Source organism: Saccostrea cucullata, unplaced genomic scaffold, assembly GCF_032062105.1.
Source record: "Saccostrea cucullata isolate Sc308-1 unplaced genomic scaffold, CSIRO_AGI_Scuc_v1 ctg1734, whole genome shotgun sequence".
Taxonomy (NCBI): Eukaryota; Metazoa; Mollusca; class Bivalvia; order Ostreida; family Ostreidae; genus Saccostrea; species Saccostrea cuccullata.
Window position 1 is genome coordinate 1 of NW_026924759.1, and position 104380 is coordinate 104380.

The 104380-nt window shown below is 34.9% G+C and overlaps 10 protein-coding genes across 11 annotated transcripts; 4 read left to right on the forward strand and 6 right to left on the reverse strand.

Annotated features, from left to right (window-relative positions):
• Positions 1-2115: 2115 nt before the first annotated feature.
• On the reverse strand, positions 2116-4358 carry LOC134267249 (uncharacterized). The gene is made up of 5 exons (XM_062749468.1): positions 4288-4358; positions 3266-3412; positions 3086-3181; positions 2607-2694; positions 2116-2326 (listed from the first exon to the last, which is right to left on the reverse strand). Exons 1-5 carry the CDS (start codon positions 4349-4351, stop codon positions 2116-2118), a joined length of 606 nt encoding a protein of 201 aa, XP_062605452.1. The 5' UTR covers positions 4352-4358.
• A 12639-nt stretch (positions 4359-16997) lies between these two features.
• LOC134267250 (uncharacterized) lies at positions 16998-19508 on the forward strand. Its single transcript, XM_062749470.1, has 4 exons — positions 16998-17075; positions 17189-17308; positions 17737-17827; positions 18496-19508. Exons 1-4 carry the CDS (start codon positions 17021-17023, stop codon positions 19415-19417), a joined length of 1188 nt encoding a protein of 395 aa, XP_062605454.1. The 5' UTR covers positions 16998-17020; the 3' UTR covers positions 19418-19508.
• Positions 19509-25585: 6077 nt separating this feature from the next.
• LOC134267251 (uncharacterized) lies at positions 25586-28624 on the reverse strand. 2 transcript variants are annotated; one of them, XM_062749472.1, is made up of 4 exons: positions 28493-28617; positions 28224-28376; positions 27237-27337; positions 25586-26376 (listed from the first exon to the last, which is right to left on the reverse strand). In XM_062749472.1, the coding sequence occupies exons 2-4, from the start codon at positions 28265-28267 to the stop codon at positions 25637-25639; spliced, it is 885 nt and encodes a 294-aa protein (XP_062605456.1). In that variant the 5' UTR covers positions 28268-28376; positions 28493-28617; the 3' UTR covers positions 25586-25636. The 2 variants fall into 2 exon arrangements, with proteins under 2 accessions (XP_062605456.1, XP_062605455.1); XM_062749471.1 differs by lacking the exon at positions 28224-28376 and having other exon boundaries at positions 28493-28624.
• LOC134267253 (prolyl 4-hydroxylase subunit alpha-1-like) lies at positions 28537-44110 on the forward strand. The gene is made up of 22 exons (XM_062749474.1): positions 28537-28670; positions 29058-29257; positions 29388-29522; positions 29733-29942; positions 30213-30269; positions 31835-32005; positions 32343-32420; positions 32530-32635; positions 32855-32901; positions 36397-36527; positions 40562-40728; positions 40856-41199; positions 41434-41485; positions 41635-41759; positions 41869-42033; positions 42232-42320; positions 42546-42663; positions 42774-42824; positions 43087-43173; positions 43388-43456; positions 43564-43660; positions 43864-44110. The coding sequence occupies exons 1-22, from the start codon at positions 28649-28651 to the stop codon at positions 43953-43955; spliced, it is 2613 nt and encodes an 870-aa protein (XP_062605458.1). The 5' UTR covers positions 28537-28648; the 3' UTR covers positions 43956-44110.
• Positions 44111-44747: 637 nt separating this feature from the next.
• On the reverse strand, positions 44748-48684 carry LOC134267252 (MORN repeat-containing protein 2-like). The gene is made up of 4 exons (XM_062749473.1): positions 48602-48684; positions 46136-46219; positions 45225-45468; positions 44748-44995 (listed from the first exon to the last, which is right to left on the reverse strand). Exons 1-4 carry the CDS (start codon positions 48609-48611, stop codon positions 44890-44892), a joined length of 444 nt encoding a protein of 147 aa, XP_062605457.1. The 5' UTR covers positions 48612-48684; the 3' UTR covers positions 44748-44889.
• Positions 48685-48885: 201 nt separating this feature from the next.
• Positions 48886-56342, forward strand: LOC134267254 (dihydrolipoyllysine-residue acetyltransferase component of pyruvate dehydrogenase complex, mitochondrial-like). The gene is made up of 12 exons (XM_062749475.1): positions 48886-49022; positions 50390-50481; positions 51190-51437; positions 51767-52081; positions 53024-53158; positions 53287-53372; positions 53713-53853; positions 54253-54334; positions 54430-54510; positions 54615-54689; positions 55494-55558; positions 55777-56342. Exons 1-12 carry the CDS (start codon positions 48913-48915, stop codon positions 55904-55906), a joined length of 1560 nt encoding a protein of 519 aa, XP_062605459.1. The 5' UTR covers positions 48886-48912; the 3' UTR covers positions 55907-56342.
• A 1865-nt stretch (positions 56343-58207) lies between these two features.
• LOC134267261 (forkhead box protein N4-like) lies at positions 58208-68486 on the reverse strand. Its single transcript, XM_062749482.1, has 2 exons — positions 68211-68486; positions 58208-59688 (listed from the first exon to the last, which is right to left on the reverse strand). The coding sequence occupies exons 1-2, from the start codon at positions 68284-68286 to the stop codon at positions 58391-58393; spliced, it is 1374 nt and encodes a 457-aa protein (XP_062605466.1). The 5' UTR covers positions 68287-68486; the 3' UTR covers positions 58208-58390.
• Positions 68487-69977: 1491 nt separating this feature from the next.
• On the reverse strand, positions 69978-76838 carry LOC134267255 (transmembrane 7 superfamily member 3-like). The gene is made up of 10 exons (XM_062749476.1): positions 76743-76838; positions 76147-76443; positions 74550-74833; positions 74092-74281; positions 73736-73819; positions 73370-73450; positions 71867-72019; positions 71249-71346; positions 70647-70809; positions 69978-70457 (listed from the first exon to the last, which is right to left on the reverse strand). Exons 1-10 carry the CDS (start codon positions 76810-76812, stop codon positions 70192-70194), a joined length of 1686 nt encoding a protein of 561 aa, XP_062605460.1. The 5' UTR covers positions 76813-76838; the 3' UTR covers positions 69978-70191.
• A 235-nt stretch (positions 76839-77073) lies between these two features.
• LOC134267256 (uridine 5'-monophosphate synthase-like) lies at positions 77074-90456 on the forward strand. Its single transcript, XM_062749477.1, has 11 exons — positions 77074-77252; positions 78272-78370; positions 78594-78755; positions 79679-79782; positions 85716-85887; positions 86002-86133; positions 86788-86921; positions 87141-87270; positions 89332-89416; positions 89715-89813; positions 90075-90456. Exons 1-11 carry the CDS (start codon positions 77091-77093, stop codon positions 90260-90262), a joined length of 1467 nt encoding a protein of 488 aa, XP_062605461.1. The 5' UTR covers positions 77074-77090; the 3' UTR covers positions 90263-90456.
• A 3897-nt stretch (positions 90457-94353) lies between these two features.
• Positions 94354-101416, reverse strand: LOC134267245 (DNA-directed RNA polymerase II subunit RPB4-like). Its single transcript, XM_062749466.1, has 5 exons — positions 101290-101416; positions 95999-96056; positions 95570-95692; positions 94993-95088; positions 94354-94555 (listed from the first exon to the last, which is right to left on the reverse strand). Exons 1-5 carry the CDS (start codon positions 101366-101368, stop codon positions 94477-94479), a joined length of 435 nt encoding a protein of 144 aa, XP_062605450.1. The 5' UTR covers positions 101369-101416; the 3' UTR covers positions 94354-94476.
• Positions 101417-104380: the final 2964 nt, after the last annotated feature.

Below are 104380 nucleotides of genomic sequence, written 5' to 3' on the forward strand. Positions count from 1 at the left end.
CGTCACAATGCATAGGTAAGCATATTTTTTGCACAAGGCCCTAAACAAACTTGAATCGCTGCCAAGTAATACCTGTGTAGTCAGCATAAAAACGTAGGTCTATCGTATTTTTTGCACAGGGCCCTTACAGATGATGCAACAGGTATAAAAGTCGCTGCCAAAATCGTAGTAGCAGCGTTGTGAATCGTAGTAGCAGCGTATAGTGTATAATGTAAACACAGTGTAAACACCCCGTATAGGACATATAGGGGCTATGTATTAACCCACCTAGCCCCCTAGGGTTAGGGTTAGGGTTGTAGTGAGTTGACCCAGCTATCCCCCACAGACCCCCTAATCTGCACTCAGTTGAACCCCCTATCCTCCCCCAGGGGCTGCACTCAGTTGAACCCCCTATCCCCCCCCAGGAGCTGCACTCGTTGAACCCCCTATCTCACCCCAGCTGCACTCAGTTGAACCCCCTATCCCCCACAGCCCCAAAAGTGCACTCAGTTGAACCCCCCATCTAGGCGGTTTATACTACTCTTCTCTGTAACAGATGTTCTGTGGGTGATATTTCTTTATCAGTGGTTTGGGGGAAAACCTTTCAATCAAATCTATTTATCCGGTATTTTGTTGGTGACAAATCTTTATATGGTGTTCGTTAGTAACCTTTTTGTATTAAGTGTTCTGTGGTTGGTATTTCCTTATCAGGTACCCCCTATATAACCTCTACATATGATCTTGTTTAAAAATCCTTTTATTTTTATTCTATTCATTTTCAAAAATATTGTTTCGTTTAAGTTCTTAATTTAATTTTAGTCAGTTTGAATATTACATGTACTGAGAATTATTCATTATTATCTATATTTAAAAAATATCTTATAGGAGGACGAGATTAATCAGAGGAAGCTGAATGGTATAAAATGGTATAAAATACATAAATTGTATTTCTATTTAATCTTTCAATCTCAGAGATGTAATTTTTAGGATCGATGCTTAATCCCCCTAATTATGAACAAGGCAGAAGACGAAAATAAATATATGGAATGGTTTTAGATATTATTCAGGAAGGGTGAGTTTTTCATTTTCTAAGTATGATTTATAGTTCTAGTCTACAATTCTATACATGTGGGGTTTTCCTATTGTGCTGAAATACTAAAAATATTCTCAGAATAAAAAGTTTTTATTAGAAAAAATACACATATACATAATTATAAATACGGATAAGATTATTTTCACACGATGACTATTATGTATTAATCTATGTATTTGTTCATTTCTATGAAACGCTGCGATATTTCCTGTATTTACAAACGTTTTACATATATTTCTTAAATAAAACTAGAGTATTCGTAAATGACTTTTTAAAATACATACTAATAAATACATATTAATAAAGAAAAAAATAAAGAATTATATAAAGCCAAACACATTTATGACATTCGATAGCATAAAAAACAATTTGCCATATTTATACCTTCATCACCTGAATACAATTTGTATTTCTCTTAGATGATTCGATACGCAAAAGTATGTTCTACTTATGAACGATTTTTAAAACGAGGCAAGTTATTGACAAACAAGTTGCAGAAACAAGAATATCAGCAATTTCGTTTAAACTTGTCATTTCGTAAGTTCTATGGACAACACAATGGCCTTGTCAGCAAATACATTTTATCATAAAGTCAAATGCTAACTCACGTTTTTCATACTTATTGTTAAGCCATTATATATGAATTGAATTGTCGACAGATTTTTCCATTATTTCCCAGTCATCTACAATGATCGTTAAATGACAAATATATCATCTTCAGAAAAATCATATTGATAAAAGAGATGAATTTAATTTGGGAGAATTCATGAGGTACGCGAACTACACTTACGGGCTTCATGGAATATGCAGACGTGAAGCATCATAGTTCGTGTCCTCATTAATTTCTCAACAAGTAAATCCATCTCTTAAATGAACTGTAAATATTAATACAAAGGGAAATAAAGTGTATATAATACATAAACTAATTTACTGTACGGGAACATTTAAACTAAAACAAAGATTGCATCACGTTATAAAACCATCAATACGTACGATATTCAATGATAAATAAAATTATGCTTTGGTTATTCAGTTTGTTGGTCTTAGTTCCAAGTGACGTCATAGACATAGCTATGAGAAGGTGAGCTGTTACTGGATGAACTACGTTTACTTATATCGTCATAGGATACGTAATCATACTTTCGTACTTCTTTTTCCTCTTCTGTGGAAGAAATCTTAATTGCAGGCGGGGAATGGCATTGTTCTTTTGTATTTTCTCTAGCTTCTTTGGCTTTCCTTTGTCTGTTTTTTATTCTGATGTTTTAAAAACATATAAATGATTTTTTTAATTAAGAAACAACATTAACAACATTTATTTATTATGATGTTTGGACATATGACAATTTAAATAACTTGCATTATACTTCAATTTTTTTTTTTTTTTTTTTTTTGGAAAGATAACAAAAAAAAATTAAACGAACTTACTCTCATACATTACTAGTACAATGTATTCACTCTATGGTAAAAATATGCTTATTCCAAGGTCGATATCATATTTTTTAAGTAAATGAAACTAATGTCATTTATGTCTTACATTTTGTAGATTTTAGCGATCGTGTATAAAACTCCACATGCTGTTAGAATGGGAACAGATACCAGAATCACAACATTTTCATTTCCCCCTGAGAATATATCATAAAATTACAAAAGTGGTGAATTAAAAATAAGTTGGTGAGTTTTAAAAGCATCTGGTCTTCTCCTACAATCAATAAATAAACAAAATAGGATTCTTTAGCCGTAGAGCCATGTTGTATATTACAATTTGGATAAAAGCTTCATTACCAATTACTGTACCTTTTCCTTCTTCTTTGGAGGTTGGTTGAAATTTTTGTTTAGCATTCATATTGTTCTGTTCAGGGCGAGATGCTTGGATGGTAACTTCTTGAATTTTCCTTTTCATGTTCGTTACATGCTTATCAATATTTCTATTGCTTTCGTTGAAAAAAAGAGCTGTGGTTTACTCATTTTTTCGTGTGATTTTCTTCAGAAAATTGTTCCGTGGGAGAGTCAAACTTTCCCGAACTGTGGACTTGACATACCTCTTTGTTTCTTTTGTGAGGTAAGAATTATTGAAATTTTGTCGAAAAGCCACTGTTGGGGGTTTTGTTTCTAAAAGAAGAATTTTCTAATGTTATTACCATGGGGTCAGTAAGAAACACATCATATTTCATAAACTGTATTATTCAAAGTTACCTGGTAAGCAGTCTTGGGGCCGACAGTATTCAGATTCGTAATAGTTGCCATTACAAAACTGAGTCATACAATGGCGCCTCCTCCATTTTGTTTTTCCCTCACAGGGATAAGAACACGGCGTCCAGTCACTCCAAAAAGACCAACCACCTGCAAAATATTATCAATATTCACGATCATCCTCGTACAAGTATTGTATTCCACTCAGTGGCTACATGAATATTTAAAATGTTCACGACCTTCGTTGTACAAATATTATCAATGTAGCGGACAGTATTGGGATCTTCACTGTCTCGCTAGTAAACTAGCTTGTCTAGTGATGCAGTAGAGCCTCTCTGTCAGATAAGTTCAGCAAACGGCGAACCTGTTTCTCCCTTGGATAGGTGACCGCTTCCACATTACAAAATTGGTGTCAGCGTAGTGACTCTGGTGCCTAGTGTCCTGCTTCAGGAAGTCTAAGAGGTTGGACTTAGTGTCCATATACAGCCTTTGTGTCTGTGGACAGCAGGGGGTTGCCGTAACTGAAGGTTCCGATCTGCTTCAGGAAGCTCCAAGGCTGGGACTTTGTGTCCAGGTACGGACTTCGTGTCCGGGAACGGCATTGGTTGCCGTAGCTTCATGAAGAGTTCAAGACACTCAAAGAGAACTAATGCTTAGCTTTGAGTCGAAGCTTCCCTGAGCAGTGAGAAGTAGAGCCGACAGTATAAAGGGAAATTCACTGCATCGCCAGAGAAGAAGCTTTCCTAGTGATGTAGTAGAGTCTCCCTCTATTCCAGGCAAGTTAAGCAAAGAATAGCCTGTTTCTCCCTTGGAAGGGCGACCGCTTCACGTTACATCAATACTCAAAACCATCCTGACGTCCTCGTACGAATATCGTATTCCAATCAATGTACAAATAATGAAAATATCCTGACCATTCTCGTACAAGTATCGCATTCCAGTCACAGGTTATACAAATATTTGAAAATGTTCAATTATCCAATTGTCCTCGTACATATATTATTGATATTTTACATTATACTCACCCCATGCATTTGGGCAAAAAAGGAATATCGAAACTAACAATCTAAACAACCAAATACACTCCATTTTTTCCTGTTTCCAGTAATGTATTTAATTAAATCAAATTAAACGCTCTGATTCTGACGAGCCTTTGAGTAGGTACATGTACATGAAAGAACAGGAAAATTTATATGTGGCACTGATAAATATTGATAATCGTATTTATTGTTTCCTTTTCCATGCTTTTTAAGTGTATTTATATCCATGGTTTTAGATAGTTCAGCTATTTTCCCACCAATATGTCAGTTCTGGGTGTAACTAGTGAATAGCTAGATAAAATAGAAATTGTAAAATGTTCATAACATAGATAAATCAACAAAATGTCAAAACATCTGGGATATTCAAGACGATGATATATGTGGAGATAGCGAACAGTATTAAACCCCCAAACCCATTAGACAATACAAAATAGGAGCAGAGCAAACACGGACCTCCAAAACATCAGAGGTGGGATCAGGTGCCATAGTGAAAGGAGCATCCCTTGCCGGCCGGTCTCATCCGCCTTGCGCTTTTTGTCATGTTCGGGAAAAAACGGAAAAATCTTTGGACAATAAAATTAATGGCCTAGCAATCAGTATGAAAAACGCTAGTCAGCAATTGACTTAATGGTAAATTGTATTGATTGACATCGTCAATGTATCGATCATAGAACTTACTAAATGATGACTTTAACGAGACTACTGATATTCTTGCTTCATCAATTTCTTTGTCAAGAACTTACCTTGTTTTAAAAATTGTTCATACGTAGAACTTGGTCAATCATTTTAGTGTAGCGGCTTAGATCAAAAAATTAGCAGAATATTTCACTTGTGGATACAAGCATGAAAATTGGCACAGATGTCTATCTGATGCTACTCTATCTAAAAACATCGTTGGCCACCGCGATTTCCGCCATTTTCAAGATGGCCGCCACTAAAACAAAATGGCGTCATTTTTTTTTTACAATCTGGTCTTATATAAAGTTTTTTACTGCCAAAATAATTATAATTTTGGCGCTTAATGGTATTTTAGAGGTACAACAAGACTATCTAAATTATATTCCAGCTTCAATGCATTAAATTAAGGAAAAAAATACGCATTATATCATTCCCTATTTTGGAATTTACATATAATCGCGGTAGTGAGAAACCGATTTTGAAACTTGTAGCAGCTGTTCAATTCCTTCATTGCTATTTTCATGGGCCTGAATAACAGGAAAAAAATGTATATAAAGCCTTCAATAAACTAAACAGTCCTTCAGAAAGTAAAAAGTAAAATCTCGTTGAGTGAGATAATCCTTAAAGGAACGTAAAACTTCAATGAGCGAAAGTCGTCCTCGTGGCGCAGTTGTTAGAGCGTCTGCTTTAGAGTCGCGATTTAAGGACTGATCCTTACGTCGCCGATGATCAAGGACCGGTCCCATTAATCGAGGTCCCATGTCGCAGTAGATGCTGGCACAAAAAAGGTCCCTCACTGCTCAATGTCATAAAATGCCGAGTATAGAACAAAATTTGAACTTGCAATATTGAAAACAGGTATACTTGAGATAAGACTATTTGAAAATTACATAATTTAGATCAGAGGTTGAACTCTGGACGAAATATTGAAATATAACTGTAAAAATTCAGAATAAGAGGAAAATTCATGCCGTCATAATGCATTTACTAGTCAGAAACTTACGTCATTTTTATTGATTCGCAATCGCCAAGGGTTTTAATGATTTTTAAAGCATGGTAAAGTAAACTGCAAAAGCAGTTTCAGTTTTTCAGGAAATCACAGGGCCTAAATAGTGAATCTTGTTCTTTAGATATCTTACAAAAGTTTAACGGACTTCATTGTTCAATTGTTTTTGCCTTTGAATTTCTCATATATTTTTGTCTTTTATTATCGGTTACTATGTCGAAAAGAATTCGACTTTCTTTATCTGCTCAGGAGAAGCAAAGCACAGATTGGTCAAAGTGTTTTATATGTCAGGAAGACAAACTTGAGACACTCAAATCCCCTCCAATGAAACACGATATGGCAAAATCAGGGTATAAAACTCTGTCAAAGAATATCCCAGAGTTTGCAAAGATCAATGAAATGCCTATTCCTCTCGATATAAGTCGAATCGATGAAGGTGATGGAATAGAGGCTGCTTTGATAAAAAATGAAGCAAAATATCACGAGTCATGCCGACTACTCTTTAATAACACAAAACTTCAAAGAGCTCAAAAAAGACATCAGACTCCTGATATGACTCTTTCTGATGTGCCATCATCATCCAAATTTACTAGAAAAAGTACTAGTGCATCAACGGAAGAACGATCCTTACATCTTGAAGAATGTTTTATCTGTGAGAAACAAGCACCGCTTTCTGAACTCCGTGAAGCTATGACGATGCAAATCAACACAAGAATTTATCAATGTGCAAAAAACTTGCAAGATCAGAAACTTTTGGCAAAATTAAGTGCAGGAGATGTTGTTGCACAAGAACTTAAGTATCATGCGGCATGTCTGACATCCTTGTACAACAAGGAAAGAGCACATTTTAGGAAGCAAGAATCGATATCAAAAGTTGCAGACACAGAGGCTGAAATCGATCAGATTGTTTTTGCTGAGTTAGTTACTCATATCGTGGAATCACAACGCGGAAGTACAGGAGGTTTAGTATTCAAATTGGCTGATCTGTGCCATTTATATGAATCCAGACTTAAACAGTTCGAAGTTAATTCAACATTAAATAGAACGTCTGAAAAATAAATTATTGTCTGAAATTCCAGACCTCAAAGCATTCCACAAAGGACGAGAGGTTTTACTGGTTTTTGAAAAAGATGTTGGCCCAGCACTTGTTTCTGCATGTGACTATACCGATGCCATGTATCTTGCTAAAGCAAGTGAGATTGTCCGTAGAGAAATATTTTCCGAGCATCCAACATTTTCTGGTCATTTTGATAGAGATTATATCATTGATTCTGTTCCACGCTGTTTAGTTGACCTCGTGTCAATGATTGAGCATGGACCTGATATTAAGTCTCAACTAGAAAATGGTCTAACAATGTCTGACTTTGCTATAGCACAGCTTTTGTACTTCAACAGTCACAAAAAAGGGAACAGAAACATAAATGAGAACTTGAGACATTCAAGTGACCGCGAACCACCATTTGCTATATATGTTGGTCTTCTTTTGTATGCAAAAACAAGAAAGCGACAGCTGATAGATGCCCTGTTTCAGCATGGTATATGTATTTCATATGATCGAGTTTTGGAAATATCAACACAGCTTGGGGAATCTGTTCTTGATCAATTCGTTGAAGATGGTATTGTTTGTCCTGCTGTTTTACAAAAAGGCTTATTCACAACATCTGCAGTTGATAATATTGATCATAATCCTTCTGCTACAACATCAACTACTTCATTTCATGGCACCGGGAAATCAAAAGCTATAAGTTGTCTTCCAGAAACATATACAAATGTAAAACCAGCATTCCTGAAATCGAAACCAAATCCACCGCTTCTTCACACACCATTGATCATTTCTGATCACGACTATCTTGTCCGTAACCTCCGTCTCGAGTATGAATGGCTTCAAGTTGTAAGTTTAACAAATGAAGTGCTAGATGTTGAGACAGTTTCATGGTCGGCATATCATTCGTCGAAAGGAAGGGGGCCACACGTAAACATCAGCATTTCTTCATTGCTGCCATTATTACAGGAGCAGGCTCATTCAGTTGCCACAATGAAACATGCAATGGACAAAGTGAAGGCAGTAACATCCTTTCTAAATCCTAGACAAACGCCTGTGATGGCTTGTGATCAACCTTTATTTGTTCTTGCCAAACAGATACAATGGGAATGGCCAGAAATTTATGGAGAAGATAGATTTGTAGTTATGTTTGGAGGGTTGCATATTGAAATGGCAGCTTTCAAACTGCTTGGTGATTTGTTAAAAGGAGGCGGCTGGGTGACAGCATTATCTGAAGCAGACATTGCATCTTTTAGAACTGCTGAGTCTTTCTTGACATTTTCTAATCTAGCTAAAACAAGACAAGCTCATCAGATTACTGCCTGCTGTCTGTATAACCTGATAAAAAAGGCATACCAAAACGCAAAGGAACTTGATAATTGTGATGCAATTGAAATGGGTGACATATTTTCTTGGTGTTCAGAACAGGATAAAAAGATTCCACAATTTAAATTTTGGTCAAGAATGCTAAATTTGGAATCTCTTGTTCTCTCCTTTGTAAGGTCTTACAGAGAATCAGATTTCAGGCTTTATAAGGAATCTTTATCAGATCTAATCCCATATTTTTTTGCCCTAGATCACATCAATTATGCTAGATGGCTACCAATTCACCTTCGGGATATGCTTGCATTGCAAACCAAGCACCCGGACATATACCAAGAATTTGAAAAAGGAAATTTTACCGTTAGAAAGACAAATAGCAAGTTTTCAAACATTGCAATTGACCAAGCCCATGAGCAGAACAATGCTATTGTAAAAGGTGATGGTGGTGCAATAGGGTTAACTGAAGATCCAGCGGCTTTAAGGCGCTGGATGGTGGCAGGACCAGAGATTAGCAGACTTATTGAAGAGTTTACAGGAGTATGTGGAAATGTTCACGAGAAGAAAGGAAAACTTCATGAAGAAACTCATGCTGCTCAGAAGGATTTTTTTGCAAAAGTGAATCGGCTTCTAAATACGTTTTTGGAAATGGGAAATCCCTTTGAAGAAGAGTCATCGGAACTTTATAGTTAAGATACCAAAGTTGTTGTAGAAACTGAAAGTGCAGATGAAATATTGAACATAGGAGATATTGGGAGAGAACAATATAGGGCATTTCTTTTAAGAATGCGAGGTGATAATCCAGGTTTTTATGAACCTGTTAGAAAGAACAAATTTCGCCTTTTTAATCCCAAACCAAAATCTGATTCTTCAAAGTCAAAATTGGCAAATTTAAAAGATGACTGTAGCCTTTTTTCTAGGCTTTTTATTTCCTGTCAGAGTAGGCAATGCGATCTACAAGAATTTTTTGAACATGAAAATCAGAAATTCCCTCCCTCACTGTCACAAAATGGTTTATTAAATACCGGTGTTAAATCTCAGTTGATGCCTATTTTGGAGGGTGGTCAAGAGTTGCCAAATAATGAACCGATAGTTGACTCACTGGTAATTGACGGTGCGTCATTAGTCAATTCAAAACAACCCGGACAAAGTCGAACCTTTGATAACTATGCTAATGACATTGTCTTGCCGCACATCAGTTCCCTTGCACAAGGCCATTTGAGGGTAGACATTGTCTTCGATGTTTACAAAAACGATAGTCTTAAAGCAGAAACTCGAAGAAAGCGTGGCATGGGGTCTAGACGAAAAGTTACTGGAAACACTAGACCCCCAAAGTCATGGAACACTTTCCTTCGATGTGATGAAAACAAAACGGAACTACTTCGTTTTTTAGCAGATAAAATTGTATCCATGATTACAGAGGCAACTATAGTAGTAACAAAAGAGGAAACTGTTGTTAGTAACAAAGCTATAGATACCGACATTATATCACCATGCAAACATGAAGAAGCTGACACTCGTATGTTCCTACATACAAAACATGCAGCACTTAACGGTAGCAGATCAATCAACATAGTCAGCTCGGATACCGACGTTGTTGTTATTGGTGTGTCTGTTTTTGATGAGTTAAATGTGAATCACTTATGGATAACATTTGGAAAGGGCAAAGATATGCGATGGATACCGATTCATGACATTGTTAGATCCCTGGGACCGAGATCAAAAGCATTACCATTCTTTCATGCATTCACAGGTTGTGATACAGTGTCAGCCTTTGTTGGGAAAGGCAAAAAGACAGCATGACAGGCCTGGAATGTTTTTGAAATGGCCACAGAAGTGTTTCGGTTCTTGAGTACTCCTTGTGACAAATTGACGGATCATATAATCAACGTAATAGAAGAATTTGTTGTCATCATGTACGATTGGTCTAGCAGTGTCAAACAAGAGGCCCATGGGCCACATCGCTCACCTGAGCACTAGGGGTAGGAAAAAGTAGAAAATGGCTTTTTATTGTAAAATTTAAATCCAAAAGTAGTCCCATGACCAATCATGGATTTGCTATTTTTTAGAAAATGATTTTTAAAGAATTTTCCTATATATATCTTTAAAAACTTTCGTCGGCCATTTTGGCCCCGCCCTACCCCTGGGGGTCATGATTTGAACAAATTTGGATCTACACTACTTGAGCATGCTTCCATATAAATATGATGAATTATGGATTTGTCATTCTTGAGAAGAAGATGTTTAAAGAATTTTCCTATATATTTCTATGTAAAAGTTTGGTCGGCCATTTTGGCTCCGCCCTATCCCCGGGGGTCATGATTTGAACAAACTTGAATCTACACTACCTGAACATGCTTCCATATAAATATGATGAATTATGGATTTGTCATTCTTGAGAAGAAGATTTTTAAAGAATTTTCCTATATATTTCTATGTAAAACTTTGGTCGGCCATTTTGGCCCCGCCCTACCCCCGGGGGTCATGATTTGAACAAACTTGAATCTACACTACCTGAACATGCTTCCATATAAATATGATGAATTATGGCTTTGTCATTCTTGAGAAGAAGATTTTCAAAGAATTTTCCTATATATTTCTATGTAAAAGTTTGGTCGGCCATTTTGGCCCCGCCCTACCCCCGCGGGTCATGATTTGAACAAACTTGAATCTACACTACCTGAGCATGCTTCCATATAAATATGATGAATTATGGATTTGTCATTCTTGAGAAGAAGATTTTTAAAGAATTTTCCTATATATTTCTATGTAAAACTTTGGTCGGCCATTTTGGCCCCGCCCTACCCCGGGGGGGTCATGATTTGAACAAACTTGAATCTACACTACCTGAACATGCTTCCATATAAATATGATGAATTATGGCTTTGTCATTCTTGAGAAGAAGATTTTTAAAGAATTTTCCTATATATTTCTATGTAAAACTTTGGTCGGCCATTTTGGCCCCGCCCTACCCCCGGGGGTCATGATTTGAACAAATTTGAATCTACACTACCTGAGGATGTTTCCATATAAATATGATGAATTATGGATTTGTCATTCTTGAGAAGAAGATTTTTAAAGAATTTTCCTATATATTTCTATGTAAAACTTTGGTCGGCCATTTTGGCCCCGCCCTACCCTGGGGGGTCATGATTTGAACAAACTTGAATCTACACTACCTGAACATGCTTCCATATAAATATGATGAATTATGGATTTGTCATTCTTGAGAAGAAGATTTTTAAAGAATTTTCCTATATATTTCTATGTAAAACTTTGGTCGACCATTTTGGCCCCGCCCTACCCCCGGGGGTCATGATTTGAACAAATTTGAATCTACACTACCTGAGGATGTTTCCATATAAATATGATGAATTATGGATTTGTCATTCTTGAGAAGAAGATTTTTAAAGAATTTTCCTATAGATTTCTATGTAAAACTTTGGTCGGCCATTTTGGCCCCGCCCTACCCCCGGGGGTCATGATTTGAACAAACTTGAATCTACACTACCTGAGCATGCTTCCATATAAATATGATGAATTATGGATTTGTCATTCTTGAGAAGAAGATTTTCAAAGAATTTTCCTATATATTTCTATGTAAAACTTTGGTCGGCCATTTTGGCCCCGCCCTACCCCGGGGGGTCATGATTTGAACAAACTTGAATCTACACTACCTGAACATGCTTCCATATAAATATGATGAATTATGGCTTTGTCATTCTTGAGAAGAAGATTTTTAAAGAATTTTCCTATATATTTCTATGTAAAACTTTGGTCGGCCATTTTGGCCCCGCCCTACCCCCGGGGGTCATGATTTGAACAAACTTGAATCTACACTACCTGAGGATGTTTCCCCATAAGTTTCATCTTTCCTGGCACAGTGGTTCTTGAGAAGAAGATTTTTAAAATATGCCACTAAATTTTCATTAATTCCCAATTATCTCCCCTTGAATGAGGGCGTGGCCCTTCATTTGAACAAACTTGAATCCCCTTCAACCAAGGATACTTTATGGCAAGTTTGGTTGAAATTGGCCCAGCGGTTCTTGAGAAGAAGTCGAAAATGTGAAAAGTTTACAGACAGACAGACAGTGATCAGAAAAGCTCACTTGAGCCTTCGGCTCAGGTGAGCTAAAAAGTAAATGAAGCGCGCCTTGATCTCTTTGCTCGTAAGCAGCGTCCATATAATGGCATTTCTCCCTCAAGAGCTGCTTTTGAAGAGCATATTAGCAGAGCTGTATTGCAGGCTGGACATACATGGGGTCAGGCGCTTTGTAAGTGGCAAACTTTACCATCACCTTCTGGGTGGGGTTGGGAAAAAGAAAGTGGATATTGGGTCCCACACTGGACATCCTTGCCACCAATTGCCGCATCATGCCAGGAATTACTGAAATGTGGGTGTAAAATAAGTTGTTCCGGGAACTGTAAATGTTTCAGGTCCGGATTACCTTGCACTGCTTTATGCAGCTGTAACTGCTCAGAAGATTAGGTCTCATGTCCTTAAAACAGGTACAACTTGTATTTACGGGCATGCGCATTGTATGTTTATATAAAATGGGGGTCCATTCATGTCATAGACACGGTTTCCTTTCTTAATTTTACAAGAAATAAAAATATTACCAAGGAATATTAAAAATATTAAGGGAAAATTATGAAAATAGACGCCATTTTGAAATAAGTGGCGGCCATTTTGAAAATGGCCGAAACTTGAATGGCCAACGATGCTTTTTATTCAAGTTATAGTCAAGGAACCTTCATGCAAAATTTGGTGCTTGTATCCGCAAGTGAAATATTTTCCCCGTTATCCGCTCCGCTTTTCAAATCAGCTGAGAGATATTTAAAATCCGTATGCAGGTGACAAAGGTATATTGCTGCAAAAGTAAGGGAAGCTGGCGAATAAACAGAAAAAGTCATCATATTTATCATAAATTTTGTTGTACGCACAAACAACGGCATTGCTACAGGTGGTCAGTTGCTGGACATGCTAATTTGTAGACAAAACATGTGGAGATAACGAACAGTATTCAAAATCAAAAGTCCATGAAACAATAGAAAATAGAAGTAGAGCAAAGACGGACCTCCAAATCATCAGAGGTGGGATCAGGTGCCATGGAGGAGGATCAAGGCCTCCTGACAATTAGATACAAGAATGTAACTTTTCTTAAGATTCAACAACTTGATTTCAAAATGTTCAAGACTAACCATGCCTTTTCCGAGTCCAAGATTCATTGGACATCTTATAAGTAGCTAACTTCATAAGGAAAGGATAAAAACATTCGCCATTCGTCCAAATCAGCATGGTACAAGCAAAATCTAAAGACTTCAAAGCAAAACAAAATGTCCCACTGGAGTACAAATAAAAAAACAAAGTTGACTGTCATAAACAAATTTTATAGATAGTCCCGACCATAACAAGGAGCATACAGCTGGTGTGACCGGTTAGCAGGCGATATCTACTAACTCAAGGTACCTTATCCCACTTATGATGTTTTTGGAGATCCTTGCATGCTCTGCTCCCGATTATTTTAATTGTTTATATAGACTATAAATCTTATGATTTGATATTCCAATATTTCAATCAGAAAAACAATCGTTCGAGATTGTTTAAAAACAGAAAAAGCTATGTCAACTCATGCATTTACGTTAAAGGTAGACAAAGCAACCTTATAATCATATATTCCTCTCTTGTGCTTTTGAACAGGACCTTACAAAATAATTAATGCTTTTGGTACTTTATTCCTGTATAGAATTAACAGTGTTAGGGCATCTTGTTGTATTACATAAACACACCTATAGTATATGTTCCAAGAACAGACAACCAGCTTGAAGGTGAACTACTTGATTGCTTCACACCAGCACCAGAGGCAGAGGTTCGGATCCAAGTTCATCGTGGCTTCTCTATCTAAATCAAGTGAACTAGACCCAATAAAACCATTCCAATAGAAATGCTGTGTTGACACTTTTCTTCCAAAATCACAAGCATTTTAAATAAAGGATCAGGTTCAGGCTACACTAAAATCATATTTTTATTATATGAGCATGTGACGATTAACTTAACAGGAACATTCCAGTAATATATTTACTACTATAACACGACAACCAACATTATTCAAAGAAATCAATACGATATCATTCTTTATCTATATTATCATTTTAGCGCTCTTCATTTAAAAATAATGTTGGAAAGGAAAAAAAGTTTGATATATTATTATACCTCTGTTAAAATGTTTCCTATATAAAGTTAAAAAGGTAAAATTTCCACGCACAGAAAGCTATACCCCGGGGTATAGTTTTTGCTATCCACCACTCGGAAGATTTTCATGCAATTTTTACCGCCAATTTTGATTTCCAGCGATAAATCAATAGACTCAGAAATTATAATATACATCAGTATAATAAAACGCTTATCCACTGGTTGTGAGTGGGATAGCTCTTTCATCAAACCCTTGACAGGAACTAATTCCCTCGGACAAGCTCTAGGGGAATAGTTCCTGTCGCGGGTTTGATAAAAGAGCTATCCCACTCACAACCAATGGGTACGTGTATATTGTACGATGATTGTCGTGTTACACCGTTATAAGAGAAAGTTACTTTTCAATAAAGAATCGTTAATTGTCTAATGAAACTGTTAGCTACAAAAAAAAATTCTGTGTTTCGAAAAGTTGTAATTAAGAAAATCAGAAAATTGAGAAAAGTCACTTCATTTTTGAAAAGGGTTACTCATTTCCACCTTTATTATTATTTAAAATTATTGACAGATGAGTAGTATATTTTTCCTCATTACCCAATTTTTTAAAACTTACATATTAACAAATATACCATGCTCTCGTGGGATGACGGAAAATAACATCATGAAAATACTGTGTTGCTGGAGGCAAATGTAGAAACCCTTTACAAAAATAAATGCACATTTGATTGAGGCATAAATAAGATTAAAATGTTTTCCTCTAATCAACATGACAAAATGGGGGCAAAAAATATCAACGACTCGTCAAACAGTGTCAAGTGAGACGTTTAATCCTTTCCAAAATTAAATTCATGTAAAATTTCTTTACGTGGCACATATTTTGGCGTATTCGATTAAACCTCTTTCTTTGAAATATTTTAACTAAATACCTTTTCAACGAATTTGAACCATTGTTTTATTTATAACACATCATCAAGATGCAATGAAATTATTGGCACTCCTGACGCCTGACCATACATCTAAGATTAGTAATAATGTAATCTACTCAAAGAGACGATGCTACTTAGAAGTCTTAACTGACTTAACAACATCCTGTTCAACTTCCGATCACATGACAAGATGTCAGACAGCACCGGAAGTGACCAATCTTAGGCTGTTTCGCGTTCATCTAGCTATTATTTTACGTTGCAATCAAGACTGTCATCCTCCACAATTACAATAAACTAATCCGAATTCATGATGTACGGTGTACATGTATGCATTCATGAGTAAGACAAAGGTTAAAAGAGCCTGTTTTTACATCACAATGAACGGGGAGTGTTAGTTTCAAAGAAAACATGGGATGTGCATGACATATGTCATGCAAATAAAATACATGTTCAGTTGATATTGCATGTAATATAAAACAAAAATGAATTGCGATACTGTCCCGCAATACAATGAGAGGTAAACGTTGACTTAGTCCGTGCATCCTAAGTACTTGGAGGAGACTCGGCTTTCCTGTGAAAAGCGGACAAAGACATTAACACCGGATGTACGTAAAATGTTCTAGTGTGTTGAAAATAGTGTCAACGTTTATAGTTAGTGTTTTCTGGATAATTATGTCAATGTAGAGGTAAAATATTTTATATAATTTATGTATTATTAAGAACGTTTAAATTTTCATTTGCCCTTCAAATTGGGTTGTGGGCTAAGGTTGGATTTTCTTTCTTCTCCCTCTTTTTTTAACACCTCCCCCCCCCCCACTTTTATCGTTTTACTCCCCATCCCCAGCCACTTATATTCCTTCTCATTTACCACCTATAATCCGTCCTCTTCTTTGCTTAATAACTTCGATACGAACATTTAAAAAAAACATTATCCTGGTTCCAAAAAATTAAAATTTCCTTTTTTTAAAAAGTAAAAATTATTTTAAAATTTCAGTGAAACATACATTAATTTGTACTGAGACACGCATATCAAGTCAAAAAATTTTCGAAACAAGTATTCGCTGTTCCTGTTTTCTATAAGTATGTGTATAAGAAAAACATAAGCCTCTGTGGTAAACTTTATCTTACGGATGTCAGACAGCGCGGAGTTTTGTGTTCGGATGTTGTAGTGGAGAGATCTTCTCGCGGTCACGGGAGGACGACAGGAAACCATTATTAATTCAGCCTCTAACCTAGGCCTCTTATCACTACCCTCCTTATACACCATACAAACGACGTGACTGTCTCAGCACGTGAATTTCTTGTCACTGAAAGATGTGTGTTTTCTTATTATCATTTTCATGAGTTTTTATTTTATTGAATAAGCTTTCATCATGTTTATTTTCAAACGGATATACATGTACATATAAGCAGCTTTAGTACTGGAACAAAAGTTTGGTTTTTTTTTAAATAAATTTTATTTTGATGATTTCCTTGTTTTAAAACTGTGCTTTGAGGAAAACTGTAAAATGTTTACTACTACTACGAACATAGTTGTAGGCAGCTACTCAACAGGAATGGACAATACAACAGAAGGCACATCAACGACAACAGCGACTGACCACAGAACAGGTAAGACTAGGAAAGGGAAAAAGCTTAAAATTCAAACAATATATCAAATATTGTATTTTGAATTAACAATGTGAATGTTTAGTAGCACTTGATGAACGTTCTTTTGGTTTCAGGTAGGATGACCACAGGAACCAGAGCAGTAAATGGATCAGACACACGTCCAGTCATAGTTGGATCGGGTGACAACAACAACAAAGGAGACGTAGACGCCCATGGACCAGTTCCAAAATCACGTAGGTCTTCCATTTGTTTCAATTGTCTTTTTAAGAAAGAATATTTTAGTGTTTTTTCAATAAACTTGTATAAAAAGAAAAAGACATTAAAGAGGCTTCATAAAAAAGTATGAATTAATATTCCTTTCCAAAGGACAAGGTATGGTAACTACCGAATCTGGCCCTGTCTTTTATGTAAAATTCAGACCATAATTAAAATTGTGATAGTTTGTGGTTAGACCTTAAAATGATGCTTGTTTTAAAAGTAGCGCAAATTTTGAATCATGGAGGTGATAAAAGGATGCAGAAGTAGGATATTTTGCTTAGTTTCCTCAATTCAGGTGGAAACACTCCATTTCCCCCTGTTACTGTTAGTCAATGTATCTTAAACAATGGGCATAATTTAATTGAATTAACAGACAACACAAATGATGCCTGACTCTTTTCAGAACTCCCTACCGCGGCCGTCCTGGGTGGAATCGTCGCTCTGATTGTGATATGTATTGTGGTGGTACTTGTGTATCGGAAAAATAGTCAAAGGTAAGTCAAATCTTTATATTTATATGAAGTTGCTTATTATTTGTTAATATTTTGTTGACGTTTTGTTCAGTTTACTCTGAACTTAAAAATCATAGTCAATGAGCTGTCATGAGTCCAGCTGTACGTATGGTATAAAGTTTAAAGAAATATGTAACTGTTAAGAGCTGTAATTATGTGCAGAACATTGTTTTCATCAATTTGCATTTAGATAGCTGAAAATAATTATTAGTGTATTTATAGTGATTATCTAAAACTAACATCAGAATCTTTCAAAATTAAACAAAAAGTGTTTGGAAATCTGTTTTCGAAGCGATTTGTGATTACAACTATTTTAACTATTTTTTTTATATTTATTTTTATCAAACATTTAACAAGAAATACGCCTATCAAATATTCTGCAGACGAGAGTCAATATAATATCAATTTGAACTGTTGTTGCTGTTGTTTTGTTTGCTTGCTTTTGTTTCTTTGTTTGTTGTTGTTTTTGTTTGTTTTTTTACTTTGTTTTTGTAGTTGTGTGTGAGAGGTTGAGAGAGTGTGTGTGTGTTTTATTTGCTTCTTTTGTTGTTGTTGTTGTTGTTTTGCTTTGGGTTTTTTTCTGTTTTTTCTCTTTGTTTTTGTTTGCTTTAAGTTAAAAATACTAATAGTTTGTTCTAATTACATCACAGGAAGTACAAACAAAGAACCAGGAGATCGGAGGAGGAGGTGGGGTTTATGGACGCGGACGTGGACAACAGGAGAAGCGACATAGCAATGCAGCTGTTACAGGTCAATGACCCCTCCTTCTTCGAGATAGAGGAGGCCACGCAGAACGCCAAATTACAGGAACTACAGGGCCAGAACGACCTCAACCTCATGGAGATCATTAACGGAACTGGGGTCAAAACGGACAAGGTCAAAGACGAGAAGCAAGGCCAAAGTGAAGGTCAAAAAAGTGCAAAAGCTGGTAGTAAAGTAAAAAATAATAAAGAAGCTAAATCTTCTAAATCAAGTATCCCTGGCAGTTTGATAGACGAAAAGAAACATGCAAATTCATCTGATATAAGTGTTCCTGGTAGTCCTGGAAAGGAAAAAAAGACTGAACTACCATCCAGCGGCAACGCTAGTTCTTCTAAAAATGACAAAGCTGGAGGATCATCTCAGATATCTGCGACTGAAGCTGAGTCTGACAGTCAACGGAAAGCAAAAAGAGCTACTTCTTTGCAGTTGTCTAATGTACGAATTTCACATGCCGAAAAATATAAACAACGCCAGAGTGAAATAGTTGGGAATTATAACCTCAAAAGTGAAGCAAAATTTGATACACAAGAGCAGAATTCAAGCATGGAAAGCCGCGTAGAACAAAGACTGAAGCAGCGACAGTCTGCTAGGTCAAGTGGTGGTAGTCATTCAGACAAAAGAACAAGTGAAAAATTAAATCATAGTAAGGCAACACATCCTCCGATAGGGGGCGGTGTTGCGCCGGAAGTTGCTCAAACCGCCAGTGCCAGGAGCAGTAAACATTCTTCCGGCGGATATGACGAAGCTTTAAAACAGCTGAAACATGTTGACAGTGACCCTAATTTAACTGAAGGTCACGGTACTAAATGAAACAATATAAAGAAACCATACTTAATCATTATTTGGTAAAGTTTTATATTAGTTACAATTATCTAATAAATATGCCAAGAGTTTGAATGAATTTTTAAAGACGTTGTAATTTTTTAGTGTGTGCTAAAGGAAAAAAAAAAAATAGCGGAAGACAATGACTATTTTTGACATGAATCTAATTGATTTACATATACCTGTATTTAATGTCTTACCTTTTTTATTTAAAAAAAAGCCATAATCATTTCGTGATCCTTCTCCGAACATAAGCTGAAAGGTCATCGTCAATCTTTTATAAAAATTTCATTGTAAAATCTAGAAGAAAAGTAAAGTTGTCATCTAAAATATAAAGCATGTAATATAATTATAAAAATCTGACCTTAAAGTTTTTGGCTTTAAAACTCAAATGTCTTTTTTTTATGTAGAATTCAATTACAAAAGCTTTCATAGAACTGAAGTTATAAATTGGAAACCAATTTATGTAACCGTATTAAATTGATTTCTGTCCGTTGACGTTGTGAGGATGAATGTTTTGAAGCATCGTCCACAAACTATGCTGTAGTATATCCTCCGCTTTTAGCAAAAAGTGTTGAGTGAAGACAGAAGTAGCTTGCAATGTATTTATCTTTCAATTTTATCTTATTTTAATCAAATTTTATTAATTTTAAGTTTTATCTTTAAATGACTTTTTACGACATCAAAAGATTAAAAACTAGACAACTCTCAATGATTAACTGATTGACCAGTTTCTCCATCGCCAACTTTCCTTGCATATATATGTACTTGTAGTTATATTCCACTATTACCTCCAAATGATTAGATAAAACATGTCCTTAGACTTGCTTAAGTCTCCATGTTTTATTGGTTTTTAAAATTTTTTTTTTAATTCTATGTTCATTTTTGTATTGTTGTCCTCTGCTCTTTACCATAGTTAAACATATATATTTGACATTATCAAAAAGTATGAAGGAGAGCACTAATTAAAACATGAGCAAGTCTAGCATGTCCTCTGTAGCGTCATTTGTTTTTAAAAAAAACCAAAGCAGACTACTGCCTGAAAAATAACTTCATCTTACAAAGATTTCAAAACTCTCCTTTAAAGCCAACAAATAGCACATTATTCATTATATTGTCGTTACAATTGCCCTGTTTACAAATACATATATACGAAAGCCGGATAGGCTCATTTCTGAAAAGATAAAAAAATATTTTACTCGTTATAACGAGTTAATTATCTCGTTATAACGAGTTAGTATCTCGTTATAACGAGTTAGTTGTCTCGTTATAACGAGTTAATTATCTCGTTATAACGACTAAGTTTTATCTCATTATTACGAATTACTTATCTCGTTATAACGAGTTATTATCTCGTTATAACGAGTTAGTTTTCTCGTTGTAACGAGTTAACTATCTCGTTATAACGAGTTAATTATCTCGTTATAACGAGTTAATTAACTCGGTATAACGAGATAAATAACTCGTTATAACGAATTACTTATCTCGTTATAACGATTTAGTTATCTCGTTATAACGAATTAGTTATCTCGTTATAACGAGTTAATTAACTCATTATAACGAGTTAGTTATCTCGTTATAACGAGATAATTATCTCGTTATAACGAAATGATAAGTTTCCCCTTTATTTACAAATTCAATAGCAATATAGGAATTAAAAATGGCTGTAGTTTTAATGCCATTGATGTTTAGTTGATAATTATCAGTCGTACGTAACTTTAAAATTGATATAAAATTGCAAATTTAATTTGCGATATGGTTTAAATAATTTTAATTCTGAACTATCTGGCTGTCAATAATCACAGTTTGATAAGTATAGCAATCTTTATTTGAACACATTTACACATTTATACGTGAACGTGTCCAAGGACATAATATTAAAAAAAATATATTGCCAAATGTACTTGCTTCAAACTTTGGCAATTTATGGTATGACAACTTTCTCCGATAAAAGACAGTATTTTTTTTTTATATGTATTGGATGATTTATTAGCTTTCATAATCAATGTCTAAGAACCTAAATTAATACTTTATAATAGCAGCCTAACGCAGGCATTAATGCAACATATATTATATATATATACACAAAAATGTTTTGCAGAAGGGGGATATGGAGACATCAGCAGTTAGGTCATGGGCGTAAAATTCGAGGGGTACTGCCAACACAACATCACGAGGCAGTTATAAGTTTCCGTATATATATATGTATTTGTCTTCGGTCTTTTAAGTAAAGAATACAAATCAACTGCATCGTTTATACATAAACGAACTACAATCAAAGGCACAACCCCTCGAAAAACAAAAAAACTAGTTTGCTGTTTTTCAACAAAATCTTTATCATACACACTTTAAACAAACTTGATCGACTCGGTTTTATATGCTATACTTCCTATCATTTAGATATATCAACTTAAGACCAGTGTTTAACTCGTTATAACGAGATAATTAACTCGTTATAACGAGATAATTAACTCGTTATAACGAGATAATTAATTCGTTGTAACGAGATAACTAACTCGTTATAACGAGATAATTAACTCGTTATAACGATATAACTAACTCGTTATAACGAGATGCTAACTCGTTATAACGAGATAATTAATTCGTTGTAACGAGATAACTAACTCGTTATAACGAGATAATTAACTCGTTATAACGATATAACTAACTCGTTATAACGAGATGCTAACTCGTTATAACGAGAAAATTAACTCGTTATAACGTGATACTAACTCGTTATAACTAGATAATTAAGTCGTTATAACGTGATACTAAATCGTTATAACGAGATAATTAACTCGTTATAACGAGAGAATTAACTCGTTATAACGAGATAATTAACTCGTTATAACGAGATAATTAACTGGTTATAACGAGATACTAACTCGTTATAACGAGATAATTAACTCGTTATAACGACTTAAATTTTTTTTATCTTCTCAGAAATGAGCCTATCCGGCTTTCGTACATATACAACTTATCGTTGGGTCTTTTTTTTGTCTGAATGTTTCATAATGTTACGTTATCGCTACGGATCGCTCTATCTACCTGAACAAAACAGCGGAATCCACGTTGCAAGAGAATGCTCACTCCTCCTAGGCACCTGATCGTTTCCAGGGATCCATATCTTTGCCATCATCATACCTTGTGTATTTTAATTGTTTCTGGGTTAATCATTCTTCGTTATTTTTGTCTTTTGGAAAAGCTGAATTTAATTCTTCCATACTATTTTATACTTTAAAATGTTATATTATTTTTAGTATTTTTCACTGTCGGAAAGTGTATAATTCATGTCCAGTTCATAAAGACTAGTGAACAAAGATTGAATGCTGATACTTGACAGGTTGCTTATGACTTTAAGGTATGTCACAATTTAAACTTGACCCAAGGTCAGGTTGTTAAGATTAAGTTCAGTTTCAAAAACAAGTGTACATAGGTAAGAAAACTTACAAATCTCAAATTGACGAATGTTATCTATTTAATTGAGAGCAATGAAAAACGTCCCCTAAACAATACCAAATAGGAGCAAAGCAAACACTGACCTCCAAAACATCAGAGGTGGGATTAGGTGCCGTGGAAGAGTGAGCATCTCCTGCCGACCGGTCACACCTGTGCTCCTGGTCATGATCGGGAAATAAAAGGGAAAATCCGTCGTCAATTCAGTGAATAAATAAGGGACTAACAACTAGTATGAAAAACGTCAGTCAGTATTTTACTCAATGATAAATTGTATTTGCTGACAAGGTCATTGTATCGACCATAGAACTTACGTATTGATAACTTTAAACGAGACTGCTGATACCCTTGTTTCATCAACTTGTTTGTCAATAATTTACCTCGTTTTAGAATTTGTTCATTCTCTCGCTATCGGATAAACTGAGAGATATGAACCCTGTATGCAGGTGATCAAGGCATATTGCTGCTTAAATTAAGGGAAGTTTGTACGATTGAAAAGTTAAAGTCATCACGTTTATCAGAAAACTTACTTGGTTGTTAAATTACCATAAGCGTATTTTTGAAGTAAAATATCCAAACATTCAACAGATGTGTCGGACTCTTTGATGTCTTTTATTTCAAGCTCAACCCGGGATTGTCGTATCGACATAATAAAAATAGAAACAACAATTATTGTTAATTGACAATGTCGAGTTGAAGGCCACAGCAAGTGTTTTCTTCTTTTCACGTATAATTATGGACAAAGTCTGCTTCATATGAATACAAAAATAGGACATATATTGTCGGAATACCTGCTCTCCAAAACCACATAGATATTTTCAATAAGAAACTCGAGCATCTTTTAATATCAACTACAGAGTAGTGTGTACAACCAGAATGTTTTCTAAAAAAATAATTTTGCAAATGACCAGTGACAAGGTAAGTAAATTAACGAGTTCCGTTTTTATTGAATAAACAGCTGTCAATGATATCAAAAAGCCTGGACTTAATTTATCGTTGGGAATGGTTGCATATTACGAAAGACGAATAGGGCCACATAAAAAAATATTTTTATCTCGTAATTACGAGAAAAGATCTCGTTATAACGAGAAAAGATCTCGTTATTACGAGTTAATTATCTCGTTATTACGAGAAAAGATCTCGTAATAACGAGAAAAGATCTCGTTATTACGAGTTAATTATCTCGTAATTACGAGAAAAGATCTCGTTATTACGAGTTAATGATCTCGTTATTACGAGAAAAGATCTCGTTATTACGAGTTAATGATCTCGTAATTACGAGAAAAGATCTCGTAATAACGAGAAAAGATCTCGTTATTACGAGTTACTTATCTCGTTATTACGAGAAACGACCTCGTAATAACGAGAAAAGATCTCGTTATTACGAGTTAATTATCTCGTAATTACGAGAAAAGATCTCGTTATTACGAGTTAATTATCTCGTTATAACGAGAAAGATCTTTTCTCGTTATAACGAGTTAATTATCTCGTAATAACGAGAAAAGATCTCGTAATTACGAGAAAAGATCTCGTTATTACGAGTTAATTATCTCGTTATAACGAGAAAGATCTTTTCTCGTTATAACAAGATAATTAACTCATAATAACGAGCTCTTTTCTCATTATTACGAGATCTTTTCTCGTAATTACGAGATGAAAATATTTTTTTATGTGGCCCTATTCGTCTTTAACTCGTAATAACGAGATCTTTTCTCGTAATTACGAGAACTTTTCTCGTTATAACGAGATAATTAACTCGTAATTTCGAGATAATTAACTCGTAATAACGAGATCTTTTCTCGTAATTACGAGATCTTTTCTCGTTATAACGAGATAATTAACTCGTAATTTCGAGATAATTAACTCGTAATAACGAGCTCTTTTCTCGTTATTACGAGATCTTTTCTCGTAATAGAGAGATCATTAACTCGTAATAACGAGATCTTTTCTCGTAATTACGAGATAATTAACTCGTAATAACGAGATCCTTGAAAGTTTTTAGTATCCATATCTGATTAACACCACTTCTTGAATATATTGTTGAACAGTACTTTTGAAATTTCTTCTGAAGTACTGTTAATATTGTAGTGAAGAGTAAAGAAAGAGGCTTGGTTGACCATTTACTGGAACTCGCCATGTATCTCTTTCCGAATTTTATGAAGTTTTAGAATCCAATATAACAAGATGTGTTTGTGAAACACTATGCGCCCGGCGGCAACAAAGTTCGGAAAAAGCTATATATAGCATTAAGGTCACAGTCAAGGTCACAAGGTCATTGACCTTGGTGTCACTTGGAAGAACCTGATTAGTGGAGTTTGCATACCAATATATTGAAATGGCCATATTTTTTGAATGAGTAGAGATAAGGCTTTCATGTTAGACCTGCGTATTGCTTGTGATAAATGACAGGGCTTTCATAGTTGACATGTGCATTACCTGTGACAAGATATTTCCTAGCATGCTATGATTTCTGACTCCTTCACCTTGACCTTCAAGATTGACCTAATTTTCAAAAAAAATCAACTGCAGTGAGAATTTCTGAATGACATATGGAAGGGTGTTCATATTTGACATGATATGCCATAAATAATGACTCCTCACTCACAAATACACTGAAAGGGGAGGATCAAAATTCTTTGAATTTGCTTGTTTTATGTCACTGTGTAAATCTGATTCAACACGTATAAAGTACCATACAGATTTAATCTTAAAATTTACTTTAATTATCATTTTTAAAACAGACATTAAATTCTAATGATATATCATTTTGGCATGTAAACACACATCCTCATTATGTTTAATTTCAAACTGAATTTCTCCTTGCACATGACTGGACTCCCAGGAATGCACATTAAGCTCATCTCCCATGGAGGACTCCTTCCTAAATCCTGCCTCAAAAGACTTCAGGCACTTTCCTACCATCGCTTTGTCCAGCCATGTGTATTTGTTTTTAAACACACTGTCATAAAAAGCCTCCATACAAAAGCTAACATAACTCTGCCAGTTTGTGTGTAAGTAAGCATCAATATCAGAATAAGACACCTTTGTATTGTATGTTTGTATTTCACCAGGCTTTTCTAGATGGGGCATGATGATTGGTTGACCTTTGGGAACATGAGGGCTGTATTTTTCCATCCACCAATCAGGATAAGGCATCGGTCTCCTTGTTTTACCATTGACAAATACTGTTTGAATTCTACAAGTGGCATACGGGAAGGTCTGTGATCGACACTCCAAAACACTGGTTATCGCTGAGGAAGATTTCCCAATATAATCCAGTGTTTTTGTAATTGCAAGAGGATATTTGGGAGAAAATTCTTCATAGAATCTGCTGTCAATATCAATACTGGTAGAGGCAATGAAGTAGAGATTGTCTTTCAGTAGCAAATGACTGTCCAGAAATGTCTCGTTAGGATTTTTGACGGGCCAAAAGGAGTAAGCCCGGGCCGATTCAAACAGCAGGAATAGGCTTCTGACCAGAGGTCTGCCATCTGAAACAATAGTTTGGATCTTTATTGTCAAAGATACCCTTATGCACATATACAGTGGAGCCTCATTTGTCCGGATGCTTTGGTTCCTAAACAATTTGTCCGGATATGTGAAGCTTCCGGATACCTGAATTACCAGTTAAACAAGACAAAATAACATTGAAAAGTTCCCTGATGAAAAATCGTCCGGATTAGGAACATATATTTGTAAACTACTAAATTAGAGTGTAAATATTGGGTTTATTTATTCAATTTCAACATAGGGCACCTGCCTTGAACAAAGGAAAAATGTTTCAGGGATTGCAAAGTACAAATGAACAGATATCACCGTTGTTATTTTCAGTTGGGAAAAAACGTGCAAACAATGTTCCATTAATTTACTTTGTTAAAGAATGCCAGCCTAGCAGCCTACAGATTCCAATTTATTCTATTTTCAAACTAAGGGCAGATTACTCTAAACTAGCATATAATTATCCTGAAATTTGAGCTCTAGTTTGTAATGTATAGAAGGTTTTTATCTACAACTTGCCATCATGGTTATGCTGCATGAAAGTTGTATACAAGTATTTACATCTTGGTAGCCAAGGGTTTTTGGTTCACTCTGCTCCCTATTGTTGGGGAGCAGAGTGAACTGAAAACCCTAGCTTGGCTACCGAAGATGAAACATCTATTTAAGAATATAATTTTTATTACTAATTTACCAAAAAGTGTGCTTACAGTGCAATATTTTATCCAGTCAGTGTCAAGTCAATCTTTTTACAAGACAAGTTTATTTTTAATTTAATATTTCTAGGATTATACATGTATATCAATATTACCTTTGTCATATGATCTTCACTGATTGTGCCTGTATTAACACTTACCCACAGAACTAAAAGCTTCATATGGCAGTCCCCCTGGAATGTCTATCCTGACTTGGACCGGGCTTATGTTGGTCTTTGTGTAGCAGAGCTGTTTCACTATTCTGGAAATACAATAGATTTTGATATCATATTTAAAGACAAGAAAAAATTTCATAGATTTCTAAAATAAATTTTAATACATGTACAATATTTGGAGGAAGGTAAATTTTTACAGAAATTTATATACAAATATAGCCCTTTTAAGAGGTTGATCCAAAGATATGTTGACATCACTGAAAAGCATATTGACTGCATGAGCATGAAGTGGTGGGTGATCAGAAGAGCTTAAGTGAGCTTTCAGTCAGGTGAGCTAAAAAGGGGTAAGGTGTAAAGAGTTTTTAAAGATAAGTGTTAAAGAGTGAAAAGAAAGAAAAAAGTTTGGTGAAAAGGAGGAAAAGGGGAGTTCAGAGTCCAGGGAATATAATAGACAAATGACAGAGATATAATGGCCAGGAAGAAATAGAGAGGGGGACTTTTTTTAAAAAATGGTCTCGACATGAAAAAAAACAATGAGACCAGATTGGGGGTAAAAAGCGGAAGGATATCGATCCACGATATACTCCTGGGTGCATGCGGAAGGGAGGAGGTAAAAATGTCCAGATTCCTGTATATATCTAAACTATCCAGTTTCTGAAATCTTCTCCATTCTCTCATTCCTGTCTCTTTTCACTGTCTGTCCAGTGTCCAACATTTTTCTTTGAGGGATACATTAGGGGAGTCAGTATAAATATAATTTTAAAGATAATGGGTCATGAGAGAGCTAGATGGGATGGTTGAGATAGAGAGAAGAGCTAGTAACTTATGTGAACACTGGTGAAAGGGAGATGGGTAGATCTAGCTGCAACACTGTCAATCTGTCATACCCCATAAAGCTGAGACAAGCTTGAGCACATCTTCTTCATTTTAATGCACAAAAAACAAGTATGAAAATAACATATTATGTCTTACGATGACCAAGATTTAAGAAGTCTCCCTGCACTCATCATGCTCATTCTCAATAACGATAGTTTAGACCAGCTGTAGACTTTGCATTCCAAACAGTAACAATTGACCTATATTTGTATACCCGTGAAGAGTAGCCTACCCATCACCATCACTGTGCTAAAAAATGACCCACATCTTAGTTTGTTTATGCAAACAATCAAGCTTAAGGATCAATGAAAAAAGTTAGTAAATACGTCCCTGGTTGCATATAATATGTATAAAGCTTTACTTACGCCCATCTTCCAAAGGTATGCCCTATTCGTGACGAAATCGGCATTTCGGAATTTGGTTGTATTGGTTCCTGTCTTTAGCGTTCAAGTAAGATTTCCAGTTTGAAGTGCATGCGGGAAAGATTTTCATATTTCAGAGATAATAATAATTGATTAAGTATGGATTTCCCAGTTAATAAAGGTAAGTTAGATCTTTAAAAAATAAAGGGAACACATTACCAAACATTTCTGTTAGAGTAGAGATGTTTTATGTGATTTTTTTCCGGGAAGTTTTATGTTAGTAAGCGTTCTGCAACAGATGTCTGGTTAGCCTAGATATGTTTACTTACTCTTTGCTTTACATGCATTATGTGACTTTTTGCCAAAGCTTAATAGTAATTTTTATTACTAATAAAATGTTTTATAGTGTAGAAATATTCTTTAGGCTGGACTTGATGTACATACAAACCAAAAGCATGCTTTCTTAAAAGTTAAAAAATAAATTAAAAATCTATATATGTTTATTTCTTTTTTTTTTTTTAATCTGGGGCTTACACCATTTTTAATTCACTTTTATTTTTACTTTCAGGTAAACAGAAGGGTAAGAAGCCAGTAAATGAGGAGGATTTACTTGAAGTCCCTGAGGGATGGAAGGAGCCAGGGATCTCGAAGGACCAGAACCCCCACGGCATGGTCAGTGAGAGCTCATTTGCCACACTCTTCCCGAAATACAGAGAGGCTTACATCAATGAGTGCTGGCCACTCGTCAAGAAAACATTAGGAGACCATGTAATCATTATATTATGATCATTGATATATTTTAAAATTTATCCCAACAGTGGATTAGGTTTTACCTGCTTATTGATTAAATATGATACACAGATTCTGACAGTTTTTGGGGTTTGTTTTTTTTTCGCAGAATATCAAGGCTGAGTTGGATGTAGTGGAAGGAAGCATGACAGTACAGACAACCAGGAAAACCTGGGATCCTTATATCATCATTAAAGCCAGGGATCTCCTCAAACTGCTGGCCAGGAGTGTTCCCTACGAACAGGTGCCTCTGCTGTCTTTGTTATAGAGCAAATCACATAATATATAGAATTTGTTCTATTAAATGACTGAGTGATATGTAAAGTTAAACATTTATAAATAAAGCCAAATATGCAATAGAAAAGTATAGTATAGAAAAGTATTGATATATTATTTTGGTTAATGAAAAATTTTAAGTTATGTACCAATACTTATGTCATTTCACTGATTTCAGGCTATTAGAGTGTTAGAAGATGATGTTGCATGTGATATTATCAAAATTGGTTCCCTGACAAGGAACAAAGAAAGATTTGTCAAGAGACGACAGCGTCTGATTGGACCAAATGGATCAACTCTCAAAGCGATTGAAATTCTAACTGATTGTTATGTGCTGGTACAGGGAAACACTGTGTCTGCTCTAGGTCCATACAAGGGACTCCGCGAGGTAAGGTCATGCTGATTAGTCTTATCATCACAAATAAACCTTAAATTCTAAATGTTTCATATAAAAGTAGTACATTTTACAAAATTTCAGGATATTTTCCATACTTTTGATAGTTATTTGTATTGTAAATCATTAATGTGAGTGTAATTACCAGAATATCAACTTGCCATTTTTCACAAAAATGTAATTCTAATGAAAATGGTGAACTTGAGCATCCAAATGAAACTGTGAAGTCATTTTATGTTTTACAGTTTAAATCGTTGTTTGTAGGTGAGGAAGATAGTCGAGGACACCATGAAGAATATTCACCCCATTTACAACATAAAGGTAGGTAATTCAAACACCCCCCCCATTCAGTGTTGTAAATTTCAGTTTTAATGTCCCTTTGTTTTTCAACAAATAATTCTTTATTTAGGAAATGTCCAATAAAATTGAAGTTTTATATAGGAATCACCTTGTCCGTCTGTCCATCTGTCTGTCTGTCTGTCTGTCCGTCTGTCTGTGCAATCGTTATCCATATCTTTCTTACAGGGACATTAGAATCTACTACTCCACACAAAGATTGCCCATGACCTAAGGGTGTGTCATGACCTTGACCCAAGGTCATTTGGGGAAGTTCAAGGTCACTGGAAGGAAAATTTCATAATTCGTGTCCGGTCCATATCTTTCTTATGAATAAACTTGGTAGGTTCTCATTTCACACAAAGATTGCCCATGACCCAAGGGTGTGTCATGACCTTGACCCAAGGTCATTTGGGGAAGTTCAAGGTCACTGAAAGAAAAATTTCATAATTTGTGTCCGGTCCATATCTTTCTTATGAATAAACTTGGTAGGTTCTCATTTCACACAAAGATTGCCCATGACTGAAGGGTGTGTCATGACCTTGACCCAAGGTCATTTTGGGAAGTTCAAGGTCATTGGAAGTAAAATTCATAATTTGTGTCCGGTCCATATCTTTGTTATGGATAAACTTGGTGGGTTCTCATTTCACACATAGATTGTCCATGACCCAAGGGTGTGTCATGACCTTTACCCAAGGTCATTTGGAAAAGTTCAAGGTCACTGGAAGTAAAATTCATAATTTGTGTCCGGTCCATATCTTTCTTATGGATAAACTTGGTAGGTTCTCATTCTACACAAAGATTGCCCATGACCCAAGGGTTTGTCATGACCTTGATTCAAGGTCATTTGGGGAAGTTCAAGGTCACTGGAAGAAAAAGTTCATAATTCTTGTCCGGTCCATATCTTTCTTATGGATAAACTTGGTAGGTTCTCATTTCACACAAAGATTGCCCATGACCCAGTGGTGTGTCATGACCTTGACCCAAGGTCAATTGGGGAAGTTTAAGGTCACTGGAAGTAAAATTTATAATTTGTGTCCGGTCCATATCTTTCTTATGGATAAACTTGGTAGGTTCTCATTCTACACAAAGATTGCCCATGACCCAAGGGTTTGTCATGAGCTTGATTCAAGGTCATTTGGGGAAGTTCAAAGTCACTGGAAGAAAAAGTTCATAATTCATATCTGGTCCATATCTTTCTTATTGATAAACTTGGTAGGTTCTCATTTCACACAAAGATTGCCCATGACCCAAGGGTGTGTCATGACCTTGATCCAAGATCATTTGGGGAACTTCAAGGTCACTGGAAGAAAAATTTCATAATTCATGTGTGATACATATCTTTATTATGGAAAAACTTACTTCTGAAAAAAATGTCCACTTTATTTTGGACAGTTCTAGTTAGTACAAATATACATAACTATGTAGTGATAATGTTTACTACAATATTTGATACATGTTTGCATAATAACAGATTTCCATATCCACATTTTATATGTTATATATTTCCATTGAACAGTGACATGTTAAGTGATATATCTTTTTTTTAGACATTAATGATCAAAAGAGAACTAGCAAAGGATCCAGAACTCAGAAATGAAAATTGGGAAAGGTTTTTACCAAAATTCAAGTCAAAGAACATCAGTAAACGAAAGCAGCCGAAAAAGAAGAGGGTGAAAAAGCCATATACACCATTCCCTCCTCCCCAACCAGAGAGCAAGGTAAAAAAATCAATATTAAGATATTTACATTTCTATGTATTCGTCTTTAACATTCTTTACAAATTAGAATTTTGTTCATTTTGTCATGAACTACCATGGATGAGCATGAATATCTCCACTGTTACGTCATAGTACATGTACTGTACTTGATGTCAAAATTATAGTACAAACTGTTTTGCTTTTTTAAAAATGACAGTTGAATGGCATAATTTGTGGTAACTCATCAGAAAATAATGTAAATATAAGAAATGAATTTAATTTTTTGAAGATTCATAGGTACATGAACTACAATGCTTCACACCAGCAGATTTAACATTTACCTTGATCCTTTCTGTAGGTTGACAAAGAACTGGCCTCTGGAGAATATTTCTTAAAACCTCAACAGAAGAAAGCAAAGGTGCAACAGGAGAAGAAGGTAGGTTGTTACTAAAATACAGAGGGAAATTATCTAGATATTACCTGAATCAGATTAGTCTTTGTTAGTAATGGATTGGAATAATGATGAGGTTTTTTATGACTTTAAGGAGAAGCAGCTGAAAGCTGTACAGAAAAGTCAGGAGAAGCGAGCCAAGGCCTTTGTGGCTCCGAAAGAAGACACAGCTCCTCCTAAGAAAAAACAGAAGGTCACGGGTATGTTAGGAATAATGGTATTCAAAGTGGTAAAAAAGTGAAGAAAAGATACAATTACACAGAATCCACACAAGACAAATTTCTGACTTTTTTTTTTTTTTGCTTATACTTGTATGTAATCCAAAGTAATGAGAAGGAAGCAATGTTTCCCTTCAGAAGTTTTATTTGAATTGTTTAAATTATCTGTTTTTAAATGACATATTGGTTTCTTGTTTTCAGAAGATGTTAACGTGGAAGAATTAAAAAAGAAAATTAAAAAATCACAGGTATTAAAGTCTACATTTACATAAAACAACAAATGGCATTTTTTAAATGTTATTTTCTACTTATGTAAGTAATAGTAGATATTCAATATATGGATTTTAAATTTCCTTTCAAAAATTTTCCAGAAGAAAAAAGTAGGAAAGTCTTGATCTGCACAAAGTGAATCATGGGATACTGTTGGGCTTTCATTGAACATGGAGTTGGTAGAACAGTGGGAGGAAGACTGTGTGAAGCGGAAAGTATACTGAAAGAGTCAGTCACGGTTGACTGGGATTTCATCAGTCACGGTTGAATGGGATTTCATCAGTCATGGTTGACTGGGATTTATAATGTTTTCTGTTGTCCAATATTTACATTGTACATTGGCAGCATGTTTTAAATAACTCTGAAAAAAACTACATGTATTATGTATTGTGTAGTAACAGTTCTTCAGGAAAAGCATATTGTACAGGCTGTTTCCAATAAATTGTTTGATTTAATATGAATAATAAAGTACATGTTCTTGAATTTCAATGCAAGTGTTTGACCAGAACCTGAGTGTGTTAAATTTTTGCTGATTTTTTTTTTGGCATTTGAGAATCTACATTTGATTTACACCTCATCTTGAATATATTGTAACACATTATGGTTGAAATTTCTTGCCTGCAGCTAAGAAAGTGAATTATATTAACCATTCCAGACTGGGTGTTCATTCTAACTATCACTTTTCATGCAGATATTTTCAAATCTTTGTTAACTTGTGTGTATAACTTTATATTTAGCTGAAATTGCCTTCTTTTTTAAAATGGCACTTTTAAAATTTTCATATTTGAAGAGTATTGATGTTAGGGTCAAATGAGAGTAATAAAGTGTGAAATTGTTGTCAGTAATATACAGAAAACTTTAAGACATAACCCCCCCCCCCCCCCCAATACACAAATGCCACCCACCCACACAAATAATATGAAGGATCTCATGTCCGCTAAAGCATACTTTGACTTATTTTCTCAATTATTGATAAGCATGCGTATAAAGAGGCATTGAAATCTAGGTATAAATTTTAATTGAGCATCATTCTTGCCTCCTCTATACCCCCCTCCCTAATCATCAACAATTCCCGAATTAATTTTTTTTTTACTTTTTTTCTTTCAAACAATCACATCTATCAGCGAATAGAGAAATATGTTACAGTATCTATAAATTATCTAAACTATGATCATTGATTTACTGTCAGTCGACATATACAGGTGATATTGATCAGCAGATGTCTCCAGATTGTCAGCTCAGCTAGGTGTGTCTTCTCCTGGAGAGTTGGCCATACCTGTCCAAATAATCCAGGCTATACCCCCCCCCCACCCCCGGTATGACGAGACTACATGTCGATATATATAGTGTAAGTGACAGTCACATGGAGAATAACTAATGAATATCCACCCCACCCCTAGATATCTATCAGAAACTAACATTTTTTTTTGTATAGTATGGCCATTAGTATCTGGTTCCTCACCCAATAATTATGTCATTGTCAATTATGTATTAATAATTATACCATCACAGACATAAATACTTTATGCTTGTTTCGCCCTAAATACTATAATTATTAGGGATGTCAACGAGTACCCGGTTAACCGGGTACTCGATCGAACGTCCGAGTATCGAATACTAAAACTGGTACTCGGTTACTCGGATGTATATTTTTAAATACTTCTAAGCTTATTTACTAATGCATTAAAACATCGGTTTTAAAACGTAAAATGTTCATTGCACTACATGTAATATCCACCCCACCGCCTGTGGCAGTGTTTATACAGTAATTATCTATCAGAAACTTTAATTACATCGAACATTTTTCCATTATATTTAAATAAATCAAATAAGTATGGCCATTATTGTTGATATATCGTTTGATTACATGCCAATTAATGCAAATGGTTGAAGGCAAATGCTTTAAAAATCTTATGTCCATTGTTGCTCCAAACTACAACATATACGTAATTTTATGAAATCTAGGATCAAAAATTGTCAATTATGTATTAACTTATCATTACAATAACCGAACAGATTAGTTTTTAAACAAAACACTGTGACATAAAATACTTTATGCTTGTCATAATTTTTCGCATTTGCCTGAATACTTATATAATTATATAATTTTTTTGTTGTCAAAAGGACATCCCTAATAATTATATAATTTTTTGTTGTCAAGGAATTCTTGTTTAGTAGTATCAAGCCAATCTAAAAATTTTAGGTTATACCACCCAACCCCCCAACCCCGCCTCCAAATAACACTGACTTTTATCTGCTCTATAGATGTCTATATAATATGTATAATAAGATGACTCTGTTGGAACAAATACCAATAGCTGTGTTCAGATGAACTTAAGAGGTTTTTAATAAACTACAATACATGTGCCTCTTTTCAAAATGTACTCGGTAAAAAACAATTCCGCCATTCGTCTAATTGTGCTAAACGGACTATGTTTTGAATAAATGGAAGAAAATAAAAGGTGAAGGCAACGAATAAACATCAACAAATACAGCTTAATAAATAAAAGGTATCGTAAATATGTCAAAAAATACGGTGCCCTAGAAATACTATAGAAGTTCACGGAGAATAATCTGACATTGTTATCTTACTACTAGATGGTAATGGATGCAGGGAAAACTTCATGAAAAGTCTCGTGAATCAGGATCTAATATTCTTCAGTCTCTTAGACTGATGTTTAAAAGATCAGTATCTCGTAATAAACGGGATTTTGACGTCCAGTTAATAATCAGATTTCATGATTTACTGCTCATGCACTCTCAAACTCAAAAAGCATGCATTTATTATAGGACTTATAAGTAGGTATACCGGGTATTGCTTTAACCCCCCACCCCCACCCACACACACACAGACCATTTTATAAATATATTATTATATCAACTTTAAATCGCAAAAATAGATCACAATCTAGGCGGAAACAAAACTAAGGGAAATGTTCTATTTAAGACACAACAAACAATCTTGAAAACATTTCCACTTCAAAGATGTGTTTCATCACGGAATAGCTCACTGACTATATATATATATATATATATATATATATATATATATATATATATATATATATATATATATATATATATATATATATATATATATATATATATATATATATATATATATATATATATATATATATATATATATATGTTCTTCATTAATCCCAATGACAAGGGGGGTGGTCAAAATTGATTTTAATTAAGTTAATTGGGAACATGATAGTATATGTATTATATACAAATTAAAGTATAAAATAAAAACAACACATTTTCAAATTTATCTGATTCAGAATACTGTAAGTTAAAGTCGGTGGGCCGAATTTAATCGACAACCTCCGCTGATTTCTATAATCTGCAGCATGTGTTCTCTGTCGCGTCTCTATACGGCCCTCTTACGTGGACCGTGATATAGAAAAGGAGCCACTGCCATGTTCAGGGCTATTTTAGTAATCAGCCTGTGGACCTGCGCTCAGACCGATCTCTTTAGTGCCATCTGTAAATTACAGGACTTACTTCGAGAGGAGGAAAAATTACAGATCAGTTTAAACAGGTACATCAGCAGCATTGAGGAAACTGGACAAACCCTTCCCCCGGGGATCACCAGGTAGGAATTTATTTTTAACACCTGTTCACCTGTTGAGATTTTCATTCTATATCGACCCGTAAACTTGTCGGTATTATAAATTTCTTCACTGGACTACAGAAGGAGACGCTCAAATTCGGTAGGAGTAGAGGCAATGTGTAATACCTCTGTCTATACTTTTCAGAAACTTTAATAGTCTTCCAAGCTATTCAAACCATTTTCCCCAGAATTACCTTACTAAATGGAGTGGTTAATCATAATTTTAGCTCACCTGAGCTGAAAGCTGTTGTGAGCTTTTCTGATCACAATTTGTATGTAGTCCGTCTGTCTGTCCGTCCGTCTGTTAACTTTTTACATTTTTTTTACTTCTTCTCTAAAACCACTGGGTCAATTTCAACCAAACTTGCCACAAGACATGATTGAAGAGGATTCAATTTAAATTGGTTCAAATGAAGGGTCACACTCTCTGTCAAGGGGAGATAATTAAGAAATAGTGAAAATTTGGTGGCTTCTCAAGAACCACTGGGCCAGGAAAAAATGAAACTAATGTGGAAACATCCTCTGGTAGTTAAGCTTCAAGTTTGTTCAAATCATCACCACGGGGAGAAGGGTGGGACCACAAAGGTTTACATAGGATTATATAGAAAAAAATCTTTTAAAATCTTCTTCTCAAGAACAACAAAGTCCTGATGTTTGGTCATATTTATATGGAAACATCCTCAGGTAGTGTAGATTCAAATTTGTACAAATCATGGTCCCATGGAATAGAGTGGGACCAAAATGAAAGTTCAAACTTATAGGGAAAAAGCCACAGTAAGTTAAAGAAATGTGTACGCATTCTAAGACAGTGAAGATTCAAGTTAATTTAAATTATAACCCCCCCCCCCATTTTTTAGGGATAGGTACTAGGGACCAATTATGCATACAAGATTTTCAATACGGGATTGATTTTTGCTTTTCCTAGCCACAAAACTTAAGTGAGAGATGTGGTCCATTTGCCCTGTTGTTTTTCTCTTTTCATATTTTTCAACAATTATGCTCTTTTTTGGAAAATGTTTCATAAAGCCATGACGCTATTTGCTTGTATTAGAAACAAATGATCATCAACTAAAGCTAAGATACTCATTTGTTTCCGGAAATTCGATCGCTTCTTTTCTTTGTATATACAAGTGTTTTTGTTTAAAATTTCTAGATTTTCCTCCAACGTGTGTTTAAGATATTTAAGACATTTTAAGCTCAGCAATTTATTTATAGATTTTTAATTTCACAATTTTCATTGTAATTGCAATGCTGCTTCCAGCAATGTGAAGAAAAAGTATAAAAGTAAACAGCACTAACAAGACGAATTTTGTGCATCACTGATGTCCCTCGGGCCTGCATGACAGCTTGATCATGGCGAAGGTTAAAGTTACTCAAATGTAGGTCAAACTTCAAGGTCAAAGTCAAAAGATAAAAAATGATGGTACCCAAAGAAAGATATTGGCATAAGGAAAATTATGAGGGTTAGCCCCCCCCCCCATTTTTTTGCACAGATAGACATAATACAGACATTGAACATTTTGGCAAAGATTTAGCCCCCTTGTTTTAAGAGGCAGAGGTTTCAGTGTAGTCAAAGAAGGGTAAGCGGTAGGATGTGAGAAAAAAGTTACTGAAAGACGTTTGACCCCCTCCCCCTCCAAAAACACACTCGCACACGAAATGTTCACATTTGGAGAATTTACTTTTTTCTTCTTTTTTTTTTTTTGCTTCATTTTTTAAAGATTGAATGTTCTACTCTTTCAATTAGCCCCCCCCCCCCTCCCCGGTTCAATTTGCTTCCGACGCCAATGAGAACATATGACAGTCTCACTAAGATGCGATTTGATTTTCTTTACATGTCAGACATGGTTTTCTCGTCAACCTGACGGACATCTGGCACCTCTGTATCTTTTGTGAATTGTTTTACATAACTTAACATCAATAACGGCGGGGAAAATATGTCGTGCAAGGAGGCTATTAATTTCTTTTATAAGAAATATCGAACAGTAAAGGTAACGGTCTTTATCGATAAATTCATCTGAAAGATAATCAAGATGATAGCAAGAGTCGGCCTTCCTTAGCTTTCTTATATCACATTTATATGCAAAAATTTGAATTGAACATTATCATATTTTATTGTAATATACCTATACAATGGGATTGGGCACAAGTTCTCAAAACTTATTTCGCCCTCTCCCTACAAGGAAAGTTTATAAAGTTTAAGCTACATATGTGTTACACAGTTTTAGAAAAATATTAATAAATTCACAACATGTTTAATAATAAACTGCAAGGACGTATGTGATGTACTAATGCTATACAAAATCATGCACAAAATATCATTTAAATCTGCCAGACTGCTGAATATATGAATGGACAATGGAAAAAAGATATTCATTTTCAGCAGCACTTAAAGAAGAATCGCCCCACAGTAACGTATAATTGCAAAAATTTTTCGTCATTCACGGGGAATATATGTTTTAGATTTTGCGGGAGATTTTTTATCTATCATCTTTATATGGAGAGAGAGAGAACACTGAATCGTAAATTAATTTCATTTAGTTCTATTTCGATATATTCTAAGTATTATTAGTTTTAATAAAACTTGATTAAAACATTTTCACCCTAAGGCCAGATAAATCTCATTCAGGTATGAATTAAACTTTGTACTAAACACTCTAAATGTCAACGTCAACATGCAAAGTATCTGTCGCAAAATCACTTTACCTTACAGTGAATGATTTAAATGGGAAAAAAATGAATATCACAACATTAAATCTTATAAGAAATGTGGTTTCATTTTGTGTTTTCAAAAAGAATCTTTATTTGATGATGCAAGGCTTAATAAATTATTTGAGATCCTATTGTCGTCCACCGATGAAAAGGCGCCGATATTAATGTATATAAAATGAAGGCTGCAATATTTCTTTCTCTTCTAATGTGCTTTACAAGAATAATAAAAAGAAAGTTTTTTTAAGAAAGGAGCACAATTAGCGCCGTTCGAAATTCCATCAGTTTGTAAGACTATAAACATACTGTTACTGAGAAACTGCGTTTTTTTAAAAATTGGATGTCGTCATCCTTGTGTGTAAAATCAGATTGGATCTGAATTAATTATTTTACAGATGGTCAAATACAAGATATTAAAGTTTTCCAATTTTTAAAGGACTTGTCTATGATATCTAAATGCATAAGTTTATTAAGGGCGAGGAATGGTTTTATAAATTGTTGAAAAAAAATCATAATCGTGTTTTTTCGCGTTTCAAGTGCTGTTGCATGATATTAATAATACATGTGTAGGGAAAAAATAGAGATTTCAGCTTTTCTTAAATTTCTTCGGAGTTTGGTTCTGGGGATATACGTTTACTTTACTTAAATATCTTGGAGAAGAATTTGCAGAACTTTTATATACTGGTATAGGGTTTCAATTATGGACAACAATGTTCATGCTCGATGTCTTGAGACGTGAATTACAGTGTGTATATACATGTATATATCTTTAGGTCATAGACAATTTAATAAGGTCTCTATCCATTTCAAGACAATACGCACAGTTAAATACTAGCTTTATACTTACATGTATTAAGTCATAACTATTTTACAAAATGCATATGAACGAAAGAAACCTCGGGCTGATACGAGATCTATCTACATGTATTGATATGATCTATAAAAGCTGCGTCGTATTCAGTTGAGGCAAATATCAAAGGATCTATATTCAAACTTAGATATGATGTACAAGTTCGTCAACTTTACATTAGCCCGGTCTCGGGACGATATTACATGCTGCTTGCATACCACGTTCAATATTGATGACGACAGTCGATAGTTAGATATTCTGCATGTTTTAATTGACCGAATGTCAAAGCAGCTTTATTCAGACTCATGATTTACGTTTCATTAAATTATCACCCTCAGCTGTTTGATAAATAAACTTCTTTAATAAACAAGATGGCATAAATTACGGAGCCTGATGATATACTCTCATTCATTAGTTCATAATGCAGACACCTGTTGCACATTTGTCCTTTTTGAAGATTTTCAGAGTCTCTTAAAATCAAGCGACAGACTATTGGAGACAGCACCCGGTATATCGAACACCCTGTCAATGACTTTCATCTCTTGTATCGATTTGTGGTGGACTGGCAGACCGTATTCGATGATATTTGGTGTGAGCACTGCGAAGTGACTGATGCCGCCAAAGGTACTCACTTGAGAAAGTGAAATTATCTTATATAGATACACATATAAATTCTAACGAAAATAAAAATTTAAATGGTTTGTTAATCGACACACAGAATAAAAATCGAATATTTACCCTTTTGTTTCAGATTTTAATTTTACTGTTCAACTTGTAACTAAGCGCCTCGGACTGTGGCCCTCTAAGTATGACCTTGATGGCGCCTCGCACGCCCTTCTTCGTCTTTGGAAAGTGTACAAACTCAATCTGGACGACTTGATCAATGGCAGGGTGGTGAACTACACTGCTGACCAGCCGATGTCAGACGACGAGGTACTGGCCGTGACCCGGTACACTGACCGGGTCAAGGACGACTATTCTGAGATGAAGTGGCTTGGCGCTTTATACAGACGATTACAGGGACAGGACGGGTTCTCAAAAAATGACTCGGGAGTCATTCGTGTCGCTCGGGCACTTGCTGCATCTCTTTATAAAGTTAATAAAATTTTTATACACAATTTGTGACTGGATTTTTATAAAGCATACTTCTGCAAGGGTTTTAAATAAAAATATATAAATATTTTCAAGAAAAACAATGTATACTGTTGCAATAAATTCTACGATACTTAGGTATGTTTTTAATTCATAAATGTTTCATTAAAATTCCAACCTTTTTTAAAGGGGAAAACCTTCTACATCCATAATTTTGCAAATACCTTTCCTTTGTAGCTAGGGCTGTCCAAGAATGCATCTCTTGTGTTGGAGCCATTTCAAAGTTTGGGTAAGGTTGTTTGGGGATTAGCAACATTGTTCCATTCTTAATTAAAACAAATACTAGTAAGCTCGCAAAACAATGGTATACTTCATGTAAGTTCTGTGAAATATTACTGATGATTTCCCATCATAGTCCTTCAACATTGATATGTCTAGGTAACCGTGGTATTTTGAGGGACACCGCATTTTATCAATCCAGTATAACAAACAACAACGGATCAGTTACAGAACCAAAACCACGTGACCCGATGTACGAGGCCCTCTGCCGGGAAGATCAAAAAGTAAAGTTAACTTTTAACTGTTTCGATCATTTGTAATTAAAAAGCATCATTTCTGTAGCTTTTTAGGTGTATACAGAATATTAAATTAGGATCTCAGAGCATTTTGTAGACTCCCCAGGAACTGTCCCGACTCCGCTGCTTTTGGCGGGAAACCCTGGTGCCATATTACAGAGGAAAAGAGGAAGTTGTGAATTACGAACCAAGAATTTCTCTCTTTCATGATGTTATCTCACCTGACTACATAAATATTTTAAAATCCATTGCCTTAAAAGGGGTATGTTTTTTCGTGTGTTTTTCGGTACCCCTGTTATAGATATTTCATTTTTCGATTTCTTTCAATATATTGCTTAGACTATACTAGAGGTTACTTTAATATGATAATTTATAGTTACATGTACACTGTATTTCAAATTTCATATCTTCCATATTTTATAGACATATCTCTTACAACTACAATATACTTTGTTTTTAGTTCTCTAGATCCACGGTATTCTTAGAGGGAAGTGGACCTAACGGGGAGACACGCTACGGTCAGATGGATGACGTCAGGGTTAGCCAAACGTAAGTCTCCAAGTGACTTGTTCAACTGAATTTGTCTATCCTTACAAGGTCACGCACAAGCTGGTGCACTCGTGACCCCTGACCAAGTGGACTTGTGATCCCTGACCTCATGACCTCTGACCTTGTGAACTCGTGACATCTGACCTTCTGAGGATGGATTTTGTCGATTTTTTTAGCTTTATTTCCATTGTTTGCTTCGTGTTCAAGTTAGGTACTGTTTTTTAGATGCTGGATTGGCACAGACGAACACAGAGAGCTTGTTAGATTGGAAAATAGGATAAAACTTATAACAGGACTGAGTGCAACCTATAAACCATTCTACAGTCACTCGGAAAAATTCCAGGTCTTTCTTTTGAATAAAAAGTAGAAATGCTGGATCTACAATAAAGCCAATTTTAAGTCGGTCCAAGATTCTAGGGTTTTTGTAACTTAATGTAAAACACACAATTGTAGGTGCTGAACTACGGAGTTGGTGGCATGTATACGGTTCATCATGATTATATGGTAAGTTCCTTATATTATCTATTAATGTACATAAGATCCACTAACTTCAAAAATAAATTACGAATTCCTGGAAAATGTTTGAAAATATTATACTAGTAGCCAAAACTGTATGTTAGACTGGAGAAAGCGTTTCGTCTTGTAAATTGTATGATTTAATTCGTTTAATTAGGGACTAAAAATTGAATATATTATTATCATTGTATAAAAAATTAACATTAATTTTTAAGCTATCTTAAAAGATATACTGTATAATTTGTTACAGAGGTATCCGCTAGGGGCACCTGTCAATATTTTGGATTCGGAGGACCTTCGCTATTCTGGGGATCGAATAGCAACATGGATGTTTTATGTAAGTATCATACTTATCAACATAGTTGAAGTTGATTTTATTAGTTGTGTTTTACCATGCTATTTTTTCAATTCCACTTTAGTTTTATTTCTTTTTCTTCAAAAAGAAACCAAAGAAAAATACTTTGCATACCAGACTGAAGACTGTTGGTGTTAAGTACATTGTGTTATTTAACTTTTTGTACTGGATTTTCATGATTTTCTTGTTTGAACAGCTAAATGACGTAAAAGCTGGTGGTGCTACAGTGTTCCCGGAAGTCAAAGCGAGGATACCCGTCGCTAAGGTACCACAAATGAATACATGTATACGTATGAAAGAAAGTTTATGAAAAAGGGTACCATTGAAAATAGTACCATTGATTGATAACTACAGTCTTTAACATTGCTACAGGGAGGCGCTGCTTTTTGGTATAATTTAAAACTGAGTGGAGCCGAGGACCCCCGAACTCTACATGCCGGTTGTCCCGTCTTAATCGGGTCCAAATGGGGTATTGTTATCTCCACAAATTGTAACACTTCTAGAGTGAAATTAAATTATTTAGGATAAATAAGCAGAAAACTAAAAACTTGCAAAGGAAGGAGATTGAAGGGCCATTGTATTCTCAATAATAAAAATTTTGGGAGGCATGAGAATTGTAAGATATTTGAAACCTCTGAATAAGACAGGCCATTTTGCTGTTGTATTTGACAGTGAGTAACAAGTGGCTAAGACAGGAGGGTCAGGTGTTCCGGAGACTGTGTGGACTGACGGAGGAGGCCACGGAGGATCTACCCACAGCCTGAGGGGTCAATCATAAGGTCACCACTCAGGACAATAATCCAGTCACGTGCTGGGCTCCTTCCTTCATTCAACACAATGAACTTTTTTAATCATCGCGTCATAAAATCACTCTATTACAAACGTAGCGGCTGGTTACAATTAAAAATCATTGTTTTTATTATGTTTTCATTTCCTTTGAAATTCGATTTTGTTCTTTTTCTAAAATTCTTGAGATGTGTGATGTTGCTGTATTCATGTACATGTACGTGTATACTAGTATTGTTTTATACATTTACTATAAATATTAAACACTCTTCAAATGAAATATGTAGATAATGAACAGTATTAAAGCTCAAAAACAATTCGGGAGCAGAGCAAACACGGACCTCCGAAACATCAGAGGTGAGATCAGGTGTCATATAGGAATAAGCATCCCCTGTCGACCGGTCACACCCCCTTGTGTTCTTGGCATAATCGGGAAAACGGGAAAATCCAGTAGGTAAATAATGGTCAGCATTCGACTAAATGATAAATTGTATTTGCTGACAAGGTCATTTTATCGACCATAAAACTTGCAAAATAATTACTTTAAATGAAACTTTTAACATCCTTGACTCATCAGGTTCTTTGCCAATAGCTTGTCTCATCTTTAAAAAATTGGTTTTACGTAAAGCATGCTTTCAATTATCGAATAAACCCTGTATGCAGATGATAGGATTATATTACTACATAAGTAAGGGAAGTTGATGAAAAAATTAAATACAGTTATCAAATTTATCATAAAGTAATTAGCTTACCATTAACGTCTAAAGCCATTCTTTTTACGAATAATATTTATTATCCATAAATACGCAATACAAAGTAGTCACAACCATTCATGAAATATTTACATGTGATCATAATGAAAACATACAGTCATTAAATGTATATTACTCCAGCATAGTCTTCGTTGTTTTTTTAATCCATCTTAAGTTCAAACCGTAACCCTGGAGCGGCTTTATATCGGAAAGTACCCGTCCACATTTGGCCCTCGGTGTCCGTAAATTGCCCTGTGCCTTCCATCCTGAATTAAATGGAATACAATTTTAAGAAACTTTATTAAGTAAAGTAAGGAATTTCCAATAAATAGCACGGCATGAAAAACTTTACCGAAAATATTTTGGTAGATGTGTTGCAACGTCATGTTTTTAATTCAAAGATAAATCAGTTTAACTCTTGAATTATTTTGTTAAATGTTAATTACTTTAGTAAATGATTTGATAAGAAGAAAAATTCTACGCGTGGAATCTTACTTATTTTCATTGAACTGTCCTTCATAAAATGAGTGATTTTTCCAGGTATATTTTCCCTGACCATGAAATTGATTATTGACAAAGTCCCCCTCGTACACTGCCCCGGAGGGGTGGGTCAGTTTCCCCTTTCCGTTCATCTTGTCCCCCTTCCACTCTCCCTCGTACACCGTCCCGTCTGTTGTCGTGTGGACACCGTGACCGTTCCGCTCTAGTGATCCGTCACTGCCATGCTGGTATTCTCCATCTATTTTGGAAAAGGCAACTGATTAAAGACATCTTTACAAATGGGGCTTAGGTATGGTACTGTGGTTTAGAAAGGAAAATTAATTGCTTAAAACAGATCATCACTTATTCTGGCTAAATGTAATATGTAAGTTTGATATTGCTTAGAAGCAAATCATCACTTATTCTGGCAGTATGTAATATGAAAGTTTTATATTGCTTCTGTGGGGCATTTTTCAGTGACTATCGAAAACACAGTTTTTAGTTTCTAAATTCCCGGCTCATCCCGGGTTTTACTACCCATTTTAATCACACTCTTTTTTCAGTAGATAAAAGTGTTTGGGAGACGAAAGCATCCTTGGCTGCTTGCTTGATTAACGTTACTTCTAGAATATTTCACTTATGATGGGTCTCCACCAATTGACGGTGATGTAAAAATTGGCAATAGCACAACCCTACCTCCTATATATATATCTTACTCTGTTTCCGTATTTGTCTCCGCACAACCCCTTTAGAGAAGATGTAGATAGCACAACCCTACTTACCGTATTTGTCTCCGTTTGGGAAGATGTAGATAGCACAACCCTACTTACCGTATTTGTCTCCGTTTGGGAAGATGTAGATAGCACAACCCTACTTACCGTATTTGTCTCCGTTTGGGAAGATGTAGATAGCACAACCCTACTTACCGTATTTGTCTCCGTTGGGGAAGATGTAGACGCCCTTGGTAGGTGGAGCTGGCACTTCTTCCTTATTCTTTTTATCTTTTTTGTCTGTAACATTTAGACAAATCATAAATTTTCATTTTTGTTGAGCTCGATCTAGGCATTTTTTCTGTTTGCTGCAAGATAATATTTTGGTATATGTGCACATAAAAGATTTTTTATTATTGTGCAAAAAAGATTAGAAACTTACATGGATTAATAGATTATCGATTTCCTTCGGTTTCTAATTAAAAAGACTATAAATTTATGTTCTCTATTAATTGAACTCCCTCAATGGTTTGCTTAATCAATACATCAGCCATTATATTTACAACACACCCACAATGCCACAACATAAAGCAGTTGCATTTTTCTTAGGATCTGAAGCTGTGGAAGGAATGACTATTGAACAGAAGCTTTGCACCAACTCTTCTTCTCAGAGATGAGCGCTCTGTTTTTGGTAATTTTACCTTTACAGGTTAATGGTTTTCCTGGTTTATCATAAAAAATATTGTACTGCAATAATTTCCTTGATAATAAAGCAGAGACCAAAAACATCACCATCAGTCGTGTATGTATTTGTTTTATTAGTTGCACTACTATAGCTAGAAAGCAATCAATATATCCAACGGCCCCTTAATTTTCTAATCACTATAGTGCTATATATTTTCCATAATTTCCGTCACAACGAAAACCAAACCCCTTACCACTTTGATCACTGTCTACGGTCTCTGTAAGAAATTATAGATACTACTATCTACAGCATGTACTCATAAAAAGGTAGACATTTGTTATCGACTATTGCTATCTCTTCAGATTATTTTAATTCTGTCAATAATACGAAAATTCTACATTAATTCAAGCATTTAGATAACTAGTGTGTTAATTTAAGTTAATAATAGAAAAAAAGATATCTTTGATAAATTGTTCTCCAACTTAATCAACAAATAGCCCTCTATATTTCTCTCTGTCATGGATTTTGGTACTGTTACAGATACATACATGGTCATATCTATAAATGTGCAATCATCAGTAATATGGGTGCAATGTGTTTAATTTATTGACCATCGTGATCATATTAAGAGATAAAGCTTGTGACTGAGAATTTTTTATAGATGCAGGTGGGTCAGACCATATAAACAATCACCATAGAATAGCAACACCGAAAATACACCATATCAACATTGTATATAACAATACCAGGCCGTGGATTAAGGTCAAAGGTCACAGCCTTAGTTCCTTGTTTCAAATGAGTTTCATCTGCTGCAAAAATTAATCTCTCCAGTTATACCATGTAAAGATATATGTATATATATGTATCACTTATAAACTGTAAACTTGAGTAAATTTAAAATCGCCTGGAATCATATAGATGAAAGCTTTTCAATACAATGTATTGTAGGCAGATTTTTAGTTCACCATTACGTAACATCACAAACATGTACACATACCTATGGCACGCCAAATTCACAAAAATGAGCTAAACCTAGTTTCACAATTGATAAACTAGGTTTATCGACTGTAAACTATAGTTTACAAACCGTAAACTATAGTTAACGTTTGTTTAGTATAGTGTTCATCTGTTATACTATATTTAACGGTCGTTAACGATAGTTTACGAATGCTAATCTAAGTTTATCTGTGTGTTAATAAGTGTTAACAATAGATTTTGTTGATAAACATTGATTCACGTTTGTAAACTATATTTTAAAATCTTAAACTATAGTTAAGAGTTGTTAATCATAGTTTCACAAATCGTGAAACTATATTTATCAGATCGTTAACTATAGTTAACGGTTTGTAAACTGTAGTTTACAAATCGTGAAACTGTATTTATCAGATAATCTATGTTTTGCAATCGCAAATGATTGTTTTCGGTTCAGTATAGTTTACGGTTGTGAAACATCGATTATCGCGTTAACTATGGTTTACAGATGTAAAATATAGATATATATATGTTAACTATAGTTTACAACGTAAACTATAAATTTACAACCGATAAACCTAGTTTATCGACTGTGAAACTATGTTTTGCTCATTTTTGTGAATTTGGTGTGCCATACATACCCTTTTGAAACTTAAACAGATAAAAATAATTCATTCATTTTTTTTTTTAGTATATACCGATAAAAGACTAAAAGTCATTTAAAAACTATAAGCATACATTTTAAAGCATAAATGTATTAATCAAAATGTTACTCGTAATAATGCTAAATAAAAGAAATTGCTGTTAACGCTTTTATAAGCTTCAACGACCAATTATCCCATAGCGTATTGAATAATCCAATCTTACCAGTTAAATTTTCTGTAATGCAATTATGACTTAAAATGAACAATGAACCTCTGTTACGATGAGATTTCTAGCTTTAAACCATCAATAAATATGCTTAAGAACAATAAGCAGTGTAAATTTATTCAATGGATAATGTTAAAAAAGCAGTAAATACACACCAGCTGGCATTCTGTAATGTTTACAAATTCTTCTCTCAATACATGGAGGCCGCCATTAATTTATTCGTGACCATGGATACATTTCTGTCGGTATTTTCGTATATCAGCTTTAATGACATATTTTTAGATAATTATGCGCTTAATAATGACAATAATAATAAATATTAGGTATGGGCGGATGATATGAGGCGATATTTTTTTTTTAAAAAAAGAAAACCACGAATACGAAAATATAGAGGCCAATAATAGATCAAGACAACTTCCGGTGACATTGGGACCTGTAATTTGACGATCGGCAGGACAAACTCGTCATGCTGCGGCCACAAAGTCTGGCGAGGGTGTTATCCAAGTGCAAAAAGACGAATTCTTTATCTCTGAGATTAGCCACTACAAAATCCGCCAGCGCTGCCAGTGCATCAAGGTAAACGTGACATCACTCAGCATAACATATGTACCATGTTGATAAATAACGAATTGTCTGCAAAGGTCTACACTTCTTTACATAAATAATTTGATTTATAGTACAGTTGACTCATGGTGGCTCGAAATGTGAGCTTTTGAAGTTCTTGTTCCCCGGCCCCTTTGTTTCAGCTAATCTAGGCTCCAAACTTTTAATTCCTCTCGAAGTCGAAGCAAGATGTATTTCCCATTATAATTTATAATATACATTTCAATGTACACCAGTGAAGCTTGCTATTATCCCAGGTAGGACTAACCTAGATAATGCTGAATATCTAGGGCTAGAGTGGGTTATGTGGGTTCTTTCAAAGTGACGCACTCAGGTCCAGCACAATCTCTTGATTAAGCTATATACAGGTCGGGACCAATCGCCCAAATTGGATATAATAGTCCGTTTGGGATATGATATCCCAAATTGGCTATAAATTTACAGTGCAAAAATTGAAAATTTTTATTTTGGCAATAAAAATCATAAATCCGCATCAGGGCACTTAAAAAGGAATAACTTTTGGTTGACAAGTTTTTCTGCAACCCTACCGTTTGTTAGATTGATCCCCAAGAAGTTACGGAACTTCTGAGGGATCAATCTTCTAAACAATGGACAAATGGCGAATACATTCTCATTGGTTAAGAAATTGATAACATCAGGAACTTTAAATTGTTGTTGATAATGATGAGACAAATTAAGCCCCACCTCTGTACAGGAGGAAACAATGTAATTGGTTATTTGATACACTAATTGGCATTTGCCTGAATTTCTATCCTATGTATATTTAAACAGTGAAGGAAAGCTGTGTAAATTTCAGAAGCTAATTAAGTAACGTCAAGAATGCCAAGCCTTACTGAAAGTCCAAACTAAGTTGGAAATGGTCATATTGTCAGGGACAGAAAGCAAAACTGAAATGAAAACTTGGGAGTAGGGGTGCAGATCGAGATACTCCCTATCTGACACCATGTCAAATAAAGTGGCCACCTTGACAGTTACTAGTTAAAATGATGATAACAAATAAATACAAAGCAAAGGACATGAAGGAAGAAAACTTTCCTGAAATAGATATTAAAACACATTTTAAAGAATGTGAGAAATATGTTTATATTTAATGACATTATCAAAAGTTCTTGGTACAAGTCAAGTTTTCTCCAAACATTAGACACAATATTGTCCTAATCTTTTATCAAATAAGTATATCATATTCGTACAAAGCTTGAAATCTCTGTACATTTCTGTGGTGTAGCAAGTCATGTAATGCTCTTGTAGTCTGTAGAATTCACACCATAGTAAAAAGACATTTTAAACTATAACAGGGAATGTTTTACATATTTTTTCAGGAGATTTAAAGGATATCCACAAATTTCAAAAGGAAGTAATCTTTTGAGAGTGTCAGAGAGCAATGTCTTCAACAGATACTACAGTTCTGCAGGTAATGGAGTGTTGAGCAGTGGTACCTTAACCTTCATTCAATATCTCAAAAAGTCCTGGGCTTGTCAAAGTCAGTCTGAAGTCCCAATCACATTTTCTTTATTTAATTTATCTTCAATACAGATGTATCTCAAATAAAAAGATCCAAATATCTAGAAGTTTTCTCTCAGTTTCTTCAATTTTAAATGGAAAATTTACTGTTTTCTCTTTTGTCATATGGTCCCTTATTAAATCTGCCATGTAAAATGCTGTTTACCTTCTAACTAATTTTTATGAATACCAGTATATTTTCTTTTTAATAATTTTGTCTGAATTTTTATATGACTTTATATTGGAATGTTGTTGACAGTCTTTGACAAATCTTTTTTTAAACACATGCCCTTCGGGCAGGTGTGATCATCAATAATGTTAGCCCGAAGGAATATTTACATGCCCAAAATTTTACCAAGTTATATTATTCTTAATTGCCTTTTCATGCCAAGGAAATGATATGAAGAAATCCATTCTGTCAATATTTATTATTAAGTAAACATGTAAAATTTTATTTTGTACTTCACATGGAAAAATCAAAGACTTTAAAACCACTTATTTAATTTGATTATTTTCTTAGAATTTACACTTTACATAAATAATGTTCTGTGTTGTATAAATTCATTTTTATTTGATAATTAGTGGACTCTGTGTATTAAGTAAACATGATAAATACCAGGTAACCCATTCATAAATAATGTTGTCCTACCCACCCATTCAAAAGTTGTCCTCCCTGCGTTGTCGCCCACCATGGAGACAGGGACGATCAGTAAGTGGCAGAAGAAGGAGGGGGACAAGGTATCTGAGGGGGACCTCCTCGCTGACATTGAGACAGACAAGGCCACCATGGGCTTCGAAGCATCAGAGGAGGGCTACATCGCCAGGATATTTGTGGAAGAGGGAACTAAAGATATCCCCATAGGAAAGGTAGACATTTAAAAATAAGTTTTTGTTTGAGGAAAAAAAAATCTTTCACCAATTATATCTTTGCTACATCATATAGATATGGAAATTTATATATTGGGTTATTTTTGCTAACCACATGGGAAGAAACTTCTCCCTTAAATGAACAAGCACGTATCTGCTCTCATGTTGTAAAGCAGGCAAATGAACAACAGAGTCAAAGTCTTTTATGCTGATTATTTTGTATAAATTAACAAAATACAGAAATATGATGTCAGACACATTTTTGTTGTAGAGATAATTTTTATGTATGTAAGGAATGACATCAGTCAACATGTGCCCATTACTTTCAGCTATTGTGTATAATCGTGGAAGAGGAGGGAGATATTGCAGCATTTAAGGACTATGTTCCCAAACCGGAAGATGACCAACCACCAGGTGGTTCAAAGCCAGCATCAGCACCCCCACCACCCCCTCCACCCCCTCCAAAGGCAGCCCCACCCCCTCCTCCCCCCAAGGTAACAGCACCACCTCCACCACCTGTGGCAGCGGCTCCAGTAACACCACCACCACCCGTGGCAGCAGCACCACAACCTGCAGCAGGTGGTGGAGTCCCAGCCACACCTTACGCCAAGAAGCTAGCGGCAGAGCGAGGAATGGATCTTTCTGTAAGAATTCATTTACGTTATATTTTCTGTTGTTTGTTATATAAAGAAGTAGAAGTACGTTATGATTAATCTATTCATCAACTTTTTACAATTTATGATACTAAGTTAAGGTAGTCCGATCCTCAAGTTTATAAAATTAACAGTCAACTAATCAAAAATGCTCATTAAAGTATCTCTGAATTCACAAAGTTATGTAAATTTATCCACAATATTTCTTTAAAGTTATAGATTAAAGTTAATCATATTATATAGGGAAAGTTGTCAAATCTCCAATATTTTTGCAGAAAAAGCGAATTGGAATATATGCAATTCATTTTTTAATTGCACATTTATCAACTAATATATTTTAGGTTAAAAAACAATAGGTATCTAGGCATTCAGAAAAATTGTCATGAATTTTACACTTATTTGGTATTTTTTGTCTTCTTTTTCTGTCATATATTCTATAATATATAATGTAAAAGGCTTTTGATATCATTGCAAGACACCAACGATTACTTCTCATTTCATATCATGCTAATAAGCATTGGTATCTAAGGCTGGATTCAAGAAAATCTTATTTCTCTAAAACTGTATTAATTTTTTCTCCTTTGGTAGGGTAAAAATGTCAACTTTTATAATATCTTTTCTAAGACTTCCAAAGACCTTGAATCTTATAAAGATGAATAAAATGAAAATTGTTGCATGAAAATAATTCCCTTTCAAGCCTCATTTTGAGACATTTCAAATTTATAAATATAAATTTTTGGAGTTATCCTTCCTGGCTGAGGATCAGATATCCTTAACAACAGAAAATTCATGTTTAACAATAGAAATTCCTTTTAAGTATTTTGTATGTATAGAATGTCACATCATAGAAATCCTACAATTCCTATTGAAGAATATATTGTATGGGTGACTGTGTAGTGAATCAGATATAATTATTGGTTTTATTTATTGTAGATGGTGCCTGGGACAGGACAGGGAGGGGTCATTCAGGCAGAGGACGTCCTCAGATTCCAGGCCCCGGCAGTACCCTCACCTGTCTTGGCCCCGGGGGCAGAGTACACAGATATTGAACTGTCGGGCATGAGAAAGGTAGGCACATGATGTGTTAGGCATTCTTTAAGTTTGAACACAAATTATTTCATATAGTTATATACAGATCTGTGCCTTAGATACATTGTATTAGAAAACAACTATAAACATTTTATTTTTATTGGTAGACAATAGCTAAACGATTGCTGGAGTCTAAACAAACAGTTCCACACTACTACTTAACTATAGACGTCAACATGGACGGAATTCTACAGTAAGTCATCATAATAGTGAAAAGAAAATGTTTGTGTTTGATACTCTATTTTGATAGCACATTATTTGTAAACTAGACTTTAATTCGCAATCAAAACTAAAATAAGCTTACCCTGTATCCTCTTTAATATTTTATCTATTCATCTAACTGTTCTGAAAAGTCTTTGATATTTCACCTTTTTCCTGTTTTGTATTGAAATAAACTGATGAATTAAATGAAAAGACAATTGGCGTATTTATTTAAAAGAAATAAACAATAAATTGCATACTCTGTATTTCAGTTAATAATTATTTTTTAAGCAGAATTTAAAATGAATAACTTTCCCTGTCTTTTTTTACAGGCTTAGAAAGGAGCTGAATGATATTCTTTCCAAAGATAAAATTAAGTTGTCTGTAAATGACTTTATTATCAAAGCCTCAGCATTATCTTGTAAGAGAGTTCCCGAGGCTAACTCATCATGGCAGGGAGATTTCATCAGACAGTAAGAATTTTATATCCATATTGCTATTGAATACATGCTTTATATTTGTTATGTTTGAATTGAGAATAAAGTAGAGTAATTTTAAGTTGGAATGCAGTAAAACAGGGTAACAGTAATAAATTCATGCTTACAGTGACATGAGTTTAATTTCCTTTAGTTTAAATCATTTTATAAAACTATCTGATTTACAATATTAAATCAGAAGTTCGTCCCCAGTATTTTGCTGTATGCCTCTTTTACTGTTTATATTCTTTTTTGGTACTATAAAGTCAAAAGAGACAAAGTGAAATTACTTCGTCTTATTATAGAATTTATATCATTCTTATTGCCTTAGAAATGTAATATTTAAATGTAAATTCTTTGGCAAAAAAAGATATATATTAAGTGATTTTACTTCAGATACAATTCTGTTGATGTTAATGTCGCGGTGGCCACAGATGCAGGGTTAATTACTCCAATAGTTAGCAGAGCTGATATCAAGGTAAGTGAAACTATGTAAGGTATTTGTATTTCAAAGAAATCTTTCCTTTGAAGATAGAGGATAGGCATTTATAAATATGTGTCTCTCTTTTTTAGGGACTATCAAATATTAATCAAGATGTTCAGTTACTAGCTGCCAAAGCAAAAGAAGGAAGGTTACAACCTCATGAATTTCAGGTCAGTTATTTTACAAATTAAGGCAAAACAATGTGATAAAAATTTTATAAATGATAAATCCCACACATTTATATTAATGTATTGTCTGATGTTTACATTTTCAGGGAGGCACCTTCACAATTTCCAATTTAGGGATGTTTGGAATTAAATCCTTCTCAGCAGTTATAAACCCTCCTCAGGTAATAAGATACAGTACATATCATATCAGCAGTTATAAACCCTCCTCAGGTAATAAGATACAGTACATATCATATCAGCAGTTATAAACCCTCCTCAGGTAATAAGATACAGTACATATCATATCAGTAGTTATAAACCCTCCTCAGGTAATAAGATACAGTACATATCATATCAGCAGTTATAAACCCTCCTCAGGTAACAAGATACAGTACATATCATATCAGCAGATATAAACCCTCCTCAGGTAATAAGATACAGTACATATCATATCAGCAGTTATAAACCCTCCTCAGGTAATAAGATACAGTACATATCATATCAGCAGTTATAAACCCTCCTCAGGTAACAAGATACAGTACATATCATATCAGCAGTTATAAACCCTCCTCAGGTAATAAGATACAGTACATATCATATCAGCAGTTATAAACCCTCCTCAGGTAATAAGATACAGTACATATCATATCAGCAGTTATAAACCCTCCTCAGGTAAGATACAGACATACCATATATAGTCAAACCTCATTATCTTCGATTCGATGAAACCAAGAAAAATTGAGAAATCTGAAGATATGAGATATCCAGAGTGAAATACTTCAGAAATAAGAGCTCAGGACTTCCATAACACCTCAACAAATCCATTTTATCAAAATTCAACCAGGAAATTTTATAGTTATTATATAGAGTATTGGAAAAAAATCTCTGCTTAATGTGAAACAGATATTTCTGCAAACTTTTTTTTAGCTCACTTGTGCTTAAAGGTCTTGACATGCAATCATAAATTGAGTTTGTACTTTTAACAGGCCTGTATTTTGGCTGTTGGGGGAGCAGAGAAAAGACTCATTGTAGATGAAGATAGCAATTCTGGGTAAGTGAAGAAGTTCAACATTCATTCCTATCCCTGTTTAATTTTCAAACTAACAGTAGAAGTTGTAGATTCTGGAGTTTCTACCCCATGATAAATTTTATCAAGCTGTTAACAAATATATTTTGGAATAATAGCTGGTTGATTTATTTGTGAAGACTAACAATGCACAAAGATGGTACATATATTACGTATAATATACCGGTAACTTGTTATTATAGGTACCGAGCTGCCAATATGATGTCGGTTACACTTAGCTGCGACCACAGAGTGGTGGATGGGGCCGTTGGAGCTCAGTGGTTAGCGGAATTCAAGAAATTCATGGAGAAACCAGAGACCATGTTATTATAGCAGACCCACTGTTGACGTTCTAGGAAATGTTTTAAGAATTTATACGAGTGCTTGAGAACTTTTAAGGGAGAGAAAATAATAGAAAATGTGTGTTGAACCTCAGCACATACAAGTCTGGATGAAGTGAATCTCATCATAGAAGTTGTGGGATAAATGTTATAATAGTTTTTATAGGTAAACAAGTGCTGTTTGTTTAACAACTATATATTTATTGGCATTTTTACACATGCTTGGCATATGTAAATGTTCTGGCTTTTAAATAAGAATATTTAGGTCTTGGTCAATGCATCAATTCAGTGTATATACATGTACTGCCAGGCAAAATTTATAGGTAAAGAATTATGTTAAATAATTTTTTTCATTACTGTTCAAAGATTTTATTTGTTTTCTTTTTTTTAAATGTTATCAAAAATAAATGAACAAGTGTACCATTGAAGATTTGCAAGTTTTTGGTGTGTTTTTTTTCTGTCTACGATATCCAATAATTTAAACAGAATTAAATTCATAATACATCAAAAAAAGTGCATCTAATTTGTTTGAAATTTAAATTCAGTCACTATATATTTTTTCCTGTAAATTAAATGTAAAATGGGAAATTTTTGTAGTTTGTACAAGGAATTAAGGTCAAGATTTAGTAAAATGAAAGAAAAAGTGAGCTAGCTCACATACCCCACGCTCCCCTAAAACTTGACGGTGAAACACATAATGAAAGGCACAGCTAGTGTACTTTAAATACATATAGATCAAAAAGGGCAATAATTGCAGAAAAATCTTCAAATCAAAATGTCTTGCATATGAGGACATTTAAATGTGGAATGAAGTTTCTAGATAAATAATGGAATCAAAATTTCTTGGCATTATTCAAACATTAATTTTGGGGGGGGGGGGTGAGAAATTTTCTTGAATAATTGGCAAAACTCTTTGGGATAAAATAATGGAATATGTCCTAAATATTGAAGGTTTATGTATGTACAACAAAAGGGTTTTTTCATGAAATTCAATTTGAAATCGGAAAAATATGAAAATGTGCAATCCCAATACCAAAGTCCTATATTAAATTTGATATCATTTTAAAGAAGAGGCCTGGTAATATGCACATCTAAAGATACAAAGTATTATTTTGTGACAAACTGAGAGACCGAAATTGAAAAAATAATGGAATCGGAATTTCCTGGTAATATGCATTTCACTTTATATGATCTTGCAGCGGTTTAAGGAGTTGCGCTGACATATTAATTACTGGTTTTCTCCCGCAACTTTTTCATTTAAAATGACAGTTCAAATTTATACGTCATAATCACTTTCAACTTTCTTTTTCCAGTACTTCACGGCTCTAATTGAATTATGTAGAAAAAAGGGTTTTTTCATGAAATTCAATTTGAAATCATATGAAAAGTAATCCCAATACCTATATTAAATTTGATATCATTTTAAAGAAGAGGCCCGTAGGCAATCTATGCATCTTATAAAGCATGGTTTTCTTAATTTTTCATTTAAAAGGTTAAAATTTATATGATTTTTATTTCCAAGATTTGTAAAAAGCATCATTACATGTAAAGGAATGTATTTCCAAGATTTGATAAATCTGTATGCACCTTTCATTTACTAGACCTTAATAAAATTAATGAGACATATATTCATAAACCACTTTCAAAGTATCCATGAAGTTGCAGCTAGAGCTATGTTCAGGCCTATCTTTTCTTTAAAAAAATCATATTTCACCAAGCTTTAGACAAAAATTCCCAGGAAGGTGTCTACCTGTACTGTGTGTTAAAGTCGACAAAACAAGACCTACATGCATCTCTTTCTCTCTAGAGTCTAGATATATTCTTATTGAACTAATCTATTTTGAATACCGCTACTTGATAGTCATATATAGTTCTCTCCTAAGTATATCTTATGGTTGATTGTATATTGTTTAATGTCCCTCTCGAGAATTTTTCACTCATATGGAGACGCCACCACTTGCCGGTGGAGAGCTGCAAATTTTGTCCTATACTTGGCACTCAGGGCCATTGAGCAGGGAGGGATCTTTTTCGTGCCAGCACCTACTGCGACATGGGACCCTGGTCTATACGGTCTCATCCGAAGGACCGGTCTCCAAATCCCACAGTGGGATTCGAACCCGCGATGTAACGTAAGGACCAACTCCTTACTTCGTGACTCTAGAGCAGACGCTTTAACCACTGCGCCAAGTGGGTGACTATATCTTGCCTGTTTTTAGATCCTTTTTGTGCAATGAATAAAATGTTTTCATGCAAAAAAAAAAACTTTATTATTCTTGAAAATCTCGTTCTAGTTATTAAAAAAGTACACATTTAAAATATTTACAAAATAAATGAAACATTATCTTTGTAAAACATATAAATCAGGCAATTATAAAAATTTGAAAGTGATAATGTACAATTTCTATACAATTTTCTAGTAAATGATATAAAAATTCAAGCACTGTTTTCCCAGTAAAATAAAATGTTTTCATTAGCACTAAAAACAGTATTCTTGGTTTCCGCCAGAATCGTAATGGTGGGCATACTGATACAAGGGGGGTAATCCGAAAGGGAAACCATTCTCGTCTCCAAACGCAGGATATGGATAAAGTGAATTGTGATGATACGCGATTGGCTGTGACGTCATAACAGGATCATACGGAGGCGGAAGTCTGTATCCATGCGGTGTTGAATAGCCCACGTGCATAGACATTTTGGAAGACTCTTCTGGCATTTCCTGAGGATCGGTTGATAAAATTGGAGATAAATTCAGGGGACTGACATTCCTTAAGTCGGGTAACTCTGGCGTTCTTCTGTCGTCCTGATCACTGCTCTGTCCCAGATACGTCACACTACTGGTGACCGGAGATGACGTCTGTGTCAAATCGCCATCTTTTTTCAGCAGGAGATTGAGGGAGTGTTCGATCACGTTTGCGTCTGTAAGCGAGATGTCAGCGCTGGTGTTGGAAACGAAAACATCAGAAACAATACCACTGTCATCCTTTTCACTGGTGCTGGCATTGCGGTTATTGGTCAAATTAAGAACTTTTGTTGACGTTTCATCCCCTGTGCTGTTTGACTCTTTCTTCGCCGTCTGACTGATGTTAACATTTTCTTCCAAGACGACAGCCTGTTGGTCAAGTGACATGACGTTTCGGTCCTGTTCCAAATGCTGTCTCTCAAAATAGTTTTCTCTCTGAACAATTTCTTCTTTGCTGGGTATTTTACAAAGTTGTTCTTCAAAAATTTCCCCGGGTCGACTGCTGTGGGAAATTATTCTCCTGAACGCCGCTAACTTCCTCTCCAAGTAGATAGCCACCTGTCCCCAAAACTGCCCTGCATTGAGGCTGTAATAACCACACTCCATTTTCCTGTCGGACGTTGGTCGATAGTCACCTCGAGCAAAACTGATAATGCTGGAAGGAACAAGGCACCACAGATAGGTTGCCTTATGAAGCTTCTTGGTTACGGCGACGCCTCGCCCTACCGAGATTTTGGAGAAACACTTGGTTTTTGACAAGCTGTGTCTGACGGCATTCTTCCAGTGCTGCCTGCTGGAGGTCCGGAAGAAGGAAAAGCGGGCCTGGATATATTTGTAGATTTCTCCGATGGGCAGACAAAAGTTTGGGGATCGTAGGATTGCCAGAAACACCAGTTCGCTGTAAGAATAACTAGGCTTGGTGGAGGGGTCGTCCTCTGGGTTTAGGCGCTCATATAGGCGCACGAAGTCGTTCATCACTTGCCGAAGCTGGTATTCTGCAGCCGAGTAGATCTCCTTTTCTGCCTCAGCTTCATCTGTTAAGATAAATAAAAAAAAACAATTTTGCGGAAGATGAGTGTATTATTTATGTGGATATTTTTAGAAAAGTCGGCTAGAAATTTAGGTTTGATAGAGTGAATTTACTTATTATATATACGTGTATAATATAATGAAATAAAATGAGACTCCACGCTTCCAGATGCACCTTCCTTTATACAATCACGCAGTATCGAGCAGGGAGACATGGGTGATTTATTCCCTTCCCAAACTTTTTTTCAAAAATAACTTTTATTTTTAAAATGTTCATGTTTATATAAAATCTTAATTATCCCTTCCTCCGCTGCTTGTTACAGTATAATGAAATAAAACGTTTATATGGTACTTTATAAAATCTGAATCGGAAAAAAAGTTACAACTCTGGCTTCTCCATCTCCAATTTCAAAAACGATACTTCGTTCTTGTTATTCCCCTCCTCCCTATAGTTAGAACAGATGGGAAAAATCGTGTCCATTTAATGGTCGGAAATTTTTAAAGAGAAAAGTGGCGACTTAATGTGAAAACCCTGGTCAATTTTAAAATACTCTTATCTGAGAGATGTCAACATTGTACTTAAAGCTGACATGAACTCTTAAAAAGGCATCAATTTTCATCTTTGTACGACTTACTACATTCCTGTACGCCTTTGTCCGCCATATTTCTTCGATTCCGCCATATTTACTTGAAAATTTTTGGCCACCTGTACCTGTTATATAAAGCCTGGTGCATTTGTTTCACTTGAGTGATTTTCTAGCCTGGCTGTCGACATGTACACATCTCCGATAGCATAGTTGTCAAAAATCCATAAACTGACCAAATACATGTTTTAAAAGTTAACAAAAACTAGAACTATGCTGAGAAGTAAATTATTTTTGAATGCATTTGCTGCAATTTAGAAAAAATAACACGGAAAACAGCAAAAGCCGTTTGGATATGCACGCATGCAGGTCGAGAATACGCATCGAACGCAATGATAAAGATATTTACCTGAATACTGCTATCGTTACAGGGATGTGCACATGTCGAAAGAAATATCCTATTTTACTTTTATTGAAATATGCATCTCAGAATTCATGTAATCCATTGCTAACTGAACAGTAAAAATTGTCACCACATAGCACTTGGACACACGTGGTCCACGACGATAGTCTATTTGGTCAGGGGAAATTTCAAAGGTGGAAAGCTTACTGGTATTTTGGTTGACTGAAAAAGTGCATTTTTTTTTCAAAAATAAATATTACTCTTGTCTGTATATGTAAATGTAAACAAAATTTTTAGACATGGCATAATTACATTAAATTTATTTTATAGCATGCAACAATACGAATCATTCATCCTTTGACGAGATTCTCCCGTTTAAGGGGGGGGGGGTAAAAAAAAATGCATAACGCTCTCTGAAAAAGATCGGATCTTTTTACGATCAAATATTTTCATTATAAATAATGTGTAATGGCTTTATTTATTTATTTTTTTTTTTAAATAAAGACCTTATATAACTTGATTTAAACTTATTTTCATAATTTTATACACAATAAACGAGTTTGATTCTATGGTACATGAATAATCAAAATAGAATTCATTGGCGGATCCAGAGGTGGAGTGGGGTTACCAGGGATAACCCCCGGCCTTTATTTTTGTACACACATACAGAGAGAGAGAGAGAGAGAGAGAGAGAGAGAGAGAGAGAGAGAGAGAGAGAGAGAATGTTTTTTCTGTAATATAGAGTATAGATATTTATACGTCTAATAATATGAATAATTTGAAGAAATAAAAAAAATCTCTGTCCTTTCAGTTCTCTAGATCTGTAGATTTTCGCGGATTTGCTTTCCTCCGCGTACCTTCAATCATTTTTCAATCAACTATTTGAATCTCTTCACCATTTTACAACAGTATACAAAAATCACAAAATATATAGGTGATTTTATACATAACAGTAGATCTATAAAGCATGTGTGAATAAGAAACGAAACCAAAAAATTGTACGTTGCTATAAATGTGAAGTATGGTAATTTAGGCGGGGGCATATTTTATTTTTTTTCTTTATAAACGAGCACAATTTTCTCAGGAAACAGTGTTTATTGTTATTCATAATGTGTTTAAAATTAATTACATTCTGAAATTTTATGCTTTTTTCTGTTAAGCATAGCATTCTTTCTGAAAGTAGCGAGCTGCACTTTAGTATTAATGAAACTCACCTCTGAGTTCTTTTAAATTACAATGGGGACAAATTCTATCTTGTCTTGGTAACCCTATCTAAGGGCTTCGACCACCCACAATTAACATACAAGGAAGATTCCAGCGAACTTTTTCACCATTTTTGGACCATTTTCAGAAGTAACTAACTTTAAGAAGTATGCATGAAATATTTCGATTCGGTAAAGATAAAGGTTTAAAATGTTCCCGTAGTATGCAGATGAAGGGGGGGGGGGTCACTTTTTCTGAGGATAATCTTTGCTGCAGTTTTAAATAAATTAAAATTTTGATTTGAAAGCTACCTCCACATTTTTTGTTTGCTGGAAAATACGCAGATTCAAGCATTCAAAAGTAATGTACTGAACAGAAAAGTTACAGGAAGCCTCCTTTATCCCCTACCAAAAAGGATTGTATAGAGTGTGGTGCTTAGTTTTTGTTTGTTTGTTTTTTTGTTTTTTTTGTGTTTGTTTTGTTTTGTTGCTTTTTGTTTGTTTGTTTGTTGTTTTTTTTTTGCTTGTCAACTGATTTTGGAGGTCCCCCATCAATATAAATTGAAGTGGCTATGTTGTGATTCTATGCATGAGTGCCATGCCCCCCCCCCCTCCCCTGGGGTTTGCAAGGTTATTAAATTTATTTACTAAAGCAAGAAAAAAAGTTACGTAGGAACCCCCTCGGAAAACGCAGACTCCCTGGTAAACGCGAATTTGTGTTAAATTGGTATGAAAAGGCTAAGGTTTGAAGCATTAGAAGTCATCGGCTAATTTGTCCGAAATAGGTTTTGAAGTTTGGGCGAGTTTACGGTTTTTTTTTTTGCATGTCAGGAAATATCTGGGTTGGATATAAATTATTTATAGTCGAAGCATATAGGAAGGGAAAGCAAACTGCCGATGAGAGTTCCACATTCTACCAAAAATCAGCTTTTTTATACCTCTTGTCTAAATAATTTTTATCCAGATTCCTTACCTGAGAAGGTACATGTATTTGAGAAAGTTCCCAATGTTCCCATTCCTATGATGTAGACTTCACGTTTACATGTATTTTCCTTTCAATTTCGGCGTTTAGGTTTATTTTCTTGTCAAAAGTAAAATTATTATTTCAATTTTTGAACAAGTTTCGACATCCACGCTTGACAAAAAAAATCTTTGATTTGTCCCAAGATCTAATAAATGGTACAGTACAAAATAATATGATTTTATATCTATTATTGCGCTTACAGATGGTTACAGGAGGAGAGAGAGCGAGAGAGCTCAATGAATAAAAGAGTAATCAAAAATTATCAGTATTCCACCAGGTTTCAAGTTTCCCTACCAAGGTTTTTAAAAGTATCTCCCAAATATTGCAACAGAAATTATTTTTATTTTTTAAAAAAACTAGACTGTCAGACAGGGATACTGAAATCTCGAAAGACTTCCTGTAATAATTATAAAACAGCCACATTCCGCAAAAATGTTCATACTTTGTGGTCGGAGTGAGACAATAAAAAATCTTCAAAAATGGAATTGGCAGAAATGTCTGTCTTCCAAGAATATTTAGGTAACGGCCATGTCAATTATTTCTGCCCCTCGCCCTTAAAATACAAATGCCTCAATATCAGTCTAAAAGGGGGATGTTTTTTCCGCGTGTGTGTTAAAGAACGTACAGATGCACACATAAACTTTTGTATTCTGGTTAAATTTTTTTAAGTTTTGAACTAAATATTTACCGTATATCAAATTACTTGGTTTAGATTTGAGATTAGTACTAAAATAATCAGTTGTAATTGACAAATGAATTTTGCGATGCAAAACAACTGCAGCCTATATAAAGAATGTTTATCAGAACTAGATAGACAATTTTCAGTTATACCTTATGAAGCCGTTATAATTATACTTTAGACCCCCCCCCCCCATTTCAGCCGCGTAAATTCCACTCTTTTCCACTTGTGATATTTTCCCTGACCAAAATCTGATCAGCACGGACTTAGTGTATCGACGCGCTAGACTGTACGGAGTAGATACAGTGTGTTTACTGAGTTTTTATGGAGTTTATTTCTTTTTTGTGATGCATATTTCAATAAATGGAATTCAGGGTGTATTTCACTTGACTTGTGCACATCTTCGAACCAATGCAGTGACTTTATTACCAGGTATGGGTACGTTTACAGCGTTCGACGTTTTTTCTCAACATGCATCAAAGTCTGCATAAAACCTGCAAATCAAAGACGCTGATTGTTTTGTTCCATTCAAATGATAATAATTTCAAAGTGTGCTAGCTTACGGGATTTAGTGCTTTTTATTTCATGTTTATTCTGCATAAATTGGCGCAGTGTAAAAATGCGTACTCGTGCAACTAAATCTTTCTTTCAAACTTGCATTTTCTTTCTTTTTTTTTTATTACATTTTATTCAAATCTATAATTATTCAGAAATATGATTATTATGTTGTGTGGTTTTGAAATGTCTTGATCAACCCATGTGTTTTCAAATGTTTTACCATCGGAGATGTGCACAAGTCGATAACCAAGCCAAAAAATCATTCAAGTGTAACGAGGGCATTCGGGTATATATCGTTACAATAAGACAAGGTATCTGAAAGAAATATGGCGGAATACGGCTATAGTTGGTATGAAACAAGTCGTACATAGATGAAAAAGTTGCGTTTTTAAGAATTCATGTCAGCTTTAATAAATGATTATTCAAAACACATATATAACGGTAAAAACTAGAATTCAAACATCAGTTTTGGTTGGCTATTTGTAATATTTATATATTCTGCAGTTGTCCAATCGTTCATTACATGCACAATGATTAGCTCAAAATGAAATAATAAAATTTCATCTAAATGAATTGCGCCCCCCCCTTTCCCTTTCTAGTATTTTATTTTTCTAGCTTTGCAATATTCTATATTTCTATGTTTCCATTGTCAAATTATATATGTATAATAAAATTCAGTCGTATCTTTTTTTTCAAAACTTGAGTCTTTGAAAATATGTACATTTTTTTTAAATCAACAGTTTCTATGAGTTTTTATTCAAATGAAGTAGTTATAAAATATATGTACATTTACATGACTTTTACTCAACAATTAGCCGATGCTTTACTCAATCATTAGTATTACCTGTACAATTCCGCTGCATTTCATTTCCGGAAATATGCATAGCATTTCCGACATTTTTTTATTTCATTTCCGACATTTTTTGTTTTCATTTCCGACATAATTTTCTTTTCATTTCCGGAATTTACCTGTGCGGCAATTCAATACTTTCTAAGTAAAGGGATATTGAATTTTAAAAGTATTTATACCAAAATATTAATGAAAATTCAAAAGAATATGTATACATATATGCATATATGTAGCACTAAGTCTAGGTAAAAAAGTTCAATGAGCATAAAACTTGTTTCAAGACATTTAATGTGCACTAAATTAAATGTCAGTGACAGCACCATACTTATACAGGGGCGGATTCAGCAATTTTTAAAAGGGGGGTTCCAGGGTTGTGTCCCTCTACCCCCCCCCCCCCCCTTACACACTCTCAGACAAAGATTCACACACATGTATGGAAAAATATAAGATTGTGGAAAATAATATCTTTGTTCTACGTCCCTTTTTCTTTGAAAAGGTACCCCCCAGTCCGTATAAAGAAAATCAACACATTTAAAAAAACTACTGAAGCCTTATAATTGAATGGATTAGCAGCATTTCTGAAGAGTAGAATGAATTTTCTTCAAGAATTTGAAAATTCTTTTTTGGGTTGGGTATAAAACATTGAATTAAATTTTAGTTCCTTCATAAGATTTAGTTTTAAAAAATGGCACCTTCTTGTAGCCAACACAGCCAAATTAAGATCGCGGGAATCTAATATCAAATTTAACCTCGCATGTTACATTTCATATATAAGATATATAAAAATAAGTAGAATATTTTCTACCATTCACTCCTAAAAAGTAATAGTGAAGGTGAATGGAAAAACCTAAATGTGTGAGAATCTATCTATTCAGTACATATCTAAGTTAGACGTACAAATACTTATTCTCGGGAAACGTTTTATCCCCCTTCTTTCTCTCTCTTTCTCCACTTGGCAAAAAATAAAGGGGGGGGTTCCAACCCCCGGAACCCCCCCTCTGGATCCGCCAATGTTATATGTCCAAGTCACTGATAGATTTACAAAATTGGATTTCAATGATTTATTTATGATTTATTCCTTAAAATTTTTCATAAGTAAAGTTATCAAATCTGTTACTATATGTACTACATATGTATTTGAAAAATGTCGGAAACGAAAACAAAAAAATGTCGGAAATGAAAACTAGAAAATGTCGGAAATGAAAAGTTGATAATTACCAAAAATTCCGGAAATGAAATGCAGCCTACAATTCATATAAGCTAATCAGCGGCATTTTTAAAAATAACTTCTCCCTCCATCATATCTTTTAAATTTTAAGGTAATTTATATTAAACATAGAACTAATTTCAAGTAGCCTTAATAAGATAAGGACAACACACAAAGTCCAATTTTGCTTTGTATACTAATCAGGTCTGGTACAATTACTACATTTAGCTATGTAAATGCATGCGCGGATCTAGGTGGAGGGGGTCCCTGGAATTTGCAGTTATTGTTTGTATATACCAACAGGTCCAGGAAAAATCACTATATTTAGCTATATAGCTAAATCTACCTATATAGGTTTATTTATAGGATAAAGCTTCTGAAGATTTGAAATGAAAGCGCTTAAGCTAAACTTAAGGTTTTCGTGTTTCTTTTTTTAAAAGATTTACCTGTAAACTACCGACCACTGTGGATTTTTTTTTCTGTTTCAAGGTTTATTTACCTATATAATATAGCTATATTTAGCTATTTCAGAGTAAATTTCTGTTTTATGAAAAGCAGACAAAAAGTCGCATAATCAACTTTGAAAAGGACTGAAAACAATTCACTAAAAACCCACTTATAAAAATGTTTCTCCTTTTGTGCAATTGCAATCAAAGATCTAAAAGTTTTGTGGCTATGTATAACAGTTAATCTGTGAGTAAGAAGCTACTTTAACAAAGAAAAGCAGTTTTGGTCAACAAGATAATTGATTGGTAATAACTGAGCACAATGCAAGCCAATCACACTTAGTCATGCCTCACCGCACTTCCAGCTTTCCAAACAGTAGAGATGCATTTTTTGTTAAAAGGTGTTTAAAAGAGGCAATGTTTTTACTATCTTTGCCCTAGGTTGTTTTTATAAAACCTTTTAAAAAAATATCGGCCATAATTTACATGCGACTTTTTGTCTGCTTTTCATAAAACAGAAACTAATTCCAAAATAGCTAAATAAAGCTATATAGGTAAATTAAGCTATATAGCTAAATATACTGATTTTCCTGGACCTGACCAACCTGTGTATCCCCTCCTAGAAAACGCTAACCCCCTTACGAAAACAGACGCGTTAATTTGTCAGTTATGAAAAATCAAAGACATGAAGCTTTAAATTAGAAGTCAACGAGTACCCCCTCCCCCTACGCGAAATAGGTTTTCAAAGTTTCGGGTAGCTTACTTTTTTTTTTTTTTTTTTTTTGCTTGTCAAGAAATTTCTGGTTTTGGATTTTTTTTGTTGACTTGGATGGACCCCTCTCCCGTAAAAAGAATTCCTTGATCCGCGCCTGCCAACCTACATGTACCTTAAATAGCTTTATTAGCTACTTAATTATACTTATTTTTTTCGATATATGCAATCAAAAATCACATTTTTATGACTGATAATATTCAACTCTTGACTGATCTGAAAACGATTCACTCTTGAAGATGCGCCACTAGCGCAATTGAATTCGAAGTTTTTAAAGATTTTGATCTTGGTACAGAAATTAATTAGTAACCCATACAATTGCTTCTCATATATTAATTTAAAAAATTGTGGTTAATAAGATAATTGATTGTTAATAATTTGAGCACAATGTGAAGTAATCATACTTATCCACGATTCACTACACACGTGGGGTTTACACAGTTTACAGTTACTCAGATAATGGAAATAAACTGTACATTTCTTGCCTAAAAAGAATACCAAGAACTATCGTTGCTCTGAACTTCCTAGGCTAGTTTTGATCAAATATTTGCGATTTTTTCTATAATGAATAAAAAGCGACATTGTGAAACTTGTTTTGAAATACATATAGCTAAATAAATCTACGGTAAGCAATTCTACCTCAGTACCTGCATAGCTAAATGTACTGATTGGACCCGATAATTTAGAAATAAATTAAATACAGTGTAATTATGATAATTTTACCCTTTTCAAGTTTTTTCCCCTTAAAGAGTTTTCTCGTTTCCTTTTTTATAACTGTAAACGTAAATACAGAAAAGAATACCTCGCAGAGTGTTCGCTTGTTTTGCCGCCGGTGCCTCGGAATTCTCGAAATCATCCTCTCGCTTTCTCTTGACCATCGTCTCAAAAAGTTCACTCAGAGCCTTAAACTTTGGCAGAATTCATTCGTCTTCTCGTGTCAAAGTTAAAGTTACTTTTGGTCCGAATTTGATTTTCTCAAAAACTAAGATAAGCACGTTAATTTGTTTGTTCCCCTGACTGAGTTAAATTTGACATCGTGAGCTCAGATCACGTGACCTCTAACGACCCGTGTCAACTTCCACTATAACGTACTGGTCAACATTGCTCAATCCATGCTGGCGTGTTTATTGGGTTACTGTTAACCAATTGAGAAAACAATGCCGAATTAACAATTTTATACAAAATTTAGATATAAACTATCAATAAGAGCAATTCACACAAGGAGATACAAAATCACACTGGTGTTTATAATCAACGTTTTTTTTAATATTCTGTTTCGTGAATAAAAATCAAGAGTTAGTCTGGCATTCATTTGAATTAAGAGCCTATATCAATCTTTCCCTTATGAAAACAATTTCTCAAGAGATGTCATAAAATCTAATTAAAAAATTGTTGCAGCACTCCTTAATTACATAAAATACTAGTATTCTATGTCACAAACTAATCACCCAAGAAAAAAAATTACAATTCTTATTTATAATATTCATTTTATATTTTGATTTGTCCAAAGCCTTTTCAAACTTAACATATTAAAACAATTGTCTTGAGCCATTCAGTAAAATTAGTGATTCACTATTTTGAATAAATTTTCTTAAATAAAAAACTGGATTGAAATCTTGCATGGAATTCCATAAAATCATGCATGTTCAGTTCAAAAAAAAGAAGCAGAAAAATGTATTATTCATGATTTATTAAAAAATTATAAATCAAAATGTAATGTGAAATAGACAATGCACAAATATAACAATAAATTTATTTATAATGGAACTAGGATAACATGATTTTTAACTACAGCCCCTGTTATAATGAAATATAAATATATTGTAACATGGAAAAATGTGATGTAATTAATAGTGCATGGAACTACCCCACCCCCACCCCCAATTCCATTAAATTACAATCACATAAAAAATAAATACAAAAATATTAAATATTTTTTCTACTGTACTGAGTATTGGTTGATTGCAAACTTACATATCACAGAAATAAACCAGAGGAACTGAAGTCCTTACAGTAGAAATACATTTAGCTTTTCCTACAAAAAAAAAAAAAAACAACAGGTCAAGATATGTTTTTTCAGAGTGACTCATCTCCCTTTACGTGTAAATTAATTCTCTCTATACAGAAACTGAAGGAGACTTTAGGTTTCCTCCTCGTCTGTCAGTCTGTCTGTCTTTCCCACTCGGTTTTCCATGCTTTTTACAATGCTTGCAGATTTTGAGCTGATTTTTGGAATGTGTGTGTACCCTGAAGAGTCATGAATCTAGTTGTCATCATTCCTCTTCAACAGTTTTTATGGAATCATGTCCCTTTTAATTTTTATTTCTTGAACAAAACACGATTACACTTGCCAGTAGCTATAGGGTATTAGTAATGCTGATGCGATACTTTCAGAATGATTGTTAACTCTACATTTGATTGTTTATAATGCTCATATGCAGGGGATATTAGAAATATATTCGATATTTTACAAAAAAATGTATTTTGAAGGCTCTTAGAGCTGAAGTCGAGTCCATTTTTTTAAAAAGAAACCTTATTGTTTCCCTTTTCTCTATTCTATGAGCTTTGAGCTTATATGATTACAATTCTATTATTTTCATTTTTGGCAAGATTTTAGAGAATATGTATGCATGCAGCAGACCATATTATTAACATTTTTACGAATGGTTTTACTAGGTACATGTGAATGTATTTCTATAGCAGATTAACATACTATGGTACATACACATGAGACAGAAGTATGAATGGTTGAGGATTTGTTTCAATTTGTCCTGCCTGTACTACTATGTAGGGGCCGCTAACACCCTCTCTCTGTGGTGCCCGGTATTCCTCGCCGGTCTGAGGAGGGGTGACCGCTCGTCCGGTTCCCTGTCTGATTCCCCCTCGGACTCCATGCTGTACCGGGCTGGTATCCGGTTATATCCTGGTTGTAATTTTCTTCCACATCTTCTGGAACTCTGCGGAAAGTCAAGCTGGCCCCAGTCACGATAAAACTGTATGAATGCTCCAAAGACACATACCAAAAACCAGGCACAGGCTAGGATTATCTCTGAAACAGGAACATATAGTATATCCAATGAAATTAAATCATTTCATAATATTGCAATTAGATTGATAATAATGCTTTGTATGCATTAATTTTTTTTTTTTCAAAATAGCTTATAAAAAATTATGTCTCCAGACAAAATCACAGAATTTTTTTATAGAAATAGAGACCAGACAATGATATGGATCATACCTGGCAAGAGGAAGGGCCCAGTGTTAATGACTTTGATGTAATCAACATCGGTGGAGTGTCTGATAGAATTGACTATGATGTACTTCATTCCAGTGTAGAGGAAGATATCAGGGACCAGGATAATTAGGTAGGATCCAATGAATGCACACGATACAATGTTCAGCTGAAAAAAAAAATCATGTTCATTTAATATTACAAATACTAGTCAGTATGTCAATTACTACTTGCTTCAGATATTTCTTGGTTGAGATCACAGATAAGAGATGAATACCCCCAATATTATAGAAGGAATGGCAGTGTCCACCTTTTGCTATGGGACACCCGAAATATGTGTCTGCTTAAAAAGTAAAATAAGTGGTCACAATGGCACTAAGTATCAAAGATATTGTGAAAGTCTCATTAATTTTCATTTAGACATTTAAGAGGAGTTGCAGATAAGAGATGGATGCCCCAAAGTGTAACGGACAGCTATACAGCTAGACAGATGGACGGACACCCCATCACTTTATATCTTCCTGCTTTTCAAGGTAGGAGTATAATGTGATAAGTAATTAACTTTATCAATATTTATGCCAAATCATTGTTTTAACTTTATACATTACCACTTTAGTGTAGGACAGAATAAACACAGGAATAACCAGGACTCCACAGGCAAAGGCAAGTCCGTAGTTAAAGGAGCTGTCCCAGTACGATAAGTTACCTATTGAAGATAAATTAGATCTATACAACTACATAAAATATTTACCATCAAGAATTGATCAGGTGTGTCATAATGCCACAAATGTCCCCACAGGCAGTCCAAATTTCAAACTGTAAATTGCATATTTGTAAGACATGAGATAATGATTAAAAACTTTGAATTTTAATTTTTTTCAAAAGTTCAAGGGAATTAAATCAAAAATGGTCAGTGAAAGAACTGGTAAACAAGTAAGTCCATGCAAAGTTAATTCCTTGGTTCTCAGGCCTTTTTTCAAAAAATATGATGAGGGAGGGAGACTTTTTTTTTTTAATTTTTCATTGCCCCCAAAACTTGATGAGGCAGATTTTTACATTGTACAAAACCTCATAAAATGATGAGGGAGGTGATTTCTTATTTTTCTTTTATTGATTTAGCAATAAAAAGGGTCAATGAGGCACCCTTGGAAGAGATGAGGGAGAGCCTGAGAACCAAGAAATTAAATTTTTATGGCCTAACTACTTCTACTGAAGTTGACTCTCACCAAACTGTGTGTAGAAGACGACACTGGAGATGATGTACCCTGCCACTAGTCCAGACAGTAGAACTGAGAGGGCAGGTACCCCCACAAACTCGTACATCCCCACCCAGAGGGCAGCACACACCACCCCCAGAATCACCGTCATCACCAGCACCACTGTAAAATAAACAGATAGTAATGATACCAGTACAGAGAGGGCAGCTACCCCCACACACTCGTACATCCCCACCCAGAGGGCAGCACAAACCACACCCAGAATAAACGTCATGACCAGCACCACTGTAAAATAAACAGATAGTAATGACACCAGTACAGAGAGGGCAGCTACCCCCACACACTCGTACATCCCCACCCAGAGGGCAGCACAAACCACACCCAGAATAAACGTCATGACCAGCACCACTGTAAAATAAACAGATAGTAATGATACCAGTACAGAGAGGGCAGCTACCCCCACACACTCGTACATCCCCACCCAGAGGGCAGCATAAACCACACCCAGAATAAACGTCATGACCAGCACCACTGTAAAATAAACAGATAGTAATGATACCAGTACAGAGAGGGCAGCTACCCCCACACACTCGTACATCCCCACCCAGAGGGCAGCACAAACCACACCCAGAATAAACGTCATGACCAGCACCACTGTAAAATAAACAGATAGTAATGATACCAGTACAGAGAGGGCAGGTACCCCCACACACTCGTACATCCCCACCCAGAGGGCAGCACAAACCACACCCAGAATAAACGTCATGACCAGCACCACTGTAAAATAGACACATAGTAATGACTGAGGCTAGTGGTGTTCCAATCATTGATTACAATTGCAAAACAGTTGATTGCTGGCATAATGCAAGCACTGGATTACCTGGATACATTTTTTAAATTCTGATTAATTGTTCTTTATTTTATTTTACCATCATAATAGTTTTTAAGCAAAATTTTCCAGCCACCACATAGCTATTAACTTATCAGGTCTGGGTGGTCTTGGAGGATAGCAAGATTCATTATGGCAGCCAAATTTTTTACCATATACATGCATGGAAACCACATTGCATTGTGGGATAGTTATCCTCTGATTTCAGAGGATAACACATTTAATTTTCAAATGCTTCGTTTAACAAGGCAATTGTATTCATACTCAGTAACAAAGCACATTCCTGGGTATGAAGGCTCTACAAAATAAACAAAGGACCAGCTGGACCACCATAAAAAGTAGTCATTTACCCATTATTACCACTTACCAGGTACTCATTCAAAAATTGATTGGCATTTTAAATGTCCAATTAAAATTGATAATGAATTAGTAACAGTAACCCAATCATCGATTGTGAAATTCTTATCGATTCCCATCGTCACCTGAGGCTGAGACAAAATAAGGCATGAATTTTTTACATTTCATGGAAATCAAAAATGGGTTGTTCACAAGCAAAATATTTGACAAGAAGATTCAATGTCACTAATTTGAACAATTAAGGAGAACATTTTTAAGGATTTTACCTGTATCAGTTTGATCTGTGTAAAGACACACTACACTGTAGAAAATGATACAAAATCCCAGGAAGGCACATAGAAAGTTTCCTGAAATATAACATATAATTATACCTTAACAAATAACAAGATACTTTCAATAAGGAAAACTTAAGTTATACTTTACTTTTAACCCAGCTATCATACCTTATAGAGTGATATAAACATTGAATATAAATCTATAAAGCACTTATTTAACAGTGGTTTCTTTTTTGTTGTATTTGTGGTATAGAGACATGTATTGTGAATTCCCATGGGTCAAAACTTTATATCCATTTTGCACCTCCTAAAGGACAACTTTATAGATCCCCATCTCTACAAAAGTCCAGTATTTACCAGTTCTGAAAAATCTATGTCCCAGAAAAGTCAGGAAGAGTCCCACTATCCCCAGTACAACTGCAGCAATCAGCCAGAATACACCTGTAAAGGAACACTGAGAAAATTAATAATAGAAAATGGGACCAGTTATAAAAGTACTTGAGACTAAGATGTAAAACTCTATTTTTTAATTACTGGGGTATTCATAAAATAATATTTTGATCTTAGTCTAATTTTTCTTTGTAAAATGAAGCCCCGGAGATTTATCAATTACTGACAGCTTATGAACTACTGCTGGATACTTATTGAATGTCTAATTACAATTTACAACACTTGTGCACAAATTCTGACTTTCTGCTGTAACATTTACTGACCATACATTTTGCAGCCCTCCCTTTCTTGTATATTACAGCTGTATGTGACCTGAGGGAAGTATGCTGCCATGGTTACGCCTGATGGGGTTGTTGCCTTGACAACCATATTATACACAGCCCCTGTTCCTGTGTATGATGCTGCCAGGAATTCTGGTTTTTGAACGGTGTCTTTACTTGTTGTTTTAGAAAGCTGAAATTAGAAATGTTGAGCAGTTTCTTTAGATCAATACCATCACACAGATCTGATTACTGTAAACCAACTTTTATTCGCGACGACTTTATTTCGCGATTAACTAGGGGTAAACTACTTCGCGACAATTAATTTTTGCGATTATGCCTTTTTTGGTCTGTTTTTAATAAACATAGAGGCTTTAAGGACCAGTTCGCAGCGAGAAATATTCTCGCGCGCGAATAAAAGTTGGTTTACAGTATTAATTTAGAATAGAATACTTGTTTACCAGGAGACCATTAGTCATCACATCCTCAGCTGTCATCATTTGTTTCACTGTTGAGAAGTATTCCCCCGAGGTGAAATCATTCTCGGACAAGTATTTCACGTAGATGCTGTATTCTAACATATTCTGAGAAGGCCGGTCTTCACATGAAGGATGGGCGGATCTATTCCTCAGTGGGATGTTGGACAATTGGAATTCTACAAGATTCTTTGTGGTGGTGTAAGAGACCCGAAGATTGGCATCATCCTCCAGAGAAAACTCTAGATTACATCCACCAGCTAGGGGTTCTGTAAGATGGAGAAATTCAAATTACATCCAACAACAGACGGTTCTATAATACAAAGAAATCTAGATTGTACACTGTACATCCAAACAGACTTCTTTTTATAAAAAGGGGATTCCAGATATACCCAACAACTAGAGACTGTGTAAAATAGAGAATTCCAGATTCAGGGGCTGACAAATCCCACTGCCTGACGCCCAGGGCTAGTGGATTTTTGGGGTGGACAAGTGAAATTTTATCAACCGCTTGCCTGCGGGCAAGTGACTTTAAAAAAAAGTCAAATCCACATGTAAGTCATAGAATTAAAACTAAGCACAGGAGCTTGCATGATCTACTCAGTATTTGTCTTCCTATTTTTTGAAATGTGTATAAATATAAACAGTATAAGTTGTGTATCATAATGGCGGGACAAGCAAAATTCTGGTAGGGCAAGTGAACTTTGACCATGCACTTGCCCTTGGACAAGTGCATAAAAAATCTATTTGTCAGCCCCTGCAGATTATATCCATCAACTAGAGACTCTGTAAAATAGAGAATTCCAGATTAAATCCAATAATTAGGGCTCTGTGGAAGAGATTATAGAAATTGACTTAGAGCTTTGTAAAATTGGAAAGAATCAAAATTACAGCTATGATGCGCAGTGTAAAATAGAGAAAACATCAGAATGATTACAACTAAGGTGTCTGAAAAAATGTGAAAGCTCCAGAGTGCATCGATCAGCTAAGTACTTTATGCAGAGTTATTTTCGCTTTTCATACTTGCAAACAATTTAGCCGTTTTAAATTCCCAGTCGTAGTTTTGTTTAAGAAATTATACTGTATTCTTTGAATTTGCCCCGTTTTAAATTCGCTCAAATGAGGAAAGGGCGAAAGGAATGATTACAAAAATAAAACAGGTGGTGAAAATTTCCCTGTATACAGTATCTTTAAAATAAGGGAAAATTCAGATTACACTTAGTACAGTACCAACAAATAAAATTAAACATGTACCGGTAGATGCTTATAACAAATTGCCAGAGGTAGACATTTTTGCTTTATTATAAGTGTAGTTTGTTATACCCGTTAGATAAGATAATATTTATTTAAAGTCGGGTACATCAACAAAGAAGTTAAGTTTACAATATATATGACATCAAAGCCATGGGGACAGCAAATCACTTTGCTGTAAGCATTGTTATAAGCAATATTTCAACAGCAACAAATACATGTAATAAGAAATGACTTACAATGTATTTTATGGTAAATAGCTCACAAAATATCAAACCATAAATGTAATTTCAGATACTAAATTTATCCATTAATAATCTTGAAATTTTACCATTTTTTGACATCAGGAACACTGCCAGCAGAACTTGTACATCTTGGCTGTGGTTTGACTGGAGGTACCAGGTAACTTCTGTCTGATCGGGTTCCAGGACAGTGACAATTCCAATGTCTACGCCTGTCAATGACTTCCCCACCCTCGGTACGGGACTGGAAGAAAGCGTGAGGTTTTTGGTTTGGGAATGGACCTGACATGTTACATAACTTATGTCTGCAGTCACATTCCTCAGAGTTACAGAATTGTTGCTCTGTCCTTTAATGTTGACCAAAACTGGTTGATTTGGTTTGACATCTGCAAGAAAAAAATATGAAAACACCTGAATTAAAAGAAATAATTTCAATGTCAGAGTGCTTTCAATTTTTTGGTGAGTTGATGGTGGCATTGACTGGGGTTTCTACAAAGGAAAGATTGTTTCTTAAACCCCATTTATTAATTCAATGAGGATGTCAATTTATGTATACACAGTGCCAAGGAATTACACAATATAATTGTGACCAAATTTCACAATTTTACGTTATATTTATGCGTAACAGGAAAGAAGTAATGAAAGCTATAGGAGACAAATAATCAATTTATGAATTGTACTTTACCAATTGCACTGAAAACAGTTGTCAATAGAATGGTTAAGGGAATAAATTTGACTACAACTAACATCATCATCACCCCAGAAGGAAAATGAAAGTAGGAGCTGGTTATCATTAGTATATTTACTGTAGCGAATGCTAGAAAGATTTTTGCTTCACTGTTGCTTTACTCAGTAATTTCAGAGAATGCAAAATATTACAAACTTAAATTCACTGCAACAAAATACATTTTAGTTCATATCATTATATAACGAGTATTTTTCATGACAAACTCAATTTTTCATTTCTTTTACAATTCCTAGTTTTACACCATTTCCTTTCATACCGAACCCGAACTTATTTACAACGAACAGCATGGCGGCAAATGAGAAATCGTTAAATAGTAGAAAAGAATCATTAATATTAGAACTCTATAAAGTAGAGGCTGTGAAGTTTGGAAATTTTAAGTTGAAAAGTGGCATTGATTCTCCAGTATATTTTGATTTGCGTGTCATTGTGTCATATCCCTCTCTTTTGGTAAGTCTCTCAAAAAGACAACTGACATTCTATAATAAATTTGCTATATTACATAAATTTACAGGCTAAGATTTTGCATGATTGATAGCAATGAGTTCACACACAGCTGTGTAAGTGAATTAACTTGGACATTTACATTTAAAAGACACAGGTAGTTGGGTCTTGGTTTATAAATATGTATAAATAAATGTAAACATTCATATTTATAAACCAAGACCCTTTGGCAAGTACCTGTGTTAAAAGATAGATTTCTTAAGATTTCAATTGTAAAAGAGGCCATGTATGGATGATAAATAAGACCATATGATACCGACGGGTTCGTGTTTTGGTGATTTATTATTTTTAGGTATCTGGAGAATAGATAATGCTGTAAATATACATTTCATATACATGTAAGTAATATGAGTACAATTTTATATATAAATCAAAATGAAAATTCTTTACACATACAAATTACTCATGAATTCACAATACATTCTTTCTATGCATACTTTGAAAGAGTTATTCCCCTTTTCACAGCATTTTATAAAAATGTACATTTACACTTGTACAATTTATATATATTACCCTGAAACATATACTGTAGATCACTAAATTTTTGCGCAACACCTTATTTTCGCAAGATAGACATTGACTCTTTATTAGCCTGACATAATTTTCACGAATTTGTTGTTTTTCCTCTATATAATCATAAGGAATACTTTTAAACTTGAGAATGAAATTTTCGCGAGCTCTTTGTCTCGCGTAATTACGCGAAAATTAAGTTCTCGCGAATAAAACGTGATTTACAGTAATTACATGTTTTGAACTGTTTTACATTCTTTATTACAATTATTTAGTGAATTCTAAGTCCACTTATTAATTAGGAATATATAAAAATGATAAGTACTTTTACAAAACAAAATATGGAATGTACCTGTTTATGGAACAGAGTGCCTGGTACCTTTTTATTACAATGACTGGAACTTTATTGGATTCCTATTACATTATTTATAAACTTGATTCTTCTCTCCCTTTAGAATGAAGTATCGGAATTGACATGGGAGGTGGCTAAATCAGCTGACTGTCGTTTTGACTCTGTCTGCGGCGTTCCGTACACAGCACTTCCAATAGCTACAGTATGGAGTTACAAACTTGATTGAAAGAGATTTAAAAAATATACTATGGAAAAAGTTAACGTCATTTTTACATACCCATGATAAGGAACAAATAAAATTCTGCTTGTGCATGTACATTGACCCAATGGATTTAAGCAATTCCATAGTATACTGCAAGTTAAGAGTTAGAAAACTATTTTTTATGTTGCTCCTCTTTTCAATTATATTAAAAACTACATTTCAGTGCTTCTCTGTTCACCACAATGTGCCGATGTTAATTCGCAGAAAAGAGGCAAAAGATTATGGTACAAAGAAGATGGTGGAGGGTCACTACAGGGAGGGAGAGAGCTGTCTGATCGTGGAGGACGTGGTAACTAGTGGTGGCTCTGTCATGGAAACAGTTCAGGTGAGACAAGCTATACTAAAACCGTTCAGGTGAGGTGCACTATACCAAAACTGTTCAGGTGAGGCGCACTATACCAAAACTGTTCAGGTGAGGCGCCCTTAGCTGCAGATCTGTAGCTCTCCGTAAAAAATAGATTGATAGACCGGAGAGCTACAGTGCCACCCATTGAAGAAACTGTATATTTATTGCGCACAAAAAAGTTCTCGATTTATTTCTCCATGTTTTTAAACTGTGATCTCAAAACATTACTAACCGTGTATTCTGAACAAATTCTTCTGCTGTTTCCGCAACCAAACATTCCTCATAATTGTTGTTAATAGTCCTCCTAACCCTGATATTGTAATCATAGAACATTTCGCTTATTTATACTACCATTCTGGTTTCAAAGATAATTCGGTCCAATATGCTTCGTTCAGATGTCAATTACGAGAGTACTTGATAGAGGAGAAAGGAATGTTTAAAATCTTCCATATTTTGCAATTGAGGTAAGAATTTGGAAGAATTAATCAAGAACCGGACGCACTTTTTTGTGCGCAATAAATATACAGTTTTTTCAATGGGTGGCACTGTAGCTCTCCGGTCCATCAAAATATGTCTTCGGAGAGCTACAGATCTGCAGCTAAGGCACCCTATACCAAAACTGTTCAGGTGAGACACGCTATACTAAAACCATTCAGGTGAGGCCGCTTTACCAAAACTGTCCAGGCAAGAAGCGTTGTACCACTATATTATCATTTACAAGTTGAATTTGCGATTATTGAGTTATTGCATAAGAACTTACATTTATCAGATTCTAAGAATTTTGAACTACTGGGTAAGCATTGATAATTTTAAGTTTAGATACTAAGAATAATTAGTTACTGGGTAAGAATTAATATTTTCAGATGTAAAGTAACATTTCTGGTGTATTTTGACTTTTTCAGACCCTTCAGTCAATATCAGTAAGAGTTACTGACGCTGTAGTTCTACTGGACAGGGAACAAGGTGGACAAACAGCTCTGAAGAAAAAAGGCATAACACTTCATAGGTACTAAATATCAGTGAATAGTCATAACACTTCATAGGTACTGAATATCAATGAATAGGCACAACACTTCATAGGTACTAAATATCAATGAATAGGCACAACACTTCATAGGTACTAAATATCTAGGCATAACACTTCATAGGTACTAAATATCAATGAATAGTCATAACACTTCATAGGTACTAAATATCAGTGAATAGGCATAACACTTCATAGGTACTAAATATCAATGAATAGTCATAACACTTCATAGGTACTAAATATCAGTGAATAGGCACAACACTTCATAGGTACTAAATATCAATGAATAGTCATTACACTTCATAGGTACTAAATATCAAGGAATAGGCACAACACTTCATAGGTACTGAATATCAATGAATAGTCATAACACTTCATAGGTACTAAGTCATAACACTTCATAGGTACTAAATATCAATGAATAGTCATAACACTTCATAGGTACTAAATATCAATGAATAGACATAACACTTCATAGGTACTAAATATCAATGAATAGTCATAACACTTCATAGGTACTAAATATCAATGAATAGGCACAACACTTCATTGGTACTAAATATCAATGAATAGTCATAACACTTCATAGGTACTAAATATGAATGAATAGTCATAACACTTCATAGGTACTGAATATCAAGGAATAGGCATAACCCTTCATAGGTACTAAATAAAGGTGAATAGGTACAACACTTCATTGGTACTAAATATCAATGAATAGGTACAACACTTCATGGGTACTAAATATCAATGAATAGGTACAACACTACATAGGTACTAAATATCAATGAATAGGTGCAACACTTCATAGGTACTAAATATCAATGAATAGGTACAACACTACATAGGTACTGAATATTGGTGAATAGGCATAAAACTTTATAGGTACTAAATATTAATGAAACCCTTCAAGGGTAAACATTTTAGAAAGAGATGTATCATAGCTACAACGAAGTTGGAAGCTTTTACATGTAGAATGAGAGGGACAATCCTAAATAGAGTTTTGGAGAACATTTTCCAAGTTTATGAAAAAAAGTGGCTTTTTGAAATTTGAATTTTTGATCACCACTATAATGACATTGGTATCCTCATTGAAATTTTGAAGATTTGTTTCCACATAATGTTAGATATCCTTGCCATTATCAGAATGAGAGGGACAATCCTAAATAGAGTTTTGGAGAACATTTTCCAAGTTTATGAAAAAAAGTGGCTTTTTGAAATTTGAATTTTTGATCACCACTATAATGACATTGGTATCCTCATTGAAATTTTGAAGATTTGTTTCCACATAATGTTAGATATCCTTGCCATTATCAGATATCCAAGCTAATATCAAATATCCTTGCTATAATCAGATATCCTAGCTAATATTAGATATCCTTGCTATTATCAGATATCCAAGCTAATATCAAATATCCTTGCTATAATCAGATATCCTAGCTAATATTAGATATCCTTGCTATTATCAGATATCCTAGCTAATATTAGATATCCTTGCTATTATCAGATATCCTAGCTAATATTAGATATCCTTGCTATTATCAGATATCCTAGCTAATATTAGATATCATTGCTATTATCAGATATCCTAGCTAATATTAGATATCCTTGCTATTATCAGATATCCTAGCTAATATTAGACATCCTTGCTATTATCCTATATCCTAGCTAATATTAGATATCCTTGCTATTATCAGATATCCTAGCTGATGTTACATATCATTGCTATTATCAGATATCCTAGCTAAAGAACAAAAGTCAGAAAGTACAATATACGGCCTGTGAATTTCTTAAAAAATTAATCATCGTTTTCTTAAAAACCATTTGTGGTTTCCGTATCTACTCGACTACGTCAATGCAGGGGTGGGTAGTTTTAGCCAAACCGGATGTTGGCTTTTTAATTGTAATTTATTTATGCAGTATGCACGGTAAATAGTGTAGGCTAAACAGATTTTAATACCCCAGTTCTTTGTTCAATTAAAAACATTAAAAAAATAGAAATGTATTCGCGTTAGTCTATGCTTTCCACATCTGCCTGTCTGTTCTTAACCATTGTTTAACTGAAGCCCTCCAAAGTAGCCAGGTTATAACCAGAATAGGTCTATTTGTTTTGGTTTTTTGTTTCAACATTTGACAAGTCGTCAATTTTTTTCTCGTGACGTCACAATGTGCAGAAAATGACGTCAGACTTTTTAGGGAACTTCATTTCTTTGTACTCGTGATGATTGAAGATCAATAACTCTAGATATTAAAAAAATGTTTAAAATTTAAATAAATAACATTATTACTATTTAAAGTTAGTACATAGACTTACATGTATTCAATATATTCTGAGACTGTGTGTTACATAATCATTATCACGCATCGGGTAGATCGCGAGCGATTAATTTTTTAAATGTCTACATAGCTAAATACAGGTCAGATGTATATGTTTACTGAATCTTTTTATACGCCCGTCTTAAGACGGGACGTATTATGTTATAGGCTTCGTGTCCGTCCGTCTGTCCGTCTGTCTGTTAGCTTTTTCGTTTCCGGCTCATAACTTTAATACTACTAGGCCTAGGATTATCAAACTTTGTCATCTGATGCATCTTGGGTAGAAGGTGTGTCGCGCACAAAAAGTAGGTCGCTCTGACCTTTAATTAAGAAGTTATAGCCAAATATGGAAAAATCCTTTCCGGCCCATAACTAGAAAACCATAAGACCTACAATCATCAAACTTGGCCAGTTTATGCATCTTAGGTAGAAGGTGTGTTGCGACCTATTTTAAGGTCACTGTGACCTTTAATTTAAGTGAATTTTTAAAAAAAAATGTGTCTTTTTACTATTCATTTACACATCCCAAATAATGTAAGAGTATTGCACTGTTCTTATTAAAAAAGTGTTAAATCAAGAAAATACTTATTTTTTTTAAGCATATACTTGACAGCAATCTAAAACAAATATAATGTATGTTAGAGAAATCCCATGTCTCCCATGAGTGTAATTATCAAGCACTGGTCAAGAAGAATTTTGATAACAGAAAATTGCATGTCAAATTAGAGAGAAATTAATGGGTTTTGAGTGCAAGGAGCTAACCGACAGAGCATTGGCGTTATCTATATCCCTTGAGAATTGGGCAAATGGGTAAGCCTGTTTGATTAAAAATAGCTCTTGTTGACTAGCTTAAGTTTTGAAATGAATTTGATGAAAAGTAATTAAAACTAATTTGATATTGCATAATAGACTAATCTGATATATGTAATATTATTAATTTAAAAACTAATTTATGGGGTGGAGTTGAATCAGCATGTCCATATGAATTACATACTAAAACCTGTCGGACATTAAATCTCAACCAAAAAAAAAAAAAAAAATCTGAGAGTATTTTATATGTTTTTAAAAAAGAATTATAGTAGATAGTGCAGACCCATTCATCTCTTGGTAGTAATGAGTAGACAAGCATCCAGTTAAAGATTAATTAATGAGTTCAATGTAGGAAGGGTAGCTGTCTCAGTCGCTCTGATTAAGCAGCCCCTTTGGGGATTAGACAGAAGAACTGCTGGTCAGTTTATAACATATGTCATTTGATGACCAGCCTTTTCTTTCAAAATTAATTTGGTATAGATTAAGTTGTTAAGACTAATTTGATGATGGGCATTTGACAATAACACAACCAGCACAGAAATCTATCAGTGATGTAATATTTATTATAATTGATGCCTACATCACAGGGGATGGATAAATATTTTAAGGAATGGAAAAATCATCAAAATCTTAGAATCAAGGTTGATGTGATTTTCTTGCACCTAAACTGTTCAAGAAAATTGTAATTTTTTGACGGGCGTATCATGCTGTGGCGCGGCACTTTATTATGTTTATATTTTGCTCGGACATTGATATTTTTCATTTAGTCTGAATATCAAAAGGTAGACAGAATGTTTCAGAGAGCGAGAGTGAAGGAGGGGGCACTAATATTTCAATATGTAGATTATGCTTTTTAAAAAATATTCTTAGTAAATGGCCCAATATATTCATTAAATCGTGATTTTTAAATACGTATGCCAGCCCAAGTCTGTAGCCTCGTTTTCCATGTGTATGCTTTAGGGTTGGGGGTGTCTATTACTGACAAACAAAATAAGCATTCTGTAAAAAAAAAAACATAATATGTAATAGGAATACTGTAATATTTAGCCGGCCTTTACATAAATAATGAATTTATCAATTTATTATCAGAATAATCTCAAAAAGGATGAATTGTTTCTATTCTGTGTTTAATGTATGAATAATAATGATATATGTTATAAAAGAGTGGTAAAAAACTAGTTTCCGATATCGCTCATCATAGGATGTATTTACTTTGACAAAAAAAAATGACTTGTAGGAGAGAACAATTTCCCGAAAAAAGTGACATTTAGAAAATACATTTGTCCTAGAAGTCTTTCAGGGCAGGTCTGTCCCCAAATAAAATTGTGATATTTCGATAGATCGCTATGTAATGAATAATTCAAGATAAAAAAAATTAGGACACCCTGTGCTAGGGTTAAATTCACAAACACACACACCCACAGAATAAGGAAACTTGGTTTTAATGTGTTTTTAGTATAGTAAATCTTGTTTTAAAAATTTGAAAGGGGGAGGGGGTGCGCACACCCGAGGCACCGGCCCTGGATCTGCCCCTGATTAAGCGGCATTCTTGCATTAGAGGTTTGCTAATGCTGCTCTCGGAAGTATTCGTTCAACGAAGTATAGGTATTGCTCGAAAATGCACAAGTGTCGAAAATACCCGGTAGTTGAAAATGTTGAAAAGCAGAAAGATGACAGGCAAAAATGAAACTTCATAACCCTGTCTTGTGATTGTCAATAAACACACTGTATTGATTAGTTAAAATAAATCCATTATTTTTTTCTAAAAACTTTGAATTGATGATTGTGATAACATTTTGCTAAAACATAAGGATGATTGCTTTGAGAAAAAGAATATTTTCACAAGTCCATGCATAAAATATCACGCGGTACCTCTTTCTTTGTTGGTGAATGTGTATGGAACACCGGGACTGTCTTACATATGAGGATTAAACATTAAACGCAGCACTTGTTCTCTACGTTATATGTGGTGCCTATTTTTATTTTAACATTTAACCCCCCCCCCCCCCCCCCCCCCCGTTGCCACGTTCCTGGACTTGGATATACATATGCAGGTTGATTAAAATATCAAATGCATAAACTTTGTGTAAATTATTGATAGATTTATTATTTTAAAACATTATCAATGTCCATAAAGAAACGTTACAATGTATCTAATTATTTACGTGTACCGCGATAAACACACAGGCGCTAAACGGGCACGCTGTCATTTTCACTTGTACATGTACCTAAGCTTGTTTATACCTGACTTTATTTTTAAATTATCTTTTATTAACAAAATATTAAAGTACATGTACTATCTGTAATATATTGTAAAACACGTTTTTGTCAAATTCTCATAAATTAATAAATATTTACCATTTTATTTATGAGATCTCAGAAGTGTTAAAATTCACGTCATTATGAGGTTCCGTAAAATGTACGAAATTCGGCTATATACATATGCTATTTTGAAGACCTCTTACAGAAAATATGAAAGAGATATTGAAAAAAGAAAGTTGTTCTGTAAAGATATATAGTCTGTAGATATATCCAGGGGCAAGACTGTCCTTTTTTGAAATCAGGCCAATTTGTGTACTTTTTGACTTTTCCTCTTTAGATATCCTTGCTATATCAATATCCTAGCATATGTTAGATATCCTTGCTAATGTCAAATATCCTGGCTAAATATTAACCAAATGATCAAATTAGATTTTTTAAAAAATGATAAATATGCAGTTTTACATGTACATGTATATTGTTTGATTTTTCCATAACATACATGTTCTTTTTTTTTGTTTGGTCAGTGTTTGTACTTTGACAACAGTACTAGAAGTGTTGGAATCTCACGGAAAGTTAGATAAAAGCATCGTAGAGAGGACCAGAAGATTTATCGAGGAGAACAGATTCGACGGGGAAACTCCGACAAATGGCTCAGAGAAAATTGTACCAGATCCAAACAAGAAAACAAAATTTACAGTACGCAAAAAAATTTAACCAATTTAGCTTCACCTTTACAAACACATCAGCAAATTCTGAAATTTTTATTAATTTCTTTTTTTTAGTTAAACTACCTGTCTTGAAATGTTTCAGGTCTTTAGTTACGCAGACAAAATGAAAATGTGCAAAAATGCTGTTCTTCGTGGATTGTATGAAATAATGGACAAAAAGAAAAGTAACCTGGCTATTTCTGTTGATCTCACTACCTCAGAAGAAATATTAAAGGTAAGTAACAGTTAATACTGCTACCTAGTAATAAAAACTTAAAGCTGTGGAGATTACACAGATAAATATCTTGGCTGTTGCTTTAGGTCTTGATCTCACCTCTGTAAACCAGCTTTTATTTGCAAGTAAGAAACATCCTTAAGTTTAATGACCTTCTATTACGGGCAAATACTTCTCGTCATGAGCCAATTATTCACCTCTGTATTTGTGTAGAGTATTGCCTCCATCATGAAAATTAGTAGTCTTGGAATGATTCCAAACTTTAGTAATTTGAATTAAAGATGTCTCAAATAATACAGTATCTCAGAAGAAATACTGTAGATCACTTAATTTTTGCGACACCTTATTTTCGCGAGATAGTCATTGACTCTTTATTTGCGAGACAAAATTTTCACGAAGTGTTGTCATTGCTCTATGTAATCTTAAGGAATTCTATTATACGCGAGAATGATATTTTTGCTAGCATTTCGTCTCGCGTAATAACGCGAAAATAAAATTCTCGCGAATAAAAAGTGATTTACAGTATTAAAGGTAAAACATATAACATCACTACCTAAAGTAATTGTTATAAAAACTTAAGTATGTGAAGATAACATTTAAGTATACTGTATAAGTATGAGACAGTAAGGATCCTATGTATTTTTAATCATTCAGTTGTTGGATGCTGTTGGACCTTATATATGTATAGCGAAGACTCACGTGGACATCGTCACAGATTTCTCCGAGAAATTTATCCACTCACTGACAGATCTGGCCGTAAAACATAACTTCCTACTGTTTGAGGACAGGTAAATTAACGAAGTTCTAATTAGATAATCAGGTAATTTAATGAAGATCTAATTAGATATTTCTTAATTATCTTTGCATTAAGAGTAATGATACTATTTTCTTGACCCTCCTTTATCTTTTTTTCATATTCAGGGTATAACTGCTTTAACTTTCAACACAGGAAAATGTTTGATATGCATGATCAGTCATACATGTAATGGGCCTGTTGTTTTCTGTAGGAAGTTTGCAGACATTGGAAACACGGTAAAGCATCAGTACATGGGAGGAATCTACAAGATCAGTTCCTGGGCCGACATCGTTAACTGTCACCCCGTCCCTGGGGAGGGGGTTATACAGGGTCTCAAGGAGGTGAGTACTAAAAACTGTCCAAGGAGGGGGTCGTACATGGTCTCAAGGAGGTGAGTACTATAAACTGTCCAGGGAGGGGGTCATACAGTGTCTCAAGGAGGTGAGTACTATAAACTGTCCAGGGAGGGGGTCATACAGGGTCTCAAGGAGATGAGTACTATAAACTGTCAGGGGAGGGGGTTATACAGGATCTCAAGGAGGTGAGTACTATAAACTGTCCAGGGAAGGGGTCATACAGGGTCTCAAGGAGGTGAGTACTAAAAACTGTCCAGGGAGGGGACATACAGAGTCTCAAGGAGGTGAGTACTATAAACTGTCTAGGGAGGGGGTCATACAGAGTCTCAAGTAGGTGAGTACTAAAAACTGTCCAGGGAGGGGGTCATATAGGGTCTCAAGGAGGTGAGTACTATAAACTGTCAGGGGAGGGGGTACACTACAGAGTCTCAAGGAGGTGAGTACTATAAACTGTCAGGGGAGGGGGTCATACACTAACAGAGTCTCAAGGAGGTGAGTACTATAAACTGACCAGGGAGGGGGTCATACAGAGTCTCAAGGAGGTGAGTACTATAAACTGTCCAGGGAGGGGGTCATACAGGGTCTCAAGGAGGTGAGTACTAAAAACTGTCCAGGGAGGGGGTCATACAGAGTCTCAAGGAAGTGAGTACTAAAAACTGTCCAGGGAGGGGGTCATACAGAGTCTCAAGGAGGTGAGTACTAAAAACTGTCCAGGGAGGGGGTCATACAGGGTCTCAAGGAGGTGAGTACTAAAAACTGTCCAGGGAGGGGGTCCTAGAGGGTCTCAAGGAGGTGAGTACTATAAACTGTCCAGGGAAGGGGTCCTAAAGGGTCTCAAGGAGGTGAGTACTATAAACTGTCCAGGGAGGGGGTCATACAGAGTCTCAAGGAAGTGAGTACTAAAAACTGTCCAGGGAGGGGGTCATACAGAGTCTCAAGGAAGTGAGTACTAAAAACTGTCCAGGGAGGGGGTCATACAGGGTCTCAAGGAGGTGAGTACTATAAACTGTCCAGGGAGGGGGTCATACAGAGTCTCAAGGAGGTGAGTACTATAAACTGTCCAGGGAGAGGGTCCTACAGGGTCTCAAGGAGGTGAGTACTATAAACTGTCCAGGGAGGGGGTCATACAGAGTCTCAAGGAGGTGAGTACTATAAACTGTCCAGGGAGGGGGTCCTAGAGGGTCTCAAGGAGGTGAGTACTAAAAACTGTCCAGGGAGGGGGTCCTAGAGGGTCTCAAGGAGATGAGTACTAAAAACTGTCTGGGGAGGGGGTCCTACAGGGTCTCAAGGAGGTGAGTACTATAAACTGTCCAGGGAGGGGGTCATACAGGGTCTCAAGGAGGTGAGTACTAAAAACTGTCCAGGGAGAGGGTCCTACAGAGTCTCAAGGAAGTGAGTACTATAAACTGTCCAGGGAGGGGGTCCTACAGTGTCTCAAGGAGGTGAGTACTATAAACTGTCCAGGGAGGGGGTCATACAGGGTCTCAAGGAGGTGAGTACTAAAAACTGTACATTCTCAATTTAAGTCTTCATGGAATACCGCGAAATCTCTAATTTTTGTGATGGTTTAATTTTCGTTGTTTTCAAGGTACATGTATGTAGAGATTCTCTAATTCACGACAACCTCAAAATGTAAAAGTTAATCATATGCATAACTAATCAGCACTTCTCTAACGACAAAATCAAATACCCACAAACCAATATTTCTCAAACCTCAGAAATTTGACCCCATGGAAATATGTGATTTTACAGTACACGATTTGGATGAAGTGAAAAATTAAAGAAGCGTAATCTGTATCCTTGTCCATTGAATTGACTATGTAGGGTCTTAATTCTGAAATAATAAAAATGAACGATTTTTTTGTAAATTTTGCTTTTGTTTATATATACCAGAAGATAAAAATGATAAAGATTTGATGGAACGGTCCCATTATCCAACATGCCTTCTGAAGTAGCTAAATCTGTCAAATATGAGTGTAATCAACAAATTTTCATGTTGATGGCTTTCCATGCAAGGCTTTTAATCAGATAACTGCTTCCTTGTAGGTTGGTCTACCATTAAACAGGGGTTGTTTGCTAATAGCAGAAATGAGTTCTAGTGGCAGCTTAGCAAAAGATGACTACACAAAAGGTAAGATTTAAAAATGGTGAAACACAGCAGCTTTTATTCATGTACATACATCAACATGGTTGTTAAACATGTTGTAAAAGTACTGGATTGGAAACCTTTTTTTGATCAGCATGAAAAAAAAAATTTAAAGCTTGTTGATAGATTTTAATATAGATTTCAAGACCATGACCCCACATAAAATCAAGGTCATGACTTTGTAAATTAATAATTAAAAATTCTGTTTTTTGATGTAAAAAAACACCCATAATCTGTCATTGGCATAGCGATAACAACATGTGTACATAAATTGTTTTTAAAGCTGTGGTTAGTATGGCGGAGAGACACAAGGACTTTGTGGTTGGATTCATCTGTCAATCAAAATTGATCTCTGACCCTGATCTCATCCATATGATGCCAGGTTTGTATCCTTACATTATACTATCTACTTTCGACTGAAGTTAAATTTACTTTCAGGATGAAAAATTAATATGATTTAGGATTAGGTATTTGTTTTTTAAGATACGTACATGTAGATTTGATCAAAGATCAATTATAAGTTTTTCAGTTTTATCATTCAGAGGCAGATTATCACAAGGATAAGAATGTTAAGTGTTACATTAACAAAGTCTTTCTTCCGTTCTGTTTTAACAGACTCTTTAAAAACTCTCTTCTTTTATAGGTGTGCAACTGAATGCGAAGGGAGACAACTTGGGACAGCAGTATACATCTCCTGAGGAGGCTGTTAAGTCACATGGTGCTGATGTCATCATTGTTGGGCGCGGCATCACCAAGGCAACTGATCCTGTAGCTATGGCAATACAGTATCAATCAGCAGGATACAATGCCTATCAAGAACTATTACAGTGAACTTTAAAGTGACCTACTGCTACATAATTATATTCACTTGTGCCAGTCATACTCATAACCAGATTATAATATTTGATGGGTCTAAAGAAGACTATCCTTACTCCAGACAGTCTTGCAATTTACAAGTTCATTTATAAAAATGTGTTCAGAATTTGTTGTCTATATCTGTAGACTTCTATAAATTATTATATCTTTGCCTCTGTTTTGAAAAAACCATCCCAAAATATGATTCCAAGAATCAATTTTGGTCAATAATTACAAATGGTTTCAGCTGGAGAAAATTAAATGCAATGGGGTGTTTATTCATTGTACCTATAATAATTTCTGGCTAAGTCTTCTCAAGACTGGATGGTTGTCCCTATGATAAGCTTAAACAAGAGTCCCATTGGCCACAATTCTCACCGAAGTAACTGGCCCTGCTGTTCTTTTCCAGATGTCCCCTCTTGTAATACCGATTGTTGCCCCTTTCTACCCCCAGGTCTTGAGAAGGTTTCCCTCCATATTTCATTGTAAAGTTGTGGCTCCACCTTAACCCTGGGTACCATGATTTGATTAATTAAAATCTACACTACCCCAGGATGCTTTCACAACAGTTTCAGATTTTCTGGCCCCTTGGTTTTTGATTGATTGATGTTTAACGTGTCTCTCTCAAGAATATTCACTCATATAGAGATGCCACCACCTGCCAGTGGAGAGCTGCAAATTTTTGTTCTTTACTCTTCACTTAGAGCCATTGAGCAGTGAGGGGTCTTTTTTGTGCCAGCACCTACTGCGACACAGGTCCTCCGTTTATACAGTCTCATCCAAAGGACCAGGTTCCACTTCCCACAGTGGGATTTGAACCCTCGACGTAAGGATCAATTCCTTATCTTGTTTTTTTTATTTATACAAAATTTTATTCACATAAAGTGAATCGGATCGGGCAGCAGGCAAAGCCTACTTTAGCCCTCTCCCTACAAGGTCAAGATGAACACACAATATATAGGTATGAAACTAAATAGACAAACATAGTAACAAAGAAACAAGAAAAAAAACAAGAGGCCCACGGGCCTTATAGGTCACCTGAGTATTGTGTAACAACTTTCAAACAATTAAATTTGGTTCGTGATTTAAACCAGAGGCCATGAAATTCACAATTTACAATTTTGAAAGAGGCACCATTGCTTATCATAATTATTAACTTAGCATGCTTACTCAAATTACTTAATACCCAGAGGTAGATCAGAGTAACAAAGAGAAAATGCACTTCCACTTTATACCCAGTTGTGCACCTCACCCTAAAGGAACCACTGACCCATGGGCCACATACATGTTTTTCAAAATTTTGCAAATTTTATCATAAAATAGTTGATTAATACCAAAGAGCAGATTTCAAAGCATTAATTTATTTTCAGACTATGTAACCCCCCTCCCCCTCTGACCCTGGGGGCATAAAAAAACCAGTTTGCTAGATGCACCTTTCTTCATCATAAATATATATATACTTGGATCATTGGCATAAAACCCAGAAGCAAAGGAAAATATTTTAAAAGAATTAATGTATTTTTACTATATAATCAATAGAGCCCTGCCCTAACACCAGAACCCCTAACCCTGGGGCCATAAAATTCACAATTTTGTAGGAGGCACTCTTGCTTATCATAACTATGTACTTAATTAGTTTATTTAATACACAGAAGCAGAGAAGAAGATTTTCAAAGAATAAATGCATTTTCACTATATAATCAATATAGCCCCGCCCTAACACCAGAACCCCTGACCCTGGCGCCATAAAATTCACAATTTTGTAGGAAGGCACTCTAGAGCCCTGCCCTCATCATAACTATGTACTTATGTGTTAGTTTATTTGATACCCAGGAGCAGAGAAGAGAAGAAGATTGCATTTTCATAAGAAATAATGCATTTTCACTATATAATCTACATTCATGCCAACAGTTTGCCTGCTTGATGAGCCCTGCCCTGGCACACACCAGAACCGGTTTTTGATTTCCGGTGTTACCATGGTTACTAAAAATGATTTTCTGTGAAATTCCTGGGGCCATAAAATTCACAAATTTGGAAGAGGCACTTATGCTTATCGGTTTTTAATTTTGATGAACGGTGTTAACTATGTGCTTAGTTACTATATTTAATATAACTTGGCACACAAGTAGAGCAGAGAAGAAGATGGTTACTAAAACTAGAATTTTCTGTGAAAAAGAAATAATGCATTTTGGCACACTATATAATCTAGAATAGTGCATCGGTTTTTGATTTCGATGAACGGTGTTGCCATGGTTACCGAATTTTCTGTGAAATTCCTAAAAACGCACTACAGTTTTGGTCTGATTTCAATATAACTTGGCACACAAGTAGACTACACCTGACCCTGGTGTTGCCCATGAATTTTCACAATTTTGGATTTCAATATAACTTGGCACACAAGTAGACTACACTAAGATACATAGAAATGCATCATTACATTCATGAAATTCCTTTAAAACCAACATTTCAATATTTGGCACACTGTTTGATGTCCGATGAACGGTGTTGCCATGGTAAAAAAGAAGATTTTTTACTCCTTCTAAGATTTCAATATAATTGCAGATAATTTTATCGGTTTTTGATTTTGATGAACGGTGTTTGTTACTAAAAATAGAATTTTCCCCACTCCTTCTACAGTTTTGGTCTGATTTCAATATAACTTGGCACACAAGTAGACTACACTAAGATACATAGAATAGTGCATCGGTTTTTGATTTCGATGAACGGTGTTGCCATGGTTACTAAAAATAGAATTTTCTGTGAAATTCACAATTGTTGTTCAATATAACTTGGCACACCTACCACCCATAGATGCTGTATAGAAATTGGTTTTTAATTTTGAGAACGGTGTTGCCATGGTTACTAAAAATAGAATTTTCTGTGAAATTCTTTAAAAACGCTACTCCTTCTACAGATTTCAATATAAGAAGAAGCTGAAAAATGTTCAAATGTTAACACACGACACACGACGCACACAAGTAGACTACACAAAGATGCATAAAATAGTGCGGATAGCAATACTCAGTGGTTTTGGTGACCTAAAAAGAGTACAGAGAGAAAAAAAATACAATGTAGTACCGGTTAAAAAGTGTTGGCATAAGTACCGGGTAACATACATGACAGTGTCAAATATCTGGTAAAACGTTTGGTTGCTGCGATGAAAGTATGTACTGCTTCAAATATTTGAATATTAATACCTAGTCCATGATTGGGAATTTGGGACTACCATACAAAAATAATTCAAGTACATAAATTTGATCACAATAAATATTTTGGATTGTTTGGAAAAGTACATTTCTCGGAGAGGGATATTTTGGACAAGCAAAAAAAATAATGATGAGCATCTTCAACAGTCAATACAATATTCACACATTGGTGTTTCTGATAAAAATTGGTTATATAAGCCTGCCTTTAAATTACTTGCATTATTATCCTTATCTTGTGACTCAAGAGCAGACACTCCAACCACTGCACCCCGTGGAAGACCCGTTGTTTTTGAGAAGAGGATTTTTTAATGACCACACCCTAATTTTATCCTTTCATGATAATCACCCCTTATAAGGGGGCTTGGTCCATCATTTGACAATTTAAACTCCCCTTCATCAAAGGATGCTTTGTGCGAACTTTAATTCTTGAACAGAAAGAAATGTGAAAAGTGTACAGAGGGATGGATGGACATACACATGATCAGAAAAGCAAGAGCTTTCAGTTCTGAGCTGAAAGGCTGCTTTTTTAATATAGGTATATATAAAAAGAACACTAAATGTTCAACATTCTTTTAATGACTAAAAATACTCATATTTGTGTGAAAATTGAATTTTTTTTTTGACAATGCTTTGATATTTTTTGGGGCAATTAAAAAGTACAAAACTTCAATTCAACATTGCCCTAATATCAAGCTTAAACAAGATTTTTTAAAAAATTGTCAGTTCAAAACAAATTGTGTTCATCATTTCCTTGCCCAGGAATCTGTCTAGTTTTCCACTGTCTTATTATATGCATACAAAATGAAAAGATGAATGGAAAGTTGTGAAAAGGACACTGAATCACATATCTTTCTATGAACAGAACATTAAGACATCTTCAGATACTATATACACAACCATTAATGATTTCAGCTGCCTTGCTGTAATAAATGAGTCCATTTTGAGTATCGGCCCTGACAGTCTTGATCGATTGGTCCGCGGATCTCAGTACTGGAAGCTTCTCTTTGTCTTGATGTCCTCCAGTAGCTGCTGTAATTCTTCATCCTCAAATCGACCCTCCAAACTGTCAAAGGTTAAAGGTTAAATTAATGATGTGTTACATTAAATCTTGCTATACTTAAGGGAAATTAAAAGATCTGGGAATTGCTTGTATTTTATACGTAAATGATGTACCATAATCAATGATAGATATCAAAGCTAAATAAATTTATATGTATATCAATTACAGATGAAAAAACATAAATTGTAGATATAAAATTATGCATATATGTATCAATGATAGATTTATCATAGCAAGATATATACATGTATTTAACATTGCATAATGATTTGATGGAATTTAAACCTAAAATGAATTTGCAGAATTTTGACCTCGCAAAATTTAACATATCTGGTGTATTATTGCTTGGCATCAAACTGAAGGTGTCTCAATATCACATTGATAATGATATATGTGAACATGTCTATAAATAAACACGAGCTAGTGGGCGTGTCACTGACCTTGGGATCAATGACTTGGCTTCCTCTGCGTTGTCTGGACAGAGATTGGCCAGGGCTGCCAACTCAAACTTGTGTAACTTCTTCTGCATCAACACACTGTAAATAAAAATCAGCTGTAAATACTGTGTAACTATATGTCACCATCTACTCTTAAATTGTCATAGTCTGTGGTTGATCTATCTAATGATTATTACTTATTCTATGCAAAGGGGGACAATTCTTAAACAGACTGTGTTCCATATTGAATTGGTATATGTATTTTGATTATTCCCCCCATGTAAGATATGCTTACATGTTAATTACTGCTACTTTATTTTTACATAATTACAACATTTTAGAAAATTTATAAAGATACAGGTCATCCTGACTTAACAGCTTTCATTCTACAGCCTTATTCTTCACTATCAGTAAGAAAACAGAGCAATAAGACAATCTGCATATCTAATGATTCCTAATGATTCCCATTTTTCTAAATCAACTTTACGTCTTTAGATGTTCACAGATTGATAAAATATAACTTTATATTAATATAATTATGTTTAGATTTTGTACAATACAACAGGTTCTGACATCACACCTCCTAATAGCTGATATGGTCTCTCTGTTCTTGAATTTGGAGAATCGACTCGTGTAGTTCAGGGTTTTCATGAACACCTCAGACAATTCCTGTTCCTCCTCTGCGCTCTCGTTCTGGGTTTTTCTACAAAGCATCAAACAAAGGTACACGTTATAAGAATACAAAACTGCATTACTTGACAAATATCTATTACATATTCTCTTACCCACTCAATGACTCAATCAGAAGAGCTAAGTTCCATCAATAAAATTCCTCAAATTTATTAATGGCACTTTCTGCCTTCAATATTAAAAAAAATATATGAAATTCTGATCATTATCCAGAAGCATGATCTCCAAAGGTCAATTTGATATTTTTAAAATTTAAATCGATATATGGCATTAATGAAATAGTTAACACCTCTATTAAATCTTCCTGACTGTGACTTACCTGTGTTCTAACAGCATCTGTACTTCTGATATCAAAAGAGTCTCTGCATTTTCAAATTCTGGAAACAGTGTCATATTATCATTATTACAAAATATGGATTTGGTACTTAGGCATGGATCAGTGAAACAAAATTTACACATACCTCTGACGTCACTGTGACAAACTAAGCACTAGGGCTGTGTATTGAGCAAAACATTTCGATACAATACGATACAATATTTTTTAAAGCGATATGATATATTGGATTCACAATTCAAAAAGGTCTTTTAAAGTCATTAAATGCATGAATTTCATAAAAACTAAGTGTTTTATAATCTATTTCAAAGTTCTTGCCTCAATGCTACTACATTTTAATAACACTTCAAATTAAAACTTTTAATGACTGAAAAATCAGCATGTTATAATAAAATTATCTATGTATTTTGTAATAATCATATAAGTTGTGCTATGTCCTTAATGATTATATTTTATTGGTCAGTTTTAATTTTTAAAAATGTAATATACTGTTTAGTGATTAAAATTCCCATCTTTTTCACAGAATTAGAAGAAAAATGTCTACCCGATACGTATTGGAAGTTATTTTTCGATACGATATGATTCTTGAATATCGATACGTATCAATATATCGATATATTGATACAGCCCTACTAAGCACCAGTACGTTTTATTTAATTTGGAACAATTTCAAATTGTCTAACTTTTTTGGAATTGGTAGGAAGCACAATATGCTATTTTCAATGCTGATGAGGTAAAGGTATGCACATATTCCACAGAATCAATAACCTTAGATATCATCAGCAGATCATTTCAAGGATACATAACACAAACAAAAACTTGATGCATGGATTTATATATACCAGGTACATATTTTGAATGAACCAGATCAATTATCATGTGATCCAGAACTGCAGAGTTCTTGAAATCTTTCGGTCCTGTTGGCAAGATCAATAAAAACAACCAAGGACCGATAACTTTACGTTCTGTGTCAGTCCAAATGACCGGCAGATGTTGAGAAAGCAACTTGCGAAAATATGACTAAATTTCGTACGAATTCCCTGTAACCGACCGATCATAATTTGTTAAAACGCTTTTCAGTATCTCGTAATGGCTTCTTCGATGAACGCAAGTACCAAACTATGATTGATTAATTGTTTAAACAAGTTTTTGACAGCGATAAGGTATTAGCCAGGTGAGAAAATCAAACTAAATTTAAAACTTATGAAGAAAATCGACCTCCCACAAGAATTAAATCAAATTTGTTATACGATGATCAAATTCGCATGAAGTAGGCAGTGTGTATTGACGGAGGGTGCAAAATGTAATGATAATGAAATTCAAATACAGTTTTAATCTTTCTTAAAATTATATTTAATTATTTTGTTGGACTGATAGAAATCTGTCTGGACCGATAAACTTCCTATGGCAGTCAGTCCAAATGACTGAAAGTGGAAAAAAGATTTCAAGAACTCTGGAACTGGTCTTCTTTATTATTTTATTCCAAGGAGTAACTGTTTTAAATGTTGTATATAGGCTATAGCCCCAAAACTGTTAGAACTTTGATTGCAGTTGCATGGAAAAGGAGTGATTTTTTGTCCCCGCTGAAAGAGGGGTTTTCCAATTTCAGTCTGTCTATCTGTAGTTCTGTCTGTCTGCAACACTTTCTTTTCCAAGCCCTAGAGCTTTTCTAATAAAAATTTTACAACCAAAAAAAAAAAATCCCCATGGTCTAAGGAAGATCCTTACTGATTCATAAATTCAAAAAATCTGTTTCAACATATTTGTTTCTGTTCAAAATTTGGAGAAGCCTTTGGGTTTTTGCAATGATATTATATACCCCAACTACCTATGGCCTAAGGAAGACTCCTGTTTATGTTTTGGTCAAAGGTCAAGGTCATAACTTCATACTTTCTGAGTGTGTGCAAAACATTTATTCCGGGCAATATCTCAAGAAGCTTTAGTTTTTAAAATTAAATCTTATTCCATAACTCCCTATGGCCCCTACTACCCTCTTCTTGTTCATGAATTGTCTTTAGATGAGATTAAAGTTGAAAAAAAAATACCACTCATTCACTGCATAAAAGAGCGATTTACTGCAAATCCTGAGAAATGCCATCGTTGCAAGCCACAAGTTTTGTGTCCATTCAAATGGACACAAAACCCCTGGCTTGCGATAATTAAGAAATGCAAATTAACAAATGTTATTTTGATCAAGTAGCTAAACAAAGCAGCTAGCTACTTCAGGTAGGTAAATAAAGTTATGTAGGTGATTTAAGCCACGAAGCTAAATCTAGTGATTGTATTAGATCTTCTTCTGCTGTAAGTGCATCCCTCGATATTCGAGTATACTCGCACTATGGTTTAAAAGGCGCAATCGTGACACACAGGGCGCTGTATTTACAATTAAAAACAAGGTATTTACAGGAACTGTACTGTTGCCAGGCTCTGCTTGAAGGCTTCAAGCGAGTTTACCTGGGACACTGCAGCTGGAAGCGTGTTCCAAAGCCTGATGCTGCTTGTGAAGAAGGAGTACTGATAGGCTTGTAATCTGGCATGTGGGATGATAACTTTTTATATGGCCTCGGGTGCAACTGCCAGTGGGTATCAGGTACTCTGATGGTGGGATGTCAACAAGACAGTGATGAATCCTGTAGAGCATGATGACCTTTGCTCTTTTTCTGCGGAGTTTCAGAGTGTCCCATGAAAGTGCGTTCAGCATAGTTGATACGCTACTTGTGCGATGGTATATTCCAGTCACAAATCTAGCAGCACGTCGTTGTACCATCTCAACCGCATTGATGTTACGAGCAGTGTGGGGGTCCCAGACTGTAGATGTGTACTCTAGGGTAGGGTGGACATAGGTCTTGTAAGCCTGCTCCTTAGTCTCCTTGTTACACATATTGATGTTTCGTCTGAGAAAGGCTAAGGTCTGATTCGCCTTTTTGGTGACACTGTCAATGTGGGTGTTCCAAGACAGTTTCCTATTGATGGTCACTCCTAGGTACTTAGCGTTGTTAACATGCTGCAGGGTGTGGCCTTGGATGGTGTAGCCATATTGGACTGGATTGCGCCTATTGGAGATGGTAATGACCTCTAACTTCTCTGGATGGAATTGCATGAGCCATCTCCTCTCCCACTCTTGGAGTTTCTGTAGGTCCTCCTGTAGGGCTTTACAGTCGTCGATGGACTTAATCCTCCGGTAGACAAGACAGTCGTCTGCGAACAAGCGGGATTGGGACTGGATACAGGCTGGCATGTCGTTGATGTACACCAGGAAGAGTAAGGGGCCAAGGACTGTTCCCTGGGGCACTTCTGATGTGACAGGACACTTACTGGAGGAGGAGCCGTCTAGTACCACTTCCTGTGTGCGATCTGAGAGGAAGTCCTGAATCCAGTTCAACAATTTACCTCGTACTCCAACATGGTGTAGTTTATGGAGGAGGCGCCTGTGTGGGACTTTATCGAACGCCTTGTGTGTCCAGAAGGATGGCATCGGTTTGCTCTCCCATGTTGAGGTCAGAAGCAAGGTCATTTATGGTCAGGATGAGTTGTGTTTCAGTGGAACGTCGTTTTCGAAAACCATGCTGTGAATCTGATAATACATTATGGTCATCCAGGTGTGTAATAATAGAGCTATGTATAATATGTTCGGCAATCTTGCAGCAAATTGAAGTGAGGGAGATTGGACGGTAGTTTGAAGGCTGGCTGCGGTCTCCTTTCTTGAAGATTTAGGAAACTTGACACTAAAGGTCCATGAATGTACCACAGGCACCTGAATTTTTATCTATGAGTCGCTCAATAAGCCAAATATCGAAAAATTCTACTCGCTCTACATATAAATACACTTATTTGTATATTATAGCTGCAGATCTGTAGCTCTCCGAAAAAAAAAATTATTGATAGACCGGAGAGCTATCAGAGAACCCATTGAAAAAACTGTATATTTATTGCGCACAAAAAAATGCGCTCGGTTCTCGATTTATTTCTCCATGTTTTTAAAGCTGTAATCTCAAAATATTACGAAACGTGTGTTCCTAACATATTCTTTGACTTTTTCCACAACAAAACATTACTCATTATTGTTGTTTTTTGTCCTCCTGGCCCTGATATTGCTAATCATTGAACATTTCGCTTATTTATACTGCCATTTTGGTTTCAAAGATAATTCGGTCCAATATGCTTCGTTCAGATGTCAACTAAGAGAGAACTTGACAGGTAGGTAAATAAAGAGGAGAGAGTAATTTTTTGAAATCTTCCGTTTTTTGCAATTGAGGTAAGAATTTGGAAAAATTAATCAAGAATCGAGCGCACTTTTTTTTGCGCAATAAATATACAGTTTTTTCAATGGGTGGCACTGTAGCTCTCTGGTCTATCAATATACATTTTTTTCGGAGAGCTACAGATCTGCAGCTAATTTGTATATAGAGGGGGGTAGAATTTTTCAATATTTGGCTTATTGGGCGTCTGACTGATAAAAATTCAGGTAGGCCACAGGGACTTGCTCCCGGCGTGTAATAATTCTTTATTAAAAAAATCATATACCGTAATAATAAAACTACACAAGGGAGGACGCCATTTTGGACCCCTTCCTCGATCAACCTCTTATATCGTTATATTTTGCCGTATTTTACTGACTCACTGCCAAAAATCTTTCAAGAAATGATTATTCTAAGACCTTATGCTGAAATTTCCCCCTTGGAGCCTCTTGAAAACACATTCATGAAAAAATAATCCAAACTCTCTCGATAGGACAGTTGGTATGGACAGAAAGCGAAAGTAACCTCAGCGTTTTACATTCGAATACGGAATTAGAACGCGGTTTTTTCAAATTTACAATTAGCAGTTGTTTTAAATATGGAAAAAAGAGGTAACCGAATGTGTTTTCACTTTCTGCACACATACCAACTGTCCTATCAAGCGAGTTTGAATTATTTTTAGTCTGAAATGTGTATTGAAGAGGCTCCATCTCTGCTTTGGGGTTTTTTCAACCTAAGGTCTTAGTATAAATCATTTAGTCAAAGATCCTTTTTGTCTGAGTTTTAAAATAAGAAAATATAACGAAAAAAGTTGAAGCGAGGAAGGGGCTAAATAAAGCTACCCCTTGTGTAGTTTTATTATTACGGTAATATGATTTTTTAATAAATATTACACGCCGGGAGCAAGTCCCTGTGGGTAGGCCATAAACAATCGCATGTGCACCTCTTCGATTTTCCCGTCTCCAGATTGAGTTACTAATCAAGATATTCTGTAAAATTTTCCGTACTAATAAATCTTAATTCGGTCACATTCATTACCCTTAGGAAACTGTAATTCTGCGGCATCTTCCTCCGGTGCCTCTGTCACATTTTGAGGACCACTAGATCCAGACGCCATGATGTTGCAATTCTCAATCAAACAGGCGCTTGAATTTAAATACCAAAAACGGTATACAGTGGATTCGTGCCCAAAGGGACTATGGGTACCAACTTTAGTCCCATACTATTTGACACGGTATGATAATTTTATAAGTAAGTCAAGTAAAATTTTATTTATAGTCGGCATGTTTATACAGTATAACAGATTAATTTAGCTGTGATAGCTCTTTAACCGACTTTAACATGTTTACACAAAGATAAAAGTTAGTAAAATATATAGGCCTACAGAGGTAAAAAGAAGCATAATTTAGATGAACCATTGTACGTGTACTAGCAATTACAAAAAAAGACTGAAATTTAAAAAAAAAAGCAGAGCATAAATTGTAATGCACATATCCCAGCATGTAAGTAAGTTGTACAAAATATTTCAATTTGGGCCCAGATTTTATATATATAAGGCATCACAAGTATCACAAGTATGAAGAACTCACTTAATTGACTTGTAAACAGTCTTAAAATCTGAACGCTCAAATGAAGTGATTTCAGCCTATATTTTTAAAGTTCATGTATATATATTCACTAATATCTTTTATTAAAACATCTCGGAGTTTAATTTTCAGTGCTTTATTGAATACACTTTGATTATGCCAAACGCAGTAAATGCACTTTGGATATGGAACCCCGCCACTCTCCTTTCCTTTAATTTATACCCTAGCAACAGATTTGGAGGGAATAGAGAAATGCAATCATGTCTCTGTGTAACAGAGACAATTGTGTGCATCTATTGGGGATGGAACCCGAGGCTCTGGCTTGCCATTCCAGTGCTCTACCGACTGAGCTAAATGCTTAATCCCCAAGCAAGTATAGAATACGGTGTATTTTACACTAAGTTAACTACTCGTGTCCCCCTCCAGAAAATGAGGTGTCCTCAACCCTTTCGGTTGTGCCGACTAGGGCTGTGTATTGAGCCAAAAATTTCGATACGATACGATACAATATTTCTTAAAGCGATATGCGATATATTGGATTCTAAAACAAGTCCATCGAAAAAGGCTTATAAATCATTTTAATGCATAATTTTCATAACAACTAAGTGTTTTATTACCCATTTAAAGTTCTTGTCTCATTGACATTACAAATAACACTTCAAATGAAAACTTTTTATGACATTAAAATCAACATGTTCAAATTCAATTGTCTTTGTATTTTGTAACAGTTATAAAAACTGTGTCATTTCCTTACAAATTATATTATCATTGAACAGTTTTATTTCAAAAAGGTGAAATATAATCTTTGGTGATTGAAATTCCCATCTTTTTAACAGAATTAGAAGAAAAACTATTTGTCCGATACGTATTGGAAGTTATTTTTCGATACGATATTTTTCTTGAATATCGATACGTATCGATATATCGATATATTGATACAGCCCTAGTGCCGACGCCTTTGGGGCGAAGTTCTGGGGACAGTCACTCTCACCCGCCAGAGAACACCCGGGTCCCAATGCAACATGGGCGCCTAGTGTAACAGAGACTGCTGGGGATTGAACCCGAGGCTGTGGCTTGCTAGTCCAGTGCTCTACCAATGGAGCTAAAGGGTTAACCGACTAGCCCAAGCTAGCAGAATGCCGTGTATCTTACACTACTACATTTGTAGTATTTGTTTGTGGGTTATATGTCCTCTGCGGAACGGAAGTAACTTAATTTGCATTGGGATCGAGATGCTGAATGCTGTCTTAATAAATTATATGCTCTTTGCCCTGGGATGCTCCATTTGTGGCACCCTTGTTTAAATCTTGGTGTGACACACTTAAATCATTTTTTCTTATTCACCGAGTCTGCATTCTGTCATGCTTTACACATTGTCAAAGGTTATCCATAATGTACAATTTCAAACTTAAGGTTCATTTATTAAACCCTTCCGAGGGCTCATTCATATAAAATGTGTCCTTATAATTCTCATGATTTTCCAAAAGAAATGTATTTGTTTAGTAAAATAGAAAGAATAATGGCATAGCGTGCAGGGCAAAATTGAACAAAAACGATATATACTTCAACTTGACAAATTTATAAAGGATTTTTAATACTAGTCATTTATACTATATGTCATTAACAATTATCTCTCTTATCAGAGTATCGATGAACCTTAAAAAGAGAGAAGCTTAATTTCGATCTCTTTTTTTGTATCAGTCGGAACGAATATTTACACATGTGAAACGAAAAAATAAGAAAAAAGCTTAAATAAACATTGAGACTCGAGTAAGTCTACAGAATTCTTTAAATGATTTTAATTTCTCAGTATTGATTACAGATACATTGTACATGTATCTGGGTTAAATTTTTTGCACCCAATAGTCTTGCACACGAGAAGTAAATTGTATTGATGACAAAATTGCCTCGATACCAAGCATTACTTTAATTTGTCTTTACGACCGATATACCTAGGTCAAGGTCAAGAGGTCAAATTTGGTGGTACCCAAAGAAAGGTCTTGGTACAAGGAATACACCTGTGAAATATGAAAACCACCCACTCAAAAGTTATGGCCGAGGTTAAAGTATTTGTGGACAAACAAATTAACAGACAGACAGACAAGGCAAAAACTGTACAGCCCCGAATCTTCGATTACGGGGGCATAAAAAATAATGTTACAAAGTATGATTTTATCAGAAAAAATAGAAAGCCTTAGCTCCAACCGTTCAAAAATATTACCAAGGTTCAGTGCTATGTCTTTTATAGTTTATTTTTCAAAAGTAGGTCCACCTCGAAAGTCAGGGGTTCGAAATTGCCGATATATTCAAAGGCAAAGTCTTGTCACAAGGAATGGACCTGTGAAATAAAAGCTCTGCACTAACCATTCAAAAATAATGGCCAATATTGATATTCGTCACAAGTAGATCAAAATTGATCTTAGGTCAAGGTCAGTTGGTTTAAATTGAGGGATGCTTTTATCACATGTGAAATATGAAAGCTCTGGCCTTTACTGTTTAAAAGGCAAGGTCAAGAGTAAAGTCTTTTAAATTAAGGTGCTTGG

What these genes read in the sequence shown, in the direction of transcription:
- LOC134267249 (XM_062749468.1), bottom strand. Translation starts at nt 4,351, where the DNA reads ATGGAGTGTATTTGGTTGTTTAGATTGTTAGTTTCGATATTCCTTTTT. An exon ending in CAAGTCCACAGTTCGGGAAA is followed by an intron (nt 2,695 to 3,085) that starts GTTTGACTCTCC and finishes ATATATTCTCAG; the next exon opens with GGGGAAATGAAAATGTTGTG. An exon ending in ATCGCTAAAATCTACAAAAT is followed by an intron (nt 2,327 to 2,606) that starts GTAAGACATAAA and finishes TTAAAACATCAG; the next exon opens with AATAAAAAACAGACAAAGGA.
- LOC134267250 (XM_062749470.1), top strand. Translation starts at nt 17,021, where the DNA reads ATGGACAATACAACAGAAGGCACATCAACGACAACAGCGACTGACCAC. An exon ending in TGGACCAGTTCCAAAATCAC is followed by an intron (nt 17,309 to 17,736) that starts GTAGGTCTTCCA and finishes GACTCTTTTCAG; the next exon opens with AACTCCCTACCGCGGCCGTC. An exon ending in TATCGGAAAAATAGTCAAAG is followed by an intron (nt 17,828 to 18,495) that starts GTAAGTCAAATC and finishes ATTACATCACAG; the next exon opens with GAAGTACAAACAAAGAACCA.
- LOC134267251 (XM_062749471.1), bottom strand. Translation starts at nt 28,536, where the DNA reads ATGCCGATTTCGTCACGAATAGGGCATACCTTTGGAAGATGGGC. An exon ending in CATACCTTTGGAAGATGGGC is followed by an intron (nt 27,338 to 28,492) that starts GTAAGTAAAGCT and finishes TTGTATTTCCAG; the next exon opens with AATAGTGAAACAGCTCTGCT. An exon ending in TGAAGCTTTTAGTTCTGTGG is followed by an intron (nt 26,377 to 27,236) that starts GTAAGTGTTAAT and finishes CTATTGTTTCAG; the next exon opens with ATGGCAGACCTCTGGTCAGA.
- LOC134267253 (XM_062749474.1), top strand. Translation starts at nt 28,649, where the DNA reads ATGGATTTCCCAGTTAATAAAG. An exon ending in AGAAAATTAAAAAATCACAG is followed by an intron (nt 32,902 to 36,396) that starts GTATTAAAGTCT and finishes ACCTGCGCTCAG; the next exon opens with ACCGATCTCTTTAGTGCCAT. An exon ending in TCTGCCGGGAAGATCAAAAA is followed by an intron (nt 41,760 to 41,868) that starts GTAAAGTTAACT and finishes AGCATTTTGTAG; the next exon opens with ACTCCCCAGGAACTGTCCCG.
- LOC134267252 (XM_062749473.1), bottom strand. An exon ending in CCCCAACGGAGACAAATACG is followed by an intron (nt 45,469 to 46,135) that starts GTAAGTAGGGTT and finishes TTTCCAAAATAG; the next exon opens with ATGGAGAATACCAGCATGGC. An exon ending in GGACAGTTCAATGAAAATAA is followed by an intron (nt 44,996 to 45,224) that starts GTAAGATTCCAC and finishes CATTTAATTCAG; the next exon opens with GATGGAAGGCACAGGGCAAT.
- LOC134267254 (XM_062749475.1), top strand. Translation starts at nt 48,913, where the DNA reads ATGCTGCGGCCACAAAGTCTGGCGAGGGTGTTATCCAAGTGCAAAAAG. An exon ending in CAGATACTACAGTTCTGCAG is followed by an intron (nt 50,482 to 51,189) that starts GTAATGGAGTGT and finishes GATAAATACCAG; the next exon opens with GTAACCCATTCATAAATAAT. An exon ending in AGCGAGGAATGGATCTTTCT is followed by an intron (nt 52,082 to 53,023) that starts GTAAGAATTCAT and finishes TATTTATTGTAG; the next exon opens with ATGGTGCCTGGGACAGGACA.
- LOC134267261 (XM_062749482.1), bottom strand. Translation starts at nt 68,286, where the DNA reads ATGGTCAAGAGAAAGCGAGAGGATGATTTCGAGAATTCCGAGGCACCG. An exon ending in ACAAGCGAACACTCTGCGAG is followed by an intron (nt 59,689 to 68,210) that starts GTATTCTTTTCT and finishes TTATCTTAACAG; the next exon opens with ATGAAGCTGAGGCAGAAAAG.
- LOC134267255 (XM_062749476.1), bottom strand. Translation starts at nt 76,812, where the DNA reads ATGATGATGTTAGTTGTAGTCAAATTTATTCCCTTAACCATTCTATTG. An exon ending in AACTGTTTTCAGTGCAATTG is followed by an intron (nt 76,444 to 76,742) that starts GTAAAGTACAAT and finishes TTTTTCTTGCAG; the next exon opens with ATGTCAAACCAAATCAACCA. An exon ending in TTCTGTCCTACACTAAAGTG is followed by an intron (nt 70,810 to 71,248) that starts GTAATGTATAAA and finishes TTTTTTTTTCAG; the next exon opens with CTGAACATTGTATCGTGTGC.
- LOC134267256 (XM_062749477.1), top strand. Translation starts at nt 77,091, where the DNA reads ATGGCGGCAAATGAGAAATCGTTAAATAGTAGAAAAGAATCATTAATA. An exon ending in CTGTCATGGAAACAGTTCAG is followed by an intron (nt 78,756 to 79,678) that starts GTGAGACAAGCT and finishes TGACTTTTTCAG; the next exon opens with ACCCTTCAGTCAATATCAGT. An exon ending in AAAAGATGACTACACAAAAG is followed by an intron (nt 89,417 to 89,714) that starts GTAAGATTTAAA and finishes TTGTTTTTAAAG; the next exon opens with CTGTGGTTAGTATGGCGGAG.
- LOC134267245 (XM_062749466.1), bottom strand. Translation starts at nt 101,368, where the DNA reads ATGGCGTCTGGATCTAGTGGTCCTCAAAATGTGACAGAGGCACCGGAG. An exon ending in CAGATGCTGTTAGAACACAG is followed by an intron (nt 95,693 to 95,998) that starts GTAAGTCACAGT and finishes GATGCTTTGTAG; the next exon opens with AAAAACCCAGAACGAGAGCG. An exon ending in GCCAAGTCATTGATCCCAAG is followed by an intron (nt 94,556 to 94,992) that starts GTCAGTGACACG and finishes AACCTTTGACAG; the next exon opens with TTTGGAGGGTCGATTTGAGG.